Source organism: Lonchura striata, chromosome 8 (assembly GCF_050655825.1).
Source record: "Lonchura striata isolate lonStrDom1 chromosome 8, ASM5065582v1, whole genome shotgun sequence".
In the NCBI taxonomy this organism is placed as follows: domain Eukaryota; kingdom Metazoa; phylum Chordata; class Aves; order Passeriformes; family Estrildidae; genus Lonchura; species Lonchura striata.
In genome coordinates this window covers 1,204,063-1,326,212 of record NC_140710.1, presented here as the reverse complement: position 1 = coordinate 1,326,212, position 122,150 = coordinate 1,204,063, and the positions used below count along the sequence as shown (strand labels likewise).

The following is a 122,150-nucleotide window of genomic DNA, read 5'->3' as shown; positions in this document are numbered from 1 at the left end:
GAATTGTGTTTATTCCCTCATAGTCTGTAAGCACTGCTGACGAGGAGAGTCAGACAAGTCCCAGCCACTCTTTGAGGTCCTGCTTATCCAAATCCAGGGACCTGTGTGACCAAGCAGTACCCTGGGATGGTTTGGGGTGGAAGGGACCTTAAATTCACCCAGTGCCACCCTCCGCCATGGGCAGAGACACCTTTCACTGTGCCAGGGTGCTCCAATCCTCCCCAGCCTGGCCTTGGACACTGCCAGAGATCCAGGACAGCCACAGCTGCTCTGGGCAGCATCTTTGGAGCCACGAGTGCCTTTAATGACTCTACAAAAGTTACATGGTGCAATCTTCTGTTATATGTCCCTTTTGTTCCAAGCCGTTTATTTCTGGGACAAGAATCTCAGAGGTAGAGCTCAAATCATGCCGTCAGGAAAATATTCTGGATTGAAAAAAGTAAAATAACTAAACCACAGGAAGCAGTTCTTCACATTTATAAGGCACTTTCCATTTCTATGACCTTCCTACATTTTTAATACTGCAAAGTCTGGAGAAATTAATGGCATGTGACTTTTGACACGTGTCCAAAGGGCATATGGAGCACATTCCAAAGTGACCACACACAGACTGGCACCAGAGAGGAGCCAGCAGTGCTTTCCAGCTGTTCACAAATCAGAATTCCTGTCTCTGAAAGGATCTCAACTAATCATCTGGGAACTCATCTATTTGCCACTGCTGACATGATTTTCTCCTGACTGCTTTAGGCTGTTTGGAAAGCTGAGCCTTTACAAGAGCTGTGCCAGGGTCAGCCCCAGGCAGGAGGAGGAGCTTTCCACAGAAAACTCTTGGCAAGGCTGGGCCTAAAGCCCAGATTTTCAAAGGGATTTTGCTGCCTAAAGGTGCAGTAAGGGCTCAGCAGGGTTTCCACACACTCCTAAGTGTTGGGACTATGAGTTCTGTTTTCACGGTTGGGTATTGGTGTTGAAGCATATTCTTGTTTGTTTTGTACACCTAAAACATTACAAAGATGCTCCAATGTGCAGTTTAAAGATAATTAAAAGTGTTCAAAGGCCCTGCTTACTTCTCAGTATGGACTGCTTTGAAGGCAAATTCTTAGTACTGTTCTCCTGCAAATACTGATAACATGGAACATTTTCTCCCTGAACAGGAAAAGAGTGTTTTTTGTCATTTCCAGCACACAGATAGTGGGGACATTTTTTGTTTGGAGAATGGAAAAACCTTCTCCATGGTTTGGAAAGATACTCAAATGTGGCACACATCAAAACAAGCGTGGAGAGTTGAGACTGGTGAGCAGACAGGGATTTACACCTGGTAATGACCACAGCAGCTGGGAGTAGGAAGAAAATCCCCAGGTCTGCAGTGTTCCAGCTGAAGCAGCCCTGCTCCAGAGTGCAAATACTTGGAGAGGTTTCCAAGGCAAACATTCATCACTGATTAGGAGGCAGGAAAGCTGAATTTTGCCACTGTTCCTATATCTGGGAGCTCAGAAGTAGACATGATATTTCACAGAATCCCACATTAACTGAGGCTGGAACGTACCTCCAAGAGCACTGAGTCCAAGCTGTGCCCACCAGAGCAGCACTGGGTGGGTGACACTGCCCAGCTTAGGTCCCTCAGAGCCACTGTCTGCACTCAGCTGTCCTGGGCTGCCTCAGCAAGGAACTAGGCAAGAAAAGCCACAATTCTTGGGTTCCTGGAGTAATTTTCATCTGACAAACATGGAGAGAACAGTCCAGACAACTCTTTTGATGGCTTTTCCCTAATATCCTATCAAGTGACAAAATTTCCTCACACTGGGTGAAGCTTTGATGGAATCACAGAATGGTTTCGGTTGGAAAATCTCTGAGACCATTGAGTCTTGCTGCTCCCTCAGAACTGCCCCGTGTCCCCAAGTGCCACATTTACAAACACAGAATCAAGGCTTCTCTCAGTCTGTAAGACAGCTGAGCTGTTGATTTGATAGAGCACATTTCAGCCTGTCAAACTGACTGTGCAGACTTGTGATATCCTGAAGGAGGGGGCCAATAACAGCACATTAAAATAATTTATTGAGGGCTGTTTGAACTGGATTTTTCAGTGTTATTTATAGTCTTTATAATTACCATGTGGTTAAAAGGCTCAAGCCCTCCAAAGCTGTGGAAGTCTTTGATTTGGGTCTGCCAAGATGTCTTTTTCAATCATCAGCAAAAAGGCAGAGTTCCTGCCATGGGATATCTGACAAGTCTGGGGAGGATTCATCATTACTCTATCACTGAATTCCCAAGTTCTTCCATCCAAACCTCTTCCATAACATAATGATCATCTGGCAGTAGGAGCAGCTCTGCTTGAATCCTTCATTTTGATTGAGCAATCATCTGGAGGCCCGTAAGTTTTGTCTCATCAAAACCACTCCTAACATTCCCCCTCCACCCATCAGTGCCTCTCACCTCCACAAAATCCATTTATAAAAAGCCAGGTCTCCAGCAGACCCCACAGGCAGGAACATGGGATATCAGGATGGCTTCAGGCATCCCTCCAGGCTGGAATCTGCCTTTCCCTGCAGCGTGACCTCCTCAAAAGCAAGCAATGGAACTTATAGTGCTAACATATATGGGCATGCTAATATTTAAAATGATGTCCAGCATGCTGTCTTAGCACAGCAAAAGTAAAATCTGAATTGCACAAACATTAATAGCAAAATCTTCATGGCTCTGTCACTCCTATCCATGTTCAGAATACAAAGACTGAATTCCATTTCTCTGTTAAGCCTTTATATTTCCATTAATCCAATCTATTGCAGATCTAGCACTGAAGACCAAACTAGCAGATGCTAAACTAAAAATAAAATTAAATTAAAACAAAGCCATTTGTTCATGTTCCCATGAAAAGTGAACTCCAGAGGTCTGAGTGTACTGGTGGCACCTGATTTAGAATTATAACACCAAGGAACAGGCTCTCGTTAAATTGTAGTGAACGCTGATATTAGTTAATTAATGACAGAGATTTAATCAAGTTCCTGTGCTGTCTTCAGATGGAAAGCTGACCAATATGAACCTCATTTTATTCTTCTGTTAAGTAATGTGCATTTAATAGGTGGCTACTTTGGATTTGGGAAGAAATGATCTGCAGTTCTCAATGTCTGCACTGTGTATACACACAGAGTTATCAGTTCATGCAATCTGAAACTTTGGAAGTCTGCATAAATTAGAAATTTCAAGTTCAACCAAAGCAACACATGCTCAAAATGCCACCTAAACCCAACCATGAAGCATGGAATAGGTTTTAGGATCTCCTAGAAAGAGAAATCTCTTTTGGAACAGTCACAAAGGGCTACGGCCAAAACTATCCCGTAATAGTTACGAGCTGTAATTTGACATTTTAGATGCACATTCCTCTTGCCAAGCAATATCATATTCCGGCTCTTGGATGAGAAAATAAAGAGAAGGATCTGTCCAGGATGAGTAATTTAGTACAATGTAATCAAGGCAAGCTGCCCCACAGACTGGGGACTCAAAATTACCAAGTCAGGACTTTTGTCTTCTTAAATAAAAGTGTGTGTCCTAAACGGGAAAGAAATTAGAAAGAAAAATGATTTTCTTATTAGATATTTTCCATCTGGGCCCAAGCGTAGGCTTGTACTCCAAGAGCAGCTGGTTGGAGGTGGGGTGGCTGAAGCAGTTACTAAAACATGTTCCTTGGAGCTTTCCATCCCTGGAGACACATCCCAGTCAGGGAACCTCCTGTTCCCCCAGGCAGCACAGTCCCTGAATTCCCAGATTTCAGACTGGCCAGGAGGCACAGGCACTTCCCAAACCTCGAGGGGGGAATCCCTGGCAGCAGAAGAATCCACCTGTAATCAGGAATTCTGGAGCTCAGTGTCCCTGGGCAGGGAAATGCCTCCCTGCTCCCACTGAATTCAACTCCCAGCTCCCTATTTAGGGTCTTTTCCAACCTGAAAATTCCATGGGTTTTGTGCAAACCCACCCACAGCAGCTGTAAGGTCACAGTCCCGTGTGGGGGTTCACCAGAGCTCAGGTTCTGTGAGCTCTCTGCTCTAACTGCAGAAGGAAATGGCCCAGATAATTTATATTATTGGCTTCTCTCACATTCTGGGTTTTAAAAATTTGAATAATTTCCTTGGTTTGCTGTCAGCATTTCTTTAAGGGCAAAGCATTCAGGATAAGCATGTGTTGTAAACCCTGACACAAATTTTTTATGTCATTTAAGTGCTCATTCAGCTTTCTCAGAACACAGACGTGCAAATCTATTTGTTAAACAGGACATTATTTTTAAGACTTCTTATGGCATATTAAAAAGGCACCAATATAAGCAAAAGAAGATAAATTAAACAATACATTTAAATACTTAAATTCACTTGTACCACAATTGAGTATTTCCCAAATTATACCACATGCTGATGCAATTCACTTTAGTTTTTTTGACGAAATCAAATTTCAGCTGGAAAAGACTGATTTGCTGATCTTGTGTGTTGCTGTTATTTCAGATTTTTGTCCAAGTGTTTTTACCAGCTCAAGCAATGGAAAACAATGAGCTGAAAGGGTAAGAAAAGCAAACTCTATTTCTTAACTTGAGCACTGCTCATGGTTTAAGGGAATGAATCTGCTCTCACAACAATCACAAATTGTGCCCATCTCATGTCAAGGATTATAGTTTTGTATAATTTCAGGGGATCTGATTCTGTTATAGAAATAAATCCTGGCTAAAAGGATAATGCAGAGTGTGGCACAGTCCAGCCACATTTCCTGTGCAGGCAGAAGAGAAACCCAGAATCACTGTCCTGGAATGCACTGAAACCTCTCAGCAGAGTTCCTGAAATATTCATGAGCATTAAGGAAACAGCAAACTTTTGGGGAGTGTGCTATTCAGCTGGAACTTGCTATGTTCTGTCATGCTCTGAGCTCTAAAATTACCAAGGGAAGGCTTTTTGCAGAAAGTAAATGAAGGAACAGACACTTGGGAATTTTATCTCCTGGCTGCCACAGACCACACAATGCTGAATAATTCAGCTCCTCAATTACTCATCCTAACTGGGAAGATTCTGATGTGTTTGCTGGTGTAGATCAGTGGGGAGCTCAGAATTTTAAGATGAGATTTACTAAGCGTGTAAATTCTTAGTAATTAGTAGAGGAAACACCAAACTGCCTTTTACCAGCTCAATTTACATGAAGTGAATGACTAAATTTACATTCACCAGCTGATTTACATGAACTTCCCAAACTGCTCCTGTGTTTTTGTTCCTTTTGGAAAGTTCAGAGGCAAACACTTTTTGATGGAGAGGGGGGGCAGGGGGGGGAAAGGAAGAAGAGGAATAAGAATCTTCAGATGCAGGTAGGGAACACACAGCAGTGCAGAAGTTTCTGTCACAATTTCCCATCCTTTCCCTGCCTGGATGTGGATCTGGGGATTGGATTCTGGGGATCTGGATCTCTGGATTGGGTTCTGGGGCTCTGTGACTCTGGTAAGGCAAGTCAGTAACTCCCCTAGTGTGAATTACTCAGATTGAAGAGGGTTTAGGAGCATGGAAACAAAAACTTCACGTAAAATGCTGGGAATAAGAGACCTCTGATGAAATGTTTATGTGTTTCACAAAGACATAAATATTTGGAGAATAGCAAAGGACACAGCTTGGCCTGGGCAGGCTGGAAGCATTTACCTGATTAGTTGGCAGCAGTTGCAAAGACTTTTCCTTGGCAGCAGCCCCAGCTCTCCCCAGCCCTGGGCACAGGAGTGGTCCCTGCTCCGTGCTTGTGAAGCTGTTTGTGGTGCTGCACAGGGGAACCAAGGCACACTGCAGGGAAAGAGAGAGGGGGAAAGGGATGGGGGGAAAATTGTTTCCAGGTGGAGCCTCAGACTGTGTTGCATTCCCAGGCTGGGTTGCTTCAGGCAGAACTCAGCACTTTGTCCTGTCTGCACACAGCACAGACCGAGCAGCAATCTGGCTGGGAGAGCCTTTTTTGTGTTGGAATGGGGATGTGGATCTTTGCTTTTCCAGCTGGATCCATTTCCCATCCGGTTCATCAAGAGGCTGTGTGAATTCTTGTGCAAGTGGGGGAACTGGCTGAGGGATTCATCCCTGTCAGAAATACACAGGGGGTGCTGGGTGTTGGTGATTTTGGTGCTTCTGGCCTGATGCACAGCATGGCTACACCAGAGTCAGGCAGCTTTGCTTCTTCTCTGTGTACTCAGAGATAAAATCCAGGAGAAACTGCAATAGGACAGGAGCACAACCTGTTCTGAGGCAGCAGGAAGCGTTTCCCAGGGCAGGACTATTTCTGGCAACACTCTCCCAGCTATTGATCACAAGTCTGATGTTGTGAATAACACTCTGATCTGGAGTCTGTCTGCAACTGCTATTTTTGTAGGTGTAAGGACTTCTTTTGGATGCAGATATTTTGAAAAACAGCCAAGCTTCCCACACTGTGCTTAATAAAATTATTTGAATATATAATAATGTCAAGTTGCAACATTGTGTGGTTTCTGAGAGCTTGTCACTGTCTCAGAAGGTTTGGCTGATTAGAACATTTAATGAGAAGAATTTGGCAGAGGGCTGGGACAAGATCATTAAAGTCCCTTCCAACCCCAAACCATTCCAGGATTCTGTAATTCCATGAATTTAGGACGTGGGTAATCGTTTACATTTTAAAGTATATAATTCCAAAATTATATTTAATTGCTATTTTGCCACCTTTGTTTTCAATCTCTCTTTGATTTGCAAGGCCAGTTCAGGACCACTTCAGTCCCAGTCTGTGCAGAACAAGCATTTACCACACAGCCCCTTATGAGGATAACACAATGTTGGGAATAAGCAGTTGGACGTGATAAAGGTGCTGTATCTTGAGTCAGTGCTGCCACTGAAAAATGTCTCACAGAACAACCTGGGAGGAGGGAGTTGGAAAAATCAGATGGGGGTGAGCTGAATGACATGGGGGAAGATTTTTAAATCAGCATTGCCACTGGAAAAATATTTTTTATGCATTTCTACTGTATCTGTTGTGTCCTCAGGCTCACAAAATTTGGCTGGGAAGAGCTGAAAAGGTCTATTTGTACTCAGTATTTTTCAAGCTTCTGTGATTCTCTGGGCTTATGTATCTTGTACATGCATATGTCAAAATCTTGTATTTTAGTTATTTTTTCTTATATTCCTACTAGTGAGGACTTGCTGGACACTAAGCAGGCATTGTTTAAACACTTCCCCTGCAACTCCACTGGGATGCTTCAGTCTGTCTTGCTAAAGAGGAAAAAGAGATTAATCATTCTTGTTTTGTGTTTTTTATTCTGAATGCCTGATTCTGACAGTGAAAGCAATTTGTGGACCTCAGCTGTGATGCAGACACTTTCCTCCTGTTGTTTGAGTCATACCCACCTTATTTTATCCAAGTTTTTCGAAATAACTCTCTGAAAGGTCAATCTTAGTTTAGTAATTGGGATTTGGGGGGTTTGGTAGGAACACTCTAGTTCCAAATCATTAACCTGGACATGTTATTCAAGGAAGGAAAAATCCCTCCTCCTTTTCTCTGGCTGCCAGAGTGGAGGTGACACTGTGTGCTCACCTGTTTGCCTCTCTGGAGAGGTGAGCAATGAGCAGAATGTGCCTGAATTCCTTCTGCACAGGAGAGCCGAGCTGGGGGGAATAATTGACTGCAGATACAGACTGACAATAAATTAGCACACCCCCAAGAGTCTGGAAGGAACAGAGGAGGAGCAGTGAGTCATTCCTGAGTCATAGAGCCTCCCTGGATTTATCCTGGGATGAGGTACTGCACGCACCACTCCTTGATCTGGTCTGCCTCGAAAGGACAACCCTGAAAATAATTGTGGAAAAATAAATGCTAGCAGCAATCATTCCTTGGCACCAGCAGGCTTCATTATGTTTTGTAAGAGCCTCCCTGTATCAGGGCAGTGTTTTGATAAGAAATGGTGGACGAGATGCAGAGCAGGTTGGTTTGGCTGCTCAGGCAGGCTGCAGTCAGGGGCTGTCCCATCAGCCCTCTCAGCCCTTGGCAGGAGCTGTGGGGGCTCTTTGGGGATCAGTCAGAAATCCCAGCTTTGTTCAACAGGCAACACATACTGTGCTTTTTTTTTTCTCTCCTCTTTTCTGTAAAGATTGTGCCAGCTGGGAGCTTTTTCCCTGCTCAGCACTGTTTGATGCCTGAGGGCCCAGGGATGTCCCAGCCCTGGTGTGCTCAGCTCCCATTCCTGAGGGCAGAGGGATGGAGGAGACCTCTGGCACAAACAAATTGTCCTTCAATCAAAACCAGCTGGGTTTTGCACTGGGTGGGATGCACCACAGGGCAAAACCAATTGTACCAGGAGCTTTCCCAGTCCAGCAAATCTCACAGAAGGGATTTATGCCCATCCTGAATTCCTTGTTCCAGGAGCAGGGGTATGTGGAAAGCCCTGCAGCCTCCTGTGCCTGGGGCTCCCGTGTGCTCCAGTGTGGCTCTGCTTCCCCTCTGATATTCCAACGATAGCACTCGTTAGAGTTTTTGGTGAGCTGGAAAAATTGCCTGTCTGGCAAGGAGATCTCAGCTGTGCCAAATAAAAACTGTGTTTTTCTGCTTGGCTTGCAGCTGGAGGGGCCCAAGCAGAGCCAGTACAAGATAAACTCCAGGAATGCAGGGAGGAGGAGGAATAGTTCCTCCCTCAGTAAGGATCTATCAGATCAGGTTGCTCCATCTCTGTAACTTCACCCTGAACCTCCCACCTTGTTCCAAATTTGAATAGGCAACAGGTTAATTAACACTGAACAGGCTTTCAAACTCAGGGAGGGACCAGCAAGTTAAACAACCCCAGAAATTCAGCGGGGGGTGCAAATGGACTGGGAGAACTCTGATTTCTCCTTGTCTAAGAGACCTCTTTGGGCTTATTAGCTCTCTTTCCTTGTGAAAGCTTCATGAATCTTAAGTACATTTAATAGATCTATCTTGGCAGAGGTCTGTCTTAGTGACAGTTCTATTTTAAAGATGATGAATGTCTCCTGCAAAAGTTCATTTTCCTACTTCCTCTTGACTGAAAGAGGCATTTATAAGACCCAGAAGATGAAGTCTTCAGAACTATCATAAGCTTTAAAAATGTTTGTAAATAAATAAATTTCCATATTCCTATTTCTTTTGTACACACCAAGAATGGTAAAAATTAAGAGATTTGGGTTAAAGATTAGTACTGAGTTTAAGATTTAATGAACTACCTGTGGTGGAAACTGTGCTGAACCCTTCAGCATCACCAGTGGTGAATATACCTGGGGAAAAAAACAACAACCAAATGCATTGGAAATGCCATTGCACAAAAAGGAGCATTTATTTATGTGACTTTTCTATCAGGTGGAGTTCATGAGCAATTCTTTCTTCCTGCTGCATGAGGAGCAGTTCTCATGAAATCATGGAATGGTTTGGGTTGGAACTGACCTTAAAGCCCATCCAGTGCCAGCTCTGCTGTGGCAGGGACACCTCCCAGTATTCCAGGCTGCTCCAAACCCTGTCCAGCCTGGCCTTGGGCACTGCCAGGGGTCCAGGGGCAGCCACAGCTGCTCTGGGCACCCTGTGCCAGGGTCTCAGCAAATAAACAATTCAAAGAAAAGAGAACACCCCATGGAAATCTCCTTAAGATCAGGAAAAGAGCAGCTCCCAAGAGGTAAGACAATGGGCTGTCAGTGAATTCTCCCAGCCCTGCTTTCTGTGATGCTGAGGCCCAACATTCCAAAATATCTCCGTTCACATTTTGCCTCTGAGAGTTCGATAGCTCCAAAAAATCACCCAAAAGCTGCACGAGGGAGGCGCATTGAACTTGGATTGCTCCTGTGCCTAACCTGGCAGAGGGAGCTGCACCTGAGCGACCCGCTGGGGCCAACCCATGTCCTGGAATGCCCGGAGCTGCCAGCCCTGCTCTGCTCTGGCAGTGTCCCAGCACCAGCCGCGCCCGGCAAAGAAAGAGCAGGCAGGAATTCGCAGCATTCCCGCTCGGATTAATCCCGGCGGTCCCGCTGCGCCTCATTGAGCTGGGCTGGGATTCGGAGCTCTGCTGGGGAGGGAGAGCTGCTGAGTCCTCTGAGCTGCTGGGGAGAAGGACACAGAGAGCAAAGAAGGGTCGGGGTACAGAGCCCCTCAGCTCAGTCCCATCGCTGCCCTGCTCCTGCTGCCTCAGGTTTTGGCTTTTATATTTTCACATTCTGAGCTGTTTAGTGTGAAATTCTGAACTTCACCTCAGGGGATGCTGAGCTCTGTGCACAGAGCAGGGAGACAAAACAATTCCTGCTCCAGCTGGGCACCAAGGACAAGTGATCCAAACCTCAGCCCAGGAGCACAAACAGCGTGGGCTGGAGAGAGAAAAACAAGCAGGGTGGGACTGATGGGCTGGAGCTGGAATGGGACAATGAACTCCAAGGTGCCAATGGAGCAGAACTGATCCCAGGAGAGCCCCGGGAGCACTCGTGCATTTTGGGACCATTTTGGGTCATTTGGGTGCAGCCCTGGCTGGGCTCTGGTGCTGCCCAAGGTGGATCCATGGAGGAGATGCTTTGGATAAATCCCTGCTTTATTCTGGGACTCCATATAGTCTCTGTTCTGGGTCAGCCTTCTCAAGGCATCACTCCTTCTCTCAGGTGGGCTCTGGAGAAAAGGGAAATTCCAGGCTCTGTGGCTGCTCCAACCCCTCAGCAGCTGCCCCAAACCCTCCTCCCCAGCTCCCTCCTTTTCAGGCTGGACAATAATTAAATATCAAATTATAGCACTCTTTTTAAAATGAGAGCAAATGTAGGAGTGATGGGAAAGCTCTGGAGGTGTTAAACTTCCCAGAAACTCATCCCAGACTTGGAAAGTCACTCAGGAATCTGATTAACCAGGTACCTTGGTACTCTGTGCAAACGTGCATGGAAATTCTAATTATTCAAGGCCAGGTTGGAGTTAGTTTGGAGCAACCTGGTCTATGGAAGGAGCTTCTGCCCTTGGAACTGGATAAGCTTTAAGGTCCCTTCTAACCCAAATCATTCCAGGATTTTATTCCATGATTCTGTGAAGATTTTAATTCTGAAATCTAGTGTGGCGACTCTGAGAATATTTACATAATACATCCATAAGTATAAATGCAATAAACACAGCAAACAGCAACTGACATCTGGATAATTTGGCCAATTATAAATATGAAGCACATTCTGAATTTTGCACTGAAAAAATTCACAGGAGACACATTTTGATCATACTGTAGCAAGGAAATAAATGAAAATTAATAATTTTAAACACTGTTATAATTTAAATTTATGCAAAGACACTGTGTAATCTACCTGCCACAATTCCTCTTTTTTAACATATTGGGATTTGTAGATTCAGATTAAATAGATTCAATAATAGATTAAATAAATTTAGATTAAATAGATTTACATTTAATAATATTTCCACTATTTGTTTTACCTTTATGTTTCTCCTGAGTTCTGAAGAATCAAAAAGCTGCTGCAGTTCTACAAGAAGAATTCCTGATGCAACAGCCATTCCTGTAGTTCATAATTACTCTGGCATTAATGAAGCTGTTAATTACACCACCTCTTTTCTGCTGAAACTAGAAGATAATGCTCAGAGACCTAAAAATGAAAATTTTGGTTATATTTTCAAAGTTTAAAATGTTACAGCTGGAAATGCCTTGGAGGCTTTTGTGGAAAAGTTCCCTCTGCTAACTGCTAATCGCACAGTGGTTTTTGGAATTTCTGTAGCACTATCTCTGTGAATATTCCAAAGTTCCCTGTTTGTTGCCTGGGTGATCAAGACTGGATTTCCTGGGGGGCAAAGAGAGCTGCACATCCAAAGTGCCAGTTCCATGTACCACAGGAAGCTCTCAGTGACACCTGCCAGCAGGAGAATTGTTTCTCCATCCCTTTTTCCCATCCTATGGATATGTTCTGCCTTACTCACAGAAATTCCTCATCCAGCATCTAGACCAGGACGAGGTAATCAAGTGATGGGCCAGGTCTGGAACCAGTGAATCTCCACATCCAGTCCTGCTCTCACAGCCCTGATTTTACTGGATTAAAGTCACTTGCCAGCACATTGGAATTTCCTTCCATTTCTTTACAGTTATCCAGAAGAGCTCCTTAGAAGTACTGCTGTGCTTCCCATTTGAAAACCTGTGTTCATTTTCTTTTCTTCATTTCAAACAATACCAGCTAAAAATGTCTCCATCAGAATGGAGAGCCCACTGCTAGGGGGTTTTGCCACCTGAAATGATTCACTTGTGGCCATCCAGGCTGAATGTTGGAAAAAGGATCCAGTCAAACAAACCAGGGGAAATTTGAAGGCCTCTTTTATGCACCAAGGCTGAGAGCTGCAATACGTGAGCCCAGCTCAGAAAGATTTTGAATCAAAGGATTTCTCCTGTGCCTTAGGGGCTCCAAGCAGACCTTTTCTTTGAGAATCCCACCCCTCCCTCTCTAGCCCAGCTGAAGGGCTCCCTGCTGAGCAAATATTTCTCACACACAGCTCAATTAAACCAGTGAGAAGATGATCCAAGTATCCTGGAGAGGAGAGGTAACCCATAGGGGGCTGGAGAAACCAGACCCTCCCACCAAACCTTTAAAATGTACCTTAACACTACAGGGTGCTCTACCTCTGATTTTATTTTTTCCCTCTTTTTGTGGCATCATTAATTGTTCACTGGTTCATACCACAGATATAATTTTTAGTGCACCAAATTTAGCAAAATATGTTACCAATAACTGAAATTATTACTAATATATCAAGGGAGTGCATGCAAACCAAGAGTAAAACAATTCCAGTCTGAAGAGGCAACAGATTTTTCACAAAAATCTACCAACTATTAATTTTTAATCATTATTCCATTTGAGCGGTAAATATTCACATAGGGGTTACCAGCAGGAAAAAAATAAGCTAATTGATGTGTAAATCTATGGATTCTCAGAGACTGGGGGGTTATAGCCCTGATGTTTGCTGAAGGCTGAGATGCTGAAGTGATTTTTTGGAACCCCATTTCTGTTCTGTCCCTGCAAAATGTGAATTCATATGGTACCAATTACTGGATCTTGGACAAAACAAGTAGCAGTGAGAAGAAACCCCTGTGGTTTTTATGAGAATAGTAAGTAGAAGTCAAGAAAGCATTTCATGCCAAGTGGATCAGGAAAGCAGGAACTGGAGGAGGATTTTCTGGTATCACTGCAGCATCTTGTCTGTGATTTTCTATGTATTGTTCCTTAATATTCAGTTTTATTACTGAAAATTTGTGCCATAACTCAAGGTAGAGGTATTTTACAAATTATGGCAAATTTCATGGAGTTCAAAGGTCAGAAATGAGGGTTTTGTCTTCAAAAATGTGCTCCATGATTTCTAAACTCTCCAGCTTTGCTGAGGACTTTGCTGACACAGGGTGGGGCTGTTGGCTAATGGGGTGCCCCAGCATCCACAAGGAGGGTCAGACTCAAGTAATCTTATTTATCCACCAGGATCCTGGAAAAGCACAAAGAGAGGACAGAAAACTACTTGCAGGGCCTTTTTTCCTGATTTTGGTACTGTATTGCTCTGGCCTCTTTCTGTGGTGAGCAAGTCACAGTAAATGGTATTTTTATCCTTTTATATATTACATGTTTGCAAAAATTGCTGACAGAAACTGCCAACAGGCTGCTCTAATCACTATAATGCTGCTTCACTGGCAAAAAAAAGCCTTTTTGCTTTAACCCAGACCATCTGCTTTGGGGGCTTTTAATGATGCAACCACGCTGGCATTTACAGAATGAAAACTCTGCTGTGACCTCAGAGTGGGAGATCAACTCTAAGGGGACAGGAAGGAAGGAGGGGGGATGTTAAACTGATCTGAAGGAGACAAGAGATGCATGAGGAAGGTGCAGATTTGGGACACATCTAACCTCAATTCTTCTTTCAAGTAACATTTTCCTGCAAACAAACACGTCACATCCCCCCAAAGGTGCTGTGAGTAACAGCAGCTCCTACAGCATCGATAGGATATTTACTCAGTGATTCACCCCCTTCCTCCAGTGTTTATCTGCCTGCCCTGACCACATCCAGTCACCAATTACTAGCTGGGAATGGCCTTACAAACCCATGGGCAAAGCACTCCAAACGCTCGGGCACAGGCTGAGGCTTTGGTGTCAGCACTCGGTGCCAGGGCTTTGCGCAGGGGAATAAATCCATCAGCACTTTCCTGGAGTTTGCAACTGAATCTGCATCTCCTCTCACCCACAAAGAGCTTTTGGATTACCTCAGAACACTCTTGGTTAGGCCTTTGAAACAGGAAGCAGCAGATCTTCACACTGTTCTTGCATTTCAAGATGTACAAGAACAGCTGCTCAGAAGTTTCACACACCTCTGCAGGTAAAACCACCAGGTTTTGGCTCATGAAAGTTATTTTTCTTTAGATTTGGGTATTATCACCAGTTACCTGCATTCTCAGAATAAATTTCTGTTCTTCTCAGTTCTTACCAGTGCAATTTAGGACAGACTGGCCCTGCAACAGGGAATTGTACACTGTTTTAATTATGTACACACTGTTAGTTATGTACACATTATTAATTATGCCTTAATCAGAAGATAATTCCGTTCCTCTGAGATAATTCTTCTCTTTTTGCTCTGTGCATTTTTTTGCAGGAGTAAAGCAAACCAGAATTTCACATTTCTCAGTGATGGATGCAAGAGGACACGTTGTTTGTCTTCTCCAAATCAGCTGGGATTCCACAACTGGAGTTATTATGGGATTTTTCTTGGGATTATCAACTCTTTGTGGCAACAGGCTGAGAAGCAGGGAAGGCTAAACTGGAGTTATGTGGAAAATAATTGTGGCTAAGGATTTGATGCTAATACATAATTTTTTAGAGGTGTTGTAATCCAGCTGCTGTCTCATACAGCTGTGATGAACAAATGTGCACAAAAGTTCCATGACTCAATGGATCACCCTCATCTTTTGGCACAGCTTGGGAAGACATCCCTGGATCTCTGTCTGGGTATTCATAAAACCTCAAACTACACAAAAGAAGAAGCTGAGTAGTATGGGAGCATCTGACAAAACCCTCAGTGGGAATGGCATTTACTTACTGAGGGTCAGGCTCCCAATTTCTCCTGTATCTTCCAACTACTTAATTTAACTCCTTGGGTTCTCAGGGATCTTCCAGCAATTAAAATAAATAAACTTCTTAATAATTCATATCAAATCCAGACTCTCCCTCAGCATACCTGCCCAGGCTCAGCTCTTCCTTTGGGGTAGATGCAAACAAGTGAGATTCTCACACACATCAAGTGAGAATTACTTTCTTATCAAATTTGTTTTGAGTCAAATCTATTCTAGAATGATCTAAGTCCTGAAAAACGCTGCAGGACTGTTCAAGTCTGCTAGCACTTCTAAGTAAACAAAAAACCCCTGCTTTAATTTAGCCCAATTTCCAGACCACCATGGTCAAAACCCGACTGAAAGCTCTTTAGGCACTAAAAAACAAAATCTAAATATGAAACAGAAGCTCCACAAGGAGGAGGGCTCTGTGGGAACCCTCCTGCCTTTGGTCTGACAATCCAAAAAGTGTGTTCTGGTTTCCCCCAGCATCCGGTGCACTCCAGCAAAGTTTCTAAGTTTAAGCTTCACTCAAAGCTTCAGTGTTCCTTAAATGGCACAGCTCAGCTTGGCTGGCAGAGCTGCAGCTCATGGTAAAGGAAGCCACCACCACATGAACGTTTTCCCTAAATGCTGCTCTATATATTCTCAATGCTCAGCTCAGGAGTCGCTAAAATAAGCTCCTAAAATAACAACTTCAAACACTTCACAAGGCTGCAGCCTCTCGCAGGGGCTGGGTTTTCCTACCTCAGGGTGCCTTAAACAAAGGATGCTCCATGCCATGACAGCAGAGGAAGGCTGAGCCCAGCTGGAGGACTAACATAAGTCAATTAGGATCCATTGGCTCTTAATTAGAGGATTTGTTATTTATCCCAGGCTGCCTCCCAGTACAAACTGGTGGCGGACGCCTTCTCTCTGAGATAAACAGGCACTCAGAAATGTGGGGGCTGTTTCTTTCTCCTTTAATCTGAGCAAGCAGCATTTAACTTTCATGAGGAATGAAATTAAGTTACTCTTTTAAGCCTGTGTGAAAACCCTTTCTCCTACTTACTGCAAATTCTGCCTGTGACCGCTGATTCCATCTACTGGAAAACCTGTAAAATAATAAAGAATGAGTGAATCATTTAGGCTGAAAAAGAGCTTTGAGGTCATCAAGCTCAACTGTTAAACCAGCACTGCCAAAGCCATCACCAATATAAGCCAAGAAATCAACAGCAAATGGTATTTATAGAAAATCTGCTCATTAAAATCACATATAATGAAATTGCTATGCAACACCAGTGTTTCAGAGATAATGTCTCCTATGGAAGCCTAACAATTATGGAAAATGAAATAAGCATGAAAATATAATTGGACAAGAGTCACTGATATATTCACAGAACAGAGAACTCAAAAATCTTATGAATCCAGGGAAATGATATGTGGGTCAAGTTTAAAAGGAGCCCAGAAACACCAGGGAGCCCAAATCTCACTTCAAACACATATCCAAGTGTTTGCATCTGCAATTCCTCCTCCAGAAAGCTGAGCAGCACCACCAACTCTCTGAAATTCAGACTTCTTCAAATGTATTCTGCTTTACATGGATATCTGTCACCACTTCTTACTTCCCCATTATCACCTGCACCACCGAGAACACAAGAATTCACATGATATCCCACAGGAAATGCAAAAGATCTCTATAAAGCTGCACAGTGACTCTGTCTCCTCGTCAGCTCTTCACAAGTTTCTCAAAGTGTTGGGGGAAAAGAGTTCTGGCTACACCAGGGAAGGAGGAAAGAACCGAAGCGAGCATCAACCGTCCCCAAAAACGCCCCAAATCAGCCTGAATGGTGCAGCAGCTGCTGAATTCGTGCATGGGCTCCATCAGGAACCTCTTGTGGCTGTATCAGTCCCTATAACAAGTCTGGATCAGTGGTTTTGTTAAATGTCATTGTTCAGGCCAGAGGAGGCCCCGGAGCTGCTGCAGGGCTGGAGCCCCTCTGGAGCCGGGCTGGGAGAGCTGGGAATGTTCCCCTGGAGAGGAGAAGGATCCAGGGAGAGCTCAGAGCCCCTGGGAATGTTCCCCTGGAGAGGAGAAGGATCCAGGGAGAGCTCAGAGCCCCTGGGAATGTTCCCCTGGAGAGGAGAAGGATCCAGGGAGAGCTCAGAGCCCCTGGGAATGTTCCCCTGGAGAGGAGAAGGATCCAGGGAGAGCTCAGAGCCCCTGGCAGGGCCTGGAGGGGCTCCAGGAGAGCTGGAGAGGGGCTGGGGACAAGGCAGGGAGGGACAGGACACAGGGAATGGTTTCACTGTCAGAGGGCAGGGATGGATGGGACATTGGGAACTGGGAATTTCTCCCGGGGAGGGTGGGCAGGCCCTGGCAGTGGTGACTCTGCAGTGTCTGTGCTGCCCTGGAGCGCTACCTTTGATCTGGCAGAGCACCTCTGCCCGCTGCTCCCGGGGCTCTCCCTGTTCCAGCACAGACCTTCTCCTTGTCACAGGGTTTGGGACAGCCAGAGGGACTCAGGCACATTCCCTGGGACAGCTGAAGCCGCCCAGGGCAGCGGCACCACCTCCTACAGCTCCACCTGAATTGAGCTTCTTGCTACAAGGGAGCACAGCACTGAAAAGTGTCCTGTCTGTTATAAGCAAAAAAGGACAGCAAATATTATTTTAAATTGTTATATCTCAGGGAGTTTTAATTATTACCCTCAAGATTTTTTAATAACATATATAACGTATTTACCTACGAATTCCAGCCCATGCTGGATACTTTCACTCACGAACATATTAGTCATCCCTTAATTATTGCTACCCAGCCTTATTAATATGTATAATACGCGTAAAGAGCTCCCTGGCAGGGATGCATTTTAATGAAGACACTGAAAGGCAACACACAGTAATTTCTAGAAGGTTGTGTCATGGTTGACAATAGCAAACCAAAGCAGCCCAGGGATGGGATGAGATGTGGAAGGAGAAAAATCAAATTCGTTTTAATATTCTAATGATAAACTTAATTTCAGAGAGGACACCTGGGGCACAGGACACACAAGGAAGGGGACACCCAGGGCACAGGACACTCGGGGTTTGGGATGGCAGGGACAAAGGATGCACATGGCATGGGACACTCGGGGCACAGGACACTGCGGGCACAGGACACCAGGGGCAGAGGACACACAGGGCACGGACACAGGACACCAGGGACAGAGGACACACATGGCACGGACACAGGACACCAGGGGCAGAGGACACACAGGGAATGGACACAGGACCCCAGGGGCAGAGGACACACAGGGAATGGACACAGGACCCCAGGGACAGAGGACACACAGGGCACGGACACAGGACACCAGGGACGGAGGACACACAGGGCACGGACACAGGACACCAGGGACGGAGGACACACAGGGCACGGACACAGGACACCAGGGGCAGAGGACACACAGGGAATGGACACAGGACACCAGGGACAGAGGACACACAGGGCACGGACACAGGACCCCAGGGACAGAGGACACACATGGCACGGACACAGGACACCAGAGACAGAGGACACACAGGGCACGGACACACAGGGCACTGAGGGCACAGGACCCGGGGGCGGGCCGCCCTGCGGAGCCGCCCCGAGAGGCGGGCGGGACCGGACGGGGTAAGGAAGAGGCGGTGGCGGCAGGTCCGGCCGGGCCGCGGCGGGCCCGGGGCGGGCGGGGAGTGGGGCCGGCGGGGGCCGGGGAGCTCCGGCGGAGGGGCCGCGGCCCCGCGCTCCCTACCCGGCCCGGGCGGCTCCGGTCCCGGCCCCACCGCGCTCCGCAGGCCCGGCTGGGCCCGCCCGGAGCGGGGCTGTCCTCTCGCGGCCGCCGTGGCACGGCAGGGACCGGGGTGTCCCTCAGGAATCCCGCAGGGACCGGGGTGTCCCTCAGGAATCCCGCAAGAACCGGGGTGTCCCTCAGGAATCCCGCAGGAACCGGGGTGTCCCCTCAGGAATCCCGCAGGAACCGGGGTGTCCCCTCAGGAATCCCGCAGGAACCGGGGTGTCCCTCAGGAATCCCTCAGGAACAGCGGTGTCCTCTCAGGAATCCCGCAGGAACCGGGGTGTCCCCTCAGGAATCCCGCAGGAACCGGGGTGTCCCCTCAGGAATCCCGCAGGAACAGGGGTGTTCCCTCAGGAATCCCGCAGGAACCGGGTGTCCCCTCAGGAATCCCGCAGGAACCGGGGTGTCCCCTCAGGAATCCCGCAGGAACCGGGGTGTTCCCTCAGGAATCCCTCAGGAACAGGGGTGTCCCTCAGGAATCCCTCAGGAACAGGGGTGTCCCCTCAGGAATCCCTCAGGAACCGGGGTGTCCCTCAGGAATCCCGCAGGAACCGGGGTGTCCCCTCAGGAATCCCGCAGAAACCGCGGTGTCCCTCAGGAATCCCGCAGGAACCGGGGTGTCCCCTCACGGCTCCCGCAGAAACAGGGGGTGAACCTCAGGAATCCCTCAGGAATAGCGGTGTCCCCTCAGGAATCCCGCAGGAACAGTAGTGTCCCCTCACAACCGGCTGGAGTCGAAGTGGCTCCTCACGACCCCGTATCAAAGCTGGAACCAGTGGTGTCCCCTCGCGACCATTGCGGGAAGACAGGAGTCGGGAATGTCGCCTCTCCACCGCCGCTGCAGGGCTGGAGTCAGGGCGTCCCCTGAGGGAACAGGGGGTGTGCCCTCACGGCCCCGCCGCACCGGGGCTGTCCCCTCAGGCAGAATGGAGCCGGGGGTCCCCTCATGTCCCCTGAGGGAACAAGGAGTGTCCCCTCACGGCCCCGCCGCACCGGGGCTGTCCCCTCAGGCAGAATGGAGCCGGACTGTCCCCTCATGTCCCCTGAGGGAACAGGGAGTGTCCCCTCACGGCCCCGCCGCACCGGGGCTGTCCCCTCAGGCAGAATGGAGCCGGGGGTCCCCTCATGTCCCCTGAGGGAACAGGGAGTGTCCCCTCACGGCCCCGCCGCACCGGGGCTGTCCCCTCAGGCAGAATGGAGCCGGGGGTCCCCTCACGGCCCGCGCCCGAGGCGAAGGGCCCGCGCTGTCCCTCGGCCGAGGGAGCCCGCTCTGTAATTCCCGTCCCTCGCTGCCCCTCGGCCGAGGGAGCCCGCTCTGTAATTCCCGTCCCTCGCTGTCCCTCAGCTCTCGGGGCCATGTGGAGCCCGGCCCCGCTGTGCGCCCTGGGCCGCCGGCGCCCCGGCCCCTCCGCGCTGCTGCAGCCCCCGACCCGCCTGCTCCAGAGGGAATATCGGGAGAAAACCCCGACCCGCCTGCTCCAGAGGGAATATCGGGAGAAAACCCCGACCCGCCTGCTCCAGAGGGAATATCGGGAGAAAACCCCGACCCGCCTGCTCCAGAGGGAATATCGGGAGAAAACCCCGACCCGCCTGCTCCAGAAGGAATATCGGGAGAAAACCCCATTCTGCCTTCTCCAGAGGGAATATCGGGAGAAAACCCCTTTCTGCCTTCTCCAGAGGGAATATCGGGAGAAAACCCCATTCTGCCTTCTCCAGAGGGAATATCGGGAGAAAACCCCTTTCTGCCTTCTCCAGAGGGAATATCAGGAGAAAACCCCGACCCGCCTGCTCCAGAGGGAATATCAGGAGAAAACCCCATTCTGCCTTCTCCAGAGGGAATATCGGGAGAAAACCCCGACCCGCCTGCTTCAGAAGGAATATCGGGAGAAAACCCCTTTCTGCCTTCTCCAGAGGGAATATCGGGAGAAAACCCCTTTCTGCCTTCTCCAGAAGGAATATCGGAAGCTGCCACTGCCCGGGCAGGGCTGGGGAAGGACGCAGCACCTGCCTCCCTGCCGGTTTTTAAGTAATAAACCCAAATCCAGGCGCCATCCCAAATCATTCCCGGTTCTAGACGGACGTGTCCCCGCCGTGTACCGACACGTGTTCGAAGGGAATTTAAGGAACAGCGAAGCTGTGATTAAAAGGTAATAAAGCGGTTTCATGGGGTTTTTAGAGCATTGCTATTTGTGACATGGTGTAAGAGTCACTTTTGGGCACTTTAGGGGCTTTAACACAGGACAATATTTGCCTCATGGAGCAATGTGGCTGCCCAATCCCTGGAAGTGTCCAAGGCCAGGTTGGACAGGGTTTGGAGCAGCCCGTAGCAGAGGGTGGCACTGGATGAGCTTTGAGGTCCCTTCCAACACAAACCAGTCAGTGCAATGTTGACTGGAACACCCAAATCGAGGTGCGAACTATTTAAAACAGTGCCATGTGTTGTTTTGCGTATATTGCCAAGAAATACTTTTTCCAGACCTACGTAACATTTGTTTCGTGTTGCATTTCGAATGCAAAGACGTAAATGGTGACTCACACACTCCTGATGGAGTAGGGGATGGGTGCTGCAGTCCGTCATCATTTACAGATAAAACAACAAAATGTGTTTTATGTGTTTGTCCCGGAAGATCAGATGGCACAATTGCAAAGGCCTTTGTTCAGGGGAGTGATCCACGAGCTGGAAGCAAAGCTTTGGAAAACACACTGTGCCCTCCTGTGGTGGTATTGAGGACATGATCAAAATCCTTTTCCTCCGAAGTTTTTCCAGCCTCCAGAGTGTGCAGGGAGCCACACTCATCACAGAATCACACCCAAAGTGCTGTGTGAGTCTTTGTGTCAAACAACATTTACAGTTGAAGGTGATGAATCTGGGGCAAAAATGTCTGAAATAAGGGAAGAACTTGGTTTATTTAAGGCCAAAATTGAAATACTGTGTTTATTTATAGTTTTTTTCAGTTTTTTACCTGTACATGGTACTGCCCTGACAATACCATTGGGTAATCACTTCCTCCTTGTGACACTGCAGTGTTCCCTGCTTTTAGTATATCTTCCAGATGTAGCAATTTATTCCACTTCCCAGTTACTGATTTTTGTCAGATAAACTTGTTGCAGGACCTGACAGAGGAAGCTCTTGGCTGGATTATTCCCAAGAGTAGATGGAACATAGAGGTTCATCCTGAATTAGGACAGGCACATTATGATAGCCTCATTATTATATATTATATTATTGACTTTATTAAACAGCTTTTGGCTAACTAAATAATAGACCTTTCCTTTTTATTACACCTTGGAAAAACAATAATCTGAAAATGTGAATTTATCTTCATTTTCATGCCATTTGTGTGAAAACTGTGCAATATATTTAAGCTCAATCTGCTAAAGGGTAACTTGTAAGGAAAATGGTTTGCATCAGGAGGGCCCTCAAAGCCCACCCAGTGCCACCCCTGCCATGGCAAGGACACCTCCCACTGTGCCAGGGTACTCCAAGCCTCATCCAGCCTGGCCTTGGGCACTGCCAGGGATCCAGGGGCAGCCACAGCTGCTCTGGGAATTCCATCCCAGGGAACAATTCCCAGTTCCCAATGTCCCATCCATCCCTGCCCTCTGGCAGTGAAGCCATTCCCTGTGCCCTGTCCCTCCCTGCCTTGTCCCCAGCCCCTCTCCAGCTCTCCTGGAGCCCCTCCAGGCCCTGCCAGGGGCTCTGAGCTCTCCCTGGATCCTTCTCCTCTCCAGGGGAACATTCCCAGGGGCTCTGAGCTCTCCCTGGATCCTTCTCCTCTCCAGGGGAACATTCCCAGGGGCTCTGAGCTCTCCCTGGATCCTTCTCCTCTCCAGGGGAACATTCCCAGGGGCTCTGAGCTCTCCCTGGATCCTTCTCCTCTCCAGGGGAACATTCCCAGGGGCTCTGAGCTCTCCCTGGATCCTTCTCCTCTCCAGGGAAGCCCCCCCAGCTCTCCCAGCCTGGCTCCAGAGGGGCTCCAGCCCTGCAGCAGCCCCGGGGGTTCCTCTGGACGGGGCAGGATGAGCTTCTCATCCACCAACACCCCAAATCCTCCCAGGGCTCCTCTCCATCCCTTCTCCCACAGCCCGTGTTTGTCCTTGGGATTCTCCAGGACCTGCCCTTGGCCGCGTTGGACTCCTGAGGTTCCTCCAGCCCCACCTCTTCCCCGTCCGTGTCCCTCCGAAACCATCCCTCCCCACAGCTTTGTTCCCATCGACTTTGGGGCTTTTTTCCCATCAGGTACTCGGAATTGCTGGAGAGGGTGAAGAGAGGAGGGGGAGAAAACGCCGTCCTGCGGCACACGCAGCGCAACAAGAAGGTGTTGGTGCGGGAGCGCCTGAGGCTGCTGCTGGACCATGCGGATTTCCTGGAGCTGTCCCCGCTGGCAGGGCTGGACCTGCCCTACGGGGATGTCCCTGCTGCCGGCTGCCTCACGGGTAGTGGGATGCTGGGGGCACTGGGAAAGGAAAACCGTGGGGGGAAAGGATGCATGGAATAAAGTTTATGGGGTGTTTTAGTATCTGAAGTGATTTCCTAGGAAAAGTTAACCTTCTTCTTCCCAACAGGGAAGAGTTCAGCCACTGCTGTATTACTATAATGGGAGAAACATTTGAAAAAATGGTTTTTAATTCCTTCTAGATTTAGTAATTCTACTTACCACTTACTAATTTTTTTGTCTCAAAAACTGTAGGGTGATGTGTCAAATCAGCTGTTGCCTCTTAACAGAGAGAGGACAAAGTTACTGTGAGAAACAGGAGCTGTGACATGCATTTTGAAGCGTTTTTCAAATCACAGACAACTGCATTTTCTCTGCAGACGTCTCTTTAAACTGGAACAGCTCTTCAAAATGAAATTTCATTGAATTTCAATGAAATTCAATTTTATTCAATATCAGTGAAATTGCATTTAGAAGAGTGGTTCCAGTTTAAAAAGTAACCAGAAGAAAAGTATAAAAATCCTTTTTTCATTACAGATTGTTATAATTTTCAGTTTTGCAAGGGTAATTTTTAATTGCCTTCCTTTTTATCTCAAGGGTTGGGAGTTACAGTGTATTTTTTTCTGTTACATTGTCAGCAGAATTAGGTAAATTTATTTGAGGTTCTTCTGTCATTTAGATTATTTTTTTAAACACTGAAATTCCAGAGAAGAGTGTAAATTTCTTCCCTGTTTGGTATTTTCACGTTAATTTGAACCTTCTTGATGTAGCATTAGTGAGAAAAATTACTCCTGAAAAAGTTTAAAAGTTTGCCCCTCTTGCTTTGCCTGTTGCTTTAGAGAGTCCTGATAAATATCTATGGTACTGCTTGCAGGAATTGGCAGGATCTGTGGGGTCTGGTGTGTCTTCATTGCAAGTGATGCCACTGTGAAAGGAGGAACCATTTACCCAATTGGAGTGAAAAAGCAATTGAGAGCCCAGGAAATTGCCATGGAGAACAGGCTGCTGTCTGTGCACCTGGTGGACAGCGGGGGAGCCTTCCTACCCCTGCAGGTACTGCTGGCACTCTGCAGAGCAGAAAATACCAGTATTTATTTCATCACCTGGGCTAGTCCTGCACCTCCCACCTGATCAGAGGTTAGACACTCCAGTGAGTGCGCTGAGCTGCTTTTGTGTCTGATAAATGAGTACATAGTGGGAAGTGTCCATTTTCACTCCAGAATCTCTAAAGTGTTTGTATTTTATTGTCCTGTTTGTGCCAGTGGTGCACTAAGCTCTGTGGCCTTTAAAAGTGGAGTTTTTGCAATTCTGACTGCAAAATAAGAATTTGAACAGGTTCTTTGGTGAAATGCAGAAATCATTGTCATAGAGACAGGAGGTGTTCTCTATCCACACTGAGGGCAAGCACACAGGAAAAGTTACCTGGAATTTTAAAGATATTTAAAGTTATCAAACTTTAAAAGTTACCTGGAATTGTATCCAAAGCTAAGTAAAAAAGGAAACTGCTGAAGGCATTTCACAGATGAAGTAGAGCTACCACCCTTCCCTTCTTCACATTTGCAGTCAGTTTGTGTAGAATATATTGATTTCAGAAAAAATCACAAAACTTAATGTGGGATTTCAAAGCAAATGGGTTTTTTTTTGGAATTTAACAATGTATGAAGGAACATAATGAATGCTATTAATGAAAGGTTCAGGAGTGATTATTAATGGGACCTTCCCAGGGTTGGTTTTGGTGTGTTTGGGAATGAATGGAGGGAAGAGGAAGCATCAAGTTTCATAGTTAACATTAAAAATCCCTTTTTCTTTTCCCTGTCCTTCAGTCAGAGCTGTTTCCTGACAAGCTGCACGGTGGCAGGATTTTCTACAACGAGGCAATCATGTCTGCCATGGGAATCCCTCAGGTACAGTGGCATGGGGAGTGCACGGGGGTGTAGGAAAGGTGTAAATGCGTAATAAATTTTGTTCTGTCTCTGGTTTGTTCCCCAAGCTGTGATTTAGCACTTTCTGCATTTCTGAAACAACTTTGGGCTTGGCTTTGCCTTTCCTGTCCCCTCTGCAGCACTGCTGTGTCTGTGTCCCCTCAGGTGGCCGTGGTGTGTGGCTCCTGTGTGGCCGGAGGTGCCTATGTGCCCACCATGGCTGAGGAATCCGTGATCATTGATAAAATTGGGACACTGTTCCTTGCTGGGCCACCCCTGGTGAAAGCTGCCACGGGAGAAGATGTCTCTCCTGAGGACCTTGGAGGAGCCAGGCTTCACTCACAGTGTGTGGAGTATTCTCAAAACCAGGGAATTCAGCATGCTCAGCCTGAAAGGAATGTGGCATTGGTGTTTCAGAGCAGGGCTTGGAGTGGAACCTGTGGTTACACTGGCTTGCCTTCTCAGGTTCAGGGGTTTGGGTTAAATCAGCCAAAGGGAAGTAAAATGAAGTTATTGATGGGGTGAGGCAGGGACTGGACAGGTTGGATTTGGATGTCTGTTGTTCCACATACTTCTTGAACAATATACAACTTGAACAACTTCAGGCAAGTAATTTCCTCTGTGCCTCACAAGGAGCAGCTACAGAGGAGGAATGCTATCTCCTCTTTTCCAAGTGTTTTCTAGAATATACATATTTAACCCAATTATGCTACATGGAATGCATTCCTGTCTTTATATCTTGGCTGCAAACACTTATTTTGAAATAGCTCCTAAAGTATGCTTTCGTCTTTTCCCTTTTTGATATTGTCTGCAACAACAGCATCACAAAAATAAATGCCAAGGTGTTTCTTTAATCCAAATATACACAAAAGTCATGGGGAGGAACAACTCCTTACTGTGAATTTAATTTGGGATTGGACTGCACAGAAATTCCACTGAGTGACTGCTTTCAGTTCATTCATACAGAAACAAATCACACAGATTTCCATAGGGCATTTGGAGAGTCTCAGCTTTTCCCCTAGAGTATGGGTTTTCCCTCAGGACTCAGAACTCATTAATTCAGTGCTAATGAATGTCTCTGTCTCCTAGAGTCAGTGGCTGCAGTGACCATTTTGCACTCTCAGAAGAGGAGGCCTATGAGTGCATTCGTAATGTTGTCTCTACCTTAAACTGTGAACCAGTGCCACAGCAGGACAGGGAACCTGACAGTCCCTTGTACAGCCCTGAGGAGCTCCTGGGCCTGGCACCACTGGGTTACAGCTGCACTCTTCCTGTCAAACTGGTAAGGGAGCAGGGATTTCATTCTTGCATCCTTCACTCTGCTCTATCCCACAGCTCCAGGTGTTATCCTGAATTATTACCTCATCTGTTGCCAGCCTGTCCTAAGCCTGAAACAAAGTAGGATGGCAACAGTTCTGTGGGATAATAGAAGATATTTAACCTGAAATCCTGCTGGAGATAAAATAATCCCAGATTGTGCCAGTGCTGCCCAGCTGTTTCTATGCACTGTTGGGATGCTTTCTTTCTGTTTTTCACTGCCTTAAGAACATACAATCCTTTAATGCCTGTGTTTCCCTTCCCCTACCTTTTTGTTTCTTCTCCCCAAGTATTCAAGATGATGTAAAAGAAATGGTGAAATTACTGACTGAAAAACCAACACAGCTCAGATCAAACTTGTTTGAGGTTGGGACAGACACTAAAGCTTAAGCAGAGATATGCAGAGCTGCCCACGCTGTTTCCATTGTGTTCTACATGAGATTTTGTCTCCATAGATGTGAATGCAGTATGTTTTCCAGTGGTAAATTCTTGCACTTGAGGGAATTGACTGTAGAAAGCCTTGAAGGCAGCTTTTAACTGTGTTGGAAAAAAGCATGAGCCATATGAACCAAGCATTTCTTCTGCACAAAATCTGAAACTGCACACACTGGGGTTTGGTTTTTGCTATTTTACATTTTTATGCACAGGAACAAATGTGCTTTGTAAAACTAAAATAATTTTGGAGTTGGCCTTTGTCTTAAAATACACAGCTGGTAATTAAACTGAACACAAATTTGGAAGGTTTAAGCATATTGAGCATTTAGCAAGTCACCCAAAGACCATCTACCCATCTTGCATAACTCAGGTACTGTTTGAAGAGCATTTCTTTTAGCAGAAGTCTCCTCAGTTTCTCTAGTAAAGTAAAGTCTGTGTATTGCTTTGCAGGTTCTGAGCTGGCTGGTGGATGGAAGCAGATTCCAGGAATTCAAGGCTACTTATGGAACAACACTAGTGACAGGATTTGGCCATGTGGAAGGGTATGGCTGGGAACATTCCCCATCCAAATGGATGGACATGCATTTCTCAACAGCTTTTGTGTCCTCAGCAGGTTCCACGCCATTCCAATCATTCCTAGGGCTCAAAAATCATGGAATTGCTGAGGTTGGGAAGAACCTCTCAGATCATGGAGTCCAACTGTCCATGTTTGTTCTGCAGGCACTTGGTGGGGATAGTGGCCAGCAATGGGGAGCTGGCTCACGATGCTGCTCTCAAGGGCAGCCACTTTGTCCAGCTCTGTGGCCAGAGGGGAATTCCCATCCTCTTCCTCCAAAACACTGCTCCACAGCCAGCAGGGCCTGCAAGCATCTCACAGGTATGGCATGTTTGCTTCAATGCATTTCAAACAACTCTGAGTTCTTGTTGTGCCTAAAGTTACATTTTCAGAACTATTAACTGTTAGGAAAACCAGTTTTTTAACCACTCTTGATGAAGCTTCGTAATGACTTTGCTAACAAAAAGATTTAAGAGCGTTCTCACTTGAATTTTAAGCAGGGCTGGATGCTGATGTAAAATGATACTGTTCAGTTAGCAAGGCAGGCTGGAAAGTTTGGAACTTGCAGTGCTTTTGACATTGAAATACAGCTTATTGATTCCCCTGCTAGCTCTGCACTCCAGAAAATTGGCAATTCCTCTTTTGAAAGTGAAGGTATTAAAGCCCAGTAGGATTTTTCCTGGGCTAAGGAAAGCAAAATCTCCATTAGATCCCAGATCTGTTTCTGCAGAATTGTAAATAAATAGATAATTTTGAAATACAAGTTTGTTGGGAGTGGAGAGAATCTAGAATAAAGTCTTAAAGGATCTAAAATATCTATTTTTATTCCAGGCAGAGGCTCATTCCAATAGGCTGAAGGCTCAGGCCTCCATGATGGCTGCAGTTGCCTGTGCTGCTGTTCCCAAAATAACCATTGTCATTGGAGGCTGTTTTGGGAGTGACAGCTACATCATGGTATGGGTGGCACCAGCCCAGGGCTTGGGGACACACCTGTCACACTGCTCAAGTGTCACTGCATTTCTAAAACACAGCTGGGGAGCTCGAGCTCTGAACTCATATTTAAGTAAGAAATGCAACACTGCATGTGATTGCTGAAAAGTAAACATGGAAGAATTAAACATGGAAGTGCTTGGAATTCAAAATGAAATATTAAAATAGAAATATTGAAGGCAGTGGGGAGGTGGTGGTTCCTAGCACAGGGTGTTTGTCCTCATACAAATCCACCTGTGTTCCATCCTGCCTTGCCCTTGGTTGTTTCACCCCACAGACTCCTCTTTATGATTCCTCTCAGTGAGTTTGTTCTGTTCTTTGGTTTTTTCCTTGTAGTGTGGGAGATCATTCAGTCCAAACTTTCTGTTCCTGTGGCCCAATGCAAGAGTTGGTCTTGTTGATTCTCAACATTTCCCCACAGTCCCACCAGCTGGGGACTGGACAGGAGAGGAACTGGAGCTAAAACAGCTGAAGGCAAAGTAAGGACATTCATTATAAACCTGACAGGGATTTCATTGTTAAATTACCTACTTTTGTTCATCTAACAGAGCAACACATCCCAACTAATGAAACAAACATGGATCTACTGCAAAAATATTTTAAATTTCCACGTAGTTCAATGCCTTTCTGTTAGGGTCTTCCCATTACTGCAGAATGGTCAGCTCTGTTATTTGCTGGTTTCTGACTAATTTTAACAGCAGTGCTGCCCATTCTCCTCAGGTGGCTGGATCTGCCTGTTTCAGCTGCAATCTATTTTCACTGCTCTGCTGTTTTTATTGTGCTTTTAAGCTTGTTCAATTCCCTGTCCTCTTCAGGCTAGAGGAAGAAAGCAGTGCCTTTTACTCCTCTGCCAGGCTCTGGGATGATGGGATCATTCTACCTCAAGACACCAGGAAGGTGGGTTTTCCTTTTAGGCCATTTTATTCTCCAGTCTCACAGTGGGTGAACATGACTCCCTCAGGGTTGGCAATGTGCTGATTCCAGACCTGGGGCTCCCACTTCTCACTCCATGGAATTTCTCTGTAGTTCTCATCCTGTCTCTTCCCCATTAGTTTATTTTAAAAGTTTCTCTTGAATTCTGGTTACTTGACCACAGCATTTCCCCACTGAGCCTCTCCTTTAACTTCACCATAATTTGAATCTGCATCTGAATCCCTTTTTCCCATATAATTACCCATATCTTCATTCTTTGGAGTTCAAGAATTCCTTTTGTTTCCAAAACATTCTTTTATCCTGGGATGTTGCTTGTTGCAATTTTCTCTTCCTGCTTTAAATTTGCTGTGTACATTTGGGATTCTTCCCTGCCTTTTTATTGATTTAAAATTAGCAGACATCCTTCTCTCCATTAGGTTCTTTCTGAAAACTGCTGCCTTTGTTCTTTTATTTTTTCCTTGTTAGATTGTTTATTAGCAATAAAAATCTTCTCTGCACTTCTGAAGTTTGTTTACTTGAAGATCTCAGTCTGTCCTGGTTTCAGCTGGGGTTAAATCACAACACAGCCCTTCTAAATATGGTGCATATTTATGGAACTATGTGGATGGTAAATATTTTCATGGAGTTTATGGAAACTTTGATAATGGGAGAGCACCAAGAAGTTTTTTTAGTCCTAGAGCCCTGAAATTCCCACTTTATGAGCTACGCATGAAAATAAGTGAGAGTTGAACTGTTCATTTTACTGTGTTCAGTGTTTCACAAACAGAAGGAACAAATAAATAAGCACAGAACTAATGAGTTGTACTGTTGTTTTGGTTTTTTTTTTTAGGCTCATTGTTTATTTTTTTGTTTGGTTTTGTTTTTAATTAGGTGATTGCCCAGTGCTTGGAGATCATGGAACAGAAGAAGTACCAGGCTGTGTCTCCCTGTCCCCATCCCATCATCAGGATGTAACTGCAGCCCCCTCAAACCAGAATCCTCTACCAGAACTCTGAGTATAAACATTTTATAATTCTTTGATACCATTAATAAAAGTGTTGAACAACTGAAGACAAACAAGAATCCCAGATTTTAAATCTGCTGGCAGGAAGTTTTTATTCTCAACAATAACCTCTTTTAACATGAGCTGGAAGTTTATTTTGGGAGAAGGAAGGATTAAGCTGAACATCTGTAGCACTCTAAGAAAGCAAAGTCAGCCCAGGGGGTAACAATTGCTTGATTTTTTCATGTCCATGTTTTAACATAAAATCCAGAAATCAAGGAGCTGCACTTGGACTAAAGAAAGGGAAAAGAGCAAACACACAAGGGAAGGTGTGCAGTTTGCAGCCCGGGCGAAGAACAAAACTCTACCTGCCACCCTCTTGGGATTCCCAAAGCAGCTGTGGCACAGCTCCACTGGGATTGCTCTGAGGATACCACAGAAATGACCAGGATGATGTTTAAATCCAGAATCCTTCAGTAGAGGCTAAAAATTCTCAACCTTGTAACAGAGCACAGCCAGCTGTACACAAGGTTACCACATGTCATGTAAAAGTGTTGAGGTTACTCTCTGCTCTTTTAGCCTCTTCAATCTGCTGCAGCTACAAAGTTTAATTTTGCACAAACAGAGCCTCTCCACCACCTCCAACTTGTGGTTTAACTGGAAATGGTACCAAAGGGTGTATTTTAAAAATACCTGATTAACCATTTTGAAGAATCATTGACAAGACTGAACTGCTTGAGTTGAGCTAAGCAGCCCCACAAATGCAAAGGACTGTGGAAGGAGTTGGGGTCACCTGTAAACGGAGACTGCACCTTTTGGGAGCTGCAAGAAGCCCGGGGCAGGTGTTGCTGTCTGTGCTCACGCCCTCTTGAAGCACCCATGGAATGTCACGGGAATGTTCACCTCCACCTCGGCCCTGGCCACCTCGCTCATGTCTTTGGCGTTGAGGATGAGGAGGAAGGCGGGCTTGGGCCCCACCCCCGGGCTGATCACGATGCTCAGCACCACCCCTGCAAGGTGAGAACACGGTGGGTGTGGCCCAGGTGGGTGTGGGCTGTGTCTGACCCCGGCTGGGCAAGGCGAGAGCAGCCCTGGCACTCGGGGCACCAGAAATCCCGGGAGTGTGGTCGCACGGGCAGGGACACAGCGCAGGCTGCCCAGGGAAGCTGTGGCTGCCCCAGCCCTGCAAGTGTCCAAGGCCAGGTTCAAGGCTTGGAGCAACCTGGGGTAGTGGAAGGTGTCCATGCCCATAGCAGGGGATGGAACAGGATGAGTTTTGAGGTTCCTCCCAACCCCAAAATTTTATTCTAGTTTTCCCGTGTTTCCTCAAAAAATTCCCATCAGTGTTAGCACCTGTTCCATCTCATCCGGGAGCTGCCTGCAGGCTCTGCCCCGCCCAGCTGTGGCACAGCCCTGCAGCCAGCCTGGCACAGCCCTTCCCAGTCCAAATCCCAATGCCACCAAGCCCCCCAGCATTACCATCATCTTCCTCCAGTGCATCTGGGTGGGAAACGAAGATCGGCTCCGACGGGTACGCATCTGGCTCCTGCCACACCCAGGTCTCCTTGGTTTTCACGTTCAGCTTGCAAAGCTGAAGGTGGGGACAACACACAACCACAGAGCTCAGAAATACTCCTTGCTGTCCCCAAACTGAAGCCACCCCCGTTGGCTGATAGTTACCCTGTCTGGGACAAAGTGGTTCAGCCCCAGCCCGTAGGTGTACGTGTACGGCTTCCCTCCGTACTTCGTGTAGTTGATCTGGGGGAATTCAAAGGCTACAAGGAAAAAGAAATGTGTGCAAATGCTGAGGGTTAGTGGGACGCGGTGTGCAGGCAGCACTTGGCTGCTGTGACCCGGGGCAGCTGGGGTGTCATCGTACCGTGACGTGGCCCTGAGAAAATCACCTCTGGCTCCAGCCAGATGGTCTCGTCGCTGCGCAGCGTCGCTGTGGCTGTCGTGTAGGGCAGGGTGACCAGGTTCTTCCCTGTGTCAGCCTGTGACAAAGAGAAATAAGTACCCAAGAGATTGGAGAAAAGTTTTGGTTTATTTGCACAGAACTGTAGCAAACAGCGCTGAACAGGGAAGGCAGCGACGTGTGGCAGAGCCTCGGGAGCGGCAGGAGGCGACCGCTGCCGTGTGCTTGGCAGTGCTGCAAGAACTGTCCTGTTCCTCAGCCTAAACACAATTTCCCTCCCTGCTGAAGGCATTCAGAGGTTTCATTAAGCACTGCCACGTGGGCTTGCACTTCTCACTTGATCCACAGCCCAGTGAGCTCCGTGAGAGGCTCTGCTGGCCGGTGCCCTGCAGCCCTTGGCCCGCCCGCCAGCCACCACGAGCAGGGTCATGGAAAGGAACCCAGCAGCTGCCAGCCAGAGAGCTCTGTGTGTGCCAGGCTGGCAGCTCCAGGGACCTCACACCAAGGGCTGGAGGATTTAACCACACATGCTTGGCCCTTCTGTGCTGTGAGCAGATCCAGTATTAACTGCTGCCACACAGGCTCTGCCATGAACGGTAACCATGGAGTCATCAAAGAGTTTGGGTTGGAAAAGACCTTAAAGTTCATCTCATTTTCTTCACCACATGCAGGGACAACTTCCACTATACAGCTGCTCAGAGCTCCATCCAGCCCAACCTTGGACACTTGCAGGGATGGGGCAGCCACCACCTCACTTGGCAACCATATAAATAAACTAGAAAAACATCGATCAGCTAAAGAAAATACAAAGTTTCTCTGAAAGCCCTTACTTCAAAGTTTGCCCTCTTAATGAAAAGGTTGAATTTGAAGTGAGTGGGGCAGGAGGCCTGGCAGGGAGAGCAGCAGGCTCCAGTACCTTGTCGATGCTCAGGGGCAGGACGTATCTGCGGGCCTCGGGCTGCGGTGCCTTCTCCGCCTGCCGCTTCACCTCGTCCCAGTTGGCCCGAAGGTTGGCCAGGTACAGGTAATTGTAGACAAACTCAAACCTGCACCAAACAGCATCACAGACAGAAACACAGCTGGGCTTTGCAAATGTGGGGGAAGTGTAGGTGGATTTTGACTAAAATTCATGGAAGTGTAGAATGGTTTGGGGTGGGAGGGGCCTTAATGTGTATCTATTCCCAGCCCCTGCCATGGGCAGGGACACCTTCCACTATCCCAGGGTGCCCCAAGCCCTGTCCAGCCTGGCCTCAGACACTGCCAGGGATGGGGCAAAACAGAGTGACAGAAGCCCCAGTCCAGCTCCTCAGCAGAGCTGAGCTGTGTGTGCACCACAGCCCCTGTCAGGTATTCAGCACAAGCACAGGAAGGGGCTTGGAGCAACCTTGATCATGGCAGGGGGTGGAACAAGATGAGTTTTATGGTCCCTTCCAACTCAAAGCAGTCTGGAATTCTATGATTATATGCCAGAATCAGCTCAGCTCAGGGTGTCCTGGATATGCAGCCAACACAGGATTGAGCTTCATCATTTCAGTGCCACATTTCTGTGTTTACATGAAGAGCAGCATTGAAGCCTCACACACACCCTGCTCATTGCAGCCCCAGGAGCCAGAATAGCATCAACCCTTCACCAGTCACTAACATCTCTTAAAGATAAAAGTAAATAAAAGATAAGAATATTTTTCTCCTGGATTATGAGTGCCAAGCAGGCCCCCTGCACCTCTAGAGATGAAAATGCTGTATAGTCTATGTGTCACCACATGTTAAATGGGTTGGTGGAAGTGCCAGAGGCCCCAGCAGGGATATGCCAGGGCAGGGAGTGGCATAGGGGCAGTTGTGATGCCCAGGGACCCTTGGCCTCACCCCTTCCAGGTGCACAGGTCCACAATCAGGAACCCGTTGTCCTCGTAGGTGTTGATGTGGTGGAAGAGGTTGAAGGCCGAGGTGCGGAACTTGAGGTTGAGGAGCTTGCCTTTCTTCTTCTCTGCCACGTGAAGCCACACCTGGAAACCACACAGCAGCTGGGCTTAGGCTCAGGGAATTGAAGGTGGAGCCAATGGACCTCCCAGCCCAGGTCTGGCTGCCCAGTCCAGCCCGGTTTGGGATGACCCCATGCTTACCCCCATGGTCTCGTTGGACTCGAAGCAGTCCATGTAGTTGGCTCCCCAAAGGCTCCAGGAGGAGAGGAACTTGAGGAGGTTGATTTTCACTGGTGTCTCCACAAACACGATGTAGTTTGGGGTCAGCCCAAAGCTGTTGTGAAAAGCAGGGGAGCACATCAGGCTCACTGGGGCCAGTTTGGATGAAAACCATGGAGTTGCTCATCGTAAACACATGGATCATCACTCAAAATGACCCTGATTTTGGTTAATCACCTAATTTTCATTGCTGATTACATGTGAAAACTAGTCCCTGGTTCCAGCTGACCTGCTGACCCCATGGAATGTTACCTGTGGACATAGGAGGGCTTAAACCTGTCGCTGCAGGGGAACTGCACCACCACCTCCGACTTGTTTATGGGGTCTTCCTTGTCTGGAATGGGACAGGTGAGAGGTTATGGAGGTCTCACCCACACTTGGTCTGTACTTACAGCATTACCCAGCAAATTTCTGCCTTTAACATAGAATCATCATTTAGAAGCCACCTGGAAGTGGCTTAAATACAACATTAAAAAAAAATTGAAATGGCTTAGGAAAAAACCTAACTCGATAACAAAGTTCATTTAAAGGATAAAGAAATGACTCAAAAGGGAGAAGTTTCCCAGCTCATCAGAGGTGGGGTTGACTGACCTGCCTGCAGAGGAGGAATCCGGATGATGTTGTAGGCCAGGGAAAAGTTTTTCCCAAAGCAATTCCCAATGTTGTAAACGGTGCCGTCATTCTCAATGTGGGGATGAGCTGTTGCCCCATTGACAGACACAAATTTAGAGAGATCCACCTGGAGAACAGCAGGGACAGAGTCAGGAGCTGCCCTGGCAGGAGGTGGGAAGGCACAAGCTCTGCAAGGTGTTGTGAGCCAATACATCCTTGCTCTGCATGTGGGAAGTTCCTCTCAAAGTCTGCAGTTGAGCTCTGATTTGCAAACTCCAGATGCTCCCTCTGCCATGGGAGAGCTGGGGGTGTTCAGCCTGGAGAGGAGAAGGTTCAGGGAGGACCCTTCCAGTGCCTAAAGGGGCTCCAGGAGAGCTGGAGAGAGACAAGGGATGGAGGGGCAGGATATTTGGAGTTAGATGGGATTTTGGGAAGAATATCTGTGAGGGTGGGCAGGCCCTGGCACAGGGTGCCCAGAGCAGCTGGGGCTGCCCCTGGATCCCTGGCTGGACACTGGGGCTGGAGCTCCTGGGACAGTGGGAGGTGTCCCTGCCATGGCAGGGTGGCACTGGATGGGCTTTAAGATCCCTGCCAACCCAATCCATTCTGTGAGTCCATGATTTTCATTTTAGTTTTACTTCCCCACACCTCTGTCTGCCCAGGACAAAGACCCACCTGCTTGATGGTCTCCAGGGTGTCTGGGTTAATCCTGGTGATGAAGTTGGTCTCAGTACAGGCATAGTAATCCTCACCCACAGGGTAAACATTCACCAGGGCGTTATCCGTCACCTCCACACCTTTGAAGTAGGTGAAAAACCTGAGCAGAGAAAACCAACAGGCAGTCAGGGGCTCCTGGGAAGCAGAAATTCCGTAGGACATCCCAGCAACGTGTGCAGCACGCCGAGGTACCTGGAGAAGATGTTCTTGCAGGGGTCTGGGTAGGCGTAGGTGCCAAACTCCGTTATGACGATCCTCTTCTCCGTCATGGCTCGCACGTAGGCGTCGGTCCGGACAAACCTGGGGGCCGGGAGGGGAGGGCCTGTTACACCTGCCACCAGGCTGTGCAATAAATACAAATATCCATTGAGGAACCTCACGAGAGCTCTGGGAGCTCTCCAGAACCTCACGTCGCATCTGGAGCTGGGCTTAATGGTATCACTGCTAGAGCTCTTCCAATAACCACACGGACTCAAAATAACCAGGATCTCCCACAGGCACAGCCTGTTCCCAGCATTTCAGATGAGCAAATGCTTCCTTATTCATTCCTTTTCCTTGGAAAACCGGCAGGTACCTTCGGTGGTAGGTGACGTGCCCCTCCTTGAAGTCGAACTTGTGGAGCAGTGCCTGGCCATCAAAGAGGTGGTAGAAGGGCTCTGAGCCCACCTCGAACAAGCCAGGACCACATCTCAGGAGGCTTCCTCTCAGCCAGGTGGGAATTCTGCCTGTGGGAGACCAGCATTGGGATGGGCACGGCAAATCAGACCAAGGAAATTTTATTGTGACAGCAAGAAAATCAAAACTTCATCTCATTTGCTAATTAAACTTAGTGTTCAAACACACATGAGCTCTTCAAGCTCTGATTTCTTCACACCTGCTGTGGACCAAGACATTCAGTATGGAAATGTCTAAAGAGCTCCCCACCCAATCTGACCTTTCTCTACCCCAAACCACCAGCCCTGTGAGCTCCTTCACAGCCAGCCTTGTAAAGCCTCTGAGCCCTGGAAGCCCCCGAGCTGCAGGAGGAGAGGAGGCCCCAGACCGACCTGTGACGTGGGCAGTCACTGGAGAGGAGAGCTCCTCCACTGTCTCAAAGAGCTTCTTGTAGCCTCCAGCAGGATGCTCCACCCTGAAAGGGCACAGCTGGGTGAGCCCGGGGCAGGGGCACAGCTGGGAGCCCCCTCCCAGGGAGGGATGGACTTTTCTGCACGGAATGATCCATGACTTGCAAAGAACTTGAGGGAGGAAGAAGCACCTTTCCATGAGGAAAGGCTCTGAGACTCCAGACAGCTGCTGAGAACTGTCCTGAGCACAAGGAGGGACAGGGACACTGAGGGGACAGTCCATACTGCAGTCCAACAAACCAGGACACCCAAATCATCAGAGAGCAAAATCCAGCTTCTATCTCCCAGCTCTTAGAAAAGCCTTTTTAAATATTTTTGCCTTTTTTTTTTTTTTGAAGCAGAGAATTATTTGTTGGGTTAAATTTTATCTGCTGCAGAGCCCATGAAGACAGACCAGGCACAGGCAGGTGAGCTCTGCCCAGAGCAGCTGTGGCTGCCCCTGGATCCCTGGCACTGCCCAGGGCCAGGCTGGATGGGGTTTGGAGCAGCCTGGGAGGTGTCCCTGCCAGGGCAGGGTGGCACTGGAGGGGCTCTGAGATCCCTCCCAACCCAAACCAGTCTGGGATTCCATTATTTTACTCCAAATTCTGGTCAGTCCTCTGGAACCTGTTCCTCCAGACCAGAACCACACCTTGGCATGGGACGTGAGATGAAGACATGGAGACCTCCCCCCTTCTCCTCCCCTCCAAACCCTGCTGCCCCCCAGCCCCAGCCACTGCTCCACCTGGGATGTGCTCCCACGGAGAGGAGCCTCAGGAATACTCACTGGCTGTACATCCTCCCGGTGAAGGGCCCGAGCCTCCAGAGCCAAGCACGGAGCCAGAGCTGTGCCGGGCATTTATGGGGTGCTGAGCCCAGCCCAGGGCAGCCCCATCCCAAAACAGCCCCCACCAATGAGAGCACCCCGGGAACAGAGCCGGCTTTCAGCACCAAAATCCTCCTGGGCTTTGGGAGCTTTTGTCCTGCTGCTCACACAAAAAGGGGCTTTCACTGTTTTTCTGAGACCTAAATTCTTCCCGAGCAGAAGTGATTACAAAGAAAAAAAGCCCAGGGAGGAGTGAGACGGAGCTGGAGCCGTGCCGGGAGCTGGCGCCGGCGTCGGCTCTGCAGGGACCATCCCGGCTCCTCCAGAGCCTCACCACGAGTGTGGGACACCAGAGGCACCAAGAGAGCAGAAAATCCAGTGGCAAACATCCAGGAATCTCCTGAGCTGGAAGGACCCACGGGGATCAGTGATCCAGCCCCTGAGCTGGAAGGACCCACGGGGATCAGTGATCCAGCCCCTGAGCTGGAAGGACCCACGGGGATCAGTGATCCAGCCCCTGAGCTGGAAGGACCCACGGGGATCAGTGATCCAGCCCCTGGCCTGCAGAGACCCCCCAACAATTCCATCCCTGGAGTGGTGTCCAAACCCCTCTGGAGTCTGGCAGCCTCAGGGCTGTGCCCATTCCCAAAATCCAACCTAAACCTCCCCTGATCCAGCTCCAGCTGTTCCCTGGGTCCTGTCCCTGTCACAGGGAGCAGAGAGTGGAGCTGTCCCTCAGCCCCTTGAGGTCTCCCTCAGTCTCATCATTAGGAACCACCTCTAGTAAGAGTCAACATTTATGAAAACAAGTGCTGTAAAGAGCAATTGCAAGGATGAACAGGGTCCAAGGTTCCTGCTGTGCCCTCACAGGCAGAGGATGAAGGTGTTTCATCACCCCACACATTCAGGTGCTGCTTCCATACAGAAACAGCTCCAGGGACCCAAACTGGGGTGACAAAAAGAGACATTAAACATCCCCTGCTGCATTTCTGCCACAACCAGCACGTGAGGTTTGGCTTCTCTCTCTGGTGTTGTTTCCACTTGGACAAGGGCTCATTTAAGGCTTCTCACAGAAAAACCAGGAGACTGCACTGAGATCTTGATTGAGGCCTCCCATTAACCCTTTGCATTGAAGAACCATAATTATAATTCCTCTATTTATGCCCATTTTGGTCAAGTTCTGTCAAAACCTTAGAAGGGAACATTAAATAACCTGGATCAAGAACTGGGAGTAATGAGGGCAGGCCTCTGAAAGCCAAATCCTGGGAAATGTGAGCTTCTCACCTACTAAGTTACTTAACTGGAACACCACATAAACAAAGCATTTATGCAACATGGAATGGGGTAGGAAGCACTGGAAGCAAACTCAGGCAGGTGCTGAGTGCTGGAGGAGGCTGGTCACAGATGTTCCAGGGGAGGAACAGCTGCCCCCTGCCCTGAAAGCACAAAGTTACCCTCAGGGCATTAAGGCACCATTAATACAGGGTAAAATTAGGCTAATTCGGGTTTCTCATTTACAAAATCTCTTTTAAAAAATGAGAAAAATGGTATCTTTTTGGGGAGAGAACTGACAGGCTCAAGATCACAGATGCACCAAAGAACTCCTGGCTGGGAGGGTGGCAGGCCCTGGCACAGGTGCCCAGAGCAGCTGGGGCTGCCCTGGATCTCTGGCAGTGCCCCAGGCCAGGTTGGACACTGGGGCTGGAGCTCCTGGGACAGTGGGAGGTGTCCCTGCCAGGGCAGGGTGGCACTGGGTGGCTCTGAGGTCCCTCCCAACCCAAACCAGTCTGTAGTAGATTGATTATTATTAATTATACTTTACCAAAAGTATTCCTGCAGATTTAAACTCATGTGGGGGAACCTTTATCTTAATTAATAAGCAAATCCCCCAAGTCTGGAAAAAATAGGGAAAATCAGTGTATTACTCTCACTTCACAGATCATCCATCCATCACTCCTATTTTGAGAATCACATCAACAGATTCAAAATGAGTTTTCCATGAAAATGTCAAAAATACACTTCAAATCTTTTAATATAAATAAATATCAAAAAGCTGATGAGGGTTTTACAGATTATATGAACAGAAGTATTTATGGAGTGAGATAATAATTTATTTATGGTGAACTGGCTCTCCTGGCCCTGAACTCATAGAAGCTCCTTTGTTTAAAGACAAACATTTTGAGAATGGAAAAGGCACTTGGTCACAACACACACACATGTAAAAACTACATTGAATGGCACAAATTCCTGAACAGACATTTAAAGGTTGTAACAAGAGGCAGGTCATTAGTTTCCCATAAAAAAACATATATAAATTTTTGGTTAACAACAGCTTTATGTGTATTTTCACATTTTCCTACTCCAATATACTGTAATACTTTGTAAACAGATAAATATTTTTCTTTTAGACGTTATTCCAAAGTATCTGCACCAAAAAAAGGTATTTTGGCACCTTCCAGCACAGTGTCCATGTAAACATTTCCTCCTTCCACAGCACAGCCAGCAGCAAACTCTTGCAGCAATTCCTTTGGTGAATCCCTCAGAGCTCCAGCAGGGAGAGCTGGCTCAGGTGTGGTGAAATCAGTACCTGAGGCTGCGGAATTTGGGTTTCCTGAGGCTCAGCAGGGGCTGTTTGAGGGTGGGTTTGTTCTCCAGGAGCTGCGCTTCCGACTCCGTCCTCGGGAACCTGCTCCCGTAGATCTGGGGATATTCCCTCTGGAACTGCAGCACACACAGGCACCAGTGAGGAGAAAACCCCAGAGCCCCCACAGAACTCCAGCTGTGCCAGAGCACACTCCATGCCTGCTGTGAGCTGCCTTCCAGGAACTCCCTGGATAAACTGTTTTACCCAAGATTCAGCGTGTTTTGGAAAGGTTCTCCCAGGAAAGCTTAGCAGTGATTCCATGGAAATGAAAACACCTGGAATCAGAGCAGTGATTTGCACATTGTGCCCGTTTCCCTTGCAAAGCCTCGGGAAGGGATGACAAACTGGAAGTACATCTGAACATGAGGCAAACCTTTCCACTGATGGATTCAAACCACCTTTGTGACCTCTGGGGTTGACACAACTGGGACCTTCCTTACCCTCTAGAAAGTGCCATGAATTTGGCTTTTCCCAAGAATTCCCATCAAGAAGAACATGTCCAGCAGGCCCAGGGCAGTGTCCATCCTTGTGCTAAGGCACCTCCAGTCCTGGGATCATTTTTGGGCCCCCATTTCCTTCCTCCCCTTTCTCCTGCTGCTGTGAATCACTTCTTACTCCTCACTTACTCCCAGCCTTAATCAACTGTAATTAACCATTCTTAGATTCAGAAGTTCTGATTAACCAAACCAGACTCACTTTTGGAGGCCCAGAAAGTTTCCACGACACACATGGAAGTCAGAGCTGCAGGAGGGGCACCAAAGCCAAGTGTGGCTGTCCTGAAAAGCTGCTTGTTCAAATGGGAGTCACAAGACTTGCTTAGGAGATTCCAGGACAAGTACAAAACTATTCCATTGGGCAGAAAGACTTGCCAAAAGAAAGAAAAACCCTCCAGGATTAAATCCTGCCAGAACTGCTGTGTTTTAACCTTTCTATTAGGCAAGTTGTTGGTAGGCCAGAGAAGTGCAAGATAATCTTGAGCACTGTTAATGTTACAAAACACAAAGCCAAGGCCACCAAAAGAATGTTTCAGGATCCTCAACAGAGAAAGTTTGGTCTCTTTAAAGCCTAAAATTATTGCTGTGCCAGGGCCTGCCCACCATGCCAGAGAAGAATTCCTAATTCCCAATCTCCCATCCATCCCTGCCTCTGTCAGTGAAGCCATTCCCTGTGTCCTGTCCCTCCCTGCCTTGTCCCCAGCCCCTCTCCAGCTCTCCTGGAGCCCCTCCAGGCCCTGCCAGGGGCTCTGAGCTCTCCCTGGATCCTTCTCCTCTCCAGGGGAACATTCCCAGGGGCTCTGAGCTCTCCCTGGATCCTTCTCCTCTCCAGGGGAACATTCCCAGGGGCTCTGAGCTCTCCTGGATCCTTCTCCTCTCCAGGGGAACATTCCCAGGGGCTCTGAGCTCTCCCTGGATCCTTCTCCTCTCCAGGGGAACATTCCCAGGGGCTCTGAGCTCTCCCTGGATCCTTCTCCTCTCCAGGGGAACATTCCCAGGGGCTCTGAGCTCTCCCTGGATCCTTCTCCTCTCCAGGGGAACATTCCCAGGGGCTCTGAGCTCTCCCTGGATCCTTCTCCTCTCCAGGGGAACATTCCCAGGGGCTCTGAGCTCTCCCTGGATCCTTCTCCTCTCCAGGGGAACATTCCCAGGGGCTCTGAGCTCTCCCTGGATCCTTCTCCTCTCCAGGGAGCCCCCCCAGCTCTCCCAGCCTGGCTCCAGTGGATGCAGCATTAAAAACCATCTTTCAAATCCCAAGCAGAGCACATGAAGCACTTGACAACTCTTGAGCACAAACATTTCTCAGCACATTCTGCTCCTCTCCTGCCTGGGCCCTTCCCTCACACAGGCACTGCAGAAGCAGATTAAATTAACTCACCTGTTTCAACTTTTTCTTTTTGTCTTTCACAGAGAGGTTTTTATCCTGTATGATGTTCTCCAGCAGCTCTGCCACTGCAGCCTGTGAGGTGGAGACCTTTTGTTCTTCAAACTCCTGAGGAGTGATTTGTTTGCAGTAGGAATACGTTGGCAAGATGGCACAAATTTCTTCTTTTTCCTGTTTGCACTGGAAGAAAAAGGGCTCTGCATGCACTCAACTGATTCTGTACTGCTTGAGTAAGTAGCTAATGAACACCCACACCCACTTACAAGCTGCAAAACATTATAATTAATAGCTACACATTCAAAATGTCCTGGGTTCATTTGCATTTCCCCAACTTCAGAAGAAGCAATTAACAAATGAATCTGAACTGCTCTCACAGCACCAACCTGAGCCTTCTCCATGTACTTGAGGTGATCCTGCACAGCAACCTGCAGGTAAACTGGGACTTGGAATATTTCCTGCTGATGGTCCATCAGGAAGGAAAGCAGGCGTGTGGAAAGCAGCTCATCCAGGTCTTCCTCCTCTGCACAGCGCAGGACACAGCGGGAAAACGTCTGGATCAGCTGGAAAAGTTCAGCACAGCTGCACTGCAGAAAGCTGGGGGATTTATCTTCTCCTCTCCACTCTACAGTGGCTCAAACCCCCCAAAGCCAACTTCCAAGTGTGGTCACACAAGCAGGAAAAGTCATCATTGTTCCCTCATCTGACTTAATTTCTTTGGAACTGAACAGAACTTTCAATTAAAAATACATAATGTAAAAAAGTAGCAGAAAAAGGCTTAACCTATAGAAAAATTAACATTTTCACAAAACTGTAGAATAGAATCCTGGAATGGTTTGGGTTGAGGCAGGAACACCTTCACTGTCCCAGGTGCTCCAAGACCTGTCCAGCCTGGCCTTGGGCAATGCCAGGGATGCAGGGGCAGCCACAGCAGCTCTGGGCACCAGTGCCAGGGCCTGCCCACCCTCTGAATAAAGAATTTCTTCCTACTTCTGATCTAAACCTGAATCTTCAATTGGTCATCTTTATGAGTGAGGTGATTAAAACCTGCAGAGCCAACCTAGCCCAGCCCTAATGCACACAGCATTAAACTGGAGTGAACTGGGCTTTAAGGTCCCTCCCAGTCCAGTCTGGGATTTTAAATAGCAGCTGGCTGGGAAATCAGGCTGAGGAATCATCTGCATTCTTTTAAGAAGAGCTTTCCCTGCCCTTACCAAGGACCTGTTGCCCATGGCATCGTGCAGCCGTGGCATGTCCACGTTGCCACTGATCCTGGCCACCATCCTCAGCAGCAGCTGCAGCTTCCTGCGCCTCGGCGGGGGCAGCAGCAAACAGCAGATCTGCAGGGCTTCCACTGCAATTCTCTCCAGGTGGGGCTGCAGGAGATCTGCAAGTTAACCACAGAGAACTGGCATTAAGATCTGAACCAGCTCCCAGCATGTTTTTACCTCAGTGTCACAGAATTCTTGTTTTTTGGTGTGATTATTTATGTTTCAGAGAAATCAGCTGTAACACAGAAGAGAATATACAGAATATTGTGAGGTCATTTTCAACTTCATTATGGTGCAATTAGGACCACAATACAATTAAGGAATGACACTAATTATTCCCAGAAGTATTTCCAGCAAATACTGATTTACAGAACAGAAAAAGACATCGCCAACAGGCAGGAGTGTGCAGATTCCCTGTCCCCATCACTTACCTGAGCAGGAAGACCAGTTACTGACACTCATACTCCAAAGATACTACACACTGTTAGCAGAGCTACAGCAGTTTAAACAATTTAGCCAGCAGATTTTCTTTAAAAACCCCACAGCCCCATGCTCTGTGCCTACCCACAAAGCTAGCAAGCGTGGCAGAGGTGAGGGAAGCAGGGATTAGTGAGGCCACACAAGGCAGTACAGCATGCTGCAGAGAGCCCTTACTTGTGCCAGCCAACACACAAGGGGAGGGGGGGGCAGAGCGTCCTGACAGGTCTGTGCTGCTCCTGCAGAGTCTCCTTTGGACGCTGATGGCCACAGAGGGGCTGGGTGTGCCCTGCCCCCGGGGCAGGGGCTGCACTGTGATCTCAGCACGGGGTCTGTTGATGGCACTGCAGCTCCTGCAGCTCCTCCTGCCCAGCAGGCTCAGGGACCCGCGGCTGCCACCCCTCGGCTCCTCAGCCCAGGGACACGGGCCAGGCCCTCCCCTGAGGCCCTGGGCTGGACCTGAGCTGTCCCAGCCCAGCCCCAGCACCGAGGTCACTCCGTGCTCCTCCAGCAGCTCTCTGCTCCTCCTGCTGGTGCTCACACCTCCTCCTTTACCACACACACTTGAAGCAGCAGCAGCTCCAATTCTTTCCAAGGAGTAACACCTTGTCCTAAATGCTCCAGGTGGCTCTTGGTCATTCCTGGATGCTGCAAGATTCTGGCAGCTCCCTCCTATCAGGTTCCCAGCACTCCCTTGCTGCCGTTTCTTCCTGTGCTGGTTTTGGGCTCTCAGCTCCTCTGAGGAAAACCTCCTGGAAGATTCTCCTTTCTCCTTCTTGTCAGACTCTTTGAGGAGCAGGCTTAGGAGAAGACATTCAGTGGACTTGAAAGAGTTCAAGTGAGGAGGTTTTGAAGGCTGAGGGTCACATTTCTCCTCTTGGACAGAACGATTTCCACTGCCCAGATCAGGAATTTGGATGCAGCCACACAAAACTATCACGAAATGAAAGAGATGTTAAAAGTGCAAGTGGTATGAAAATGAACCAGTTCAGAGAGCTGCTAACTGGGCAGACAGACAACAAAGTCAAGATATTAATTAAGATATTAATTAAGAAGGCTTTAGTTCAGTCCCAAAGCAATTTAACATGCAAGAACAAAGACAGGTAACGCTGCAGCAGTGAGGAGCAAGCAGAACAAGCACATCTTTTGAAGTTTTTGTTACTGAATATTTAGGATGTGAGCTGAAACAGCAATTTAAATGGGAAATCGTGAGGCAGAAGTACATTTTAATTAACACTAATACAAAATGGAGCAGTGATGATCCTCCTCAGATTGGAGCTCCCACGCACATCAGAGGGCCAAGCTCTGCTTTGAATCACCCATTTGTCCCCCAGCTGATCTGAACTCAGAGCTTCCCTGACTGTTTCTAAATTCATACATACCTAAGATATTAACAAAGAGCTCATAGTATTCAAAAGTAAGCAATGGCTCAGGGAGACTGAGAAAATAATCAGCAACTGTTCTGAACACGTCCCGCTCAAAGCCACTGTAGGTGGCTTGGCTCATGTCATTGTTCCTGGGCCCTGAAAAGAGGGGAAGAAAGGAAATTCACACCAAAAATCCACAGTCCCATTAGGAAATAAAGTTTTGAAGACCAGCCTAAATTTGTTCTTGTTTCACAAGCAAAGAATTCTATCAGCAATCCACAAATATTGTATTTGGCACAATTTGTGAGCAAAAGCAGTGTAAGAGATTCCAGGCAGCCACTGAAGAGCTGTGCTCAGTTCTGTTCCACATCAAGAAAATAAATTAAAAATAATCTGGGGTCTTCATAGGGTCCTCAGCAAAATAATCACCCACCCTTAGCATGTCCCTTCATTTCCAAAGCACAGTGATCTCAGTTCTCCCACAGGGAGTTCAAGCCCCTTGAGCAGAAGGAAGCTCAGCACATGGAAAAAAAAGCTCATTATCTCTGGTTTCATTAGAGAGGCACTCATCTAATTAATTTAGAGTTGATTGTTTACAAACCAAAGAAAATGCATCTCCCCATTTTAATATGAAGTGTAGGAAATGTTTTGGTCCAGCTGAAAGCCAGGGACTGGAAAAGCAAAGTCCCCTTCACTCCTGAAAAACTGCATTAGAGGAAACCACCCAGAGGTCTCTGAACTGAAACATCACAGCCGATTTCACACACACAAATATTTCCCTTTCGACTCTCAAAAGAGGCTCCTGGAACTTGGAAGCTCTTCAGTGACTTACAGTAGGCCAAGCACTTCATGGCTGACAGCACCCAGTGAGGGAGGTCTTCTGAAATCCAAACAGATAAATGCACCATTCAGACACGAGCCCAAATAATTAACAACTAATAATGGCTCACACATGTTAAATAACACTTAAAGCACAACATATTAAATTTAAAACTGATTTTAAATAATGCTCCATGTGCAATTTTGAGAGGATACAAGGGAATAATTTCAAGCTGAAGGTGGGCAGGGTTAGATGGGATATTGGGAAGGAATTTTTGGCTGGGATGGAATTCCCAGAGCAGCTGTGGCTGCCCCTGGATCCTGGCAGTGCCCAAGGCCAGGCTGGAGCAGCCTGGGACAGTGGAAGGTGTCCCTGCCATGGCAGGGGTGGGATGGGATTTCAGGTCCCTGAGCTGTGCTGTGGTTTGGGAAAAAAGTATAAACAACACACTGTGAAAGAGAAGAATTACTATTTATAAATAAAGATTTTGAAGCAAATCTAGGGAGATAAATGTCACCTGCTTTGTCCTGCAGGATCACCACCCCGTGTTTGCTGGTGTTGCTCATGTTGTACATGACAAACTCTGGGATTATCTGGGCTGGCTGCAGAACCTCCTCCAACGAGGGCAGTCCCAGAATGGTTTGCAAGCTGGGGAGGAAGAGAGCAGAGGTTTGTAAGGGATGAAGGAAAACAAGTTCTTCCCATATCTATTCCAAAACTCTGGCTGAGCTAAAGTGCTGTTGGAGAACTTCTCACTTCCAGGAGGACAACTGGGGACACTTTTCCCTGGGACAAACAGCAACAACCAGCAAGGAGGAGCACCTGAGGTGTTTAAAATATATTTCTGCACCAGCACGTGGTCAGAAATTCCTTAAATGCAACAATCCAAAGTTCATAAACAGATTAGAAAACCTGTGTGAACAACAGGAAAAATTCAGCTTAAAACAATTAACAGTTAAAACCAAAAGGTGGAAGCTTGCTTGGGCTATTTCCCACTAAAGGAGAAGGTGCTGTGTGAATTCCTCACTCACTGTATCTGGATGATGTTTCTCCATGTTTCCTGCACGTATTCCTGGCTTATTTCCCTCCTCGGCACTGTGCCTTCCTTCTTTTCTCCTGTTACATCAGCTTTTGGTCTTGCTATGTTTTCCTGAAAATGAGTGGTTGATACTGTAAGATAAACAAGCTTCTTAAGGCAATTAAAAATTAGAGAAAATTGGAATTAGAAGAACAGGGCATTCTGTGGAACATTAAATTCCACATGAGCCGGGGGAAAAACTGCAGCCTCAGCGATGAAATGGGAGCACACAACTAAAAAGAAAGGGAAAAAAACCCTGATCAATCCAAAATCAGCAATTTAAAAGGTAAAAATGCCTCAAATCCAGATGTATTAATATGTGAATTATCCTCCTTTAGGACTGGAACCTAAATTCAGATTTTATGCATGCCAATCTCAGCTGAATCAAGGGCCACACACGCATTCCATATTCTCCAAAAGATGACAAACTAAATTATTTGTGCCTCTTATTTTTCCCCCAAAGATAAATTAAATTTCAACAAGGCCATGTTGTGCAGATCATTTCTAGGACTTCACCTCTTCACCTTCCAGCCCTCCCAATACTTTAAAATCCCTCGGCAGGGATAATTCTCCACTCAGACAAAACAAAGAAAACCCAAAACAAAATAAAACCCCTGTCATATAATTTTTTTCTTAGTATTTCTGAATTCCTTAAGTCTGAACTATTCTTTCTTAAGGGAAGATGCCATAACAGAGTAGTGCCACTAAATTTTAAGGAATAAAGACAATGCAAGCCAACTGCAATGCTGTGAGGAACAGAAGTTATTACCACAGACTGCAGGAACTCTTGTTTTTTCAAACCCCTTTTAGATGAGCTGGGCAGCTTAAAAAGTTTTCCTTTGTCTCCAGAGAAGTTTTCCAAGTTCTCCCTTGGTGGGCTTGGTAGAGGTTTGACTGGAGAGGTTGGAGGAAATCTGTAATGAATGGAAGAGATGTTAAATGCATTCCTAATTGATCTGTAATCAAATCAATTACTTGACAAAACAAAACCTCTGACTCCATACCAGTGTGACTCTTAGATTCACTAAAAAAAGGATTTTTTTTTTAATTTATCATATGATAAATTAGCTTTAGGTGTTTTTCTTGATGCCAAAGTCAAGCTGAAGACGTTGGCACAGCCTGAGCCCAGACCATGAGAAGTGGGGGCCATGAATACCTTTGATTTCAGAGCTTGGCTCTGTTTCCCACTCAGACCTTGTGTAAAGAGCCCAGGAGAAGCAAACCCAGCAGGCAGCTCCCTCAAAACACCCTGGCTTCACTCCAAAGCACTGGAGTGCAGATTGAATTCCAGCAAAAACCTCGGATGGACACACTCAGGAGTGAAGTAAAACACTCAGAGGAGCAAAATTATGCTAATAATTAACTTTTTACACAAGATGTTTAACCCAAAGCAAGCTCTTTTTGCAAATCTGAGCACTTTTCATTAAAACCCTCAACCTGAGAGACCAGAGTGTTGCTCCTGGACACTAAATGAGCACACAGAAGCTTGGTAAGTTCAAGAGAGAAAAAGAGCAAATTTTATTTCTGACTTTGCAATATATAGAGTGCCAAAAGTGACCGTGGACTGGAGGATGGAATTATTACTTTTCCAACCACACTGGTCAAACCAACAGCCCATCAATTCTCTCCTCCCACAATGAAAAATGCAAAACAATCATTATTTACATGAACAGTGCGTGAGATCTCCAGTAGAAATATGCAAACATCAGAAGGCATGGCAAACTTTTAAAAGAACTTTAAAACTTTCAAAAGAACTATAAAAGAAAATGCTTTTAAAAACGAAGGCAATTGTGAAAAATGCATATTTTATGATTGGCTTTTTGCAAATATTACAATGAATATTATATGTGTGATGTTGGAAAGTTGTGCTGTATTAATTCTCTTAAGTAGTGTGTTAAATTTAGTTTTAGGTTCCAACATAATGTTAAAATAGAAACTATGTATGCGGGGGAAGTTTTTTTTTTTTTTTTTAGGAATGAGATACTTGAGGAACACCTAAATCTTCCAAAGGAGAGGAATTTATGGCTTCTTATCAGAAGAAGCTGATTTCTTCAGGCCTTGCTCAGACTTGAAGACGCCAGGGATTAAAGGAAACAGCTGACATACAACAAACAGAGTTTCTTGTTTTAAATAGAATGTATGCATAACCATGAAGGATGTATGAATATACAACAAGTGTGTTGGTTTAAGGTGATTCCTTTGTTCACAAGGGATGCTTTTTCTGACTTAGTGTCCGAGAGCTTCTGGACATCCGTAATTCTTTGCTTTTTACTGTCTTGTAATTGTCCTAACTCTAATTGCATTATTATTTTTATAACCCTTTTATTATTAAACATTTAAAATCTAAAAACCCAAGCGACTGGCGTTTTTCCCAGCACCGTGGGATCACTTTAAGCTCCGTACCTGTACAGGTCACCGTTGTCCTCCAGGTTTTCGGCGCCCCAGCGGCCCTTGATGTCCTCGATGACATGGTTCTTGAGGAACTTGCGCAGCAGCTGCACCGTCTGCTGCCGGGTGACGTCGGGCCCGAAGCCGCTGCTGCTGCGGAGCACCGGGTGCAGCCAGTCCGCGGCCTCGGCGGCCGTGAAGCAGCCGCCGTGCGAGCGGAGGCGCTGCCGGTGCCGCCGCAGCGGCATCCCCGCGCGGAAGCGCCGCGTCACCTCGTTCCACTGCGGGGACACGGAGCGGCTGTGGCAGCGCCCGGGGCCGCGGCAGAGCGCGGGGAACGGGGTGCCGGGCACCGCGTACCGCGGCACGGGCTGTCCCCGAGAGCGGGGAACGGGGGTGCCGGGCACCGCGTACCGCGGCACGGGCTGTCCCCGAGAGCAGGAACGGGGGTGCAGGGCACCGCGTACCGCGGCACGGGCTGTCCCCGAGAGCGGGGAACGGGGGTGCCGGGCACCGCGTACCGCGGCACGGGCTGTCCCCGAGCGGCCGGGGTCGCGGCAGAGCGCGGGGCGCCCCCGGCCTCCGCCACGAGGCGGCCCCGGGCACCCGCGAACCGACAAAACCGGCACGGCGCAGAGGCGCCCGGCGCCCGCGGGTCGCGACAGCGAACAGGGTGTCCCTGAGCGCCGTCACGGCAGCGAGCGGGGTGTCCCTGAGCACTCACAACAGCGAACAGGGTGTCCCTGAGCGCCGTCACGGCAGCAGGTGGGGGGGTCCCGGCGCGCCCCGCTGTCCCCTCTGTCGCGACACCGGTCCCGTCGCGCAGCGCTCGCACGGGTGCCACGGGCGCCCCGCTTCCCCCGCAGCAGGCGCGCCCCCGGTGCCGCGGCAGCCCCGCCCGGTGCTCACCAGCCTCGTGGCGCGGTACGGCCCCGGGTTCAGCCCCGGTCCCGGCGCCGGTCCCGGCCCGGCCATGGCCGCCCCTCAGCCGGGGAGCGCAGCGCCCCCTGCCGGCCCCGCCGCGCGCGCAACGGCCGCCGCCGCCGCCCCGCCGTTCGAATCCGCCGCCGGCCGCTGATTGGCCGAGACCGGCGCGCGCGGCGCGTGACGTCACGCGGCGGGCCGGGCTGAGGGGACGCTGCGATCCCACCCCGGCACCCTCAGGGGCGTTAATTACCCCGCTGTGATTGACAGTAATGACAGAAATTCATTAACCCCAGCTCGTTAGCAGTCATTAACGGGCTGGGACAGCTGGCCCCGCCTCATGCCAGAGCTGCTCCTGAGGGGGTGGCACTGGGTGGGCTTTGAGACCCATTCCCACCCAGAGCAGTGTGGGATGCTGTGGAATGAGGAGGGTTAGGTGGGATCGCCTTCACTTTGGTTTTGTCAGGATTTCATCCCTCTGTGCAATGAAGGTTATTCTGGGAGTGGCCAGTACAGAAGTGTCCTGCCTCAGCTCCAGCCTTTCCTCAGCTCCATCCCCTCCTGCCTTCCCACGGGAAAATCCCAACAGCTCCAGGGTCACTCCATGCCCTGATTTTAAACATAAGGAGCAAGTGCACATGGAAAGACAAGCAATGAAAGGAAAAGTGTGTTTTAATTAAAATTATTAACCCACAGCACATGATTTTTTCTTAAGAGACAAGAGCTCCTCTTTAGAAAGTTATTATTTACCAGGTGTTGGATTTCACTTCATTTTCAGTAAAACATCAAGAGAAGAAAAAGCTCTTAGGCAAATTTCTAACTTAATTAAAATAAATCTGAGCTCAACCGAGTTTTTGAGCTGAGCTGACGGGTGAGAGGAGAATCATCTGAGAGCAGTAACAGAAGCAGCCCCTGTGCCCAAACCCTGCAGGAGCAGCAGGAACACTGAGCTCTGCTGGGAGAACTGGGAGCACATTCCCGGGGTGCCCACGGCTGCTCCCACCCAGCTCCTGGCTCCAGACATGGGCAGGGAGAGCCCAGGCTGTGCCCAGCACGGGAGAGCCCGGGAGCCCAGGCTGCAATTCCCAAAGGCAAAGCAAGAGTGGTTTGGTTTCCGTGTCCTCGTCCACAGCCAAGTCCAGTTCCAAGTTCCTTCTTGACCCTCAGGGTTTATGCAAACTGCAGGAAGGAAAGGGAGGGATCATTGTGCTCTGTCCCCCTACCAACCACACATTTTTATTTTCCTTTGCATCAATTACAGTCACATTTTAGCATTTGAGTTGCCTGAATCCATGGGGAACTGTGCCTGGCACACCCCAACTGCTCCTGAATCCATGGGGAACTGTGCCTGGCACACCCCAATTGATCCTGAATCCCTGGGGAACTGTGCCTGGCACACCCCAATTCTCCTGAATCCATGGGGGACTGTGCCTGGCACACCCCAACTGCTCCTGAATCCATGGGGAACTGTGCCTGGCACACCCCAACTGCTCCTGAATCCATGGGAACTGTGCCTGGCACACCCCAATTCTCCTGAATCCATGGGAACTGTGCCTGGCACACCCTAATTCTCCTGAATCCATGGGAACTGTGCCTGGCACACCCCAACTGCTCCTGAATCCATGAGGACTGTGCCTGGCACACCCCAATTCTCCTGAATCCATGGGGACTGTGCCTGAGCAGGGCTGCAAACAGGGAGTTTTCCATCCCCAGCCCAGGGTCCCTCAGGCTCAGCCCCTGGGAAAGGCTGGCTGGGATTGCTGTTGGATTGTTGTTGGAGGGAGCTCCCCACTCACCGCAGCCTTCAGGGCCTGGTCCAGGTCTGCCAGCAAATCCTCCTCATCCTCCAGCCCCACCGAGAGGCGGATCAAGGTGTCAGTGATTCCCAGCTTTTCCCTTTCCTTCTCAGGCACAGAGGCGTGGGTCATGATGGCCCTGTAAGGACAAAAAACATCTTTATCCCAAGAATTTGGGACTCTTATTGGTGAAACCATCCCAGGCGGTTCCTTGCCAGCACCCCTGGAATGGCAGCAGGACCTGACACCTCTGCTGTGCCTCTTGTGTGACCCCACAGATGCAAAGAGCTCCTGGCAGCAGTTCCTGGAAATGGTGGGAATGCTGACAAGTCAGGGAATTGCATCTCCAGGATGTATCTCCAAGACACAAATGATTAACAAGAAGTGGATACTTAAAAATCTGGACCTGACAAAGGAGACACTCCTATTCCTCTTCCTTCCAGAGCTGTTCTTTTATTCCACAGAAGCTCTGTAAGCTCTGCATGTGGGGAATGTGCAACCTCCAGGATAAAATCTCCTGGTTTCACTTGTGGTTCCTCAGATCCCTTCTCAAACTGTCCCAAAGAACTCTGGAGGGTTCATTCTCTCCAGCTACAGAGGCCACAGGCAAGAAGGGATTGCCACATGGGCTCAGTCACTGGCACCAGTTCCTTCCAGCTACTGGAAGGGTTCAGGTTTTGCTGCGAAATCATGAAGTGAAATGATTTAACATTTAAATAGAGTCACTAAAAAGCAGACTGGCTTTGAGTAAAATAATGCCATTCCATGAAGATGCTATTTTGAGCAGTTTAAAACACCCGGGAGGCCCTGCCAGGGACCAGAGGCAGCTGGGGGCACACAGTGACCGTGCCCCCTTGTGAGAGCAGGGAGCTGGGCATTCCTCAATCCCAGCTGCTCCTCATCCCAACACTCTGCAGCTTCTGGGATTGTCTTCATGGACACCAACTGTGCCTCAGCCCTCCAGGCAAAACTCCTCTGTCTCTGCACCCTCACAGAATTCCCTCCCTCTGGAATCTCCCCTGGATTTGTGCTGCACAACTGTCCCCGAGTTCTGCTACAGGCAAAGTAGCAGAACAGCTTTGGGGGCTGGGAAATTGTGGGAATTCTGTGGTGCTCTGCAGCTTTTTGAGGCTCTGAGGATGAACTTACGGATGCTCTGCCAGGCTCTCGTAGCCACCCAGACTCTCAGCCAAGGTAAACACCTATGGCAGAAAGGGAAAGGAGTTATCAGGAGTGGGCTCAGGACACAAACACCTCCCAGGGCACAGGGAGAGTGAACACCTGGCCAAACAACAGCACAGGCTGGGCCAAGGACCCAGCCAAGCATTCCCAGAGCCAGGGGCTCCCTCTCTGCCCCACGAGTGCCTTTCCCTCCTGAGGGCACTCTGCACTGTTCCAGCAGAGCTGCCCCAGCTCCCCAGCCCTGCAGGAAGCCCTTTGCCAGCAGCAGCTCCTGGGCTCAGCTGGACACGCCTCACCTGGGAGCAAACAAACAAACACTTCCAAGGGGCTGAGGCGTCCCTTTGTTCCCTCTCATTAACCCCATGGATTAATTATCCCTGATTTGGAGTGGGACACAGCCAACGGACTTGGCAAGAAAAGGCACTTCACCCTCCCCTCAGCAGGGCAATTACAGCTCCCTCTGAGGGTGACTTTATTGTCTTTATTTTACCTTCAGGTTCCTGAGGAAGGCAGAGGCATTTTTGATGTTCCCTTTGATGTAGAAGGTGACCATCCCAGGACAGCCTGTGCACTGCTTCTTCATCACCTCGTGCTGAGGGTGGGAAGGCAGCCCTGGAATGGGGAGAGTTGGGAGAATTCCCAGTGAATTCCAGTGCAGAGCTGGGCACCTAGCCCCAGTCACGGGGCACCACAGCTCCCAAATCCCTGCCCTAGGTTTCTCCCCAGTCCCTGCCCACCCACCTGGGTAAAGGACCTTCTCCACCCGGGGGTGGGATTCCAGGAATTTGGCCACAGCCAGGCCGTTCTTGAAGTGCAGCTTCATCCGGATGTGCAGAGTCTTGAGCCCCCGGTTGCAGAGGAAGCAGTCAAAAGGGGAGGGGACAGCTCCCAGGGCTGTGGGAATGGGAACAGAATTCCAGAAAATTCCACAAATTCCACAGAATCCCACAGCAGCGTTGGTGTTCTGCATTCAGCAAAGCCGAACACATCCTCATCTCCAGCATTTCTGAGGTTGGAACACGTGGGAAGACACCCAAGGCAATCTCTGTTCCTCATCTCCCACACTGGGGAGCCAATTAATGAGGCCAATTAACAGGCTCAGACCTCAAGGATTGCATTTATTGGGCACAATGCACCTTCACTGCACAGGGCAGAGCCATGGACAGGAATTTATTCCTGACAATGAAGAGGCTGGAAAATCGCTGGAATCATTAGAGATAAGAAAATTCTGCATTGGGCCCATCATGATGGGTGAGGGAGTTCCAAACCCCCCAAACCACGGGGGGAACATCAGTGGGTTCAGGATGGGCTCCAGTGCTCTCCTGAAGTGCTTAGGAAGTGGAGATCAACATCTGTCATTTTGTGGGACTTTTTTTATTGAGTTTTCCCAGCTCTGTTAATTTACATTCCAGGCAGATTTCTCACTTGTGTGCGTGCCCGCCCTCCCCAGCAGGAGCTGTGGATGTGAACAGGATTCCTGTCACAATGTGGATGTGAACAGGATTCCCTGTCTGGACTTACCATTCTGCAGGAATTTCAGCCTCTCATAGAGATCATCCCGGTTTACAGAGACCAGGCCTATGAGGACATCACTGTGCCCTACAAATGACAGGGGACAAGAATGGGATCAGCTCCTGCCACAAGCCCCAAGTGTAAATAAAACCCCTGGGACACCTCCCACCATCCCAGGCTGCTCCAGGGGCATCCCCACCCTCCCAGCCAGGAATTCCTTCCCAATCTCCCTCCATCCCTGCCCTAAGGATGTGCTGAACTCTCAGACTCACCATTCATGTATTTGGTTGCAGAAGATATACAAATATCAGCCCCCAGGGACAAAGGACGCTGAAAGGAAAGGAAAATAACAACATAATTCAAGTTTGGCTGCACTCAGGTTCATTCCCTGCCTTTCCAAAGGGCTCTGAGCTCACACAGGAAAAACGAATGGAGAAACAAACACAAAAACCTGAGGATGGCAACAGAACATGTGCTAAAAGCAGCAGTACAGGGAGGCACTCTGAAAATGTGATTTAAAAGCACTGCTCCAGCTCCCACAGGCTCCAGGGAGAGAAGAGACTGAGCACATCCAACAGACACTGCAGAGCTGGGAAAAAATGGTTCTACTGCTGAGCTGAGGCAGGGACAAATCCTGGCACTGACCCACAGAGGGCATTCCCTGGGAAAGGAAGGGCTCAAACTGCAAAGCAAAAGAACTGCTTTGCTTTCCAGGTGTTGCAGATCCTGCCCTGGGGGAGCTGAGAACACGAGGAAAGGAGGCTCCTTTGGCAGCCCTCTCTCCCCTCAGCTCCCAGCCCTCTGCCCAGGAGCCTCCTGAAGTGAGACAAACCAGGAGGTGGATGGGCAAGAGGTGCTGAACAGTGACAGATTTTTAATTGATCACTAATTAAGGCACTTTGCACATAGTATCAACACATTCTAAACAGTGAGGGGCATCCCTGTTAAAACTTAACAAAGCACATAGATGCAAAAACTGCTGCTGCCACATTAACATAGACTCCCACCCAGGGAATGTGGACATGCCCAGCCAGAACCATCATGGAAAAGGCCTTTTACACACAATATTGATGGACAGAGCACTGTAAAATTCTCCTTTTCCTAGCCCAGTGTGGTACCTGACCTACTGCTTGCACCAATTAATCATTAGCACTGGCTTTCCCTCCACACCAGGCTGCTCCACACACATTAACCAACTCCCTGTGCTCTTCCACACAGCCCTCTCTGGAGGAAATTGGGAATTCTGAAGTGAATATCACATTGCAAGGCAAATCCCCAAGCTTCTGCAATGTCCCAGGCCAACTGCAGAGCTGCTTGAGCTGAGCATTAACACTTTCTGAGGAGTTATCTTAATTCAGCAAGATCACAGTACCCTGAACAAAACCAGGCACTTTGCACTCTGCAAAAATGGTGACTTTAAACCTACATCAGGGCTTAGCTTGGGCTCCTGGGAAATAGATCTGATAGAATCCCTTTCCAATCCCTTTCCCAATTACCTGCCCTGGGGCAGGTGACACACCTGGAAGTAGGCAGACATGAAGCTGTTGTCCACGGCCAGCAGCACCCCCGGGTGCCTGCGCACGATGTCTACACAGGCTTTGATGTCGATCACCTTCAGCGTGGGGTTCGTGGGGCTCTCAAGCCAAACCAGCTGCACAAACACAAAAATCTGCAGGTCAGGGAGGTCCCAGGGCTGGGCTGAGTCCCAGGGGCTCTGGGGGTTCAGTGGTGGCAGCTCCCCGTGGGGTTGGTGCAGTGGGATGGGCAGTGGCCCTGCCAGAGCCAGGGGAGGCTCCAGCTGGTCCCTCCAAGCTCAGGGAGGTTTCCCTGGGCTGGGTTTGGGCCATCCCAGTGCATCCCAGCTGGAGAAGGCCTCCCACAGCCAGGGCAGAGCCTTTCCCAAAGCCTTTCCAGCACAGTTCCCGTCCCCTGGAGCAGGGGATCACCCAGCAGTGCCACGGAGCACCCTCGGCTCTGCACTCGGTGTTCCCTCTGCTCTTCCTCACCGTTTGCCTTTTCCCTCCTTTCTCTCCAGGGCTTTCTGCCCTTCTTAGGATGCTTTCCATGAGGCAGCACCGTGGGATATGGTGGATCCAGCTGAGCCCCAAGCTGCCCCCCCTCAGCTCAACACACCCCCAAATCCAGCAGGAGCAAGGATAAAGCAATTTAACATCTCTAAAATCCACTTCCCTCTCTCCTACCTTGGTCTCTGGTGTAATTGCAGCTTCCAGGCATTTTGGTTTTGTGCAGTCAACAAAAATTACTTTCAAATTATTTTCTGAGGCTACTTTCTGGAAATATCTGTTTGTGCCTAAAAAACCCAAAAATCACAAAATGAAAGAAGTTCCTTAATGTTCACTCCCTGCTCTCCAGCCTCCTGCATCATGCAGGGACACTCAGGAGGGCACAGCTTATGCTGCACACCAGAAATGGCACATTTATATTTTCTCTATTTATACAAAGTTAAAAGATTGTTGCAGATTTAATGATCATGAAATAGCAATAATGGAAATATGGGATGAGAGTGATTTAGGAAGTACTTGAAATCAATGTGGGGTTTATGATCAGGAAATTAAACAGAGAAGAATGAAGGGGAAGGCTCCAGCCACTCTTTCCCATCTGTCCAATAAAAATGATTCCTTCCTGTCCTTGAAGCCTTTCCCTGGGAAGATGTCAAGAATCCAGCAGCAACGGGGGATCAATGGATGTGCAGCACTCACTACCAGGAAACACTGCCTGCATTAAAAATTTATTGATCAGCTCCTTTTGCCAGGTGATCCCCAGGGACTCAGTTTTCCATCCGAGCATGAAGGGCTGGAACATGGAGGTGGGTTCTGCCAGCTGAAGGAAACATCTGAGAGATGTTTGGGAGGTTCTTTTGTGAGAAACCCTTTCTTTATAACAAACCAAGGCGGAGGAGAAGCAGTGAAATTCACCCCTGCAGAAACCAGCCCAGGCTGAGGCTGAAAGGAGCAGGGGAAAGTTCCCAGGAACTGCAGTGAGCCCACCCTGCTGAGGGACTCTGGCAGGGCTGGGTGCACCCTGCCACTGGGCAGTGTGAGGAAGAGGGGATTGATAAAAACTGCCTTCAAAGGACAGGGGGGTCCTACAGGGGAAATTCAGAGCTCCTGAGAGCCACAGACAGGTTTGATCCCCTGCACAAAGGAGGCTGAAGACACTGAATGCTGTACACACCTCCATAGACGTCATCCATGGAGATAACTGTGTCCCCCGGCTTCACCAGGTGACAGATGTTCAAAAGAGCTGCTGAGCCAGAGGAATAAGCCAAACCTGGAGGAGAAAGGATCATCAGTGCTTGATGTGATGCAACAAGTCAGATTTACCTTGGCCTTTCTTGCTTTGCCTCTGAGAAGAACCTGTTCTGTCACTGCCTCACTGAGAACGTGGAGCCAGTGAAAGCAGGAGATGGATGTGCACAGCAGGGAACCAGCACGGACACTGGGACAGACTGGGACAGACTGGGACAGACTGGGACCAGGGGCTGCCTGCTCCCACTGCCTCCAGTGCTGCTGCACAAGGATGGATCCAGCTCAGCCCAGGCCATCAGTGAGGAAGCAGCAGAGAAACCCAGGCATGGAGCTGGAATTTCCTGAGCCAGAAGCGTTGGGCTCTTCCCCACCTTGGAGCTGCTCCTGCCCACAGCCAAGAGCCAGAGCCGTGGTCACAGATCCATGGAATGGTTTGGGATGGAGGGACCCCAAAGCCCACCCAGTGCCATGGGCAGGGACACCTCCCCCTGTCCCAGGCTGCCCCAAGCCCTGTCCAACCCATGAGGTGCTCACAGTATTTGGCTCCATCGAGGGCGGCCATGGCCTTTTCCAGACATTCTCGTGTGGGATTCCCAGACCGGATGTACTCATAACCCTGGGGTGGGAATAGGAAACAAACATCAGAGAGAGCACTGGGAAATTCTGGGATAACAGCAGCTCTAGGTTCCTTAAAGAGTCCTGGCTGAGGGTGTCCAGCTCCTCCCAGAGCAGCAGGAGGGTGTCCTGGCACAACATCCAGCTGGGCATCCCCCTGGAGAAAGGGGCCTGGGGTGCACTGGGGCAAGGAGCCACATTCTCCTGCTTCTCCCCAGACATCCATCTGTGGCCTGGGAGAAAGGGGCCGGGCAGCACAGACCAAGCATCCCCAGAACGCCAGGCTGGGCCAGGCTGGAAAGGACCGAGAGGGTGCCCTGCTCCCACTCCTGCTCAGCAGGGAGCAGAGAGCACAGGGCATGGGATCGTGTCCACACAGTTCTGGGTATCTCCAGTGAGGGAGACTCCTCAGCCTCTCTGGAGGAAACTCTCAGGAAAAATGTTTGTCCATCACACCCACAGGGCACCGGCATCTCCTCTCATCAGTTCTTGACAAACCACGTCTCCTAGTGCCACAGCTTTTATGCAAATTCTGGGGAAATTTAATGAGGAAAATACCACTCATGCATGCACAGATGCAGTTGTTACCAAGAGAACCTGCTGAGCACCCTGGGATTTGCCTGCTTTTAGAACTTCTCTTTAATGTCAACTTCCTCATAGTCAGGAACCCTGCAGATCACTCTTGCAGACCCCCCCGGCAAAAGCATGGATCCTGTCATCAGGATGTGGATACAGCAGCGTGACTCCTCCTGAGGGCCTCCTCAGCACAGCTGGGATTCTGTGTGGAATGAGGAATCACAAAGCAAATTCCTCCTGCCCGACCAGCACAGCGCGAGTTTGGTGCAGGTGTTGATTTAGGAGTGGCAGCTTTGTGCCACGTCCCGTCAAACCTTTCCAGCACTTTCTACAGGGCATCCACAAAATCCTTAGGAAATACTCCCTCAGTTTGGGAGCAAAACCGAAGGAGGCTCTTACACAAAGTATGTGTAGTGGAGCAGGGATTCTGCCCGGACCCTGGGGCGGGCGCAGGGTCGGGAGAGCCTCCCATATTTCCGGCTCCGGGCAGCCCCTGGAGCAGCATTCCTGCCAGCCTGGGGGCACTGGGGGCTCCCTGCTCCCCTTCCCCCGCCTTCCACACGGGAATCACCCCAAGCTCACGCCAAGCGCTCCGGACCGCCGCCCGCCGCGGCACGCAGAGCCCCGGGCTGGCTCGGGTGAAGGCAGCACAGCGGCTCCTGCGCTGCCACCGCTGCCCGGCGGGGCCGTCCCGGGGCGCAGGGCCCGGCCCCGCGGGCAGGCGGCTCCGGAACGGCCCCGCCGGGAGCCCGCAGCGCCTCCCGGGCGAGAGCCCCGCACCGGCCGGGGGAAAGGGCCGGGAGCGCCCGCAGAGCCCGGGACCGGCCGGGGGAAAGGGCCGGGAGCGCCCGCAGAGCCCGGGACCGGCCGGGGGAAAGGGCCGGGAGCGCCCGCAGAGCCCGGGACCGGCCGGGGGAAAGGGCCGGGAGCGCCCGCAGAGCCCCGCACCGGCCGGGGGAAAGGGCCGGGAGCGCCCGCAGAGCCCCGCACCGGCCGCCTCCCGTACCCCCGCCGGGACACGCCGGATGCTCGTGGCCTCCCGGGTGTGCCCAAGCCCGGAGGCGGGCTCGGTGTCCGTGTGGGTGACTCAGAGCCTCGTGCGGAGCTCGGTGCCCCGCTGGCGGCCGCACTCACCGTGTGCTCGCCGGGCGCCTGCTGCTTGAAGGTGGTGGAAAGCGAGATGGGCGGCACCACGGCCCCGGAGCGCCACTGCTCGGGCTCCTGGCCGAAGTGGATGGCATCGGTGGCGAAGTGTTTGAAGGGCGGCAGAAAGCCCTGCGTCCCCGTGTCTGCCATGGCCGCGCTCTGCGGGACCGGCCCTCAGCGCTGAGGGGGCTCGGCGGGGCGCGGCTTTCGCGCCTCCTCATTGGCTGCGGTGCCGGCGGGGCGCGGCTTTCGCGCCTCCTCATTGGCTGCGGTGCCGGCGGGGCGCGGCCCTCGCGCCCTCCCATTGGCTGCCGGCGGGGCGGGGCCCGCCCTGCACAGGCAGTGCCCGCCCGCTGGGGGGCGCCGCACGCCGCGGGGCCGCTCCCGGGGGCGCCTTTCCCGGGAGGAACCGGGAATCACCCGGGAGCGCCGGGAATTACCCGGGAGCACCGGGAATTATCCGGGAGCACCGGGGATCAATCACCCGGCAGCACCGGGATACCAGGAGGAACCGGGAATCACCCGGGAGCACCGGGAATTATCCGGGAGCACCGGGGATCAATCACCCGGCAGCACCGGGATACCAGGAGGAACCGGGAATCACCCGGGAGCACCGGGAATCATCCCGCAGCACCGGGATCATCCCGCAGCACTGGGAATCATCCCGCAGAAGCAGGGATCATCCGGCAGTACCAGGAATCACCCCGCAGCACCGGGATCATCCGGCAGCACCGCAATGATCCATAGGGGAGCGGTGTGCTGACTGCACAGGCTGGGGGGACCTGCTGGGGCAGCTCTGGGGGAAGGACCTGGGGGTGCTGGGGGACAAGGAGCTGTCCTGGCCAGCAGTGCCCAGTGGATCCTGAGGGACAATGAAATGTCCCTGGCCAGCAGTGCCCAGTGGGATCCTGGGGTGCATTGGGAAGAGCATTCCCAGCAGCTCAGGGGTGATCCTGCCCCTGCACCCAGCCCTGGGGGCACCTCTGGGTGCTGTGTCCAGCTGTGGCTCCTCAGCACAGCAGGGCCAGGAGCTCCTGGAGCTGAGCAAGGGCCTGGAGCATCTCGGTGCCCAGGAGGGGCTGAGGGAGCTGGGGCTGCTCAGCCTGGAGAGAGCCCAGTGAGAGCGCTCAGCCCTGGGTATCTCTAAGTGTGTCCCTGTGTGTCCCTGGCTCTCCCTGGGTGTCCCTGTCCCTGTCTGTCTGTCCCTGGGTGTCTCTGTCCATCCCAGTCTGTCCCTGTGTGTCCCTGTGTGTCCCTGCCTGTCCCTGTCTGTCCCTGGGTATCTCTGTCTGTCCCTGGGTATCTCTGTCTGTCCCTGTGTGTCCCTGTGTGTCCCTGGCTCTCCCTGGGTGTCCCTGTCCCTGTCTGTCTGTCCCTGGGTATCTCTGTCTGTCCCTGTGTGTCCCTGCCTGTCCCTGTCTGTCCCTGGGTGTCAGAGCAGCCCCAGGCTCTGCTCCAGGCCCAGCGATGGCCCCAGAGCCACGGGCAGGGACTGAGCCCAGCAATTCCCCCTGCACAGGAGGCCCTTCTGCCCCGGGCAGTGCCAGCCCTGAGCAGATTGTGCAGAGAGGCTGTGGGCTCTCCCCTCTGGGGATATTCCAGAACCATTGGGACACAATCCTGTGCTCTGGGATGTCCCTGCTGGAGCAGGGAGGTGGCTCCAGAGGAGCCGCTGTGGTCCCTTCCAGCCTTTTACATCCTGGGATTCTGTGATTAAAAATTAATTCAGTGTGTCTCCCTGCCAAGGTTATCCTGCAAGGACTGACGTCCATGGAACAGTACTTTGACATCTGAGGACAAAGGACGTATACATGCTGAAGGCCACTGATGAATGATTTATATATTAGATTTTGTAAGGAAACATTTTCTTTACAACAAAACTATGGATAAAATCTGAACAAAGCTGGATCTAAGAAGAACAAACCTCTGGATATGTGCAGGGCCATGCCCCAGCCTCACATACAAGCAGGAACCTGGGATTTAGGAGGGAGGAATTCCATCCCCTGTTGACAAATCTGCTTGCTGTAGGAAATTCCTGTTGATAGGCAGATAAAAAAAACCCATTCTCAAGAATCTGTACGTGTAAAGTAATCCCTAAAGTGTAAAGTTGGGATTCCCTACAAATACCAGTTTTCCCAGAGCCCTTCCCATGAGTAATGCCTTGGTTCCATTTCTGGGGTGAACAAGGGAGTCCATAATAAGCTGGTAAACAGTGACTTCATGCCTCTAGTAATTAAAAAGGCAGCGTGAGGCTTCCAACATCAGCTAAAGCCTGAGCCAATCCCTCCATTCCACAAGACCAGCCGTGCTCCGTGTGTGTTTCCAGCACGGGAGAACAGAACTCAGAATTGCTCACAGTGCCAGCCTCTCACATTCTGCCCCCAGCTGGGTTCGACTTTCCTCAAAAAACGAGAGACAGAAGAATCTCATTGGAAAGACCGCTGGAGTATAGAGCAAAAGCAAATTTTTTTTCTTTTTCCCTAGAATTACTTCAAATGACTTCAAACACTCACTTGAGATGAGGGAGATGATGTGAACTGAGGAAAGACAGGGTCACCAGGAAGGCAATTCTGTTATCACAGCAGGTCTGGTGTCCCTGGCAACTTGGGGGTTGTTTTCCCTGGTAGAATTAGCAAAAAATCCAATTCACCAGGAATTTGGGACATCATCATTTTTACAATTACTCATGCCATATTGGAAGCAGAAACTTGCAGAACTGGCCCAGGAGCGGGAGGTGCAGTGGGAAATTGGGAAGCTCCGACCCAAACAGGTCCTTTCTGAGCTGACACTGCACCTACAAGGACTCGCACCACAGCAGGGGGACTGTCCTGTTTGTCCCTTTGAGGAACACCTGTCCAGGTCCCATCATTTCCCAAAGAAATTTCCATGGAGGGTGGGAGAGCACTGGAACAGCTGCTCAGAGAGTGGTGGAGTCTCCCTGTCCTGGTCCCTTGGGATGTGGCCATCAGGATCCATTACTGATCCTGCCCACCCCTCAGGATGTGCCCTTTGGGATCAATCTCGCCTCTCAGGATGTGGTTATTGGGATCAATCCCTGATCCCACCCCTCAGGATGTGGTTATAGGGATCAATCCCCGATCCCACCCCTCAGGATGTGGTTATTGGGATCGATCCCTGATCCCACCCCTCAGGATGTGGTTATTGGGATCAATCCCTGATCCAACCCCTCAGGATGTGGTTATAGGGATCGATCCCTGATCCCACCCCTCAGGATGTGGTTATTGGGATCAATCCCTGATCCCACCCCTCAGGATGTGGTTATAGGGATCGATCCCTGATCCCACCCCTCAGGATATGATTATTGGGATCGATCCCTGATCCCACCCCTCAGGATGTGGTTATTGGGATTGATCCCCAATCTGTCTCCTCAGGATGTGGCCGTTGGGATCCATCCCCAATCCCCTGTCCTGCTCCTCAGGATATGATTATTTGGATCGATCCCCGATCCCTTCCCTCAGGATGTGGCTGTTGGGATCCATCCCGGATTTCCAATCCTGCCCCTCAGGCCGTTCCCGTTGGGATTGGTGATTGATCCCCAATCCCCAATCCCTTCAGCCCATGCCCGTTGGGATCGATGATCGATAATCGATGATCGATCCCCAATCCCCTGTCCCGCCCCTCAGCCCGTACCCGTTGGATCGATAACCGATGATGGATGATCGATCCCCTGTCCCGCCCCTCAGGCCGTACCCGTTGGATCGATGATCGATGATCGGTAACCGATGATCGATGATCGATCCCTGTCCCGCCCTCAGGTTCCCGCCGGGGCGGTTCCCGCCCCGCCCCTCAGGCCGTACCCGTTGGATCGATGATCGATAACCGATGATCGATGATCGATCCCTGTCCCGCCCCTCAGGTTCCCGCCGGGGCGGTTCCCGCCCCGCCCCTCAGCCCGTACCCGTTGGATCGATGATCGATGATTGATAACCGATGATCGATGATCGATCCCCTGTCCCGCCCTCAGGTTCCCGCCGGGGCGGTTCCCGCCCCGCCCCTCAGCCCGTACCCGTTGGGATCGATGATCGATAACCGATGATCGATAACCGATGATCGATCCCGGCCCCGCCCTCAGGTTCCCGCCGGGGCGGTTCCCGCCCCGCCCCTCAGGCCGCCCCCCCTCCTCCCGCGCGCTCTCTCGGCGCGGCGCAGTCTCGCGAGAGCGGCGGCCGAAGATGGCGGCGCGGAGCCGCGGCCCGTGAGGCGCGGGCGGAGCTGCGGCCGCTCCGGGCGCTCCGGGCGGGACCGGCCCCGCGGGCTCCGAGCGCTCCCGCCGGCCATGACCGGCGAGAAGCTCCGCTCGCTGCGCAGGGACCACAAGCCCAGCAAGGAGGACGGGGACCTGCTGGCGGCCGGCGAGGACGAGGCGGCCGCGGCGCCCGGCGGCGCCTTCACGGGCGGGAAGGGCGGGCGGGCCGGGGGGCACCGCGGGCCCGGCGCGCACCGGCACCGCCCGCCGGCCCGGGCCGCCCCCGCCGGGCCCGAGCGCGGCCCCTTCCCCGTGCACGAGTGCGTGTTCAAGGGGGACGTGCGGCGGCTCTCGGCGCTCATCCGCACCCAGGGCATCGCCCAGAAGGACAGTCACGGTGAGCGGGAGGCACCGGGGGCGATCCGGGGCTCCGGGCCGCGTCCCGGTGAGGCGGGGGATGCTGGATGCTGGAGCGGGAAATAGGGAATTCGTTGGAGTTTTGTAAGGGAGCTTCATAAAGGTGTGTGAATCCCCTTTAGGAAGGATTGTGGGCGAGGGATGGAGGGACAGGACGCAGGGAATGCTTCCACTGACAGGGGGCAGGGATGGGTGGGATACTGGGAATTGTTCCCTGGCAGGGTGGGCAGTCCCTGGCACAGCGTGCCCAAAGCAGCTGTGGCTGCCCCTGGATCCCTGGAATTGTCCAAAGCCAGGTTGGACAGGGCTTGGAGCAGCCTGGGACACTGGAAGGTGTCCCTGCTCATGGCAGAGATGGGTTTTAAGGTCCATTCCACCTAAACCATTCCATAATTCCATGATTTTCGTAATATGACTGAGCACTGTCAGCTCCAGTACCAGCACTGCGCTGGCAGAGCTGCCTCTGACCCGGTGTTGCTCTGTGTCCAAGACCCCACAACATTTGAAAGATTAATTCTTTTTCAGAATGTCTGAGCTGTCACCTGTTTGCTTTGGGCAATGCTGAGCGGTTCCTTTGACTGTTGGCAGAGCAGTTTTTGATATTACCCCAGGCAACAAAAATAAATCCTTTTCCCCCCTTTCTTTTTAAATGCTTGGCTCTGGATTTCGAGAGCTGTTCTGAGCTGCTCCTCTGTAAATGCTCTGTCCACAGCAGTGTCAGAGATGGAATCTGATCCTTGTGCTGCTCTGAAATTTGTAAATATTGAATGTCTTGCCAGGACATTTCAAAACGTTTTAATTTGAGGGATATTTTATACTGTTAACTAATAAATCAGCCTGGGGGATCAGCTTGACCTTCATGGTTGGTTTTAAACTCTATTTTTAATAGCCGTTTCAAGAGTAACATGATCCATTTCTGCTGGAGAACTCCCAGTTCCACGTGTGTGGTGTCTGAGAAGTTGTGATAAAGGGGATGCTTGTGTTGTGTTTCTGATAAGGAGATCAGCTCTGCTTGACTGTGGTCTTCAAATTCAAAAGGAGTGCGAAGGTGAAGGATCTCTGGGGCTGGCACGCTGGCAGGAGTGATGGAATTGGCAATTCCAGCTGTGTCTGTGGTGGCACTGGGGGCTGCAGAGTAACACAGGGCTCAGCTGCCAGCCAGGATGGGCAGGAGTGTTCCCTACAACTGGCACGGCGCTTTCCTAAGGGCAGGGCTCCAAATCCAGCTACGGATCTGTTTATCCTGCCACCTTCATTCCAGCAAATCCTGCTAGAATGAAAGCAGCAGACTTGGGGAGGATTTTTCCCACTCGCTCTATTCCTGCTGCTGCTTCTCCCTGTTCCTCCTCCACTTCCCCTTCAAGCAATGCAGCAGCAGCAGCTCCAAATCTTTCCTTGAAGGCACTTCCTGATCCCTCTTTGCTGTGCTGTCACCCTCAGTGTGTATCACACACATTGATTCCATCCTTTTTTAATCCATATATAAATCTCTAATTAATATCTCCCTGCTTTCCCAGCTCTGTTCTGAGTTGGGACACTTTGGGGATCTCTGACTCATCATCTCCCTCCAAGTTTTTGCTTGAACTATTAAAAAAAACAAACCCACAACAAACCACTTGATGGCTTGACATTCCAAAGGCCTGAGTAACATTTCCCTGTTATTGTTTTCTTCCTGCCTGATTCCATCTGTCACTTGTTTACACACGCTGGAACTGGGAATTATTTGGGGGACACTCCAGCTGATGATTTGCTCAGAAATAAGCCAGAGGAATCCTGGGATGTGCTAAGGATTGGACAGAGGGGAGAGAGAACTTATTGTTAATAATCCAGGCCTGTTTTATTGTTGGTTCAGTGCAGGAAAGCCAAATCCAGTGGAATGGGAGACTCCTGCTGTTCTGTTAAAAGCAACTGAGTGCTAATTGAGTGCCTACCCAGCTTCCTAAATTAACCTTCAAATCGCTGCCCAGAGGAAGGCCAGTGTCATTATTCCCAAACAATGAGTTTCCTGGGAGAAGCCTGTAGCTACACCTAGTAGTAGATGACTTTTAGTTTGATTATAACATGCACTTAATAGCTTAAATCCTGAACAGACGAATCCTCTTGCTGGAAAACAGCTGGAAAACAGCCCTGGCTCCCTGCAGGTGTGCAGGTACCTCAGCAGAGGTGAAAGGCCACATGTGTGTGGGGACAGGTGCTGTGTTTGAGGTGTGGTTTTGGGCCACCTGGATGGGCACAGGCAGGATTCCAGGAGCTGCTGGAACACTGATTTCTTGGGACAAGGGGCTGTGGCTGTGCTGGGCACTGATGAGGCCTCACCTCAAATCCTGGGGTCAGTTCTGAAGCTCTCACTCCAGCAAAAACCCCGAGGGGCTGGAGAATGTCCAGGGCAGGAAACAGAGCTGGGAAGGGTCTGGTGCCCCGGGAGAGGCTGAGGGAGCTGGGAAGGGTCTGGAGAATCCCTGAGGAGCTGAGGGGTCTGGAGAATCCCTGAGGAGCTGAGGGGGCTGGAGAATCCCTGAGGAGCTGAGGGGTCTGGAGAATCCCTGAGGAGCTGAGGGGGCTGGAGAATCCCTGAGGAGCTGAGGGGGCTGGAGAATCCCTGAGGAGCTGAGGGGGCTGGAGAATCCCTGAGGGAGCCGGGAAGGGGCTGGAGAATCCCTGAGGAGCTGAGGGGTCTGGAGAATCCCTGAGGAGCCGGGAAGGGGCTGGAGAATCCCTGAGGAGCCGGGAAGGGGCTGGAGAATCCCTGAGGGAGCTGAGGGGTCTGGAGAATCCCTGAGGAGCTGAGGGGGCTGGAGAATCCCTGAGGAGCTGAGGGGGCTGGAGAATCCCTGAGGAGCCGGGAAGGGGCTGGAGAATCCCTGAGGAGCCGGGAAGGGGCTGGAGAATCCCTGAGGGAGCCGGGAAGGGGCTGGAGAATCCCTGAGGAGCTGAGGGGGCTGGAGAATCCCTGAGGAGCTGAGGGGGCTCAGCCTGGAGCAAAGGAGGCTCAGGGCCCTTGTGGCTCTCACAGCTCCTGCCAGGAGGGGACAGCCGGGGGGTCGGGCTCTGCTCCAGGAACAGGGACAGGAGGAGAAGGAACGGCCCTGGGCTGGGCCAGGGGAGAATTGTGTTGGACATCAGCAGGAATTTCTCCATGGAAAGGCACTGGAACTGCTCAGGGAGGTTTGGAGTGCCCATCCCTGGAGGTGTCCAAGGAAGGGCTGGATGTGGCACTCAGTGCTGGTGACAAGGTGGGAATTGGGCACAGCTTGGACTTGGTGATCCTGGAGGGCTTTTCTGCCCTCACCGTTCTGTGACTCCATGATCCCCTTGGATCACGTAATTTGCATTTCCTGGGCACACAGTGTGGCTCCCTCTCAAACGTTTTCCTCAGCAAGGTTATTTCCATCCCCTGCCAGAGCCTGGCAGCATCCAGGATTCCCAGTGCTGTGCTGGCTCCCAGATGTTGGAGCAGCTATTAATAGCAGCAGGAGTTGATCTGGGTTAGTGTATAATGAGCTGGGCTGTGGCTGCCCAGGATGCTGCCAGTGTCCTGCAAGGATGAGATGCAGGACACATTGAACAGCCCTGTCAGCCCCTCCTGAGCAAGCAGGGCAGAATTCCCATCTCCATCCGAATTTCCCTGGTGCTGCCATTCGTGTGGCAGCCTCTCCCAGATGTGCAGCAAATCCTCTGCACAGAGCAGGTTCTTCCTGCTGACAAAAAGGGAATTAGAGAATATAATTCTAAACCCAGAGTGTGTGGTAGAATTGCACAGGGAATTTGTTTGCTAGCGTTTTTTTCTCTTGACTGCTCTAAGATGTTTAAATGTGCAAAATACAGTTAAATGGAAGAACTTTACATCCTTAAGCTGCCTAAATAAAGTGTGTCATGAGCCTGGTAGCAGTATTAATCCAGGAAAAACAGCTCTGGGTGCCTCACAGTGAATATTTAACAACACAAATACCACCTGTGTCACAGCATTGCCAGGAAAATGGGGACAGGTTTGAGAGGCTGCTGATCACCTCCAAAGCTTTCTTTGGGAACAACCAAAAGGCAGCTTTGTACTGAAGGTGCTGTTCCTTCTCAATATGCCCAGTACTGTAGTTGTAAAAAATGAGTACTCAGTCTTTGAAAAATTAATAAAACAGGCTGTTAAATTTTTAATCAGTATCATATCTGTGAGTAGCTTTTAACCCAGATATGTCAGGCTGGGGAGGGATCAGACCCTTCAGCCCAGGGGGAGCACAGGGGTTGTGTCTTTCTCAAAGACACCTCTGGACCTCTTTGCCTGCAGTGAGTTTCAAGATATCATTAAAAAGCCTCTCTTGGCCCATGAAATGTGTCTCAGGTTATTTATTTTGACAATTATAACCCAGCAAATGTCACTCCTCTGGTGGGTGTTGATGTGTTCCTGGGTTAGAGCAGGAACTGGAGTTTCCTAAGGAAGGGATTGCAGTGGATTCTGGTGACTTTAATCTCACCTTTTTATTTCTGTGGTTTCTTTTAGGAAACACTCCTTTACATCTTGCTGTGATGTTGGGACATAAAGGTGGGTAGAGCCATTTGTTTTGTTGCCTTTTGGTGATCCTGAAGATTCAGGGGCAAGAGGAAAAAAGGGTTTTCTTCCATTTTCCTGAATGTGATCTTATGTTTCAAGCTAGTGAGGTTTTCTGGAAAGAAGATACCACATGGATTTGGAGGAGAAGAGTGGGAAAAGAAATCTGAGCTTTATTCCCAATATCCCACCTAACCCTACGCTCTGGCAGTGGGAAGCCATTCCCCCTTTCCTGTCTCCTCCTGTCCCCAGTCCCTCTCCAGCTCTCTTGGAGCCCCTTCACCCCCAGCTCTCCCAGCCCGTTTATTGAACTGGAAATGGAATCTGGCTGGTGGTTCCAAGCTGGTTTGCCTGCTCCCTGCAGAGTGATGTTCCTGTCCTGGGCACTGTTTAAGGAACCATAAAAATCCCTTGGCTGGGTTAGTCAGGGCCTTTGTTTATCCCCACAGGAGACAGTGTATTCAGCAGGGAGGGATCTCTTCCTCCCCAGCTGCTCAGCCTGCCACTGACTCACAGCTGCTGCATCTGGAGTGACCAGTGCAGTTTCCTGTGGTACCTGTGGCAGGAAAATAACCCAGGAAGTCCCTGTCTTGGTGGTGAGACAGCTGGGCCCTGCTGCATCACCTCCAGACAGCTCAGGGTGGCTTCAGTGACATGTGCTGAGGTTTCCCTGTGGCTGGAAACTGAAGAACCATTTCCAAGGAGCACATGGGAACTCTCTCCTTCAGTTTTTCCACCATCGTGTCCACCTGTGGATGGGGAATGCAGCTGTTGGTTCCACACCTGCTCTGAGGCTTTCCTGGAACAGAGGTGCCTGTTTGCCCTCTTTAAATCCCAGATTCCCCAGGATGTTCTGGCACCCAGGAATGTGTTGGTGCCTCCCCTCCAGCTGATGGGAGTTGCCCCAAATCTGTGTCCCCATGATCCATTCACCCCTTGGAGAGGGATGAAGGCCCTGAGGTATTTCTCTGCTTTGTCTGTGTAGCAGAGAGAGATGATGTCATGCATTAAATATAAATGTTCCATACTGGTGTGTGTATCTGACATGCAGAAATATTATAAAAAGCAAACTCCACATTCCAGGAAGGACAGGTCTCTTCAGTGTTATATAATTGGTGGCTGATCACCAATTATTTTTACAGTAATATTGAACAGGGAAGTGCTGGAAGTACTTGCTTGAATGTCTTTGTTAGAGTGAGTCAGAACCCAGATATGTGTTTTGATAATCTGTGTAATATCTCTGATATGTATTGCTTTGGTAGAGTTTTATTGTGACTGCTCTTCCTGCATCCTTTACTGTAAATAACTGTGGGTATTTTGTTCCAGAATGTGCCCACCTGCTTTTAGCCCATAATGCTCCAGTAAAGGTGAAAAACGCTCAGGGATGGAGCCCTCTGGCCGAAGCCATCAGCTATGGAGACAGACAGATGAGTAAGCACCTCTTCATTCATCCCACTTTGCCAGTTAATCCAAGCTGGGGCTCGTTCAGAACAGGAAAGCAGAGCTCTCAAGCTGGGTTATTTTTCCCCAGCCCTCTTTCAGCTCTCTGAAGGGTTTCTCTTAATCAGCTGAACATTTTATATCTGCACATGATCAGGCACATCCATTTCCTTGATAAGAAATTGCTCTGGGTTACATAAGCAGGCTGTTAACTCTGCTCAGACTGAGGGCAGTGGGAATGCTCTGCACGGGCGTTTTCTGGGTTTGGAATGGCAGTGACAGGATCCAAACGGGTCTGGGCTGGGTGGGATCATCTCCTTGGCCTGCTCCCTGTGCTCACAGGTTTGTTCATGCATCAGGTGCCAGTGGGATGTGGCTTTTAGGCTGCATCTCAAGAGGCCTGTGGGAAAAGATAATTTATATATTATGTATTATTCAAATATTCAGCTCAGACACGGAGTAGCAAAAGGAAATTATTCTGCTGCTACTCACTGGTGGATGTTAATAGTATTTAGTATTACCATGTATGATAATACCTGTAGCATTCCTATATATATATTCTGCATTCCTATAGCAGAAAACTCACTATATATTACACATATAAATGTATTATTAATATTTAATGCACTGGTTTATAATCTACCAACAACATTTTCATGTCATCTCCTCACTACTGATTTTCTCAGTGGAGTAGATGTTACTCTCTATATTTGTATCCACATATTTACTGATACCTTTGTAAAAACCCTTTTGACATGATTCTATAGCTTGTTTTACAATTATTGAGGCTTTTCTTCCTGGGATGATCCGAGCAGGTTAATGTGCAGTTCCTGTAACTGGGATTAATTCCTCAGGTCTGATGAAATGTTCCATTGCATTGTTGGGTTTAAGACCTCAAGTAAGACACTCACCTGTAATTACCAAACAGAGTTGATGGATTAATTCCTGTGTAGTTTCAGCACTCCTGAGGAAGCTCAAGCAGCAGTCCAGGGAAAGTGTTGAAGAGAAGCGACCTCGATTATTAAAAGCCCTGAAAGAGGTGAGTTGTGCTGACACAACCAGGTGGGGTGGAGAGCAGTGGCTTGTGCTCTGACTATGGGCACTGGAAAACTGCCAGGAAGTTTTTCCTTGTTTTTAACCAATCTTTTTGCTCTTAAAATCAATCTTGGCTCTGTTTTAAGGGGTCACAGAATTCTATTTATTTCTAGAGATTCAAATACAAGGTTTGTGTAAGGCAGCCTGCTCATCATCATTGCAATCTCAGAGTTAAAAATCTCTGTTCTATTAGATTTTTAAGGCTTTCTTTAATCTTGTGTCGATGAATAATTTCCTGGTCTGTTCAGTACCCAAATGACTCTTGCCCAGTGATGGAAGAGATTTTTGGTTTCATTCTCCATCAGCATCCAGCAACCAATTCCCCTTGGGCACAGTGAAATATTGCTCAGTTTGGGGACAGCAATTTGTAGAAACCCAGTTATTTATCAAAAGTTAATTAAATTGTCCCTGTGAAAGCTGAGCTGTGTTGTGATCCCTGGGCATCTCATGGTGGGGTTGGCTCTGGCTCACACGTGCTCTGGAGGCACAGGAGGCTGACCTGGTGACTTCAGCACATTTCCACGAGGCCAGTGGCAATTGATCTTTGCAATACTCCTGCCTGAAACTTGACTCATTAATTATTGTATAATTAATTCTAATTCCTTGGGATTGGTTGGGTTCGCTCAAAGCAAGCAGAGAGCTCCATAGGTGTTTTTTAAGCACATGTTTACAATAAATCTTCTGCAATCCAGGGCTTGATGGTGGAATTAGTGTTAAGAAACTATTAAAAATGTGAGTTCAAATGAGTTACATCATTTTGTCATTATTGATTCTGCTGCAGCTAAAGCTTCAGTGATGTTTCAATTCAGTGCAAATTCAAGTACAACATTAGAGAAAGTTTCCTTTGCCAAGTACAACTTCTGCCTGTCTTCCAGCAAATGTTACAGTTGTTTAGCCTGAAAAGCTGTTTACATTTTCTTCTTTTCTTCTCAGCTAGGTGACTTCTATCTAGAGCTTCACTGGGATTTTCAAAGTTGGGGTGAGTGCTTCCATGTCCCTTCCCCAGGGAGATAAAGCAATCAGCCTGCAGCACACTTGTTCTCCTCTGCTTTGTGCTGGAACAGTCACAGTCCAGTGCTCGAGATGTGAGTCCTGAGGACAGGACACACAACTTCTTCCTGATTTATTTTTGCTCATTCACTTTTGGAGCTGAATTCTCTTCTCTCATCAGTGACTCAGTAAGGAGGGGAAGTCGTTCTTTGCTTTAAGAACCTGGGCTATGGAAGGTGTCCCTGCCCATGGCAGGGGCTGGGATGGGATGATCCCCAACCCAAACCAGTCTGGCATTCCATGATTTTATGTGTTTTATTATTTTAGTAGTTAATATAAATACTTTGGACCATTTTTTATGCTTGTGGCTGTTCTGCTTCAAGTGGAGCCAGGGTTTCCCTTGCTGCATTATATAAACTGTTAAATCCCAGAATTCAAACTATGAAAAGCCACAATTATTAGAATTTATAAATACAAAAAAAAAAAATTGGAAATACAAATTCTCTCTGATATTGCAAGCAGAGTGTGCAATTACAATTACAAAAAAATAAATTTTATCAAATAGAAATACCCCTGATGTCGTGTTTGATTGAGATGATGATGGAAAATTCTGTATCTGCATTAAAACACCTCCAGAATCAAACTGATGGAATGGTTTTAATGGGAATACTTTGCAGAGGGATCTCAGTGCCCTGACTGCCTTTTCTCTCCCTCCTTTAGTGCCTTTACTTTCCCGAATTCTGCCTTCAGATGCATGTAAAATACACAAACAAGGTATAAATATCAGGTGAGTGCTGCTTTTTTATCCAAATACTTCTGTGCCAGGGAAAAGCTGGATCCCAGTGAGCCTGACAGAACCCCTGAGGAGCCTGGGCACGTCCATGACACAGCACTGATTATCTTTTTTGAACTGAATATAACTTAAATATAGAGCAAGAGCAGTTCAGCTGGATAAGGCTTTATCTACCAGATGTGCCAGTGAAAAGCAGAGATTGGGTATTTATAACAGAATTGCACATAAATTCCAGTATTTTGTGGGGAAGTGTTGCTGCTCCAGTCTGTAGATAAAAGAAAAATATGGTATAATACCTCTCTTTAAGGTGACAAATTCTCAAACTCAGTAGGTGGTTTCAGGAGTCTCTCCAAGCTCAGCTCTTTTTAGTTTTGATCAAATGTATTTTCTGGCATTTTCTTTAGAGGCCAAAATTTAATACAAAGAGGCAGGAATACGATCCTGGAGTTTCAATCTGTAGAAATTTTTATTCTATTAAAGGGGAAACTTGGGTGTATGAAGTGAATTTTTTAGTGAAATTTGAGTCTGGGGCTGTTGCTTTCCTTCTCATTTCTGAATGCTCTGCCTGTATGAGGCCTGAACTGAGGGGAAAGAGATAAATATATAGATTAATAGATAAATAGATAAATTCCAAGGTTTTTCCTTGGAATCAGAGGCAAATCTATAAGGTTTTAATCCCTCACCACTTAGATGTGAAGTCACCCAGTTCAGGCTCTTTAACCACCTTTTTATGAGAAATAAATGTTCTGGCAATACTGGCATGAATTGCTACAGAGATCCATGGTCTTAGCTCGATCTTCTTCCAGATACTCAGGTCTGCAGGACCATTTCCTTGGTGTTGGTGAGGGAGAAAAATAGAAATAGCAATGAAAAGAAATAAAATTTAAAAAAATTACTTTCAGATTTTGGATCATGTCCCAGTGTTGCTACTCAAGTCAGGACCCTGCTGAGGAGTTGTTTCCCAGTGTGTGGCACTGAATAAATTCTCTCCCTCTCCCCTCCTCATGCTGGCAGTATTAAATACAATTTTCTGAAGAAAACTTTACCTTTATAGCAATTTTTTGCTGATTTCTGCATCCAGGCTCTACTTACAAAATCCTGTGAAAACTCAGCCCTTTATGTGCTTGTTTGCCATTAAAAAAATTCACTTTCCTGCTAGAAAGCCGAATTTCTTCCTGTGTTTATGGGTCGTTTTTGTGAAATTTGGGGTTGTTTTCACAGGCTGGACACAACTCTGATAGACTTTACTGACATGAAGTGCCAACGAGGGGATTTAAGCTTCATTTTTAACGGTGACGCCGCACCCTCCGAATCTTTTGTAGTTTTAGACAATGAGCAAAAAGTTTACCAGCGAATACACCACGAGGTAAAGCTCTGGGAAGAGGGTGGGACACATCCCAGGCTTTTTTGGGAACGTATAAAAAAAAAATTAGCCTCAGAAACACCCAGAGAACTGCAAACCAAAGAATTTTTACCTCAGTTGTTGCAACTTGAGCTGTGAAGGTGACATAGAATTTTGTGAGGGAAACCAGCTTTGAATCCAGATTTCTGGTTGAGGAAAAGCTGGAATGGGAATAGACTGGAAAATGTGGTTTAAAGTACGATGTGCTGCTTTTAATCTTTCCACTGGGCTTAACTTGGGCGTCCTCAGGTGGGTTTTCAGAGCTGTTCCCACTGCTTTGCATCCTTTTAGTCACTCTGTGGCCAGTTCAGCTGATAACAACCTGAGGGTCTGACTCGCTGGACCCCTGTAATTAGTCAAGTCTTTAATTACAGCTTTATCCCCCAATCACTTAAGCAGATGGATTATTGCCTGTGGAAAGGGTGTGGCTGCTGAGCTGCTGCATAAATCCCATTGGGATGCTTTATTCACATTAATATTCAAGATTAAACTATTTGGAAACCATTTGGCCAGCGGTTTTATAAAACCGCTTGAAAATTCAGGAAATGCTGCTTCTGGGAAAAGATCCAAAGGACAAGGCTTATGGATTTGTATTTACTGGTGTATCTTTAGAGGAAGCAATTGTTGTTTGTTAAGTTCTTCTGAGTATTTTGCAATTTTTCTTCCAGGAATCTGAGATGGAGACAGAAGAGGAGGTTGACATTTTGATGAGCAGTGATATTTACTCTGCCACCTTATCCACCAAATCCATCACGTTCACACGGGCCCAGACGGGGTGGCTCTTCAGGGAGGACAAAACTGTGAGTGGGAGGGGAGCTCAGAGCCTGCTGCTGGGCAGGAGGGAAAGGCTCTGCCAGAAGCACTGGAGCAGATTTCCAGGAGAATCTCTGGCTGCCCCATCCCTGGAAGTGCCCAAGGCCAGCCTGGGATGGTGGAAGGTGCCCTGCCCATGGCAGGGAGCTGGAATGGGGTGGGCTTTGAGGTCCCTTCTGGCCCAAACCAGTCCAGGATTATGAAAGGATAAGATGTTCAGGACAAAGGAATAGTCCCTCTCCCTGTATCCCCAGTGATCACAGGTTCATTCCATGTGGAATCTGTCTGCTGGACTGCCTTCAGCAGGAGAATGGAGGAGGAAAGATTCTGTAGCTGATGGGCGGGGGGAGGACAGACTGTGCTGGGAATGGTTTTGTTGCAGGAAGCTCTGATCTGTGCAGGTTGATTCCAGGGAGTGCAGGAAGGATTCTGTGCATTCCTGCTGGAGAAAGACAGGGATGGGAGTGGTCTGGAAAGGGACTTCACTCAAATTCTTCAACAAGCTCTGTCTTAAAGCTTCCCTTCATGAGAAGCACCTGTTGATTTTGGGTTTGCCCACTGCCAGCCCATGTGGGGGGCCGGGGGAATTCCAGCTCAATCCCCAAATTCCCTTATTGCCATTACTTGATACACAAGAATCAAAATGTTTTTATTTTATCTTCTGTGAGTCGCTGATGTCCCGATTCCTTTCATGCAGGAAAGAGTAGGAAACTTCCTGGCAGATTTCTACTTGGTGAATGGACTTGTGTTGGAATCCAGGAAAAGAAGGGAACATCTCAGTGAGGAGGACATCCTTCGGAATAAAGCGATCATGGAGAGCCTGAGCAAAGGGGGAAACCTCATGGAGCAGAATTTCGAGGTATAATTGATAAACTTTGCCTAGGGTGTGGAAGAATAATTTTGCACACCACTCCTCATGGTGCAAAATACATAGATAATGTTTTTATTTTCTTTTGATTGGCATAATCTAAAAATCATAAACATGACCCACAAGTATAATTTTGGTGATGTGTTAATGAATAACCCTGATTAGTGCACACAGGGAGGGATTTCTCTGGTTTTATTGGGTATTCAGCCTTAATTTATCTCTTAGAAGAGATGAGGGGTTTGGCTGTGGCAAATCAACTTTGGATTCTTTTAAACCCAATGTTGATTGTTGGGAATGAAAGGGAAGCCAGAAAGGCAATCGTGCTCCTTTGAGCTTCATTAAAATGGGAGGAAGCCTGTGATTAGCACCAGGAAATCAAGAGCTCTTCAGAACGAGCCAGGCTTCAGCTGGGAACTCACACAGAGCTTTTAAAGTGATTAATTTATTTCTGTGTGAGCTGGAGCTGCTGCCTTGGCGCTCGGAGCCCTGAATTAACTCGTTACGGTGGAGCAGCACAGCCCAGTCCTACAGAAAACACCTCAGTGGGGGCTGAGGGCAGGGGCTGGAACCAGCACGGCTGTGGCTGGAGCTGAGGGGCAGCTCCAGGTGGGAATGGCAGCAGGAAGGGCAGCTCCAGGTGGGAATGGCAGCAGGAGGGGCAGCTCCAGGTGGGAATGGCAGCGGGAAAAGCAGCTCCAGGTGGGAATGGCAGCAGGAAGGGCAGCTCCAGGTGGGAATGGCAGCAGGAGGGGCAGCTCCAGGTGGGAATGGCAGCAGGAGAGGCAGCTCCAGGTGGGAATGGGAGCGGGAAGGGCAGCTCCAGGTGGGAATGGCAGCGGGAAAGGCAGCTCCAGGTGGGAATGGGAGCGGGAAGGGCAGCTCCAGGTGGGAATGGGAGCAGGAGAGGCAGCTCCAGGTGGGAATGGGAGCAGGAGAGGCAGCTCCAGGTGGGAATGGGAGCGGGAAGGGCAGCTCCAGGTGGGAATGGCAGCAGGAGGGGCAGCTCCAGGTGGGAATGGCAGCAGGAGGGGCAGGGCACTGAGCTGAGCTGTGCTTGTCCCACAGCCCGTGCGCCGGCAGTCGCTGACGCCGCCGTCCCCCAACACCATCTCCTGGGAGGAGTACATCTCTGCAGAGAGTGGCAAGTGAGTGCTGCTGGGTCTGCCAGGGGTGCCAGGGACACCTCTGCATCCCTGGGATGGGGGTTTGGCTTCTCCACTTGCTGGGTGCTGCCTGTGTGTGGTCTCGTGGGGAGGGAGGAGCCCTGCGTTTGGTGTCTCGGTGTTTGTTCTCCAGAGGGATGGGAAGTGATCCTTGTGTGTGGGAGCAGTGTCAGTGCCTCAGCTTTGGGTGGGGAATCCTGGAATGCTTGGGGTTGAAAGGGGCTTAAAGCTCATCCAGTTCTACCCCCCTGCCATGGGCATTCATGGGTAGTGGTTAATAAACACTCCCTGTAGGGTTTATTAGCACCGTGTTTATGAGGAATTATTTTATTGGAACAGTTTTCCTGTTTTTGTCTTGTCTCCTGGTTTAGCAGAGCTCAGTGTAATGTTAATTAAGGGGGTTTTTATCTTTATTTTGCACAGCTTTACAATAAAGCAAACCCTTTGAAAGTAGGGTTTTCCAACCCAAGTCTGTTTTCCTTCCTCTAAACCCAGGATTTCCCTGGGAAAAACTGACTTTGCCTCTCCCTCACAGAGCTCCTCACCTGGGCAGGGAGCTGGTCTGCAAGGAGAGCAAGAAAACCTTCAAAGCCACGATAGCAATGAGCCAGGAATTCCCCTTAGGAATTGAATCGTGAGTCGAAGCTCCCAGCCACGGGAGTTCTTCCTTTGGGAATGTTTTAACTTGTTCATGAGCTGCAGAACCTCCAGATCCCCAGGAATGGGAGCTGGGAGTGCAGTCAGGCTGTTGAGCAAGGAGTTCCTTAAAATGGGAGCTGCTGGGGCTGGGGGAAGAGCCAAACCCTTACCTGGCTTGATAAGAGCAGAGTTTTGGGCAGGGTTACCAGCAACTGGTGCCTGATCCCACTGAATTCTGAAATAACTTCTTCCCCATAACAAATTTTAGCACAAAATTGTGTCCCCTGACCCAGTGCAGAGCCAGGTCTGTTCCACATGTCCATGGAGAAGGGGGTGGGTACCTCATCCCTCATCTCCTGTGGAAAATGAGGGCAAGGAATTGCTATCCTGGTGTTGGTTTGTTGTAGTTCTGGATGTGGGGTGGCCCTGAAGCCCTGGGATGGAGAAGGGGGATGATGTCATTGCCACCTTCTCTGTCCCCTTTGGGTCATGTCTTCCTGCTCCAGAGGGACAGGGTGTGTGTGGCAGGAGGATCTGTCACGGGCTCTGCTCTCCTTTGCAGGTTGTTGAATGTCTTAGAAGTCATTGCACCCTTCAAGCACTTTAACAAACTTAGAGAATTTGTTCAAATGAAGCTTCCACCAGGCTTTCCTGTCAAATTAGGTAAGAGCACACAGCAACTCCTGGGGCTTTATATATCCAGAATTTTATGTTGAAAATGCTCTCTAAGACTGAGTCCAAGCATTCCCCAGCACTGCCAAGGCCACCGCTGCCCCATGTCCCCAAGTGCCACATCCACAAAGCTTTGAAATCCTTCCAGGCATAGGGCTGGAAAATCCTTTCCAAGGTAAATTTTCCCAAATATTCAGTCCACATCAAAACATGTGCATTTTTTCTTGCAATATATTCAGAAGTTGGGTTTTTTTTGAGTTTTGGAGAAGAGCTCTCACCTAGGAGTGTGTCACTGGAGAGTTGAGGAGCACAGAAGTGCTGGGGCCTTGCTCCAAGGGCAGTGGGATGTGCTGGATTATTCCTGCATTAGAAGGATCTCAAGTGTGGAGTAACATTCCTGCGTTTCCTTTTCTTGAAGGATTACTGGTGATAGATTTAAGTGAAAAATAGACAAGTGTTGCACTTTTAGCAGATGGCAATGTCTGAGGTCAGCTTTTCCATGGGCTAGATGACCCCAGAAGCAGTAGCCCCTTTCCTAAGGGCTGCAGGCTTTCTGGAGGGAGCTGTGTGAGCAGCCAGGCCGTGCTCTACCTGTGCCATGTTTGCACAGCATTCCAGAGCAGTTGGGGTTGGGAATGACCTCCAATTCCAGCTCCTGCTCCCATTCCCGTGGGCAGGGACACCTGCCGCTATCCCAGGCTGCTCCAAGCCCCATCCAGCCTTGCAGGGGTGGGCTTGGTGCCATCCCTGGCTGTCCCTTGTCCCCTGACCGTGCCTGTCCCCGCAGACATCCCGGTGTTCCCCACCATCACGGCCACTGTGACCTTCCAGGAGTTCCGTTACGACGAGTTCCACGACTCCATCTTCACCATTCCCGACGACTACAAGGAGGATCCCAGCCGCTTCCCGGACCTCTGAGGGGCTGGGAGCTCCAGGGACGGCCAGCCCGGCGTCCCAGGGCAGGGAACGGCTGCACCCACAGCGGAGCAGAGCCGTGGGCACAGCAAGGATGGACCCGTGAGCCCGCAGCCAAGGGAGGCAGCAGCAGTGCGGATGTGCTGGCACTGCCCTGGGCATCCAGCCCCTCCAGCTTCCCAGAGCCTCCTGCTGCCATCCCCTTTGGCACGGCCACTCCTGGCTCGGGAGCTGCCACCCCCAGCTGGGAGGAGCTGCTGGTTTTTAAATTTTCTACACTTGTGGTGATCCACTTGGCACTGCTGGGCCTTGGCACCGAGCTGGGCTGGGGGTGAGGTGAGCTCCCCCTGTCCTTGCCCTGCTCCCTGTTCCCTGAGCTCCAGCTCAGCCACAGAATGTTGGAAGGTATCCTGAAGGAATGCCTTGGCTGTAGGTGAACGAACCAAACGGGCACCACTGACACTTGGATCTCCTCCTGCTCTGCAGGGAGCGAGGCACCTCCGGGTGCTGGCCCTGCCTGATCCCCTCACTCCCCGACCCTCCCAGCTCTGCTCCCTGGGGAGCACTCCAGGGCTGCCTGGCCAGGAATGTCACTTGTTAATCCTTTATTTCACCCTCGCTTGGGAGAGGTGTCCCAGAAAGGCCGAGCACCACCAGGTCAGTCGGTGAGAGTTGGGAAAAGCTCGGGCGTTGCCCCTTTCCTGCAGGAGTTTTTCCCTGGGGGCCATCGTGGTGCTCAGCTTTCACCGGGGTGTTCCCACCTTCAGTTCCTGCCTCTTCGTGTTTAAATCACAGAAAATCCCAGACTGGTTTGGGGTGGGAGGACCTCAGAGCTCATCTTGTCCAGCCCCCCTTCATGGGTGGTTCAATACTCCGGCTCCTCAAGCTTATTCCCATTCCCAGTTGTTCCAGTCTCCTCATCTAACAATAATCCACCTTTTTGGGGTTTGTTAGGCAAGATTTGCGTAGAAGGCTGATGGTGCTACTTGTTTGTATGAAGAAATTTAGATTCAAGTGCTGTGGTGTCATTGTACAAAAATGTAAATATTTTCCAAATTATATTCTTTGTGCACTGTAGGTAAAACTTTTCTGGAATTCCATAGAGTTAAGGATCAAAGTTTATAATGAAGAGGATCATTGATGCTCAGTGGAGGGAACAGCTGTGCTGAGCATGAGGGCAAGGGAGGGGCTCAGCACAGGGCGAGGTGTCAGGCACACCTGAGAGCAGGGAATTCCAAACTGCTGGAATCTCTGATCCATCCCAAAGAGGCTGCTCTGGGAAGGACGTGGAGGAGACCCAGGGAATCGCTGTCAGCAAAGTCCAGGAGCACTGGAGTGGGAGGGTGGGGTTGGTCCTTTCCCAGCAGCTCTGTGAACTGGGAACAGGGAAGCACTGGGACAGGGGAGCAGTGCAGCTCTGTTGTTAATTCAAACTCAAATCCAAAATGAAACTTTAGGGAAAACAAGCAAAGGGAAATGACTCCTGCCAGTGCCGTGGTCAGGGCAGGTGTGGAGCATCCTCTGGGAATGATGGAACTTGTTCTCCCAAGTAAGGATGAATTCCTGACGTGTTTCACACCTCTGGGATGAGCTGACACCATCTGTGCTGCTCCTGGGAGCCAGGTGGGGTCCTCTGGGACAGACTGGGGATGTCCATGGGGCTGAGCTGGAGCTTGGATCAGTGCCTGTGGGGCAGTGCAGGGCCCTGTCCCCTCCCTGGGTCCCTGTCCCCTCCCTGGGTCCCTGTCCCCTCCCTGGGTCCCTTTGGGATGTTTTGTGTAGCTGCAGGACCTGGGCCAGGTGCCCATTCCTTGGGAATTCAGTGAAGGTGAGAGGTTCCTCCCCGAGGTGAATGTCAGAGCTCCCTTTGCTCTGATGCAGGGAGGATCTGTGGGTTTGTTTTTCTTTGCATTTTTGGTCATACCAAATTCATCCCTGGCTCCATGGAAGCATCACCGGGGCTGTGGGGCCTGGGCAGTGCAGCCACTGCTGGATCCCAGGGTGGATCCTGGGCTTGGAACTGGAGAACAAAAAGGGTTTTGAGCGGCCTCCTGTGGGATTGAGGCTCCTGTGGCTCTGTCCCCTCTGGAGCAGCCCCTGCTGGGGCTGGTGGCCACGGGGTGTCTGCCCAAAGCCCCGGGAGTCCTGGAAGTGTTTCCTGGGGTTCCTGTGGCCTCTGGCCGCAGACCTGGGCGATTCCCACCCCCAGGACACGGCTGCTCCCTGGGACACTTCCAGGGGCTGCAGGAAGCTGCTCCTTAGGCTTGTCCTGCCTTGGAAGGTGGGCACAGCTTTGGGGCTGTCCTTGTTCTGGGTTACCCCAGGAAATCCTGGCTGCTCCTGCTCTCCCTGTGATGCTGAGGGATGGGAATTCCCTGGATTGTTCCCCAGCTCCCAGGGCAGCCCCGTGGGCTCCTGGTGCTGCTCTCAGTACTTTTCCCTCCTCCTGGGATGTGTTTCCTGTCTGAACATTCCAGGTGAGGAGTTCTCACACGTAGGGACACCTGGGCATTTCTAATGGATGCACTGCAGGAATTCCCAGTCGGGGACACTGGGCTGAGCCTGTGGATCCCGAGGGGCTGCCCACGTTGAGATCCATGCTCATATCCATGTTTTCTCCACTAAAGCCTGTTTTTGTCACCGGGTTGTGTTGCATGGACACGGAATGTTTGTGGGCCTGGATGTGTCTGCAGGGTGTTCCCAGCCCCAGCCTGGCGCACAGGGTCCCTCCCCTCTCCCCTGGCTCTGGGAAATTCCTTTTCCAAGCAGCATCGATCCAGCAGAACCTCACCTCGGCTTTTCCCGTTTTCCTGGAGGCCAGGCCAGGTGTTGCAGGAGGGTTTGGTCCCTGGGAGTGAGCACAGATCCATGGATCCGTGGATTCCCTGTGACCTGGGAATGTCGGGGGGACCAGGAGCAGCCCTGGACACCCCAACTGGAGCTGGGATCCGGGGCTGGAGGAGCAGGGAGCTGGACCAGGCTGGTGGGAATCACATCCTGCTGCTCCTGGGGGGTCGGGGCTGGGGCTCCCCTCCCACCACTTTTTTCCTGAGGTTTTTTTATGGCTCTTAAAAGACAGCCAGGAACTTTGCTCAACCCAATTCCGACCTCACTGCGGAAGGATCCCGCGGGTTGTTTCTGAACCAAACTGTTCCTCTGGTCTTCCAAGCTCCTGCTCTGGCCCGTGGCAAAGGGAACACCCTGGATTCCTCCCCGGAGCTGCTGTCCAGGCACTGCACTCCCAGCACAGCAATTCCCCATTCCTGCGTTCTGTCCGTTCGTCCTGCCCCGACGTGTTTGTGCTGGAATCCCCCCGGATTCCCTTGGTATTCCCAGCCCCCCTCTGTCATTTCACGTCTCTGCTCCTGAGTTGTAATTCCCTCCAGGAGAACTGCGTTGTTTCATCCGGATTAACCAATTCCTGTAATGCTGCAGTTTCACTTTTCTTTTCCTGACAGTTTGTAACTCCCATGGAAAACGAGCCACCTCTCTCGGGTTTCCTGTCGTCCGCTCCCTGGTTTTCCCTTCCCTTCACTCATAGTCACTTTGGGTTGTATCATTTGTTAGAATAAAGACCAAACTATGCTGTTGGATTTGGAACTGCTCCACCTGTGCAATCCAGGCTTCCCTCTCCCGTCCCGCCGGGCCTGGGCTCCGCTGCGGGAGCGGGACCCGAGGGGAGGGAACGAGCTCCTGCTGCTGCGTTCTGCAAGGGCATTTTCTTGGTCATTTTTTAAATAAAATCCTGCATTTTCATTACAGCCTCTTCTCGGCCCTCTGTGAATCCCAGCTTTTATGGGGAAAGGATGCAGGGAGCAGTTCCTGGCCTCACCTGGAGCAGGCTGGGAACAGCTGCCAGGGAGGGAGGGGGGAAGGAGCCTGGAATTCACTGAACTCTCTTCAGTCCTTCCAGAGATTTCAGCCTGGATGGAAGCTGAACCCTGGATGGGTTCTTCTGGGTTTGGGTTTTTGCTTTTTTCTTGAGGGGAGGGCTGGGAGCTTTTTTTAGGGGGGGATTTGGTTTTTATTTTTAAACAGCCTTGCTCTCCTCCTGAGCTGAGAGGGATCAGGGCCTCCCTCTGTAAGTGCAGATCTGCAGATGGAAAATCTGTTTCTAAAGGAGCAGGAAACTTCCAGGAAGGACCCCAGCCTCTGCCAGTGAAAACAAAGATTTTTATAACTGCAGTTGTGGCCCTGAGCTTGCTCCAGCTGCTCCCTGCCAGGCAGGGGCTCCCCAGAGCCTTCTCTTGCTTTTCATCCACCAGCACTCCCAGGTCCTTCCCAGCAGTCCCATAAACCTCCACATTCCCATTTTAACCCATTTCTCCCCCAAAAGTAAAATAATTCCTTCTTCACTGTAACAGGGAGATGGAAAAATCCCCTGTAAGGAATGAGGTAAATTTTGGTGCAGCCAGAGGTGGAAATAAAACCCAGCAGTTTTCTAGGAAGAGGAGTTGAAGTTTCAGGGTTTTATTATCAAAGTTTTGTAAAACATTTTCTGAAACTGTACATCGACATGGCACAGACTGTCGGCTACTTTTGTCTCTTTACCTGCACAAAAGTAAAAGCTCTGGAGCTGCTGGAACTAAGGAACAGCTTTGGGTAACTACTCTGCAAATACCATGGGATCACCGAGTGCGGGAGGGGAGGAACGGCCGGGACAGGAACACAAATTTATCCATTTGTACAACTTGAGATCGAGTAAAAAGTACATTATCAATGGACTTGCTTTAAAAACAGACCAAGGTCATTTTAAAATGCACTCCCTGCTGCGGCGGGTGAGCTCCTGAGCCCAGCCCTCCCTCACTGGGCACGGCCAGGATTCCCCTTCCCAAGGTCGGGTCATTCCAGCTCTCCCTGGGCGGAGCTGAACGGGCACCTGGAGAGATCCCTCAGGAAGGTCAGGGCACAGAACCCTGGGCAAAGCCAGCCAAAGCCCTAGGGGAACCCAAACCCAGCCAAGCCCAGCACATGGCTTAAAACCAGAACTAAAGCCAAGAGCACAAAGAGCTGGTGCAATCCAAGGCCAACTCCCAAGTGTCTGGGAGGTGCCTGGCAGCCCCTCGGTGGCTGCAGGACAGGGGGGCTGTGCCACACTGCCAGGGCATTCCCACAGGACAGGAGGGCTGTGCCACGTTCCTGGGGCATTCCCACAGGACAGGAGGGCTGTGCCGCGTTCCTGGGGCATTCCTACAGGACAGGAGGGCTGTGCCATGCTCCCAGGGCATTCCCAGAGGACAGGAGGGCTGTGCCACGTTCCTGGGGCATTCCCACAGGACAGGAGGGCTGTGCCACATTCCTGGGGCATTCCCACAGGACAGGAGGGCTGTGCCACACTCCTGGGGCATTCCCAGAGGACAGGAGGGCTGTGCCACACTGCCAGGGCATTCCCACAGGACAGGAGGGCTGTGCCATGCTCCCAGGGCATTCCCAGAGGACAGGAGGGCTGTGCCACGTTCCTGGGGCATTCCCAGAGGACAGGAGGGCTGTGCCACGTTCCTGGGGCATTCCCACAGGACAGGAGGGCTGTGCCACACTCCTGGGGCATTCCCATAGGATGGGGGCTGTGCCACACTGCTGGGCCCAGCCCGGGACACTCTGGAGGGAGGGAAGCAGGCAGGGAGGAGGGAGAGGGGTGGCCCTGGCTGTGCTGTGGGAGGGACCTGTGGCCTGGCCCGGCCCCAGCTGGGCCCCCGGAGCAGGGGATCCCTGTCTCAAGCTTTGGGTGTGAGTTAGTATCGGGATGGACAGACCATGGAGAGCTCGGAGCTGGATACATCTAGGTTGAGGATTAACAAGTACAGCATAAAGGATCACACTGGAGGGGCTGTGGGTGGGCTCAGTCGCTCATGTCCATGTCCTCCTCGTGGTGGTCGTCCCCGTTCACCTTGGACTCCCTGCCCGGATCCCCGCTGCCCTTCTCGGCTCCGGGCTCCTTCCCTTTGGGGGAGGGAGCATCCGCCACCTTCTTCTCCTCCTTCTTCTCCTTCTCGCTGTCGTAGCCCTGTTCCTCCTCGTCGTAGTCCCTTGTGACCTGCTTTGCCAGGGAAAGGGACACGTTAGCACTTCCCTGTGGGCCGGGGCAGGGGGGCTGTGGGGCAGGGCTGGGAGCGGCTCCGGGGCTGTTTGGAACATACTTTCACATCCTTGTCGCTCTCGGATTTCCGGTCGCGATCCTTCTCCTTGTCTTTGCTCTTCTTTTTCTTGCTCGTTGACCGCTCCCTCTCGTCTCTGCTCCTCTCCTTGTCTTTATCCTTCTTCTTTTCCTTTTTATGCCTGTGAGGATCAGCAGGAAGAGGATGAGGCCCATCACCATCACCCCATTCCGCAGCTGGAACTGCGTCCAGAGTGTTACCACAGCAAACCCAAAGGAAAGTGGCAGAGTGCAAGTAGGGAGCAGGCTCTGCTTTCAGGAAATACCCCAAATCCCAACTTCTTAGCTCTGGCTCAAGGACAACAGCACAAAGCCAAGGCTGAGCAATGCTGTGGCAAACAGAACCAAGGAATCTCCTGAGCTGAAGGGCCCCACAAGGATTTGGAGTCCAAATCCTGGACACCAAATACAGCGATGCTCCAGTGTTTTACAGAGGAGCACCTTGAGTCCCCCATGCTGGAACAGGGTCACAAAACACCCGGGCCACCCAAAATCAGCTGATCCCTACTGTGCAGAGCCAAAGGGGCTGGGAATTGTGGCACATCCTACTCCTGCCACCCATGGAACCCCCCTGACCCTTGGAGCCCCCAGCCCAGAGCAGCTCCACAAAAGCAGCAAAGATTCCTCCCCAGGGAATCCCCTGGGAGCCTCCCTGGAGGGCACAATTTGGGAATTTCCCACCCAGACACCATTCCTCCCAGCCAAGTGTTCCCCTGACCTTCTGGGCGACGGGGACCGGGACATTTTCCGTTTGGGAGACCTGGGCTTTTTCGGGGACCGTGTCCCGCTCCGGCTCCGCCGGCGCCGCCGTTCTCTGCAGGGACACACAGGAGCTTTGCAAATCTCTGCTGATGGTTTTAGAGCTACAAATGCATCCCTAACTCCAACCCTAGCCCTGCTCACACGGTACTAAAGAGTTGTTAAAACTGCAAGTTGAATTTGGAAGTTTTTTTAAAAACATTAAACACTTCTGCCTGGATTTATTCCCTAAATCGGGAAGAGCTTGGCAGTGACCCTGGAGCATCAAATTTTGACACAGAACAAGAAAAACTGTTCTAAACCCAAAGAATTTACCTCAAATTTACCTTGCAGGAAAATGCAAGTATCTTCCAGACACAGGTGGCAGAGGTGCTGTTGTGCCTGTACCAGACACATCCTCATTGGAATCATGCTCCAATGGGATCCAGGCACAGTTTGGGCTGGAAGGGACCTCAAAGCCCAGCTCCTTCCATGGGCAGGGACACCTGACACAGACCAGCTGCTCTATCACATTTTTTTCTATTTAATATTAAAGTGTATCAAAATCCTGCTGGGCACAGAGAGCAAGGAAAATCCCATTTCTGTACCTGCTTGTGCTTCTGGATCTTCTGGTTGTGCTGTAGCTTTTGGGGGGGGTTTTAGAACGTTTCTTTTCTTTCTCTTCCTTCTTTTTATCCCTTTTAGTAGAAGAGAGATTAAGGTTAAGTCACTTTCAAACAGCACTTCCTAATCTGGGAAAGGGATGCAGAGCTGGGAGGGACAGGGGTGGCACCCCCAGGTGCTCCAGCCCCTCCGTGTCCTCCCAAACTGAGGGCCCAGAGCTGACACAGCCCTGGGGGACCCACAGTGCCAGCACAGGGGACAATCCCTGCCCTGCTCAGGACTGGACTCCCTGGAGCCATTACCTGGTTTTGGATGTGCTCCGAGACCTCCTGCTCCTCTCTCTGGAATGAGATCTCCTTCTCCTCGGGCTTTTGGATCGCCTCCTGCTTCTGGATTTGGAATGGGACCTTCTCCTTGATCTGCTCCTGGAGCGTCTGCCAGGGACACAGCAACACAAGTCACAGGAGGGACATCCTGGCACTGCTCCCAGCCCAGCTGCTCAGGGCAAGGGACCCCCCCAAAACCCAGCACAAGCTCCATCCACAGGAGCTCTGCACACTGAAATGTCAACAAAGCTTCAGAGCCCTAAATCAAAGCCAAAGCTCCTCCCAAGAATGATTTTTGCAGGAATTGTTCCAGCTGTGGGAGGTGTTTCTAAGGAGTTGCTCACCTGTGTCTGGATGAGGAAGGTGTCCTCCTCCTCCTCGAGCGCGACCTCGACCTCGAATGTCTCCGTTTTTCATCTTTTTTGTCTGAAAAGGGAAAAGCAGAATAAAAACCAATGTTTTATTTTAACAGTAAAAAATATTTTCTAAAGGAAAGGACCTGGAGCTTCATGTGATTGGTATAAATCAACCTGACCTTGCCATTTCAAATGAAGGCTCATTAATCATTTTCTTCACAAGAAGACAAAAAGAACGAACAGAGGACAGGGACATGTTTGTGACACAAAATAACAGTTTTATGAAAAACTGAAGTCAAAATTCAGAAAAAAATCTAAAGTCAGTGAAAAGCTGATGGCTGCAGGGCACTGGAAAATCCTGTGAAAATCCCAGAATCTGCCATTTCCCGAGGGACTGAAGACCCTGTCAAATGATTGTTTTGAATTTCCCACAAAAAAGCCTCAAGCAAAGCAAGAACAGCTCTGCTCTTTCCTAGGAATCATCAGGAGGCTGAAGAACTGATGAATATTCTGCATTTTCAGTGTTCAGGTTTCTGCCTCTCAGATTTGGTGCCTCTGACGTTTGTGAGAGAGCTGTTGGAGCTTGTTCTAAAACCAAACCTAAAACCAAAGAAGCTTCAAGAAAGAGAATTATTTACAAATCTGCCCAGATTAGGAATGAAAATAAAGGAAAGCAGCCCTGACAAGCATCAGCAGGGTGCCAAGTGGTGAGGCCAGGAAATCCAGGTTCCCTTGGAATGAGACAGCAGCAGGAACTTCCCTCAGGGAAGCTTGAGTGTTTTACAGCCTTCAAATCAGTGAATTTTGGGAAAATCAAGGGATTAATTCCAGCCATTTCTGCAGGACACACGGAACTCCCACCCATTAAAAAGCTAATAAAGGAATTCCCTACAGACCACAGGCATCAAGGCAGGGCTCTGCAGAGCATCAGTTCTGATCAGGTGCTGTGTCCAAGCCCATGCTGGCTGGAGTGGCTCATTCCAGGCTGGAATTACCTGGCTCTATAGCAGCAGAAATTAAGGACTGTGCTTCTCGGACTCTCTTCATGGCCTCTTCTATTTCTTTACTGGAGGTATCTGATTTCAGACTGGGAGACACGAGACCTGCAGCCACATGGTTCAACCTGGAAAACACAAAATTCCAAAATTCAGCACTCAGGAACCCAAGGGACACAGCCCTGCATTGTCAGGGTCAGGGAATCCTGGGATGGTTTTGGTTTGGAGGGACATCAAGCCCATCTCATCCCACCCCCTGCCATGGGCAGGGAACCTTCCCCAGCCCAGGCTGCTCCAAGGCCTTTCCAAGCTGGCATCAGCTCCAGCAGGACAAGGACTGGGCACTGAATCCCCATGGATATCCCCATGGATTCCCCAGCAGGGCAGGACAAGGATTTGGGAACACTGGTGCTTACTTTGGATCCACTGTGCTCATCAGTTTTAGGAGCTGATCTGCTGCAAGAGACTGTGAGGGAAAAACAAAGTTAGAAGCAGGCTGGGAGATGTGAGAGCTCCAGAGAACCTTCCTTGGAATGTCCCCTGGAAGCTTTCCCAGCTGGAAAAGCAGAGCTGAACACCCCCCAGCAAAGAGGAAAGGCCACACTGGGCTGCTGGGAGGCTGTGAGCACTCTGGGGCTCAGGGGATTCACTCCCCACAGCAGCCAAAGCCCTGCCTGGGCAGATCAGGGATAAAACCACAAATGGACAAAGATACCAACAGACAGAAATACACTGCTGGGGTGAGCTGTATCCAGCATCAGGTACTAGTAACTTCTTGTGCACAGGTTATTTCTGTCACTGCCAGGGAACAGAGCCCTCTCTAAGCTCTCTGTCCACTGAAGACCTCAATGCCAACTCATAAACATTTAAATATTCCATGAAAAAATGTATTTTACAACTCTTAGGATAATCCAGGCATTATTATGATCAGTCACTTCCTGCACCAATGGGGTATTAAGAAGAGAATGTTTAATCCTCACTCATTTTTAATAATGAACCCCAAGTTTCATTTTTGAAATGTTGGTTACAATCTGATGGTTTAATGTACAAAAATCCTCCATCACCCCAAATTTACATTTTTCTAATTTGCCTTTAAAATTATTTTTTCCATTTGTTATTTAATTTTCACCATCATTTGCTTGTTCTTCCACATGGGAACAATGATGGCACTAGCAATGCATTCAATTATTGCTGCTTCTTGTTGCTGTGAAAGCATATTTGGTTCTTACCTCTTAAATATTTTATCTGTATAGATACATTTTTATTGATATAAATATATTAAATATTATAGTACTTAAAAGCCTTTTTTGTTCAGCTGCAACAACCTAATGAAGTTCCCTCACTTTTTGACACCTACAAAATTAAAAAGTCAAACTACTTTTTTACTTGAACAAGGCAGGTTCTTGGCCTGATAATGGCAGACATTTGAAATATTTCATTGCTATTCCCACATTATTCCTTGGCCCCTTCCAACATTTAATTTGATATTCAAGCAGGTATTTTTTATTCCCAGCAGAAACCAATCCCTGGAGCTCCCAGGCAGTGGCTGTGAAGTGATAGAAATGAAAAGCACTCTCAGAGCAGGAAAGAGGGGGCAATAAAGGATATTTTGGAATGAGGACGTACCTGGGAGTTCAGGTTTGCTCCAGGAAGCCCAAGAGCAGCAAGGGCAGGGTCGAGAGCAGGAGCTCCTAGAGCAGCTAAAGGGACAGCACCAATCTGTGGCAGAGACAGCAGTTAGGGCACAGTGACAAAAAACAGGCAGGGCATCACTGGGCAGGGGAAACAAAGGTGAAGGAGTAAAGCATGCCAGCAAATCAAAGGGATAGTCGAAAATGAACTTGTTTCAGTGCTAAAATGGAAATTCATTCCAAGTTTTTGAGGCTATTGCCCAATTTCTAATTCATTTTAGGGTTGAGATGGCCATGGTTTATGTTGAAAGGCAATTTAACAATATTGCATCCCTGCAAATGTCTCTAATTTGGTTTAAAGGCTCCTGGGAGAGCAGAAGGCTCCCTAAAGCAGCTCATTTTGGGCCATTTCAAATGAGATGATTGCGACAGACACCCAAAGCCAACACACACTACCAAGATGTGCTGGACACATCCCACCAGAGGGGCTGGGAGCAGCCTGGCCTCCAGAGGAGCCACAGCTGCAATTCAGGTGGCTCAACAACCATTTCCAGGATTCCTAGGCACAGTTCTTTTAGTGAGTGAAATCTTCTGGGTTGGATTTGGTCCTTCCAACCCTTCCCTGGGTTTCAAAGGTTACATTCAGGCTCCTCCCTCCTGAGCAGCTCTGTGGCCAGGGGGTCCTTCAGTGAGCAGGAGCTGAGGTGGGTTTGAGAAATGCAGGATTAACGAGGCTTTATTATGATTAATTTGCCTCCTGCACTTTGATTCTGTGCCCTGTTAAGAGCTGAGCTGGGATTCCAGCTTCTCCCACCATGTGCAATTCTCACTGTTCATCTTCCACATGAATTCCTGTGGGTTCACACAACCAGGCTCCAATTTTCCCCTCAGCTGGAGGATTAATGAAGGGAATCTCACAGCGTGGCAGCTCCTCAGCCCTGAGGAATTTAAAATCTGTGAGAGGTCTACTGCTTGTCACATCTGTAAAGAACAGTGGGTGAGAGACACAAACAGGGCCCTGAGAAACCAGGAAATAGGGAAATAAGGATTTTCCATCTAACAACTTGTCACTGTCGTGCCCCAGTTCACATCAGAGCTGTCCCAATCCACCAGGAATTGGAATCAACACATCAGTCCTGAAAGAAAGAGCAGGAATGAACACCCAGGGGATCCCCAGCCTACCTGAGAGAGAGGGTTGGGAGTGGGCAGCAGGCCACCCCCGGGCAGCAGCCCTGCCACGGCATTAGCTGGTGCCAAGAGAGACAAAGCCTTAGTCTCATCAGGAATGACTCCTGCAGGGAAACAGCCTGGCATTAGAGAGCATCCCAGCCCAGAGGCACCAAATACACAAATACACCCAGCAAAGTCTCCCTGATACACCACCTGAGTTTGTTGAAAGTACTTATGTTGGCTAAAATACAAAGCTTGATGGCTATTAATATTTAGCATTAACTTTTTTTGTCAGAATGCAACTTCAATGGGTGACAATTTGACTGTTCCTTTTTCTCTACAAAAGGTTAAGTTTCTAGAGCAAAAAAAAATAGCACAATACACACTACTTTGTTGTTAACACTGCCAAGGTTTCATCACCTGTACTCGATTTTTAAGTCATGAACCAAACGTAAGCAAGCACAGTCGGTTCTCCAGGGGTGAGAGTGCTCTCAACTTTCAAAAGCTGTTTTATGAACAACGACTCGTGTCGGCTGCTTCACTACAAAGCACACAGAAAAATCAAGATACACAAGACAAAAAAAGTTGGATTTAGGGGTTAATAATATGGTACAGTTCACTATGTTTTCTTTTACACCTACCATACAAATTTTGGCAAACTTAAAGAGAAGGGATGGGTGTTTTGGGTAGGGCTTTTGCTGACGTGTCAGATGGAATGCGGTCCCTGCGGCTCTCCGGGAAGGCTGGGGGTGTGTCTGTGGCTGGGATACACACAGGGATGCTGGCACATTCCTTACCTGTGCAGTAAAATGCTTTTGTTCCAATATGTGCCAGTTTAGAGCACCAGCAATGCTGCTGCCACCTGCCGTGGCACAGGGGACTCGTGGCCCAAAGTCTTGCAGCCAGCTAAGCCCAGGGGTTATTGCACTGCCTGCTCTGCACACAGAGTGCTCAGGGCCCTACTAGCAAACAGTTGTGGAGGGAGTTTTACTCTATCCAACAGCAAAAGCCCTATACAGATGGATTAATTGGTTAATGTGCCCAAGCCCCCAAAATGAGAGTTCAATAAAACAATTTTACTATATAGTTGCAAATACCAGTAGTGTTTCTGTAATACATATTAAGAAACTGCATCTCATCATAAAACATACAATATGTACAGGGCACTTAAGAGAAACTGGATAAGCTGCAGAAGAAAACTGTTGGGTGGTATTTTCAGCAGGGCCTGGTATATAGTTCAGGCTGAACCAGGGAAAAGAACTGTAAAACACAACAACAAAAAAGAAAAACCACTGTTAAATAAAGGTAATGGTTCCTCCCACCTATACTGAGAAGTGCCGATAATCTACACAAATGTACAATACACAGCACTGATATCTGGCTCGTGGCACTGAGCTGGCAGCACTTTAGATACCCAAAGTTATGGAGGGACAGGGGAAAAAGGTCATGGAGGCAAAGGGCAGGAATGCATAAATATATCAACATACCTACAGAGAGATTATGGGGTCATTTGGCATGCAAAATTATGTCTCAAGAGGATATTTATTAATTACAGCTAAACATTTCAAATTAGTGCAACTACAACATTTCTGGCATCTAAATACAAATCCTCAGACTTAGCTCGAGACACCTCACAGAAGATCTGCATCCATTAAAAAAATTCATGCATCTGATCCTCTAATTGTTTCTTTTAAAAGTATTTAAATAAACTACAATTTAAAAAAAGCAATGAGGCCCCTCACCAGTTAATTTTCATGCTTCAAGAGCTTTTTTTACTGCTGCTTTGTTAGAACCATGAAATACTGCATGAATGTGTAGAAATGAAAGAAAAAGAAACAGACAAAAGAAACAAACATTAACCAAAGAACCTAAACACCCCCCCCAGCCATCTTTAACCTTAAGAGTTCCTTCCAAATCCAGGAATTAGCCCAGAGAAAATGACAAATACTAAACCTTACCGTAGCCTTTGTGTATAGTTCTATAACACAAAGCAACAGCCAACACCAAAGTGTCTGTGTGAGCTAAAACTTGGGACAGGGGGGGAATTATGGCACTAAACAGATAATAAACATTTGCTTTAGTGACAGGCAATAATCACACAGGTTCATTAGCACAGCAGAAATCAGAGAGGGCCCCATTCAGCACAGGCCTGGCTTTAAGCACATCAGCAGTGGCACTGTGGGCTGGGGAAATGCTGCTCCTGGTTGAATTGGGACCCTGGCAGGCTGAATTTTGGGGGAAAACCGTACTCCAGCACAGGGACAGAAGTATGGCATTATCAACCAAGGGGCAATACTTTTATTGGCTGAACATCCCTCTTGTGATGTGCCAAGGCCATCAAATTCTGAACGGTTAGACAACACAAGGTACAGCCCAGGAGTGACTCCTTGACAGGCCCAGGAAAATATTCTACTTTAATGACTGGATTTTCTGAAGCCCAGCTGCTGGGCAGGTTTCTCTATGTGCCAGGTTTATCCACAGTGGACAAAGAGAGAAAAGCGGGTTCATCCTTGTAGGAAGAGTTAAAGACTGGCATTATTGCCACGGGCCTTGGAGAATATTTCAGCACAATCTCACTGGACTGGTGCTGTGTTTAACACCCACGCAGGCACAAGGAGCCTCTCAGCTCTGCTGTTCTCAAGCAGTGGCAGCAGGAGCAGTAACTCCATTGCAGAAGGGGCTCTGTGCCCTCAGGAAGCAGCAGGGCTCACTCAGAGGCCACACTGCACATTCCTACACTCCAGGAATTAGGCTGGACATCTTTTAAGTTTCATATCTTTCAAGATTAAGGAATACAAAGGTAAGACAAGACAGCTCCCCAGGCCTCAAGAGACAGCTCCAGCATGACAGATTACAGGTGTGACCCCAGGCCATGTACCAAACTTAGCACTGTAGTATGGCTTAATCTTATTCAATTCAACCTTTCCCAGAAGTAAATCAAGAAATGAACAAGTACAATGGAAATCAGTTACTTCTAAAGCAAGTCTAGAAGAGTTTAATAAGACTTCTGTAAGAAGAGGTGTCTTCTCAGCACTTTGCTTTTAAGGTAAGTTCCAAAAACCCTGCTCATTGCCTTTCAAATTACTGTAACACCCTAAAATGTAAAAATAAAAAGAAGAAGAGAAAATGTAGTTAACAAGTGGTTACACCAGGAAAACACTTGGGGACTTGAGTGCTTGCTGGCCTTTAGTTAATGGCTAGAATCCCCTGTAGCTGCAGAGGACCCACTGTTTTTCAGTCATCTGGAAGGGCTTTGCATTTGCCTTCTCCACTACAAAAATCACACACACAAATAACAGAGAGAAGAGTTTATTATTTAGTGAAATTCTATTAAATATATCAAGGATGAATAAGAAAACTTGGAATTAAAAACTAGGACCAGTGCCCATGTGGCACCTCTTGGAAGTTGTCACTTTTGAATTAAACCGTAATAATTTAAACCCTTGGTATACTGGACTCCACAAGGAGAGTGAGGGCCTTTTTTTGGGGATGTTCCCAAATAAATGCAGTGGCAGCATATCCCAAAGGAATGTTAATCCCTCTCCCGTGCACTCTCAAGGAGGGAGAAACCGTTCTCATGAAGAGAGTGAAAGTGGCAAACAATTATTAAGGTAAAATTGCCTTAAAACATTGACCTGTTTGCATTACAATCTGTTTGGGAAAACGTCTCATTGAGACTGACACAGAGCAAAATTTGCATAGAATTCTGCCTAAAACGTTCTTATTCTACACTTTAAGACACACAAAAGTTTCCACTTAGATTTGGTGTCGCTATGGAAGCAAACTGACCAAATCCAGGGGCCAAAGGCAATATACCAAGGGTTTCAGAATGGCAATCTCTGACGTGTTTGACATAGGACTACTGTTAAATTGTGTGCACTAGACAGGAACCAACCACCACCCAAGGGTGGCCCCATAGAACATCAAACAAGTTACAAACCTTCAGCATAGGGAACGACTATGAGGGCTCTGTCAACGAACACAGTGTTTGTCAGGTGCTGGGCCACCACGGCCGAGTCGGGGTCGTGGAACTTTACAAAGCACACGCGCGACGACACCGGCAAGGGGGAGTCACTGCAAGAGAGAGAGGCAGCGCTCAGGACAGCGGGCAGGCACACCCACCGACCCAAAATCCCACCAGCAGCTCGCAGATTCCTGGCTCCCAGCTGCACGTGAGCTCTGCTACTGCTGGGAGCTGCACGTGAGCTCTGCCGCCGCTCGGAGCTGCACGTGAGCTCTGCTATGCACAACAAACCCACGAGCGGCCACCTGAATGCAAATTCCACCCCGGCTGGGAGGAAAACTTGGCTGAAAAAAGACAAAAAGTGACCAATTAAACTGTCTCAGTTAAGCCCTGTGGTCTCACACTCGCTGCTTTAGGCCCAGATGAGTGATTAAGGTGAAATGAGGAGGGTGATGATTAAAGGATCCTTGTGACTCGGGACAAGGGAATGTAGGGGCAGGGTGTGGGGGTGAAGGCTTTGAGCTGACAGAGGGCAGGGATGGATGGGGTATTGGGAAGGAATTCCTGGCTGGGAGGGTGCTGGGGCCCTGGAATAGAATTCCCAGAGAAGCTGTGGCTGCTCCTGGATCCCTGCAGCGCCCACGGGCAGGGTGGAGCAGCCTGGGACAGTGGAAGGTGTCCACGGCAGGGGTGGCACTGGATGAGCTCTAAGGCTGCTCCCAACCCAAATCAGTCTGGGATTCTGTTTTATCAACCCAATTCCATCCCAGCTTCTAGACTAAACCTCATCGTGCTCCCACATCCTGAGGAATGATGCCCAGTGCTGAGCTCCTGCCTGTCTTCAGCAGGGATGAACAAACACAAGGAAATTTAAGGAGCTCAGGCAGGAATGAAAGGCTGAGTACACTAACACAGATCTCCCTCCAAGCTAGGTCTGTGCCTGCTCCAGCTCAGAGCAAGTGTCTGTCAACCTACAAACCCAAAATCGGAAGTTTTGAGGCACTTTGAAGAAAAAGCAACCCAGAAATATCCACTTTCTCCAACAGGAAAGAATGGTAGAACTACAGCTGTAACTTCACTAAAACCAAACCAAACTGAAAAAGCAGGCAAGGTCCAGGATGGGCTTTAGGAGCCCCCCTTGTCCTGAAAGTGGGGCAGATTTTGCTGTAATTTGATGTACAAAGTGAAAGACAGGAAGAAAAAAATTCTTCTGGAGACAGAGCTATAGGACAGGGGGAGTTAAAAGCTGCCTCCAGAAGGCCCAGGCAGGGAGTGGAAGCAGCAGCAAATCCTGAACCCCCTGTTCCTATACCAGGCCAGAGGAGCTCTGAAAACATCACTGATCCTGACAAAAGCTGCTTTTCCTACCTGCATTCCCAGCCAAACTCTAAAACATCCCACTTCAAAGGCATCCCAGCTCCAGAGCAGTTTGATCTGAGCTGCTGAGGCTGATCAAGCCTTTCAGCACTGGGGGTTGCCAGAATTCGGGAACAGCTCCCACACGAGCAGACAGATCCAGGGTCTATTTTGGGTGCTGCAAATGCCAAAAGCTCCCTCACCTTCAGCCCCACTGGGCTCACCACACACAACTGCCCCCAGTGTCTGTCAGACCACACTTCAATAACCTTACATTTCACCTGGTGTGGAAAACTAAATTGGAGCCAGCACATTGCAGCTTCTGAAACATTAAAATTAGAAACAGCCACTTGCTCCCACAGCTTGTAGGCTGAATAAATTGGGAAATAACTGCAGTGATAAATGGGAGGAAAAAAAATGAATCTGTTGGCTCTTTTGTGGCAACAGCTAGCCAAAATGGTGCCTTTTTAGCCCATAAGTAATAATTAATAATAAGAAATAAAAAACAATAATTACATAAACCCAAAGAAGCGTTAGTAGGTGTTTAACAAAATCACAGTAAAATTGTAAAGGAAAGTAAATCAAGGGTTGATGGCAGAGCTGAAGGAGGTCCTAAACTAAACTGTATAAAAATTACACAATTCATTACAGAAATGCAGCCCAGTATTTTGAGGCATTTTTAAAATGCCAGTGATAACAAAGGAATGTGAACCAGAGCAGATCCTATTGACTCTTCAGCAAATCCTGTTTACAGCCAGGCGTGCCACTGGGAGTGCTCTGGGGGAGCTGAGCTTTCTCCCAAAATAATGAATCTAAAAAAACAACTGAAAATGTGTTAGGCAATGCTTCTGCAGCCTGACATTTAATTTACATCTGTGTATTGCACTTTTAAAAATGGTATTTCCACTCACTCTCAAATCCAAGCTGGGCGAAATTCAACAAGAACTGGATGTTCTCAACAGCTCCCAAAAAAATCAACCATCGTTATTCTAATTCACCCAAGACTGAAGCGTTCAGGAATTGTCCCTCAGCCACTGGAATGCTGGGACACACAAGGATTTCCTGGGGCTGCAATGCAGGAAACTCAGACATCCACTCCCTCCACTTTCCAGTCTGGATGGAGTTTTATGGAATATAATCAAGATGAGAACCAGGCAATGGAGTCAGGGAAAAACAGGAGGAGGAGGAGGAGAATTGGAAGGAGTCCCGAAGTTGGCTGTGCATTAAAGATGCAGCTCAGGAGCACAATAAATGGGAAGCAAGGGATTAAATAAACTGGGAAAAGGAGGTGGACGAGGGCAGAGAAGGAAAACCAGGAATTGGGAGAAGCTCAGGAAATGACACATGATCTGGAAGAGCAGGAGAATAAGGAAGTTCTACAGCAGAGTCAGAGTGACACAGACCAAACAAGGAGGTGGAGCAAAGGAAATAGGATTGGTTCCTCAAATACTACAGGCAAGAGAGAATCCCAGGAGGATCCAGAAAGGAATCCAGATTATGGGGAGAATTCACAGATTATGATTTATATCCCATACTCTTCCAAAAATGGATGGGCACCATGGGAAGGGAAAAGTCGGGAGCTGGAATTTGAGGGAGAAGGAGCAGAAAAAGAACGTGGCACTATCAGAAAATGTCCCTTTCTCTGGGGTGAAGTGACCCAGAGCACATTGCCATCAGTGCAGGGAAAACCCCCTGGGGCTGAGCTCCTCACACAAGGGAAAGGACACCAAGGCACGGCAGCAATCCCTGAACAGATTAGTTAATGTGTATCTTTAATGTGTATACATTAAGCTTTTAACGTATATTTAAAAGCTACAAAGTTTCAGAGACATAAATCACCTCCAACAAGCTCCCTGAAAAGTGAGCCCAAGTGTTCAAACACAGAGCAGGCCAGAAAAGGACTGCACCTGCCACAGGTGAGCTCCTGCCATGTCAGTTATCCCAGGTGGGAACAAGGAAACTCCCTCTGGAACTGCCTTTGGTTTGTGCTACCAGGGATGGAAGCTCAATGAGGAAAAAAAGATGCTCTGCTATAGTTTTTTTCCCCTAAAATAAAAATCCCAAATAATTTTGGGTAATTACAAATAATTGATTGTTTGATTAATCTTCAACAGAGCAGAAAGAAAACCTTTAATTTATATAATGAATATGCAAAACACCAACATATAATGACACCAGGCTCTGTAAATCAATCAAACTGAAACCACCAGCACTGCTAACACCCAGGTTTTATATTGCATCAGAAAGGATTCTGAAAGCACTGTTTATGTTCATTAGAACTTAACTGCAAGTGAAGATATAAAAACTGTCTTATTTGTTTTGTTTGTGGCTATTTGTAACAGAAACTTTCTTTTCAGTTATATACACGCTTGAAATGTGCATTATTCGTTGAAATTGCACAGAATTCCTTGCAAGATGCACAACTGACAAATGTGTATTTGTCAGCGGTTTCCTCTCCGCTCAGCACAGATTTGTTTCAAGGAACACAAATATTAGAAGTGTATTCTTTGCAGATTGGGGGTAAGCTGCTCTTCTAGCAAAAATGTCTTTGCAACGAAACGCATTTATCTACACCTAGAAGTTTTGGTGGAGGTGAGGAAGACAGCAGAGGCTCAGCGGGCACAACCCCGGACAAACAAACAACTCCAGGAGACAAACGCGGATTCCACCGGAGCCGCACGAGTCGCTCCACGCCCCGCGACCGAGCAGGGCACACCGGACTCGGGGTGCGCAGCCAGAGCCGCCCCCGCAGCCCCCGGGGGCGATCCCCGGCAGCGGGGCCGGGATCGCGGCGGGGGCGGGCGGGAGGCGGCGCCGGGCGGCGGGGGAGGGACGGAGGGGGAGGCGGCGAGGCCGGGCCGGGCCCGCACTCACTCGGGGGGGAAGAGGCGCAGCTCCTCGATCTTGCCCAGGAAGCCGAAGAGGGTCCGCATCTGCTCCGAGCTGGCGCTGGGCGAGACGTTGGTGACCTGGATCACGTCGGTGCCGCTGCTGGAGGCCATCGCTCCGCCGGTGCTGCAGCAGACACGGCGGGGGCGGGGGGCGGCTGAGGCGCGGGCGGAGCGCTGCGGTTCGCTCCCCCGGCCCGGTTCTCTCCCCCCGGCCCGCTTCACCGCCCCCGGCCCGGTTCGCTGCTCCCAACCCGTTTCTCTCCCCCCTGACCCGGCCCGGTTCGCTGCCCCCGGGCCCGGCTCGTTGCTCCCGGCCCGGCTCGCCGCCCCCGGCCCGGTTCGCTCTCCCGGGCCCGGATCTCTTCCCCTGGCCCGGTTCGCTCCCCCTGACCCGGTTCTCTCCTCCCCATGACCCGGTTCGCTCTCCCTTGACCCGGCCCGGTTTGCTTCCCCCGGCCCGGTTCGCTCCCCTTGACCCGGATCTCTCCCCCCCTGACCCGGTTCGCTCTCCCTTGACCCGGCCCGGTTCGCTGCCCCCGGGCCCGTTCGCCGCCCCCGGCCCGGTTCGCTCTCCCGGGCCGGGATCTCTCCCTCCGGCTCGCTCTCCCCGGCCCGGCTCGCTCTCCCTGGCCCGGTTCGCTCCCCCCCGGCCCGGCCCGGCCCCGCGCGCGCCGCCTCACCAGCCTGCCCGGGCCGCAGTATCCCACAGTGCACCGCGCCGCGCCTGCGCGCGCGCGGCCCCGCGCCTGCGCCGCGCCGCCGGACGCGCGCGGGGAGGGGGACGCGGGGGGGGCGGCGCGTGCGCGCACCGGGCGCGCTCCTGTTTCCCCCTCTCCCCTCACGGCCCCGCTCCGCGCCCGCGCGCGGGAAACCCTGAGGGGAGCTCTGAGGGGCCCTCACCGCCGCCTCGTCCCTCGCCGCTTCGCACGGCAAACCTCACAAAACTCACCGTGCCGTAGCGTTCGGGCTTCTCCGCTTTTCTGTGTTTGTGATCCGGCAGGTCTTAAGTGCGTGTGAAAAAACGCCGCTCGCTTGGTTTTTAAGTTTTGTAAAAGTTTAATAATAATAAAATGATTATGTGAAAAACGCCAATCACTTGGTTTTTAAAATTTTAAAAGTTTAATGATGATAAAATGGTTATAATAATACAAATAGAGTGATAAAGTTTAAAGTTAGGACAATTACAAGACAAAAAGCAAAGAATGACGGATGTCCAGATGCTCTCGGACACTAAATCACAAAAAGCATCCCTTGCGAACAAAGGAATAACTTAAAAGCAATAGCCTGTTGCATATTCGTATATCTCATACATGATGCATAAATTCCTTTCAAATTAAGAACTTTTCTGGTTTTTGTCAACTTCTTCTCCTTAATCTTGGTGGTTCCAAAAAGACGGAGAGAAGGTGGAAGAATGTCTTTTCTGATAAGGAGGCTGTGTAACTCTTTATAGGCCCCCTTTGCTGAAGAGTTTATTAATGTTAGAAAGGAGAAAAAAAAAAAAGTATTTGCAGTTTACATAGTTTACATAGGACAAATCATACTATTTCCTGATTAGTTTGTTGCTTTATGTTAATGTGTTTCCCATAAATGTTCCTGAATGTAAATAAAACAAGCCTTATTTATTACTCAAGCTGAAATTCTACCACATCTGATTCATGAAGCAGGAGACACTCACTGTCCTCCCTTAGCAGGTATCATGTTTCCACTTATGAAATGTCACAGATACCGTATCTTGTACTGAATTGCCAAAAGCTTATTTAAATTCCAGATTTGAATTTGTCAGCAATGTTCCATGTGGAACTCAGTTATCCAACAGCATTGAATGAGAGGAAAGTAACACAGTGTTTATACCAGGGGCCCTGAGGCACAGAGCATTCACCCTCTGAAGTCCTTAAAACACATTTTTAAGCACCACCGTTTAAAAAAAATCAGTTGAAATATCCAGTATTTTCTGTGTGTTTCTGCCTCCACTGAGAGAGGAGAAATAAAGAAAAGGAGGGGGGAGATTAAAGAACTCTGGTAAAAGACTAATGAGGCCAATATCCTTAGTCAAGAGCAAGTGCCCGGAGTGACTTTCCCGAATTACATACTTGACTAATGTACTTAAACCTTCACTAATTACTTTTCATTCCGATGTAGAGGCATTTTTCAAAGAGGGGAGCGTTTGAAACACGGATGTGCTGTTTCAGAGGAAGGAAGCTACAATCCAACACGGGACCGCCTTCCTTTATCAGCATTTTCCCCTCACTGGGAGCTGCTGGTGCGATCTGCAGGCACGGGGCTGGTTCCATGTGTGGTTTAGATGGGATATTGCAGAGGAATCCTTTCCTGGGATTTCTTCTTCCTCGGGAGAAATCCACCCCTGGGAGGGTGGGGAAGTCCTGGCACAGAGCAGCTGGATCCCTGGAAGTGTCCAAGGCCAGGCTGGACACTGGGCTTGGAGCAGCCTGGGAGGTGTGGAAGATTTTGTGTATCATTATTCAAAACATCACCGTTTGCACCTTCCAAGCAATCGTGGCTTTGAATATTACCTCATTCCACCCCAGCCATGCGATCCCTCCCAACCCAAACCGTCCTGAGGTTGGAACCAGCCCCTGGAGATCATCGAGCCCCGCAGGAGGCTACAGTGGAAAGGAAAAAAAAACAAAAAAACAAAAAAACAAAAAGCAATAAACGGGTGTGAAAACGCGGTTTGGTTTGCTGTTCGTCCAGCACCCCGAGCAGGGCGCTGAGCCGAGCACCCTGGGCGCTCCCGGGGCTCCATTTCGGCACGGCGGGGCGGGAAATGGCGGCGCCGGCGCTGGGCCGGCTCCGCCCGCGGGGCGGGCGGGCGGCTCCGGCTGTGGGCGGCTCCGGCTGCGGGCAGCGCCTTCCCCGGCTCCGCGAGCGGCTGCGGGCGGCCCCGGCTGCGGGCAGCGCCTTCCCCGGCTCCGGCTGTGGGCAGCGCCTTCCCCGGCTCCGCGAGCGGCTGCAGCGCGGCCCCGGCTGCGGGCAGCGCCTTCCCCGGCTCCGCGAGCGGCTGCGGCGCGGCCGCGCTCGGGCTGTGTGGGGATGGCGGCGGCCCGGCGGGCGCGGGCGGGCGGAGGCGGCGCGGGGCCGGGGTTCGGGCGGGCGGCCGAGCCGGCGGTGCCGCGGGGGCTGCTGCGGCTGGCGCGGCGCAGCGGGCAGCTCAACCTGGCGGGACGCGGCCTCACCCACGGTGCGTGAGCGCAGCCGGCCCTGTTATCTGCTCGCTGTTATCTGTTTCTGGCGTGTTCCCGTCGGCTTGGTGTCGATACCGCTGCAAAAATGTCTCTGGAACGCAGTGGACTATAGGAGTTGGAGTGGAGTGACTAGAGGGATGTGTGTATTTTATATATATGTGTGAATGTATATGTATGTATCACAATGGATTGGAGAGTGACTACAGGGATGTGTGTATTTTATATATATGCCCGAATGTATATATATACATATATATTTATGTGTCACAATGGACTGGAGAGTGACTACAGGGATGTGTGTATTTTATATATATGCCCGAATGTATGTATATACATATATATATATTTATGAGTCACAATGGACTGGAGAGTGACTACAGGGATGTGTGTATTTTATATATATGCCTGAATGTATATATATATATATATATATTTATGTGTCACAATGGACTGGAGAGTGACTACAGGGATGTGTGTATTTTATATATATATGTGTGATTGCATATATATGTATCACAATGGATTGGAGAGTGACTATAAGGATGTGTGTATTTTATATATATGTGTGAATGTATATGTATGTATTGCAATGGATTGGAGAGTGACTATAAGGATGTGTGTATTTTATATATATGTGTGAATGTATATGTATGTATCACAATGGATTGGAGAGTGACTATAGGGATGTGTGTATTTTATATATATGTGTGCATCTATATATATACATTATATATATATGTGTCACAATGGACTGGAGAGTGGCTACAGGGATGTATTTTATATATATGTGTGAATGCATATATATGTATCACAATGGATTGGAGAGTGACTATAAGGATGTGTGTATTTTATATATATGTGTGAATGTATATATATACATTATATATATTTATGTGTCACAATGGACTGGAGAGTGACTACAGGGATGTGTGTATTTTATATATATGTGTGCATCTATATATATATTTATGTATATTGTGTATGTTTTTATATATGTACACACGAGATGGAAGCATACGGGCATACATTATATGTCTATGCCCGTATGCATCCGTATGTATTTATCTATTTCTATATATGCCATCCCCCAAGGCAGAAGGGTTGGAACTAGAGGGTCATTAAGGTCCCTTCCAGCCCACTCCATGGTTTTGCACACAAAAAGCCCTCTGACAGTGAAACTTCGCAGCAGACACCTGCGGCGTTCAGCTGACGGCTGTGTTTGTGCCGCAGTGCCCGAGCACGTGTGGAGGATCAACCTGGACACGCCGGAGGAAGCCCAGCAGAACCTGTCCTTCGGAGCTGCCGATCGCTGGTGGGAGCAGACGGACCTGACCAAGCTGATCCTGGCCTCCAACAAGCTGCAGAGCCTCTCGGAGGACGTGCAGCTGCTGCCTGCCCTCACCGTGCTGGATGTGAGTACGGGGATCCCTTGGTGCTCTGACTGTGCTTCCCTGTAGGACATGGGGAAACGTTGTCCTGGATCTTTGTTTTCCATTTCCCTGGTGTATTCATTTCACAGGGGCCTGGTGTGGCAGGATAAGGGGGAATGGCTTCGCACACTCCCAGAGGACAGGGAGAGATGGGATATTGGGGAGGAATTCTTATTGGTGGGGAGGCCTGAAAAAAGCCCCTCCGAGGTACAAATTAGTAACTGTGTCCTAAAACCTCTCTTTTCCAGGTGCATGACAATCAACTGACATCACTTCCTTCTGCTTTAGGGCAACTTGAAAATCTCCAGAAACTCGATGTCAGGTAGGGCCATGTTACAGAGCAAACGTGAGAAATGCTGCAGTGACTTTGGGGTGTGAGTGAGACATTGCAGGATAGCAAACTTTCTTTCAAAAACTTAAGTCCAGTTTACTCACTGTAGAATATTATTATATATTATATTATGTCATATTATCCATTTTGGATCAAGACTGGTGACCTTGGGTTTCTAGAAGTTGTTTTCACTGATATTCAAAGTTACAATTGTTTGGAAGGTGCAAAGAGTGATATTCTGAATAATGATACACAAAATATTTATTTACATTTATTTGCTTCAGTCTGGCAGTTCTGGGGATAAAACATTTCCAGTCATGAATAATGCACAGTGTAAATAACTGTGTAGATCTTGTTTGTGCTGGAAGGTTCAGAATCTTCTGTTTACTGGGGTAATTTTGTAAATTTGCGCACCAGGAGAGGTTATGCTATCACTGCGTGTGTGAAGTACATAAACAAAAAAACCTGAGATCCATCTGGAATGTTGTAAATTCAGAGTAGGATTAAAAGTCTTCTTGAACAAATAATAATAAATTGTTCCCAGGAACTAGGTTTTCCTTAGAGGTGGCAGTGTCCTAACCAGCAGGCTGTGGCACACAATGTTCTGTGTGCAGTTACATTCTTAAAAACTCCTGAGTGTTTTTCCTTTCCTTTTGTGTTCCATGTTTCCACCCCAGCCACAACAAACTGAGGAGCCTTCCCGAGGAGCTGCTGCAGCTGCCCCGCCTGAGGAGCCTCCTGGTGCAGCACAACGAGCTGAGCCAGCTGCCCGAGGGGCTGGGCCAGCTCCTCAGCTTGGAGGAGCTGGTAAAGCACAGCTTCAGACCTCTTTCTGTGTTGGGAAAGAGCTTAGCTGCTCGTTAAAAATCCCTGGGATTCAGTGGCAGAGCTTGGTGAATGCTGCAGTGGCTGCTCTAATGTCAGTTACTGCAGGGTGGGGTTTGGTTTTAGTTTGTTCTTGGTTTGACATATTTTGGGAAAGCTGAAATCCCCGGTGATCTGTCAGTCCTGGGGGAGTTGTTTCCTGTCTCACACTTGTGCCAGTTGTCAGCCATCTAATTTTACTGTTCTGCCACTAATTAACTTTGCACTAGCAGCACTCCTGGGATGTTTCAGACACCTCTCATGTCTCTCTCTCTGTTTCCATGTGCAGGATGTGTCCAACAACCAGCTCACAGCCATCCCCACCAGTTTTGCTCTGCTGGTGAACTTGGTGCGGCTCAACCTGGCCTGTAACCAGCTCAAGGAGCTGCCTGCAGATCTCAGTGCCATGAAAAGTAAATCACTTTCCTTGGGTTATTAAATGGCAAACGGCCAGTGCTGTGCTTATGTTCAGCAACGCAGAGCAGGTTTTAAAATAGACCCTTAAAGAGTTACTATTCCCTCAAGAAAATTTAGAATTACTTCTAGAATCTGTTTGGCAAAATGTTGTGTTTATTTTAAATTAAACCCAAGGACAATTATGCTGTTATCTTTTCCTCTTTCTGTTTGTCACTGGACATCAATTTCCACAGGCTTGAGACAACTGGATTGTACCAAAAATTACCTGGAAACAGTACCTCCTAAATTAGCAACCATGGCATCCCTGGAGCAGCTTTACCTGAGGAAAAACAAACTGCGTTCCTTGCCAGAGCTTCCCTCCTGCAAGTTGCTGAAGGTGAGCTTGGAATGGCTGCTCTGCTGGAAATGCATTTGCTGTAAACTTTGAAATAAGGACAGTTACTTTAAACACCAGCTTTTTTTTTTTTTTGAGAGGTGCTGTGATCAAAACCAGATGACAGCTCTGTGTTTAGAACTCTGTTTAACGTGCAGCTTCTCTTCCTGCCCTCATTATTCAACCTTTTGAAAGATGAGTTTGCAGGACTTTCCAGATTTGGAAAATAAAAAGTGTTTAGGAGAGGAATGACTGAAAGCTGGATCTATTATTGCCTGCAGCAGTTATTTTTTATTCTGGGGACTTTTTCTGGATAAATTCACTTTGTTCATTATAATTTTTTCTTCATAACTACGGAGTAAATACACTGTTTTTCCTCTTAACATAATCCAGTTATATCCAGATATTTTGTAGGCAGATGAAAGGGAATCAAGATGTCCATATTCTCCACATCATCATACTGATGACTGCTGATGTCACTATTTAGGAGATAAATTATGAAGTCATTTTAGCCCAGTTGTGGTGCTCTTTGTTCCCATAGGAGTTACACGCGGGGGAGAATCAGATTGAAATCCTGAATGCAGAGAATCTGAAACAGCTGAGCTCCCTGTGTGTGCTGGAGCTCAGGGACAACAAGATCAAGGTGGTGCCCGAGGAGATCACGGTGCTGCAGAAGCTGGAGAGACTCGACCTGGCCAACAATGACATCAGTAGGTAATAGTGGCACCTGGGCTGGGGCTGGGTGGTGGCAGCTCCTTCCTTCCCTGGCATGGGCACTTCAGGAATGACTCGGGAAATGAAGGAGCCCTCTGTGTGTTGTGGGATTGCTGAAATCAAACTGGGACTTTTGAAATGTTCTGTGTTCTGCCTGCGGCTTAGGTGTGACTTGGGAGTGCTGTGAGGAGCAGCTGAGGGAGCTGAGGGGGCTGGAGAATCCCTGAGGAGCTGGGAAGGGGCTGGAGAATCCCTGAGGAGCTGAGAAGGGTCTGGAGAATCCCTGAGGAGCTGAGGGGGCTCAGCCTGGAGCAAAGGAGGCTCAGGGCCCTTGTGGCTCTCACAGCTCCTGCCAGGAGGGGACAGCCGGGGGGTCGGGCTCTGCTCCAGGAACAGGGACAGGAGGAGAGGGAACGGCCCCGGGCTGGGCCAGGGCAGCTCAGGGGGACTCCAGCAGGAATTTCCCCATGGAAAGGATGCTCAGGCCTTGGCAGGGGTTGCACAGGGGGCTTTGGAGTGCCCATCCCTGGAGGTGTCCAAGGAAGGGCTGGAGGTGTCACTCAGAGCCTGGGCTGGGGACAAGGTGGGGATTGGGCAGAGCTTGGACTTGATGGTCTGGGTGAACTTTTCCAACTTAAATTAATCTGGGATCCTTCATCTTTTCCTTTGAACCTGAGCTTCAGGTTCCTCTCTGACCAGCCACTGCACATTCTTCAGCAGTTGTTTTGGAGCTGCTTTGGAATCAATCAGTTGTTCCCCTCTGCAGGTTGCCTTACACCCTGGGGAACCTCCCTCAGCTGAAATTCCTGGCCTTGGAGGGAAATCCTTTGAGAACCATTCGGAGAGACCTGCTGCAGGTGAGCACTGGGGTTTGGCTGTGTGTGTGGACATCTGCACAGGAAGGACCTGGAGCTGCTGGAGAGGGTCCAGAGGAGGCACCAGGACGGTCCCAGGGATGGAGCTCTGCTGGGAGGAGAGGCTTGGAGAGCTGGGATTGTTCATCTGGAGAGGAGAAGCTTTGGGGTGGCCTCAGTGTGGCCTTGCAGGGCCCGAAGGAGCTGCAGGAAAGATGGAGAGAGACTTTGGACAAGGGGCAGGGATGAATGGGATATTGGGAAATTAGGAATTGTTCCCTGGGAGGGTGGGCAGCCCTGGCACAGGTGGCCAGAGCAGCTGTGGCTGCCCCTGGATCCCTGGCACTGCCCAAGGCCAGGCTGGACACTGGGGCTGGAGCTCCTGGGACAGTGGGAGGTGTCCCTGCCATGGCAGGGGTGGCACTGGGTGGGCTTTAAGGTCTTGTTTTAATGAAGGATCTAGGATTCAGTGCTCTGTTCTCTTGTAGGGAGGCAGCAAGGAGAGGGTGTGAGTTATTCCAGGAATCCTTAGGGCAGCAGGGAGGCTGGAGCATGGGCACCACTCCTGCTACACAATTCCCTGTGATTTTTTCCCTGGCAGGCCCCTCTTGTCAGTGGTGCTGTACATTCCTACTTCTGTGCCTTTGCCAGACTTGTAAAATCAATGTTCCCAAAGCACTGGGATGCTCCAAAAATAAGCAGAGCTGACAAGGCTGTGTTGCAATGAAATCTGTAACATCTGTCAGGAGAGGGAAACCCTCGTGTGCCTGGCTGGGGGAGCAGAGTGTGCCCTGAGTTAATGAGCACTTGTCCAAAGTGCTGCTGGAAAGGAGTCTGAGTCAGGAGTTCTGCTGTTCTCTGAATGACTGAGGATTTGCTGCTTCAGCTGCAATTGTCACTCCTGGGCTGTGTTTCCCACCCGGGGCAAAGGCCAGGCATGAGGAGCCCGTCAGGCCATGCTCTGTTTGTGCTCCCTGGATCCATCACCAACACTCTAAATTCATGTGGCTGCAATTTTCTCTGCCTGGCTGGGCTTTTTCCACTTGATTTAGAGGAGCAATTGGTGGAGGAGCATTAGGGCTCCCTAGGCACTGCTTGGAGCAGGTGCATAGTGAGATAAACGATTGGGGTGAGTGCAGAGAAGCAGCAGATTCTTCTCTTCCCTTCTCCAGCCCTGCCCAGCTCACCTTGTCTTCCTCAGGCCTCTCATTCCAGTCTCAACCCATTCCTGGCTCTTGATGAATTTCCAGTTGATTTCTGGTAAATCCTGGTCTGTTTTTGCTAACTCCCATGCCATTACTTGGCTCTGGAGCTTTACCCTGCTCTCTGCTTTCCTTCCCACACATCTGTTACTGAGATTTCAGTTTGACCTTCACCTTTCCCTCGCAACTTCCCAGCTGTTGGCTTCCCTTGCCATGCTCCTGCCTGTCTCCTTGTGGCAATTCCCTCCTTTCCAACATCCACATTCCCTTTATGCCTCTGTGCTCATCCAGTCTCCTAGGCTGTGTCAGCTGGAGAGAGAAATGTTCATTCACATCCAGCACTTTAGGTCAGTCCCTGCTTCTGAAACCTGTAAAATCATCCCCCAAACGTGCCTTTCTCCTAAAACAAACAGTGCAGAGGAGACTGGGCTTCACTGCCCACAGGTTTGTGCAGGTGGCAGCTGTGTCTGACCACTGGGAGTTGCTGTGAGAGGACTGAGGGAAATCTTTGGAGCTGTTAAAAATCCCTGCGAATGATGCAGACTGCCATGGTTTTCCCAGAGTTTATGATTTGGCCCGTAATAAAGTAGCAAAACAATGAGCAATCAGCTTCACTGACAAACTGTAAATGTGCTCTCCACAGCAAATTGTGCTGGAGCTTTATAAAGGGAAAATTAAGCTCATTGCAACTTTTTAACTTGCTCTTGGAAGTGGCAGAAATCTTCACGTAAAGAGCTACAAAAGTGCAGCCTGAGGCTGTGATGCAGGATCAGAAATGTTTAGCTGGAATAAATAAAGTGATAACTAAGCAAGTTCCCAAGCTGCTGTGGGTTTTTAGTCAGGAGTGCTGTGGGCTCCACCTGTGTGCTGGCATTGTCCCTCTGCATTGTTCCCCCAGCTGCACAGATACTGCTGACTGACTTGGGGTTTGTTTATTTATTTTAAAGAAAGGCACCCAGGAACTGCTGAAGTATCTGAGAAGCAAAATCCAAGGTATGTTGCTTTCTTCCACTTCATTTTAAAGAGAATATTCTAAGAAATTAAAGTAAATTAGAATTTAGGGAAGATGGTTGTTTAAATACAGGTCCCCCCAGTTATGCTGCACTAGTAATTTCCTTTGCTCAACAGTTTGCTGTGATACTTCAGTTTCTTATCCTGTTAGCTAATACTGAATAATAAACATTCTGAATTGAGGATTATCCTTCACAAATCCAGACTCACATTGCTCAGCTGGATGGGAATTCCCATTTCAGGTGTGCAGGAGCTTTTTCATGTGGATTGTGGGGAGTAATCGGAAGGAACTTAATAGAGGAGGGTTTGTAAACATTAATGCTTTAACTGAAATTGTGGTCAGATGTGCCAGTGTGGCTAAAGCTGCTCTAGGCCATCATTTCCAGTCAGAATTCCCTGGTTTTTGTAGTTTGCAGCTCCCTACCCCACGGAGCAGAGCCTCACAGAATCACATCTCCAGTGCTCCCTGCCCTGCTTGGCAAAGTCCAGGTCAACCCTTCTCCCTCCTTCACCCTCAAAGAACCCCCAAATGCAAGATGGTAAAAAACCTTTATTAGGAAATGGTTGAAATAATCTGAATTTGATGATCTTGAGTCGAGCCACAGTAGAGCAGGATTAGAGGGGGGTGGTGGCAGCTGCCTGGGGCCACCCAGAGCAGCTCAGCTGTGTCCCTGCACCCCTCTGGTGTCCCCAGATGATGGACCTGGCCCCAATGAAGAGCCTCCTGTGACAGCCATGACTCTTCCCAGCCAGTCCAAGGTCAACATCCACGCCATAACCACACTGAAATTATTGGAATACAGGTATTTGGGAATATTGCCCATTCCTGAAGCTGTAAGAACACTGTCCTATTTTATGTGTGTGGGATTTTTTCCCCACTTTTATTATACACCAAGCTGTCCACAAAAAAACCTGCTGCACGTGGGCATTTTCCCCTTTACTGCTTCCTGTGCTTGGGAATGGGCAGATTTAGATTGTGGGGTTTGAATTATTTTTTGTATTATCAGATATTCTGCAGTAACTCATTGAAGTGCTGAATCCCAGCAGGTGCTTTTAGTACCTTTGAGGCTCTTTATGATTTTCACTGGGTCCGGGCAGTGCCTGCTCAGTTATTGCTTAAAGGGACCTGGAAGTGTTGGGAAAGGGGAAAAAATCCTGTTTGGTGACCTGGTGGGCATGGGGCAGCACTGGGGGTTTTCTGCAGCTGTTCCCTGTGCTCTGCTCTTCATCTTCTCTAGAAGAAGGTGGAAGTGCCTGTTGATTAGCAGGCAGTGGCTAATTGGTGTCACTCCTGTCCCAGTGACAAGCAGGCTGCCGAGATCCCCGAGGCCGTGTTCGATGCCGTGGGCGCCAATCCCGTGGCCACCGTGAACTTCAGCAAGAACCAGCTCAGGGAGATCCCCCCAAGGTAGGAAGGGGAAGGCCATTCCCAGCTGGGATTTGCTCTTCTGCCTTTGTTCTTGCCCTGATCTGCACGCAGATGCCAGTGTGGGGAGGCACTCGTGTGCAGGTGGGGCTGTGGGGCCAGCCATGGCCAAGGAAAAGCTTTCCCTGGCACTGCTGGGAGCCAGTAATCCCTCTGTGTCAGGAGGAAGGTTGCTGTATCTCTGGGAGCCCCAAAAAAATCATCCCCAGTGGTTTTTGAGGACTGTTTATTCCCAAGTGTGCTGAACACTGAACCTCTGGCACAGACAGCTCGGGCAGGTGCAATCCCAGAGGGACAAAAAGGCTTCTAGGAACTCAATTTTGGGAGCTGCTGCTTGTGAATCCCATGCTGTGTCACTGTGTGAGGGCTGCTGAATTCCGTGGGATAGGTGTAGGGGAGTGTGCAGCTGCCTGAGAATTCCATTCCATGCCAATCCAGACAGGAGACAGGAGAATTTTCTCATGTAATTTCCTCTTGTTTCAGGGCTAAGCCAGAGATTCTGTTTGAGGGATTCATCAGAGAACTTTTTGAGCTGTGAAAACCTTTACACCAAAGTGTGTTAGTACAATAAATAACCTTCTGCAAGCAGCAGCAGGTACTCCCAGAGTCTGTAACAGCACAACAGGGGAGCAGAAACAAAAAATGAGAAAAAAGAAAGATTTTTGGTCAGGTTTTTTGGCTGCAGAAGAAGATGGGTAAAGTCTGTGTTAAAACATGTCCAGGGCAGGAGGTGGCAGTGATGTCACCTGTGCCGTGGTCTCTGAAACAGCTCCTGACTGCATTTGCTGAGGAGGCTTTGGTAGCAATGTTTGTGAGAGAAAATGCAATCTGGTGACTGCAGATAAATTATTTGGGCTTTGCCTTACCCCACATGTAAGGCTGAAAGAGCAGCAGCTCTCACAGGTGACATTGATGATCTCCCCAAAATCCCTTCAGAAAAAACCACGTGTCCTTGATTTGTAGAATAAACCAGGTTTTCTAATAACTTCCAAAGCAACCACGAGCTTCCACAGTGAGAGCATCTTCCTTTTGTGCTTCAGGCTCGTGGAGCTGAAAGACTCAGTTTGTGATGTCAGCCTGGGCTTCAACAAAATCTCCTGCATTTCCTCGGAGCTGTGCCTGCTCCAGAAGCTGACACATTTGGATCTCAGGTTGGTGATGTGTGTTGCACTTCCTTGCCTGGGAACGTCTCTGCCTGCCTCCCTAAAGCAGCCATCTGTTCCAGTGGGATGGCAGCACTGAAATCATCTCTCACTCCCAAAATCTCTCCGTGCCAGAGCCAGAATAGGACGTGGCCTAAATTTGGGCCTTGCTTAAAGAAGACACAAAAAGAAATGGACCATTTCTGAGACCTGCTGGAGGAGAGATCCTGCCTCACTCAGAGAAGGGTTCTGAGATGTTGCTATCTCAAAACACTCCCACTACACCCCAGAAGAAAACCACACCAAAATATCCTGGGAATTAGGACAGGGAAGGTGCAGATTTTGTTGCACTGCTGGAAGGAGAAGCAAAAGATGGTTCCTTGTTGTCACCTTGCCTCCTCTGATTCCTGAGAAATGCTCCTGGATCGGGATTAGCTCAATCCATTAATTTTGGGGGTCTTTGGAGTGACCTGATGGATTCACTTTGGCTCCAGGGTCTTGGCACCTTTGATAAGCTTTTCCCTGGGAACAAGCTGCTAAATTTCCAGTCAGGTGTGTGCAGTTGGTGGCTGCTTGGGAATACTTGTGAATCTTTAGGGGACAGGCTTTGAGTGTCCTTCTGGAAGAAATGGGAATCCCTGGCATGTTCTTGCCCCTGTTATGAGGCAGTGAGCTGGCCTCAGACTCTGTAGCTGATCTGGGAATTCTCAACCAAACCCTGACTAAGTTTAGTGCTTGTTGTTTTTCCTTTCTTTGATAACAGAAACAATGTTCTGACAGCCTTGCCTGAGGAAATGGAGGCACTGAAAAGACTGCACACAATAAATCTTGCTTTTAACAGGTGAGTAACTCTTTAGATTTTTTAAAATACCATAATAAAAAGAGCTGGGCTGAGTTTGACACAATTTTCCTTTGATGTGAGAACAAGGAGGCACTTCAATGAGCTGGGAGCTCCCATGAAGTGCTGCTCTTTTGAATGCCCTGTTCCTGACTATCCCTCCTTTCTCTTCCTGAAGATTTAAGGTGTTTCCCAGTGTCCTGTATCGCCTCCCAGCCCTGGAGACCATCCTGCTCAGCAACAACCAGGTGGGATCCATCGACCCTGTGCAGCTGAAGGGGCTGGACAAGCTGGGGACGCTGGACCTGCAGAACAATGACCTCCTCCAGGTGCCCCCAGAGCTGGGCAACTGTGAGAACCTCAGGTGTGTGGGGCCAGGGGGCCTGCTTATAAACACATTTGCTGCCTAAGTTCTTCAGGGAGTGTTTGCCAGAGGAAAAAACACCCTTTGGCAGGGGGTTTGGTTTGCCCAAAAAAGGTCTCTCTGGCCATCTGTAGAACAGGGCAATTTCTTCCATAATCTCTTCCCTAATTCCTCAATTTTGCAGAGAATGGTGGGAGTTGTTTCATCAATTAGGACTGATGTTGAGGGTCTGGGGGTTGTGTGAAGCTCGTGGTGGAGCCTTAGGGGGAGGCATTTGCTGTGCTCCCAGTCACGCTGCTGGTGCAGGGAGGTCAGACCAGCTGACCCCACTGCTCCCTTCTGGCCTGAGCCACTCTGGAATTCTGTGTCTGTATTCCAGAAGTTCTCTCCTCGCTGCTCCTGGCAGAGGCTGAAGGAGTGGGCTGTGTGCTACACCCCCCCTGATTCATCAGCACGAATTAAAACTCGGCTGTGTCAAAGCTCAGCTGCTGAGAACGGGGGAAGCAGAAACCCAAACTCCTTTAGCAACACAGAAGGGGCACTCCCCAGGAATTTCAAAGGCCTCAGAAAGCTGCGTGCAGCAGAGTGTGTGGGGGTACAAGGAGATTTATCCCAGTAACTGATCCCTGTTTGCAGGAGCCTGCTGCTGGAAGGGAACCCGTTCCGCACGCCCCGCGCCGCCGTGCTGGCCAAGGGCACGGCTGCCGTGCTGGAGTACCTGCGGAGCCGCATTCCCTCCTGAGCCCGGGCATCCTCCTGAGCCCTGGGCATCCTCCTGAGCCCTGGGCATCCTCCTGGGCCCTGGGTATCCTCCTGGGCCCTGGGCATGCCCTCCTCAGCCCTGAGCCCTGGCCATTCCCACCTGAGCCTGGCATGGCCAAGGGCACAGCTGCCGTGCTGGAGTACCTGCGGAGCCGCATTCCCTCCTGAGCCCTGGGCATCCTCCTGGGCCCTGGGCATCCTCCTGAGCCCTGGGCATCCTCCTGGGCCCTGGGCATCCTCCTGGGCCCTGGGCATCCTCCTCAGCCCTGGGCATCCTCCTGAGCCCTGGCCATTCCCACCTCAGTCCTGAGCCTGGTGATTCCCACTTCAGCCCTGGCCAAGGGCACAGCTGCACTGCTGGAACACCTGCAGAGCCACATTCCAGCAGCACAGGAGCAGCCAGGTACCCCCTGTCCCACCAGCACCACTGGGCTCCACTGCTTCCATCCTGCTCCTGGCTGGGAGTCTGCCCAGTGATAAGAGCCCAGCTGTGGAACATTCCCTGCCCTCTGCATGTTCCAGCAGGGATTTCAGCATCCCACACCACTCTGTTTACACTGTTTGTAATAAATGACAGCATGGAGAGCTGCCTTCAGCACAGCCATGGTGCTTTGTGCTGCTGAGCTGGGCTCTGGAGAGAGTTCTCAGCACCAAAACACTGGTGCCAAAGGCAGAAGGGACCACAGTGGGTTTTGTATTCCTGTTTTCACTTGTTTCACTGCTGTTCCCTGAGCTGTCTCCTGGTGTGAGTGAGGTTGAGTGCTTGAGCAGTGAGGTGGTGAGAGTTGCCTCAGGTGTGTGCAGGGCTCACTTGAGTGAGAACGGGGCTGGTGCTGTGCTGAGACAATAAATGTTCCCCTTGGATGTCGGCTTTGGGTCCTTCAAGCTGTACCTGAGCTCTGTAGATGGGAACATTGAGAACTTCTCTTGTTCAGACACACTTCCAAATGTCCTGCAGGTGATACCTTTAATAGTAATAGTGCTGTGGATGAGGCTCTCCAACCCTTTCCATGGGGAAATTCTTGCTGATGTCCAACACAGTTCTCCCCTGGCCCAGCCCAGGGCCATTCCTTCTCCTCCTGTCCCTGTTCCTGGAGCAGAGCCCGACCCCCCGGCTGTCCCCTCCTGGCAGGAGCTGTGAGAGCCACAAGGGCCCTGAGCCTCCTTTGCTCCAGGCTGAGCCCCTCAGCTCCTCAGGGATTCTCCAGCCCCTTTCCAGCTCCCTCAGGGATTCTCCAGCCCCCTCAGCTCCTCAGGGATTCTCCAGACCCTTCCCGGCTCCTCAGGGATTCTCCAGCCCCCTCAGCTCCTCAGGGATTCTCCAGCCCCCTCAGCTCCTCAGGGATTCTCCAGACCCTTCCCGGCTCCTCAGGGATTCTCCAGCCCCCTCAGCTCCTCAGGGATTCTCCAGCCCCTTTCCAGCTCCCTCAGGGATTCTCCAGCCCCCTCAGCTCCTCAGGGATTCTCCAGCCCCTTCCCGGCTCCTCAGGGATTCTCCAGCCCCCTCAGCTCCCTCAGGGATTCTCCAGCCCTTTCCAGCTCCATTCCCATCCCTGGACACTCTCCAGCCCCTCAGGGTCTCTCAGGGACACAGCCCTGGGGGTTCTGTAGCACAGCAGGATTTTATACAGTTCCTCACTAAAATTCCCAGCTTTTGAACGCGTCCAGATGAACATACAACGCTCTGAGCTCACCCTCAGCTGCCCGGGTGTGGGAATTGCCTTCTGGCTGGAGCAGGGATGGCTCGGGGGGCTCAGGCCCAGCTGCAGCTCCCCATGTCCCCAGGGAGGGGACCCGGGTCTGCTCCTGGCTGCAGGGAATGGGGGGCACTGACCTGGCTGGGAAAGGGTTTGGGGGAGTGGGAATGGGAAGGGCAGGATCTGTCCTGCGGGAAGCAGGTGCCAGGGCCTGTGTGCAGTGACAGCAGGGGACACCTGGAGCTCCTGGATGGTGGAACTGCTGCTGCCCTCACCCCTGCCCCTTTTCGTTTCCATACATTTTGTCCTTTCATCCATTTCTTCCATTTCATCCCCCAGACATTTGTCCTTCCACACATTTGCCCCAAAAGCTGCCAAACCTGAGTTTTCTTGCCCATTTCCATTGCTCCCCTTCCATATTTGGTGTCTCCCCTGGCTGCAGCTGGACCAGGGGGATCCCAGTTGGGAGTCGCCCAATTTTCCAGGCTCATTCCCCACCCTCTGAAACCTCCTTTCTGCCAGGAAAACAAAACCAAAAAAAAACCACCCAAAAGCCTTACAATAAGGTGACGTTTTTATTATTTATACAATAAAGAGACTTTTTAATGTTATTCAAAACACTTTTTTTTTTGGAAATACTGAAAAAGGTGGGTACAGCAAAGCCGAAAATGGCTCTGCTGCACTGCACAGCATCGGTTCAGTCCCTGGGCTCCCTCTGCAACAGAGCAGCTGCAAAATGCAGCAGCCCCACAGCACGGCCAGGCCCTCCAGGGCAGGGGAGGGGACAACCTGCATGTGCCAAGGGACAGGAGCTGATTGCACTCAATCAATAGATTTAAAATAGAGTTTCTGAAGTACCTTTTTGCACATAAAATGAAGCAGCTTTCAAGTTCAGTAAGTCTTTATACTGCAAAAAACATGAAGTACATTCACAATCTATGTTAATAAAGTAGTAAATATTTCCTCATTCAGCTTTATTTACATGGATACTGGAATTCAACTGAAAAGTACAGTCATCTGGAATATAGCAATCTTTGAACACATACAAAAATGACCATTTCTGTATATAATTTAAGCTCAAAATCACAATTATCTCAAAATATTAATTACAATACAGCCATCTCCATCATAATTAAACATGTCTTTTATAAAATGGTAAAATCTTTACTAAAGGAAGCTGTTGGTTCTGAACTGGATACAGTACTCACAGGTAGAAAACCGAAGTGATGAGCGAGTGCCCTGCCCGGGGAGGAGGAGGAGGAGGAGGGAGGGGACACAGCCACCGCCACCCGAGGGACACGGAAAGGCCCCAGTGCCACCTCTTGTGCCATGGGCTGTGCCAGGAGTGCCCAGAACCCCGGGAATCCCGACCCACTAAATCAGCTGGAATCGACCAGGGAGAAGATTGGCAAAACCTTTTTAGGGGGTTTCCTTTTTTTAATTTAATTTTTTGGTTTGAAATTCTGTGATTTGCAAGTGGCGCCTTTTGGGGTAGGGTGGTGGCCCCGGTGGCACCACGGCTGTGCCTGGCTGTGGCTCCAGGGCCAGGCCAGCTCCCCGTGGATCCCTGGATCCATATCCTGTCCAAACTGCTGCCCAGAAAGTTGTATGGGCAGGGGATGGGCCTGCCCTGCCTGCCAGGGACAGCCCTGGAACTGTGCACTGCCAAAGGGACGGCGAGGGACGGGCACGGGCAGGGAGCTCCAACTGGCACAACATCCCCAATGTCCTCTGGAAATTCTAACTGTGACATCCCACCAGTTCACAGAATCACAGGAGGGACCTCTGGACACCATCCAGCCCAGCCTGGGGCAGGGGACACGGGATGTCCCCAGAGAGGGAAACCCCAGACCCGCTGCGGGCAGCCGGGCAGGGCTGTGCCACCCCCAGGGAAAGGAGTTCTTCCTCGTGCTGAGGTGGGACTTGTGTGTTTGTTTATGTCCCAAACCTGCCCGGGTGGGTGCTGACCCCGCAGCTCTGTCACCTCTGAGCCATCCTGGGACCTGTCCCCAGCGCTGCTGCTGTGGGCCAGGCTCTGCCTGGCCAGGGGTGCCAGCAGGGCATCCCTCCTCCATGGCAGTGCCAGGGGATAAACACCCCCATCCCCCCTGTGGCCTCCCCGGGGCCCTGCCCTCATGATCCCACTGTCAGGGGTCATTTCCCTGGTTTTGCATTCCCTGTCCTCGCATTCCCCCTCAGAGCTCTGTGCACATGTCTGTGCTGAAGCGTTTCTGATTGCATCAGGGAATTCAGTGCTAAATTGCAGCACTGAGGGGTCCCAGCATCCCAGAATGGGCTGGGGGGGGAAGGACCTCAAATCCCACCCAGTGCCACCCCTGCCCTGGCAGGGACACCTCCCACTGTCCCAGGAGCTCCAGCCCCAGTGTCCAGCCTGGCCTTGGGCACTGCCAGGGATCCAGGGCAGCCCCAGCTGCTCTGGGAATTCCATCCCAGGGAACAATTCCCAATTCCCAATCTCCCATCCATCCCTGCCTCTGGCAGTGGATCCATTCCCTGTGTCCTGTCCCTCCCTGCCTTGTCCCCAGCCCCTCTCCAGCTCTCCTGGAGCCCCTCCAGGCCCTGGAAAGGGCTTTAACCAAGGGTTTTAACATCTTTACACTCCAAGTGCTCACTACCAACAGCAAACCAACCTCCTGGACATTTCCTACTCAGATTTTTCCTGGATTTCCTTAGCTCTGCTCTCAGCTGCCCCATTCACCCTCAGTCTTGTCCTGCCTGCTCCCTGTGTGGAGCTCCCTGTCCCCTCCCAGGGCTGGCACTGCCACCAAACACAGATGCAGACGTGGTGGATGTGTTAAAAAATACCTTGGAAAACATGAACCCGGATTTGAGGATGTTAAACGGTTGCTGTTGGGAACAACTGGCTGAGAACTTTCCTGGTTTGCCATCACCTGGGTAGGAACTGTGAGCTGGCACTGGGAAAATGGGAAATTATTAGGGGTGGAGGGTCCTGGAGGCTTCCCCGGGCCTGCAGCTGCCCACAGGCAGAGGGAGAAGGTTTGGGAATTCTTGGAGAAGTGGAACATCCCCGTGGGCTGTGGCTGCACCCATAGCTGTGGGATTTTGGGTGGGAATGGTGCAGGTGATCCAGAGCTGTCCCTCAGCCCCGGGCATTGCTCGAGGGCACTGGGATCCCCTGAAAACACCGGCAGAGAGCTTTCCCATTTTCTGCCAGGGATAACCAGGCTGGACCCTGGCACCCCTGAAGCAGCAGCAGCAGCTGGGCACAGTCTGGGCTTTGGGATTCTCCCTTGGGAACAGCCCCAGGACTTGGACATGTGGGATGTCCCACTGGCCCTGTGCTGGGAATGCTCCTCCCGGGCTGGCTCGGGGTCGCCTGCTGCTCCCTGGGATGTGTCTGTGCCCATCCCTTCCCAGGACTCCCAGACAGCCTCACCCATGGGAATATCCCGAGCAGGGCCCGCCAGGGCCTGGAGCAGGGGGGAAAAATACACAACAATGTCAATGGGGAGTCTGAAATGAAAAATTAATGAGTTAAATTAGCAGCAACAAAAGGAGTTTTACTGCCACCATCACAACCTTCCTCCATCCGTGAGCCAAACCTGCCTGTCCTCGGTGTTCTCCTGTAGTGTGTGCACATGGAATCGAGGGAAGAGCCAAAGCAAAGGGAGTTAACCTGTTCTGAAGGGAGTTCACCCTCTCCAGAGGGAGTTCACCCATTCCAGAGGGAGCTGGAATTGTAGAACCATGGCATGGGTTGGGTTGGGAAGGACCTTGAAGCTCACCTTGCTTAACCCCTGCTGTGGCAGGGACACCTTCGCTGTCCCAGGCTGCTCCAAGCCCTGTCCAACCCGACCATTCCAGAGGGAGCTATCCCATTCCAGAAGGAGTTATCCCATTCCAGAGGGAGCTATCCCATTCCAGAGGGAACTATCCCATTCCAGAAAGAGTTATCCCATTCCAGAGGGAATTTTCCCATTCCAGAAGGAGCCATCCCATTCCAGAGGGAATTTTCTCATTCCAGAAGGAGTTGTCCCATTCCAGAGGGAGATATCCCATTCCAGAGGGAGCTCACCCATTCCAGAGGGAACTCACCCATTCCAGAAGGAGCCATCCCATTCCAGAGGGAACTATCCCATTCCAGAGGGAACTATCCCATTCCAGAAAGAGTTATCCCATTCCAGAGGGAGCTCAGCCATTCCAGAGGGAGCCATCCCACTCCAGAAGGAGTTATCCCACTCCAGAAGGAGTTATCCCATTCCAGAGGGAGCTCAGCCATTCCAGAGGGAGTGATCCCATTCCAGAAGGAGCCATCCCACTCCAGAAGGAGTTATCCCACTCCAGAAGGAGTTATCCCATTCCAGAGGGAGCTCACCCATTCCAGAGGGAGCTCACCCATTCCAGAGGGAGCCATCCCATTCCAGAGGGAGCCATCCCATTCCCACGTGGGTTCCTTGTCCCGAGGTCCCAGAGTTACAGCTGGAGAAATCTCTCACCCTGTGTAGTGAATTGTTCCTGATCCCTACGCAGCCAGCTATACACACGGCATATGTACAGGTATTTTCATAAGGCATAGAATATCTTTGCATTGAAAATAAATGAACATTATTAAATTTAATTTAATATATACTTTCTTTGAGGTGTTTATGAAAA

The 122,150-nt window shown here is 49.8% G+C and overlaps 7 protein-coding genes across 17 annotated transcripts; 3 read left to right on the top strand and 4 right to left on the bottom strand.

Moving 5' to 3' along the window:
- Positions 1-19,492: 19,492 nt before the first annotated feature.
- Positions 19,493-30,491, top strand: LOC110473253 (uncharacterized). Of its 2 annotated transcripts, XM_085586077.1 has the most exons (12): positions 19,901-20,993; positions 23,087-23,283; positions 24,157-24,335; positions 25,106-25,186; positions 25,370-25,548; positions 26,294-26,486; positions 27,407-27,498; positions 27,677-27,833; positions 28,344-28,466; positions 28,839-28,981; positions 29,318-29,399; positions 30,306-30,491. In XM_085586077.1, the coding sequence occupies exons 1-12, from the start codon at positions 19,972-19,974 to the stop codon at positions 30,387-30,389; spliced, it is 2,532 nt and encodes an 843-aa protein (XP_085442203.1). In that variant the 5' UTR covers positions 19,901-19,971; the 3' UTR covers positions 30,390-30,491. The 2 variants fall into 2 exon arrangements, with proteins under 2 accessions (XP_085442204.1, XP_085442203.1); XM_085586078.1 differs by lacking the exon at positions 28,344-28,466 and having other exon boundaries at positions 19,493-20,993.
- A 784-nt stretch (positions 30,492-31,275) lies between these two features.
- Positions 31,276-37,944, bottom strand: RPE65 (retinoid isomerohydrolase RPE65). 2 transcript variants are annotated; one of them, XM_021535593.4, is made up of 14 exons: positions 37,750-37,944; positions 36,906-36,988; positions 36,434-36,584; positions 36,052-36,159; positions 35,818-35,959; positions 35,122-35,269; positions 34,783-34,864; positions 34,453-34,585; positions 34,196-34,335; positions 33,249-33,378; positions 32,297-32,411; positions 32,098-32,192; positions 31,897-32,008; positions 31,276-31,427 (listed from the first exon to the last, which is right to left on the bottom strand). In XM_021535593.4, the coding sequence occupies exons 1-14, from the start codon at positions 37,758-37,760 to the stop codon at positions 31,276-31,278; spliced, it is 1,602 nt and encodes a 533-aa protein (XP_021391268.3). In that variant the 5' UTR covers positions 37,761-37,944. The 2 variants fall into 2 exon arrangements, with proteins under 2 accessions (XP_021391268.3, XP_085442206.1); XM_085586080.1 differs by lacking the exon at positions 37,750-37,944 and having other exon boundaries at positions 36,906-37,353.
- A 1,858-nt stretch (positions 37,945-39,802) lies between these two features.
- DEPDC1 (DEP domain containing 1) lies at positions 39,803-50,710 on the bottom strand. 2 transcript variants are annotated; one of them, XM_021535621.3, is made up of 12 exons: positions 50,618-50,710; positions 49,724-49,989; positions 48,090-48,234; positions 47,274-47,392; positions 46,760-46,890; positions 46,255-46,302; positions 45,438-45,578; positions 44,233-44,988; positions 43,522-43,694; positions 42,694-42,870; positions 42,305-42,490; positions 39,803-40,509 (listed from the first exon to the last, which is right to left on the bottom strand). In XM_021535621.3, exons 1-12 carry the CDS (start codon positions 50,681-50,683, stop codon positions 40,369-40,371), a joined length of 2,349 nt encoding a protein of 782 aa, XP_021391296.3. In that variant the 5' UTR covers positions 50,684-50,710; the 3' UTR covers positions 39,803-40,368. The 2 variants fall into 2 exon arrangements, with proteins under 2 accessions (XP_021391296.3, XP_085442205.1); XM_085586079.1 differs by lacking the exon at positions 44,233-44,988.
- Positions 50,711-51,286: 576 nt separating this feature from the next.
- On the bottom strand, positions 51,287-64,859 carry LOC110473255 (cystathionine gamma-lyase). 4 transcript variants are annotated; one of them, XM_085586081.1, is made up of 13 exons: positions 64,756-64,859; positions 63,242-63,348; positions 58,926-59,007; positions 58,318-58,413; positions 57,324-57,433; positions 56,642-56,773; positions 55,395-55,452; positions 55,132-55,209; positions 54,352-54,504; positions 54,101-54,222; positions 53,578-53,630; positions 52,429-52,567; positions 51,287-51,811 (listed from the first exon to the last, which is right to left on the bottom strand). In XM_085586081.1, exons 3-13 carry the CDS (start codon positions 58,951-58,953, stop codon positions 51,803-51,805), a joined length of 978 nt encoding a protein of 325 aa, XP_085442207.1. In that variant the 5' UTR covers positions 58,954-59,007; positions 63,242-63,348; positions 64,756-64,859; the 3' UTR covers positions 51,287-51,802. The 4 variants fall into 4 exon arrangements, with proteins under 4 accessions (XP_085442207.1, XP_085442208.1, XP_085442209.1 ...); XM_085586082.1 differs by lacking the exon at positions 64,756-64,859 and adding an exon at positions 64,648-64,748; XM_085586083.1 differs by lacking the exon at positions 64,756-64,859 and adding an exon at positions 64,547-64,585.
- A 78-nt stretch (positions 64,860-64,937) lies between these two features.
- Positions 64,938-84,443, top strand: ANKRD13C (ankyrin repeat domain 13C). The gene is made up of 13 exons (XM_021535594.3): positions 64,938-65,332; positions 69,845-69,886; positions 71,219-71,323; positions 72,286-72,371; positions 73,361-73,406; positions 74,138-74,204; positions 75,432-75,576; positions 76,281-76,412; positions 77,123-77,284; positions 78,359-78,438; positions 78,992-79,090; positions 79,658-79,758; positions 80,555-84,443. Exons 1-13 carry the CDS (start codon positions 65,026-65,028, stop codon positions 80,683-80,685), a joined length of 1,503 nt encoding a protein of 500 aa, XP_021391269.1. The 5' UTR covers positions 64,938-65,025; the 3' UTR covers positions 80,686-84,443.
- A 688-nt stretch (positions 84,444-85,131) lies between these two features.
- On the bottom strand, positions 85,132-101,613 carry SRSF11 (serine and arginine rich splicing factor 11). 4 transcript variants are annotated; one of them, XR_014956986.1, is made up of 14 exons: positions 101,568-101,613; positions 100,871-101,011; positions 96,617-96,750; positions 92,689-92,798; positions 91,502-91,594; positions 90,292-90,341; positions 89,876-90,003; positions 88,869-88,950; positions 88,501-88,632; positions 88,183-88,272; positions 87,555-87,650; positions 86,820-86,958; positions 86,218-86,719; positions 85,132-86,181 (listed from the first exon to the last, which is right to left on the bottom strand). XR_014956986.1 is itself a non-coding variant. In XM_021535595.4 (13 exons), the coding sequence occupies exons 2-13, from the start codon at positions 100,996-100,998 to the stop codon at positions 86,522-86,524; spliced, it is 1,380 nt and encodes a 459-aa protein (XP_021391270.2). In that variant the 5' UTR covers positions 100,999-101,011; positions 101,568-101,613; the 3' UTR covers positions 85,132-86,521. The 4 variants fall into 4 exon arrangements, 2 of the variants coding, with proteins under 2 accessions (XP_021391270.2, XP_021391271.2); XR_014956987.1 differs by having other exon boundaries at positions 86,218-86,716; XM_021535595.4 differs by having other exon boundaries at positions 85,132-86,719.
- A 2,310-nt stretch (positions 101,614-103,923) lies between these two features.
- Positions 103,924-115,882, top strand: LRRC40 (leucine rich repeat containing 40). Of its 2 annotated transcripts, none has more exons than XM_021535599.3 (15): positions 103,924-104,086; positions 105,321-105,502; positions 105,769-105,842; positions 106,529-106,658; positions 107,005-107,128; positions 107,366-107,508; positions 108,047-108,219; positions 108,986-109,076; positions 111,223-111,268; positions 111,981-112,089; positions 112,587-112,694; positions 113,753-113,863; positions 114,618-114,695; positions 114,871-115,056; positions 115,693-115,882. In XM_021535599.3, exons 1-15 carry the CDS (start codon positions 103,939-103,941, stop codon positions 115,796-115,798), a joined length of 1,809 nt encoding a protein of 602 aa, XP_021391274.3. In that variant the 5' UTR covers positions 103,924-103,938; the 3' UTR covers positions 115,799-115,882. The 2 variants fall into 2 exon arrangements, with proteins under 2 accessions (XP_021391274.3, XP_085442202.1); XM_085586076.1 differs by lacking the exon at positions 115,693-115,882 and adding an exon at positions 115,436-115,587.
- Positions 115,883-122,150: the final 6,268 nt, after the last annotated feature.

Excerpts from the sequence above, each read along its gene's own strand:
- ANKRD13C (XM_021535594.3), top strand. The coding sequence starts at position 65,026 with ATGACCGGCGAGAAGCTCCGCTCGCTGCGCAGGGACCACAAGCCCAGC. Across the intron at positions 73,407-74,137 it reads CTGGGATTTTCAAAGTTGGG|TGCCTTTACTTTCCCGAATT; the intron begins GTGAGTGCTTCC and ends TCCCTCCTTTAG. Across the intron at positions 76,413-77,122 it reads TCTTCAGGGAGGACAAAACT|GAAAGAGTAGGAAACTTCCT; the intron begins GTGAGTGGGAGG and ends CCTTTCATGCAG.
- SRSF11 (XM_021535595.4), bottom strand. The coding sequence starts at position 100,998 with ATGGCCTCCAGCAGCGGCACCGACGTGATCCAGGTCACCAACGTCTCG. Across the intron at positions 90,342-91,501 it reads GAGCAAACCTGAACTCCCAG|TCTCTTGCAGCAGATCAGCT; the intron begins GTACGTCCTCAT and ends TTTCCCTCACAG. Across the intron at positions 87,651-88,182 it reads AGATCCAGAAGCACAAGCAG|AGAACGGCGGCGCCGGCGGA; the intron begins GTACAGAAATGG and ends GTGTCCCTGCAG.
- LOC110473255 (XM_077785238.2), bottom strand. The coding sequence starts at position 60,878 with ATGGCAGACACGGGGACGCAGGGCTTTCTGCCGCCCTTCAAACACTTC. Across the intron at positions 55,210-55,394 it reads TGCAACCAAATACATGAATG|GGCACAGTGATGTCCTCATA; the intron begins GTGAGTCTGAGA and ends TGTCATTTGTAG. Across the intron at positions 53,631-54,100 it reads CCTTCCTCAGGAACCTGAAG|GTGTTTACCTTGGCTGAGAG; the intron begins GTAAAATAAAGA and ends TTTCTGCCATAG.
- RPE65 (XM_085586080.1), bottom strand. The coding sequence starts at position 37,206 with ATGGACTGTCCCCTCAGTGTCCCTGTCCCTCCTTGTGCTCAGGACAGT. Across the intron at positions 36,160-36,433 it reads CACGTCACCTACCACCGAAG|GTTTGTCCGGACCGACGCCT; the intron begins GTACCTGCCGGT and ends CCCGGCCCCCAG. Across the intron at positions 34,586-34,782 it reads AAGCCCTCCTATGTCCACAG|CTTTGGGCTGACCCCAAACT; the intron begins GTAACATTCCAT and ends TTTTCACAACAG.
- DEPDC1 (XM_021535621.3), bottom strand. The coding sequence starts at position 50,683 with ATGGCCGGGCCGGGACCGGCGCCGGGACCGGGGCTGAACCCGGGGCCG. Across the intron at positions 43,695-44,232 it reads TTGTGTGTTGGCTGGCACAA|ATCTCCTGCAGCCCCACCTG; the intron begins GTAAGGGCTCTC and ends GTTAACTTGCAG. Across the intron at positions 40,510-42,304 it reads AAAAGAAAAAGTTGAAACAG|TTCCAGAGGGAATATCCCCA; the intron begins GTGAGTTAATTT and ends TGTGTGCTGCAG.
- LRRC40 (XM_021535599.3), top strand. The coding sequence starts at position 103,939 with ATGGCGGCGGCCCGGCGGGCGCGGGCGGGCGGAGGCGGCGCGGGGCCG. Across the intron at positions 108,220-108,985 it reads GCCAACAATGACATCAGTAG|GTTGCCTTACACCCTGGGGA; the intron begins GTAATAGTGGCA and ends TCCCCTCTGCAG. Across the intron at positions 112,090-112,586 it reads CTGAAATTATTGGAATACAG|TGACAAGCAGGCTGCCGAGA; the intron begins GTATTTGGGAAT and ends CTCCTGTCCCAG.
- LOC110473253 (XM_085586077.1), top strand. The coding sequence starts at position 19,972 with ATGTCCCCTGAGGGAACAGGGAGTGTCCCCTCACGGCCCCGCCGCACC. Across the intron at positions 20,994-23,086 it reads AGCGAAGCTGTGATTAAAAG|GTACTCGGAATTGCTGGAGA; the intron begins GTAATAAAGCGG and ends TTTTCCCATCAG. Across the intron at positions 29,400-30,305 it reads TACCTCAAGACACCAGGAAG|GTGATTGCCCAGTGCTTGGA; the intron begins GTGGGTTTTCCT and ends GTTTTTAATTAG.